Here is a 144,179-nt window from a genome sequence, read left to right as displayed (position 1 = left end):
AGAATCCAGGGATCCACTTGCGAGTGAGCCCACTGCGCGTTGAAATACTTGAGACGGGCCCCCACCGTGTCTGAGTCTGCTTGTAAAGCCCCAGCGTCATGCTGAAGACTTGGCAGAAGCAGGGGAGGGCTTCTGCTCCTGGGAAGCGGCTGCATGGTGCTGCCTTTTTCCTCTTCCTCTGCCCTTGGGCAGAAAAGAGTGACCTTTTGCTCGCTTGTACTTATGGGAACGAAAGGACTGAGTTTGAAAAGACTGTGTCTTTTTCTGTTGATGTGAAGTAACCTGGGGTAAAAAGGTGGATTTTCCAGCCGTTGCCGTGGCCACCAGGTCTGTTAGACCAGCCCCAAATAACTCCTCCCCCTTATACGGCAATACTTCCATGTGCCGTTTGGAATCTGCGTCCCCTGACCACTGTCTGGTCCATAATGCTCTTCTGGCAGAGATGGACATTGCGCTTACTCTTGATGCCAGGGTACAAATATCCCTCTGCGCATCACGCATATATAGCAATGCATCCTTTAAATGTTCTATAGTTAACAGAATATTGTCCCTATCCAGGGTATCAATATTCTCAGTCAGGGAATCCGCCCATGCGACTCCAGCACTGCACATCCAGGCTGATGCGATTGCTGGTCGCAGTATAACACCAGTATGTGTGTATATACTTTTCAGGATATTTTCCAGCCTCCTATCAGCTGGTTCTTTGAGGGTGGCCGTATCAGGGGACGGTAACGCTACTTGTTTAGATAAACGTGTGAGCGCCTTATCTACCCTAGGGGGTGTTTCCCACCGTGCCCTAACCTCTGGCGGGAAAGGGTATAGTGCTAATAACTTATTAGAAATTAGCTGTTTTTTATCGGGGGAAAACCACGCTTTATCACACACCTCATTTATTTCCTCAGACTCAGGAAAAACTATTGGCAGTTTTTTCACACCCCACATAATACCCGCCTTTGAGGTATTTGTAGTGTCAGAAAGGTTCAATGCCTCTTTCATTGCCGTGATCATGTAACGTGTGGCCCTACTGGACATTACGTTTGTCTCGTCACCGTCGACACTAGATTCAGTATCTGTATCTGGATCCGTGTCGACCCACTGAGGTAGCGGCCGTTTTAGGGCCCCTGAGGGTATCTGAGACGCCTGAACAGGCACTAATTGATTTGCCGGCTTTCTCATGTCGTCAACAGTTTTTTGTAAATTGCTGACATTATCACTTAATTGCTTAAACACAATCATCCAGTCAGGTGTCGACTCCCTAGGGGGTGACATCACTAACACAGGCAACTGCTCCGCCTCCACCTCATTTTCCTCCTCATACATGTCGACACACGCGTACCGACACACAGCACACACACCGGGAATGCTCTGATAGAGGACAGGACCCCACTTAGCCCTTTGGAGAGACAGAGGGAGAGTCTGCCAGCACACACCCAGCGCTATATATATACAGGGATAACCTTATATAAGTGTTAATCCCTTATAGCTGCTGTTAATCTAGTTATTTGCTGCCAAAATGCCCCCCCTTCTCTTTTTTACCCTGAATCAGATGCAGTACTGCAGGGGAGAATCAGGGAGCCGTCCTTCCAGCGGAGCTGTGAGGGAATAATGGTGCCAGTGTGCTGAGGAGATAGGCCCCGCCCCTTCACGACGTCCTTAACTCCCGCTTTTTTGTGTAAAATGGCAGGGGAAAAAATACATCCATATAGCCCTGGAGCTATATGTGATGTATTCCTTTTGCCAGCTAAGGTATATGTGTGTTATATTGCGTCTCAGGGCGCTCCCCCCCAGCGCCCTGCACCCTCAGTGACCGGAGTGTGAAGTGTGCTGAGAGCAATGGCGCACAGCTGCGGTGCTGTGCGCTACCTTAGTCTTGAAGACAGGATGTCTTCTGCCGCCGCTTTCACCGGACCTTCGTCTCTTCTGGCTCTGTAAGGGGGACGGCGGCGCGGCTCCGGTGACCCATCCAGGCTGAACCTGTGATCGTCCCTCTGGAGCTAACGTCCAGTAGCCTAAGAAGCCCAATCCACTCTGCACTCAGGTGAGTTCGCTTCTTCTCCCCTTAGTCCCACGATGCAGTGAGCCTGTTGCCAGCAGGACTCACTGAAAATAAAAAAACCTAACTAAACTTTTATTCTAAGCAGCTCTGGAGAGCTACTGTACCTAGTTTGCACCCTTCTCGGCCGGGCACAAAAATCTAACTGGCTTGGAGGAGGGTCATAGGGGGAGGAGCCAGTGCACACCACCTGATATCTCAAGCTTTTATTTTGTGCCCTGTCTCCTGCGGAGCCGCTATTCCCCATGGTCCTTACGGAGTCCCAGCATCCACTTAGGACGTTAGAGAAATAAAAATTAATACTTACAATCCCCACTCCTGATTCCCGACTGCTGCTGCCCTCCACCTCTGGGCGCCGGTGCCGCTCCTCTGATCTATGGGAGAGACGTCATGAAGTCTCTCCCATAGCACCGCATAGACACTAGAGGTCAGTCATAACCTCTAGTGTCTATGTGCCGCTCCCACAATGCAGTGCGGTGCACGATGACTTCATCGCGCACTGCACAGTCAGCACCGGGGCTCACTACCAGTAGTAGATCTTGCCATGGCGGGCGATGCCCTCTGGATGGCGGCGCCCCGGTTAAAAATCCTGCTTGCCCGTAGCAAGATCCGCTACTGCACTAAACAGTATGATGTGAGACACCTGATGCTTCTGAGTCAGGCTGAGAGGAGTTTATTTGTGCATCTTTGTCAAATCGAATAGGCAGTAAAAGCTGAACACAGTGTACCAGAGACAACAGGCTGTGACTTTAATGGCAAAGGAATTGGTTTTACACACGTACAAAGTCACAGACAAAGCACACTTAGCGTGAGGAAAAGCCAGAGCTACCTGCATTGGAGCCTTTTTTACACAGACTCACACTCAGTTGCAGACATGTACAAATGCTGCACACCCCACTGATCAATGTATGCTAGCAATGCAGTTTTGTTGCTTCCAGTTGTATTTATGTATGCGAATAAGATGCACATTTTGAGCGATAAAGATGCTCGGCGAAGCGCAACTGAAGCAACATTAAGAAAGAACACATCTGTTTTGCATTCTTACTCACACACAGCACAGTATGGGAGTCAATGAAGCATAATTTCTGCAATAAACCAGAAATGGTACGCTCTAATACTTACACCCACAATGCAAGCTCAGTATTTAAGACGCTACTGGAGGCAATGGAGGTGTTTGACCCTGGTGCCAGGTATGTGTGGGTGCCGAAATGTGGGTATTCTTCATTTTGTCATTCCACCCTGTATAAATAGCGACAAAGGCATCTACAGATTCAGCATTGCCATTTGTCCATTCAGTTCAGATAAGAAGAGAACATGTTGCTGTAAAAAATTATATTGCAAAACTTTGTGCAGAAACTGGGTTGAAAAGACCAGTCATATTCCTTTCTCTGTTGGGAAAACCTCTAACCTGTAAGACCTTTGATAGCTTCATATCTCACCAACTTGAAGTGAACTGATTCTGAATTCTTGCAAGCCTGTGTAAAAGTCTATAATTCACAATTCAGAGATGCATTACCCAAGGTACTAGATGGGCAGTGTCACTCCAGTCAGCCTGGAGACTGGGTCCACATAAAGATACCACAAGCAAATCATCCTAAGAACCTGATTGACAGGATCATATGAGGTTCTAAACACTTCTCATACTGATGTAAAGTATAAATACATGTCTTATATTCAGGGCCAGATTATTCATAAATTAGTACATGTTGAAGATTAGGGCTCAGTAGGTCCTATAGGGTCCATCACAGTTTTTTATTATTATTTAATTTGTATTTTCTATCAAAATCAAGGGCTATATGGCTCTCCTGATTTCAGGAGAACAATATTCAAGAAGTAGTAACGAGGAGGCATACTCACTTATAGGGCAGCAGCAGGCCCTGCCAGAGGGCGGAAATTTCCCCAGGACTCTGACGGGCAGGAGGCCTCAAAATTTTCTGACTTATTGTTTTTGTGTTCCAACTATAAAAAAATTTCTATTTATCCATTTGCTAAATTGGCAATTCCCAAGAAATAATAGTTCAAACCTAGTGCCTAAAATAGAGAAGCATGTCTACTCTCCAATAATCCTATATATATATATATATATATATATATATATATATACAGAATTTATTTTGTAAATTTGAAATGCATTTTTATTTTTTAAAGAAAAAGGGGATGGGGTCTCTTAATTTGGGTTTGCCTGGGCCCAACCCTGAGAGAGCGATTTGATAAGTACAGTAGAATGAAAACCAGGATAAGACTGTGTCCTAATGACCTCGGCATTGTAGTATGTGCCCAACAAGTTGAGTGAGTGAAGACAGTGTGTGAGAGGCAATTCTCTCATGTAGCTTTGAGAGAGAGTAAAGCTTGGTACACACCTATACAATCGTCAGTACATTCTTTGAGATATTTTAAGAGTTTCTATGCACCTTTGATCATGTTTTAAACTGGTTGCATCTCATATCAGGTTTTATGTGCAGTTTAATTTTCATCTGGTTTGATGGTACATTGTCGGACAAATAGTGACATACGTATGCTGCGTATGCATGTCACTTCTGTCCAATGCTCCTCCAGGAGCAGCTTCAACTTTGTGCCATTTCAGATTTTAATTATGGCTGGACAGAGCACAGTAGACAGAGCTCTACTGATTCGTGAAATAGGATCAAGAAGATAGGTGGTGCAGCGGGAAGAAAAAAGAATGAGAAGAGAGTAGCTGCTTAACATATATATCTAAACTTGAAATATGGGTGTCTAAATGGAGAATGAGGTTCAATATAGAAAAATGCAAGGTTATGCATTTTGGGACTAAAAACAAACTTGCATCCTACATATTAACCAGGGAAAGTCTAGGGGTAACAGTTTTGGAAAAGGATTTGGGGGTACTCATTGATAATAAACTTAATAACCGTATACAATGTTAAAGCGCAGTAAAGAAGGCAAGTAAGGTGCTAGCGTGCTTAGAAAGGTGAATTGAGACAAGGGACGAGGATGTAATCCTGCCGCTGTATAATGCATTGGTACGTCCGCACCGGGAATATTGTGTTCAGTTTTGTGCACCACTGTATAAAAAAAGATATCAGTGAACTCGAGAGGGTTCAAAGGCGAGCTACTAAATTGATTAAAGGGCTTGAGGAACTGGATTACGAGGAAAGGCTTACTAAGATGAATATGTATACATTGGAAAAGAGGCGTCTAAGAGGAGACATTATTAATATCTTCAAATATGTGAAGGGGCACTACAAAGAGTTATCAGAGGAATTATTTATTAAAAGAACTCTGTTTAGTACACACGGGCACAGGCTGAGGCTGGAGGAGAGAAAATTCCGCACGCAATGAAGCAAAAGGGTTCTTCACTGTTAGGGCAATAAGGATTTGGAATTTTTTGCCAGGGAAGGTGGTAATGGGGGACTCTGTAAATGCATTTAAAAAAGGATTGAAAACATTTCTGATTGAAAATGATATCCAAGGTTACAACACTTAAAATACTGAAGTTGTTAATCCAGGTGTAACGTGATTTGTAATTGTTAACTAGTCATCATAACACATTCTTCAGCAGGTACATTAAAATCAACTCAACTTAATACAATAAACAGGTTGAACGCGATGGGCATGTTGCCTCTTTTCAACCTCAAATACTATGTTACTATGTTACTATGATTGTGCAAATAAATCTGCAATGTAGGGGGTTCCCAAATCATGGATTCAGACCGAAAATTGGTTAGGATTGTTAATTCTGGTTGTTTGACATGTTGTATGTCACAAATCAACTGGGGCTGTAGATTGCTAGTGTATGGTGACAATCAGCAGATTTGCAGACTGTTTCTATTAAACTGATGAGACTTTCAAGATCTGTATTTGCTAGAAATTATCTGCAAAACACTGACAAATATCTGTAATGTATGGGCACAGATTGGTGGATTCAAGAATCTTTAAATTTGGGAAGAAATAACAGATTTATTTTTTTTGCGATTACGGATGTATGGGGGGCCTTTAGATGAGAAAAGAATGGAAAGAAAATCCAATAACTTCAGTATGAAGATACCAATAGAGAAGAACAAATATGTACCTAACAAAACATTGGGGGTCATTCCGAGTTGTTCGCTCGTTGCCGATTTTCGCTATGCTGCGATTTGCTGGTAAATGCGCATGCGCATGGTACGCAGCGCGCATGCGCTAAGTTATTTAACTAACTTAGCAGTTTTGCTGGTTTTCGTACAACGCTTTTCAGTCGCACTGCTGATCGGTAAATGATTGACAGGAAAGGGGCGTTTCTGGGAGGTAACTGAGCGTTTTCTGGGAGTGTGCTAAAAAAACGCAGGCATGTCAGGGAAAAACGCAGGAGTCTCTGGAGAAACGGGGGAGTGGCTGGCCGAACGCAGGGCGTGTTTGTGATGTCAAACCAGGAACTAAACGGACTGAGCTGATCGCAATCTGTGAGTAGGTCTGGAGCTACTCAGAAACGGCAAAGATTTTTTTATTAGCAGTTTGCTAATCTTTCGTTCGCTATTCTGCTAAACTAAGATACACTCCCAGAGGGCTGCGGCCTAGCGTGTGCACTGCTGCTAAAAGCAGCTAGCGAGCGAACAACTTGGAATGAGGGCCATTGTCTCTTACTAGTAAGGAAAGAGAAAGCATTTCACCATCTGTGCCCCACGTGTCTAATGCAGAAACCCAATAGAGAAATGGCAAGTGAAAATAACCAAAGAGAGTATCAACCCATTTATTTTAAATATTTGCCCAACTTTTTAAGCCATACAAGAAACGGGAGGCAGTCAATTTACTGGCTGTCAGGATTCCGGCTGTCAGGATGCCGGGATACCGACACCCGGTGAAATACCGGAGGTCGGAATCCTGACCGCCGGCAGGAATCCCCATTCGGGTGGTTGTCCACGCCACCACCTGAGGGGGAATATAACCCTGTGGCGACCAAAGGTTGTCACAGTGCCCAAAGCATTGTGAGCCAGGATCCCGACAACTGAGTTATCATACTGATCCCCAACTAAAAGACAAAACAGGCGAAGAGTGTGGCTCCTGAGTAGGAAATGATTGTATGTAATTTTAATGCTGATAGTGATGGGATGATTCAGTTACAGTCGGTCTGGAAAAAAAACTTATCCTATTCCAAAGACTGAGAAATATCGCAGGTGAAAGCATGCATGATTTACCAATTTTTGCTCACCTCTCCAAAAGTGGTGAAAAGTTTTGCTAATGATTCATTTTAATGTAGAAAGGTCAGAATATAGGCCCTCATTACGAGTTGATCGCTCGCTAGCTGCTTTTAGCAGCATTTCAAACGCTAGCCCGCCGCCCTCTGGGAGTGTATCTTAGTTTTGCAGAATAGCGAACGAAAGATTAGCAGAACTGTTACTAAATAATTCCCTGCAGTTTCTGAGTAGCTCCAGACCTACTCCTATCTTGCGATCACCTCAGTCCGTTTAGTTCCTGCTTTGACGTCACAAACACGCCCTGCGTTCGGCCAGCCACTCCTGCGTTTTTACCTGGCACGCCTGCGTTTTTTAGCATACTCCCTGAAAACGGCCAGTTTCCGCCCAGAAACACCCACTTCCTGTCAATCACACTACGATCACTGGAGCGATGAAAAAACGTCGCTCGAGCTTGTGCAAATCTCCAAAGTTTTGTGTTAAATTACTGAACGCATGCGCGCTGCGTACCATGCACATGCGCATTTTCCACCTAATTGCTCCGTTGCGAAAAATGGCAACGAGCGAACAACTCGGAATGACCACCATAGTACCGAACATCAAGTAAATGCCTTCTTAAAATAAAAATGCTGACAAAAAAACAAAGTGATGTGTGTTTGTGTGTGGAATTCATGTTGGTACAGTGTGTACAGTATATGAGATTGGGAGATAATTAAAAAGAAAAGGGCAGACGTGTGTAAGTACTGTACTCTAACTGATTCTGAATAATGTACACTATATACAAATGCAGTGTTTTCCTATTCACGCTAAATAGCTGCATAACTTATTTGATGGTCGCATTCAGGCAAATGGTTGGATGTAGGGAAATTGCCAACAACTGATTATGGATTTTTGTGTTAAAATTAGTGATGAGCGCCGGAAATTTTTCGAGTTTTGTGTTTTGGTTTTGGGTTCGGTTCCGCGGCCGTGTTTTGGGTTCGAACGCGTTTTGGCAAAACCTCACCGAATTTTTTTTGTCGGATTCGGGTGTGTTTTGGATTCGGGTGTTTTTTTCAAAAAACCCTAAAAAACAGCTTAAATCATAGAATTTGGGGGTCATTTTGATCCCAAAGTATTATTAACCTCAAAAACCATAATTTCCACTCATTTTCAGTCTATTCTGAACACCTCACACCTCACAATATTATTTTTAGTCCTAAAATTTGCACAGAGGTCGCTGGATGGCTAAGCTAAGCGACCCAAGTGGCCGACACAAACACCTGGCCCATCTAGGAGTGGCACTGCAGTGTCACGCAGGATGGCCCTTCCAAAAAACACCCCCCAAACAGCACATGACGCAAAGAAAAAAAGAGGCGCAATGAGGTAGCTGTGTGAGTAAGCTAAGCGACCCTAGTGGCCGACACAAACACCTGGCCCATCTAGGAGTGGCACTGCAGTGTCACGCAGGCTGGCCCTTCAAAAAACTACTCCCCAAACAGCACATGACGCAAAGAAAAAAAGAGGCGCAATGAGGTAGCTGTGTGAGTAAGCTAAGCGACCCTAGTGGCCGACACAAACACCTGGCCCATCTAGGAGTAGCACTGCAGTGTCACGCAGGATGGCCCTTCAAAAAACTACTCCCCAAACAGCACATGATGCAAAGAAAAATTAAAGAAAAAAGAGGTGCAAGATGGAATTGTCCTTGGGCCCTCCCACCCACCCTTATGTTGTATAAACAGGACATGCACACTTTAACCAACCCATCATTTCAGTGACAGGGTCTGCCACACGACTGTGACTGAAATGACGGGTTGGTTTGGACCCCCACCAAAAAAGAAGCAATTAATCTCTCCTTGCACAAACTGGCTCTACAGAGGCAAGATGTCCACCTCATCATCATCCTCCGATATATCACCGTGTACATCCCCCTCCTCACAGATTATCAATTCGTCCCCACTGGAATCCACCATCTCAGCTCCCTGTGTACTTTGTGGAGGCAATTGCTGCTGGTCAATGTCTCCACGGAGGAATTGATTATAATTCATTTTAATGAACATCATCTTCTCCACATTTTCTGGATGTAACCTCGTACGCCGATTGCTGACAAGGTGAGCGGCGGCACTAAACACTCTTTCGGAGTACACACTTGTGGGAGGGCAACTTAGGTAGAATAAAGCCAGTTTGTGCAAGGGCCTCCAAATTGCCTCTTTTTCCTGCCAGTATAAGTACGGACTTTCTGACGTGCCTACATGGATGCGGTCACTCATATAATCCTCCACCATTCTTTCAATGGGGAGAGAATCATATGCAGTGACAGTAGACGACATGTCCGTAATCGTTGTCAGGTCCTTCAGTCCGGACCAGATGTCAGCATCAGCAGTCGCTCCAGACTGCCCTGCCTCAGCAGTCGCTCCAGACTGCCCTGCATCACCGCCAGCGGGTGGGCTCGGAATTCTGAGCCTTTTCCTCGCACCCCCAGTTGCGGGAGCATGTGAAGGAGGAGATGTTGACAGGTCGCGTTCCGCTTGACTTGACAATTTTGTCACCAGCAGTTCTTTGAACCCCAGCAGACTTGTGTCTGCCGGAAAGAGAGATCCAAGGTAGGTTTTAAATCTAGGATCGAGCACGGACAAAATGTAGTGCTCTGATTTCAACAGATTGACCACCCGTGAATCCTTGTTAAGCGAATTAAGGGCTCCATCCACAAGTCCCACATGCCTAGCGGAATCGCTCTGTGTTAGCTCCTCCTTCAATGTCTCCAGCTTCTTCTGCAAAAGCCTGATGAGGGGAATGACCTGACTCAGGCTGGCAGTGTCTGAACTGACTTCACGTGTGGCAAGTTCAAAGGGCAGCAGAACCTTGCACAACGTTGAAATCATTCTCCACTGCGCTTGAGACAGGTGCATTCCACCTACTATATCGTGCTCAATTGTATAGGCTTGAATGGCCTTTTGCTGCTCCTCCAACCTCTGAAGCATATAGAGGGTTGAATTCCACCTCGTTACCACTTCTTGCTTCAGATGATGGCAGGGCAGGTTCAGGCGTTTTTGGTGGTGCTCCAGTCTTCTGTACATGGTGCCTGTACGCCGAAAGTGTCCCGCAATTCTTCTGGCCACCGACAGCATCTCTTGCACGCCCCTGTCGTTTTTTAAATAATTCTGCACAACCAAATTCAAGGTATGTGCAAAACATGGGACGTGCTGGAATTTGCCCAGATTTAATGCACACACAATATTGCTGGCGTTGTCCGATGCCACAAATCCACAGGAGAGTCCAATTGGGGTAAGCCATTCCGCGATGATCTTCCTCAGTTGCCGTAAGAGGTTTTTAGCTGTGTGCGTATTCTGGAAAGCGGTGATACAAAGCGTAGCCTGCCTAGGAAAGAGTTGGCGTTTGCGAGATGCTGCTACTGGTGCCGCCGCTGCTGTTCTTGCGGCGGGAGTCCATACATCTACCCAGTGGGCTGTCACAGTCATATAGTCCTGAGCCTGCCCTGCTCCACTTGTCCACATGTCCGTGGTTAAGTGGACATTGGGTACAACTGCATTTTTTAGGACACTGGTGAGTCTTTTTCTGAGGTCTGTGTACATTTTCGGTATCGCCTGCCTAGAGAAATGGAACCTAGATGGTATTTGGTACCGGGGACACAGTACCTCCAACAAGTCTCTAGTTGGCTCTGCAGTAATGATGGATACCGGAACCACGTTTCTCACCGCCCAGGATGCCAAGGCCTCAGTTATCCGCTTTGCAGCAGGATGACTGCTGTGATATTTCATCTTCCTCGCAAAGGACTGTTGGACAGTCAATTGCTTGGTGGAAGTAGTAAAAGTGGTCTTACGATTTCCCCTCTGGGATGACCATCGACTCCCAGCAGCAACAACAGCAGCGCCAGCAGCAGTAGGCGTTACACGCAAGGATGCATCGGAGGAATCCCAGGCAGGAGAGGACTCGTCAGAATTGCCAGTGACATGGCCTGCAGGACTATTGGCATTCCTGGGGAAGGAGGAAATTGACACTGAGGGAGTTGGTGGGGTGGTTTGCGTGAGCTTGGTTACAAGAGGAAGGGATTTACTGGTCAGTGGACTGTTTCCGCTGTCGCCCAAAGTTTTTGAACTTGTCACTGACTTATGATGAATGCGCTGCAGGTGACGTATAAGGGAGGATGTTCCGAGGTGGTTAATGTCCTTACCCCTACTTATTACAGCTTGACAAAGGCAACACATGGCTTGACAAATGTTGTCCGCATTTCTGTTGAAATACTTCCACACCGAAGAGCTGATTTTTTTGGTATTTTCACCAGGCATGTCAATGGCCATATTCCTCCCACGGACAACAGGTGTCTCCCCGGGTGCCTGACTTAAACAAACCACCTCACCATCAGAATCCTCCTGGTCAATTTCCTCCCCAGCGCCAGCAACACCATATCCTCCTCATCCTGGTGTACTTCAACACTGACATCTTCAATCTGACTATCAGGAACTGGACTGCGGGTGCTCCTTCCAGCACTTGCAGGGGGCGTGCAAATGGTGGAAGGCGCATGCTCTTCACGTCCAGTGTTGGGAAGGTCAGGCATCGCAACCGACACAATTGGACTCTCCTTGTGGATTTGTGATTTCGAAGAACGCACAGTTCTTTGCTGTGCTTTTGCCAGCTTGAGTCTTTTCATTTTTCTAGCGAGAGGCTGAGTGCTTCCATCCTCATGTGAAGCTGAACCACTAGCCATGAACATAGGCCAGGGCCTCAGCCGTTCCTTGCCACTCCGTGTGGTAAATGGCATATTGGCAAGTTTACGCTTCTCCTCCGACAATTTTATTTTAGATTTTTGAGTCCTTTTTTTACTGATATTTGGTGTTTTGGATTTTACATGCTCTGTACTATGACATTAGGCATCGGCCTTGGCAGACGACTTTGATGGCATTTCATCGTCTCGGCCATGACTAGTGGCAGCAGCTTCAGCACGAGGTGGAAGTGGATCTTGATCTTTCCCTATTTTTGGAACCTCAACATTTTTGTTCTCCATATTTTAATAGGCACAACTAAAAGGCACCTCAGGTAAACAATGGAGATGGATGGATATTAGTATACTTATGGATGACGAGCGACTGCCGACACAGAGGTAGCTACAGCCGTGGACTACCGTACTGCGTCTGCTGCTAATATAGACTGGATGATAATGATCTAAAAAATATATATATATCACTACTGCAGCCGGACAGGTATATATTATATAATGACGGACCTGCTGGATACTGTCAGCTCAGCACTGCAGACTCCTAAAGTAAGCTACTAGTATCAAGAAGATAGAAAAAAAAAAACACCACGGGTAGGTGGTATACAATTATGGATGGACGAGCGACTGCCGACACAGAGGTAGCTACAGCCGTGGACTACTGTACTGCGTCTGCTGCTAATATAGACTGGATGATAATGATATAAAAAATATATATATATCACTACTGCAGCCGGACAGGTATATATTATATAATGACGGACCTGCTGGACACTGTCAGCTCAGCACTGCAGACTCCTAAAGATAGCTACTAGTATCAAGAAGATAGAAAAAAAAAACACCACGGGTAGGTGGTATACAATTACGGATGGACGAGCGACTGCCGACACAGAGGTAGCTACAGCCGTGGACTACCGTACTGCGTCTGCTGCTAATATAGACTGGATGATAATGATATAAAAAATATATATATATCACTACTGCAGCCGGACAGGTATATATTATATAATGACGGACCTGCTGGACACTGTCAGCTCAGCACTGCAGACTCCTAAAGATAGCTACTAGTATCAAGAAGATAGAAAAAAAAAACACCACGGGTAGGTGGTATACAATTACGGATGGACGAGCGACTGCCGACACAGAGGTAGCTACAGCCGTGGACTACCGTACTGCGTCTGCTGCTAATATAGACTGGATGATAATGATATAAAAAATATATATATATCACTACTGCAGCCGGACAGGTATATATTATATAATGACGGACCTGCTGGACACTGTCAGCTCAGCACTGCAGACTCCTAAAGATAGCTACTAGTATCAAGAAGATAGAAAAAAAAAACACCACGGGTAGGTGGTATACAATTACGGATGGACGAGCGACTGCCGACACAGAGGTAGCTACAGCCGTGGACTACCGTACTGCGTCTGCTGCTAATATAGACTGGATGATAATGATATAAAAAATATATATATATCACTACTGCAGCCGGACAGGTATATATTATATAATGACGGACCTGCTGGACACTGTCAGCAGAATGCGTTTATACAGTGGCGTAACTAGAAATTTTTCTCCCCCAAGCCAAAAAATTCTTCGGCGCCCCCCCCCCCCTTCATGCTCCATAATTGGGAGCAAGAAAGGGATAAATATGTGCGCGCCAAAGGCGCGCGCGCCAAAAAGGGGGCGTGGTTTTGTTGGAGTGGGCGTGGTTTCACATAAAGGGGCGTGGCATTGCAGGAAAAGACTACCTTATACCCCAGTTTTGCAACCTGCACGCCCATACGTTGGCCACCACAGGAAAGAAAAATAATCCTGAATCATGCCCCTTACATTATTTGTCATTTTTCCTCCTTATAGTAATGCCCAGTATACATTATGCCACATACTGCAATGGCCCTTAGACATTATGCCGCACACAATAATGCACGACACAATATGCACACACTGTAATGCCCCCGACACATTATGCCACACACCGTAATGTCTGTGACACATTATGCCACACACCGTAATGCCTGTGACACATTATGACAGGAATCGCAATGCCCATTATACATTATGCTACACACTGCAATGCCCCTGATACATTATAGCACATACAATGTCTGTGACACATTATGACACACACCGCAATGTCCGTGATACATTATGCCACACACTGCAATGCCCGATACATTATAGCACATACAATGCCTGTGACACATTATGCCACACACTGCAATGACCTTGAGACATTATACCACAATGCACCTGATATAGTATACCATACACCGTAATGCCTGTGACACATACCGCAATGCCCTGCCCGTTATACCCTATGCCACACATCGCAATGCCCGTTATGTATTATGCCACACTGCAATGACCCTGAGACATTATACCACATACCACAATGCCCGTGATATAGTATACCACACCGTAATGCCTGACACATTATGACACACACCGCAATGTCCGTGATACATTATGCCACACACTGCAATGACCCTGAGACATTATACCACATATCACAATGCCCGCGATATAGTATACCATACACCGTAATGCCTGTGACACATTATGACACACACCGCAATGTCCGTGATACATTATGCCACACACCGTAACGCCCATTACACATTAAGTCCTACAGTAAGGCTTCTAATTACTTTTCAATTACCTGCTCGTTGTCAGGGGTTTCATGCACTGGGTGTCATGCTCGTTGCCAGGGGTTTCATGCTCTTGGTTCCATGCACGGTGCCAGGGGTTTTCATGCTCAGGGTGTCATGCTCGTTGCCAGGGGTTTCATGCACTGGGTGTCATGCTCGTTGCCAGGTGTTTCATGCACTGGGTGTCATGCTCGTTGCCAGGTGTTTCATGCACTGGGTGTCATGCTCGTTGCTAGGAGGTAGTCCTTGTTGCTAGGGCTGTGCTCCCAGTGCCACATATGTCCCCAGTGTACTTACATGCCCCAGTGCCAAATATAGTCGTCCCCCCCATGTGCCAGGTACACATATACCCCCCCAGTGCCACATATGCCCCCAGTGCCAGATATTCCCCCAGTGCCATATATTCCCCCCCAGTGCCAAATATGCCCCCAGTGCCAGATATTCCCCCCCAGTGCCAGATATTCCCCCCGTGCCATATATGAGCCCAGTGCCAGATATTCCCCCCCAGTGCCAGATATTCCCCCCGTGCCATATATGCCCCCAGTGCCAGATATCCCCCCAGTGCCATATATGCCCCCAGTGCCAGATATTCCCCCCCAGTGCCAGATATTCCCCCCCAGTGCCAGATATCCCCCCCCAGTGCCATATATGCCCCAGTGCCAGATATCCCCCCCCAGTGCCAGATATTCCCCCCAGTGCCAGATATTCCCCCCAGTGCCATATATGCCCCCCGTGCCATATATGCCCCCAGTGCCAGATATCCCCCCCCCCCAGTGCCATCTATGCCCCCAGTGCCAGATATCCCCCCCCCCAGTGCCATCTATGCCCCCAGTGCCAGATATTCCCCCCAGTGCCATATATGCCCCAGTGCCAGATACCCCCCCCCCCAGTGCCAGATATGCCCCCAGTGCCAGATATTCCCCCCAGTGCCAGAAATGCCCCAGTGTCAGATATTCCTCCCCCCAGTGCCATATATGCCCCCAGTGCCAGATATCCCCCCCCCCCGTCGCTTTTTGGAGGGACACGGAGGGCACAGCTCACCTCTCCTGTGTCCCTCCTGCTGCATCATCTCCGGCGGACGCGGGTCTAATAGGGGGAAGTGCCGGTTCGTGAGCCAATTAGAGCTCACGGACGGCACTTCCCCCTATTAGACCCGCGGCCGCCGGAGATGATGCAGCAGGAGGGACACAGGGAGGCGCGCTGTCCCTCCGTGTCCCTCCAACAAGCGGCGGAGGGAAGGAGACTGCAGACTGACATGCGGACGCTCGTCCGCATGTCAGTCTGCTGTAAATCAGTGGCGCCCCCGCAGCCCCTCGCCCCCAAGCCACCGCGAGGACTGCGGGGGCAGTAGTTACGCCACTGCGTTTATAGAATAAAAAACACCACACGACGAGTGTTTAACTTTTTCAGGCAGACAATCACAATATACTGGTGGTCAGCAGACAATCACAATATACTGGTGGTCAGTGGTCAAAGTGTGCACTGTACTTAAAATATGTACTCCTGCTATAACTGCTCCCCAGTCTCCCCCACAATTAAGCTGTGTGAGCAGTGAGCACTCAGCACAGTCAGATATACAGTATTACATATGATGCAGCACACTGAGGCTGAGCACAGATATGGTATGTGACTGTGTCACACTGTGTATCGTTTTTTTTCAGGCAGAGAACGGATTAATTAAACTGGTGGTCACTGGTCACACTATCAGCAACAGCAAGTAGTACTCCTAATATGCTCCCCAAAATTAGTAAATCAACAATCAAGTGTCTCTACTCTAGTCTAAACGGAGAGGACGCCAGCCACGTCCTCTCCCTATCAATCTCAATGCACGTGTGAAAATGGCGGCGACGCGCGGCTCCTTATATAGAATCCGAGTCTCGCGATAGAATCCGAGCCTCGCGAGAATCCGACAGCGGGATGATGACGTTCGGGCGCGCTCGGGTTAACCGAGCAAGGCGGGAGGATCCGAGCCTGCTCGGACCCGTGTAAAATAAGCTGAAGTTCGGGGGGGTTCGGTTTCCGAGAAACCGAACCCGCTCATCACTAGTTAAGATATGTGCTTATAGCAAATATGCTCTTAAACCCAATAAATAGAGTTCTACATGGACTTTAACTGCCTATGGTCTCAGATCATAATTATCAGGGCCAAAACATAGGTCCTGATTCAGAGTGCAGGCTGCTATTTTGCGCACTGTTGATATTTTCAAAGGGAGAGAAGAAAGTATTCTGAAAGTGGGGGCACACACTTGTAACAATGGGACATATAAAACACATTTTATTGTCAAGGTTAAAACTGTGAATATAAAACCAAAGAGATGTGAAAATGAAAAAATAAAACAAACTGTTAAAAAACGAGTTTATGGGCAAAATGACATTGTATTCCTCATCTAGCATTCCTACAGTACATTATACCTCCTAGCAGGTGTTCAGCCTTACTGATCTGGAGCGCGATAAATAATGTTTTCATTGTGTCCAATAAAACTTAAGCAACAAATGTCTTATGTTGTATTATATGTTTTCTTTATTATATCCCCTGTGATAATGATTTGCTAACATCTGTAAACAATAATAATAAATGAGACATACAAATTCTTGGATTGTAGTCTTATTGTGTGATTAGTCTAATTACCCAAGATCTGTCATGTGTAACAAATGGAATGGAATAGTGATGGTATAGCAGTATTAATTCACCTGCATGTTTGTATTCACCGCTCTATACACTGTAGTTTTATAACATAAACTATAATGAGATTAGCAATATAATAAAACTTGTAAATAAAATCCCCAAAATAGTACGATTAATTGATAATAGACAGCTGTTTTTCATACACAAGGGTCAACCTGTATGAATTTGTTAGCCAGTAATAAGGTTTAAGATTTAATACACTTGTGACAGGAAAAGCAGTAGGTATTTAGCAGATTAAATTCACCTGCATACTGTAATTCTTATATTGCCACGTGTAAATTATAGTTTAGGATACCTTAAAGATTGGAAATGTTTAGACATTGATTCACATAAATAATATTTTCAAATAGTATAAACAATTGAAGTTTGAAACACACCAGGGACAATATATAGACATTTCATTGGTACAGCCAATAGGGTTGGGTTTGATATTACCCAACAAATATTAGTCAATAAGTACAGAGAGTCAGATACATTGTACTGTAGATTAACTTTTCTGTCAATCTGTATGCACTGTTACAGATAAAATAAAGTAATTAATTATCACATAATAATTGCTACTGATTCACTGAACTGATACGCCATTGCAAACAGATGTGCAGCAGGGGATAAGTTTTCAGTTTATGACATAAAACTATATAGGGTGGTGAATAGAAACATGCAAGTGAATTTAGACTACCTGATGAAGGCGACCTATCCATGAAATGCGTAGTCCAAGTGCCATTGCAAGTTTTGGTTTATTTTATACTTTATCTTTACTTTTCATCTACATGAGCTATTCCATGTTGTAAACATTATCCTAAAAATTGTCTTTATAAATATTTTGTTGGTTTTTTAAATTCTGTATGCTACATTAGTGTTACTGGTCTCCATTTAATGTGTATGGTTTTTCCATCATAGGCTTAGTATACTCCAAGATATCATTAGGTACAGTATATTACTTTTTATTGTGAATAAATACAATTAGTGACCACCACAGTAGTTCAACTCACTCTAAGATATTGTTAATAATAAATATAGTGAATAATAATTATTAATTAATAATAAATATAGATATTTTCAAAATGTCACTCTGGCTTGGACATTACTTTAATTCAGTGGTTCCCAAACACAGTACTTAAGGCACCCCAACGGTCCAGGGTTCAAGGATATCCATAACTGAGCACATATGCCTAAATCCTCCTCTTTTTTTTGTGTTTAAATCTCCCTAATGGCCCATACACACGGTGAGATTCGGGTTATGCCCGATTCTCACTATGCGACAGGAGCTAGGTTGGCACATAGTCAGTATCGCAAGCACACTCATTATGTGCTTGCGATACTGACTATGGCCCTCATTCCGAGTTGTTCGCTCGGTAATTTTCTTCGCATCGCAGCGATTTTCCGCTAATTGCGCATGTGCAATGTTCGCACTGCGACTGCGCCAAGTAAATTTGCTAAGAAGTTTGGTATTTTACTCATGGCATTACGAGGTTTTTTCTTCGTTCTGGTGATCGTAATGTGATTGACAGGAAGTGGGTGTTTCTGGGCGGAAACTGGCCGTTTTATGGGAGTGTGTGAAAAAACGCTGCCGTTTCTGGGAAAAACGCGGGAGTGGCTGGAGAAACGGGGGAGTGTCTGGGCGAACGCTGGGTGTGTTTGTGACGTCAAACCAGGAACGAAACTGACTGAACTGATCGCAGTGGCAGAGTAAGTCCCGAGCTACTCAGAAACTGCTAATAAATTTCTATTCGCAATTTTGAGAATCTTTCGTTCGCAATTTTGCTAAGCTAAGATTCACTCCCAGTAGGCGGCGGCTTAGCGTGTGCAATGCTGCTAAAAGCAGCTTGCGAGCGAACAACTCGGAATGAGGGCCAATGTGCGATTTTGGCTAAGTGTCAATTTTGACTCTCTCTTCTATAGAGATAGTCAAAATTTACTTGCCTGCACAGTCTATCTATTCTTGCGATGCCGACCGCGCGGGGCCGCGCATCGGCATCGAATCGGGATCATAAGGTGACTTTCACCTTGTGATCTGTACTAACTTTTCTTATAATTTTGACTATATAGTCAAAATCGTAAGAAGAAAATCTCACCATGTGTACACACCATAAGTCTCACTTAACCAAATAATTCCTGTGCCGATGGTTATTAATGTTTAGAAGTTGCGGTTTTTTAATTGATCTGTTTCTAGGTTACAGACCAGACTCTTTATGTAACTTGGAATATGTATAATTATCCCTTTTGTGTTATTCATGTGCTTGAGACTTTTTTAAAATATCCTAATGTACTCCTTCACTTAGTCTCAGCTGGGTTTAGTAAATTTACACTACTTTTGTGGTTGATTCGTTATCAATGTTTGTTCAAGTTATGTTTTACCCTTTTTGGCCTCCACTCTGAAGGAGGTTTAGTTTATTTAGATGGGCAAAAAGTGGTTGACGTACGAACAATTTGATGCCTATATGGTTTATATCTCATTTTGTCACTGCCTATATTTAGGTTATTATGCTACCATCTTCTGTATCCTTGTCTAATTATTTACCTGAGTGGTGTTCCTTTTGACACTGTACCATTGTGTTGAACAGTACTTCAATATAAAGATATTTAAAAAAAAAAAAAAACTAAGGTACCAATTAATTCACCTCAATCATGTATATCCCTAAAACCTTGACCGTTGGGGTTCCTTAAGGACTGGATTTGGTAACCACTGCTTTCATTCTTACACTAGGCTCATTACTAAGTAAAAGGTAAAAACCATCCAATAGAGCATGAGTCTTCAAACTGCGGCCCTCCAGCTGCTGTGGTACTACACATCCCAGCATGCCCTGCCTTAGTTTTAGCATGCCTTAGTAGCAAAACTATGGCATGGCATGCTGGGATGTTAGTTCCACAGCACTTGGAGGGCCGCAGGTTGAAGACCCAAGCAATAGAGTAACTCTTAAGATACGTCTAAGTCAGCGCTTGAGACACCCCCCTTCTCTGACATTTAATAGAAAGCAATGTTCAGCTACTTTTCAGTTTGTACAGCATTGAAATCTGTTTGTTGATATATGTTCTCTAATATTGTGAATCCTTGGTCTTTGATAACAGTACAGTTTGTATGATTAGTGTTGGTTTCAGGTATCAGTCACCATTACTGGTCATGGTGAAGCTGCTAGCACATGGTGGGAATGAAGTCTGTTTGTCATGCTACCATAAACCAAAACGTGTTGCTTTGTCACAGATCTGTCATTCTATATTTTAGCTCCAGATAGAAATGCCTTTATTGCTAACACATTAGGAGACAGGATACATGCGCACAGGATGAATGTACAGTGGTATTCTTCAGATAACCTGACAATCTGTTAGTGAAGCAGTGATCCTTTGTCGGCTGGGAGCTCCTGCTGACAGTTTTTCAGATTAACACATCTCCCTCATGATTGATATCCACTTAAACAGAGTGTAAGAGAATCTCTAGACCTCATTACAAAACATATCCACACAGCAAGGACGAAGACACTGCCAAATCACCACTGTAACCTCCAGCAAAAAGAGCAGCTCTGAGCCGTGCAATATAGATAGAAAATCCCACAGCCACGACTGCCCTTCTCTGCTCATATACATATGCCGTTCCAGCAATCAGGCTCTGCTCTAGATTGGGAAAGACACACGCAGTCTGTGCAAATCATTACATAAATTGAAACAGATATGAATTTACTGCAGTGCCATTTAAATGTGCTCCATTTCACGGTTTCCAATTTAATCTGAATTTCTAGGTCCGCTGTTGCTTTTCAGATCTGCAGATAGTAAGACATTTAAGACCTATTTAATAATTTAGAGAAAATACCACAAATATGCTTTACCAATAGTAAAGAGATAATCATTTAGCTATTACAGGTAAGGCATATGAATGGCTGCTTATTATGCAGCCTAATATTACAGCAACCCACAGGCAATTCCAGCATTCATAGAAAGATTTCAATGGCCACAGTCACAGGAACTTTGTTATATCGGTCATTAATATTATTTATATTAAAATATTTGTTTCATACCCAAGCCCACAAGCACTGCCGATGACCTGTGGGGTTAGGGGGTAATTCAGAGTTGATCGCAGCAGTAAATTTGTTAGCAGTTGGGCAAAACCATGTGCACTGCAGGGGGGGCAGATATAACATGTGCAGAGAGAGTTAGATTTGGGTGGGGTGTGTTCAAACTAGAGATGAGCGGGTTCGGTTCCTCGGGATCCGAACCCCCCCGAACTTCACCTATTTTACACGGGTCCGAGGCAGCCTCAGATCTTCCCACCTTGCTCGGTTAACCCGAACGCGCCTGAACGTCGTCATCCCGCTGTCGGATTCTCGCGAGATTCGTAATCTATATAAAGAGCCGCGCATCGCCACCATTTTTCACTCGTGCATTGGAGATTGACTGGAGAGGATGTGGCTGTGTTCTCTCCCTGAAAAGCTCCGTATCTGTGCTCAGTGTGCTGCAAATATCTGTGCTCAGTGTGCTGAAAATATCTACGTTCTCTGCCTGAAAACGCTCCATATCTGTGCTCAGTGTGCTGCATTTTGGTGACCAGCAGTATACATATAGTACAGTACAGTAGGCCATTGCTGTATCTTGCAGCTCTGTGTCAAGTATACTATATCTGTGCTGCATTATTGTGAGCAGTATATAGTAGGACAGTGCAGCATTTTGGTGACCAGCAGTATACATATAGTACAGTACAGTAGGCCATTGCTGTATCTTGCAGCTCTGTGTCAAGTATACTATCTCTGTGATGCATTATTTTGAGCAGAATATAGTAGGACAGTGCAGCATTTTGGTGACCAGCATTATACATATAGTACAGTACAGTAGGCCATTGCTGTATCTTGCAGCTCTGTGTCAAGTATACTATCTCTGTGCTGCATTATTGTGAGCAGTATATAGTAGGACAGTGCAGCATTTTGGTGACCAGCAGTATACATATATAGTATAGTACAGTAGGCCATTGTTGTATCTTGCAGCTCTGTGTCAAGTATACTATCTCTGTGTTGCATTATTGTGAGCAGTATATAGTAGGACAGTGCAGTATTTTGGTGACCAGCAGTATACATATATAGTACAGTACAGTAAGCCATTGCTGTATCTTGCAGCTCTGTGTCAAGTATACTATCTCTGTGCTGCATTATTGTGAGCAGTATATAGTAGGACAGTGCAGCATTTTGGTGACCAGCAGTATACATATATAGTACAGTACAGTAGGCCATTGCTGTACCTTGCAGCTCTGTGTCAAGTATACTATCTCTGTGCTGCATTATTGTGAGCAGTATATAGTAGGACAGTGCAGCATTTTGGTGACCAGCAGTATACATATATAGTACAGTACAGTAGGCCATTGCTGTATCTTGCAGCTCTGTGTCAAGTATACTATCTCTGTGCTGCATTATTGTGAGCAGTATATAGTAGGACAGTGCAGCATTTTGGTGACCAGCAGTATACATATATAGTACAGTACAGTAGGCCATTGCTATTGATATATTACTGTCATATTTTTCCACACATTAAAAAATGGAGAACAAAAATGTGGAGGGTAAAATAGGGAAAGATCAAGATCCACTTCCACCTCGTGCTGAAGCTGCTGCCACTAGTCATGGCCGAGACAATGAAATGCCATCAACGTCGTCTGCCAAGGCCGATGCCCAATGTCATAGTAGAGAGCATGTAAAATCAAAAAAACTAACGTTCAGTAAAATGATCCAAAAACCTAAAGTAAAAGCGTCTGAGGAGAAGCGTAAACTTGCCAATATGCCATTTACGACACAGAGTGGCAAGGAATGGCTGAGGCCCTGGCCTATGTTCATGACTAGTGGTTCAGCTTCACATGATGATGGAAGCCCTCATAACTGAGGCCTTGACACTTATGTTGGTGTTAGATGTGCATCTGGTATCCGCCATTAGTGCAGTGGAATTTAGACAATTGATGAAGGTATTGTGTCCCCGGTAACAAATCCCATCTAGATTCCACTTCACTAGGCAGGCGACACCGAGATTTTGCCATTTAATTCCAGTGATTTGGATGTATAATTATCAATTACAGTGATTTTGCCAATTAATTCCAGTAATTTGGATGTATAATTACATTGATTTTGCCTATTAATTGCAGTGATTTGGACGTATAATTATTAATTACAGTGATCTTGCCAATTAATTCCAGTGATTTGGACGTATAATTATTAATTACAGTGATCTTGCCAATTAATTCCAGTGATTTGGACGTATAATTATTAATGACAGTGACCTTGCCAATTAATTCCAGTGATTTGGACGTATAATTACAGTGATTTTGCAGTATAATTACAGTGATTGGGACATATAATTATTAATTACAGTGATCTTGCCAATGAATTCCAGTGATTTGGACGTATAATTATTAATTACAGTGATCTTGCCAATTAATTCCAGTGATTTGGATGGGATCGGTATGAAATACCTCCAATCAAAATCCCGACGGTCGAAATCCCGAAAGCAATCGACTGACGGTCAAAATCCCGACAAGGTCAAAATCCCGACATGGACAAAATACAGACATTTAAAATACTGACAAGGTCAAATTACCGACATGTAAAATGCCGCAGGTCAAAATACCGACATGCGGTTTTCATTGTTTTTTGTGTGTATGTCGACATAGGTTATTAATTACAGTGTAATTATTAATTACAGTGATCTTGCCATTTAATTCCAATGATTTGGACATATAATTACAGTGTTTTTTTGCAGTATAATTCCAGTGATTTGGACATATAATTATTAATTACAATGACCTTGCCATTAATTCCAGTGATTTGTACATATAATTACAGTGATCTTGCCAATTAATTCCAGTGATTTGGACATATAATTATTAACTACAGTGATCTTGCCAATTAATTCCAGTGATTTGGACGTATAATTATTAATTACAGTGATCTTGCCAATTAATTCCAGTGATTTGGACATATAATTACAGTGATTTTTCAGTATAATTCCAGTGATTTGGACATATAATTATTAATTACAGTTATCTTGCCATTTAATTCCAGTGATTTGGAAGTATAATTATTAATTACAGTGATCTTGCCAATTAATTCCAGTGATTTGGATGGGATCGGTATGAAATACCTCTAATCAAAATCCCGACGGTCGAAATCCCGAAAGCAATCGACTGACGGTCAAAATCCCGACAAGGTCAAAATCCCGACATGGACAAAATACAGACATTTAAAATACTGACAAGGTCAAATTACCGACATGTAAAATGCTGACAGGTCAAAACACCGACATGCATTTTTCATTGTTTTGTGTGTATGTCGACGTAGGTTGACATGGACACCATATAAGTGTTCCGCGTCCCCTCGCATGGCTCGCTGCGCTCACCATGCTTCGTGCACTGTGCCTCGCTGCACTCGGCACACTATTATTTTCCCCCTCTAGGTCCACTGGGATGGTAAAGTATGAACAATTCAGTGTTAATGAAATAAACATGAAAAACTCATGTCGGCATTTTGACCTGTCGGCATTTTACATGTCGGTATTTTGACCTTGTCGGTATCTTAAATGTCGGTATTTTGTCCATGTCGGAATTTTGACCTTGTCGGGATTTTGACCTTCGGTCAATTGCTGTCAGGATTTAGACCGTCGGGATTTTGATTGGAGGTAAATTGACTGCATCCCATTTGGACGTATAATTATAAATTACAGGGATCTTTCCAATTAATTCCAGTGATTTGGACGTATAATTATTAATTACAGTCATCTTGCCAATTAATTCCAGTAATTTGGACGTATAATTACATTGATTTTGCCTATTAATTGCAGTGATTTTGACATATAATTATTAATTACAGTGATCTTGCCAATTAATTCCAGTGATTTGGACATATAATTATTAATTACAGTGATCTTTACAATTAATTCCAGTGATTTGGACGTATAATTATTAACTACAGTGAGCTTGCCAATTAATTCCAGTGATTTGGACGTATAATTACAGTGTTTTTGCAGTATAATTACAGTGATTTGGACATATAATTATTAATTACAGTGATCTTGCCAATTAATTCCAGTGATTTGGACGTATAATTATTAATTACAGTGATCTTGCCAATTAATTACAGTGATTTGGATGGGATCGGTATGAAATACCTCCAATCAAAATCTCGATGGTCAAATCCAATTGACCGATGGTCAAAATCCTGACAAGGTCAAAATCCCAACATGGACAAAATACCAACATTTAAAATACTGACAAGGTCAAATTATCGACATGTAAAATGCTGACAGGTCAAAATACCGATACGCGGTTTTCATTGTTTTTTTGTGTGTATGTCGACATAGGTTATTAATTACAGTGTAATTATTAATTACAGTGATCTTGCTATTTAATTCCAATGATTTGGACATATAATTACAGTGTTTTTTTGCAGTATAATTCCAGTGATTTGGACATATAATTATTAATTACAATGATCTTGCCAATTAATTCCAGTGATTTGGACATATAATTACAGTGATCTTGCCAATTAATTCCAGTGATTTGGACATATAATTATTAATTACAGCGATCTTGCCAATTAATTCCAGTGATTTGGACGTATAATTATTAATTACAGTGATCTTGCCAATTAATTCCAGTGATTTGGACATATAATTACAGTGATTTTTCAGTATAATTCCAGTGATTTGGACATATAATTATTCATTACAGTTATCTTGCCAATTAATTCCAGTGATTTGGAAGTATAATTATTAATTACAGTGATCTTGCCAATTAATTCCAGTGATTTGGACGGGATCGGTAATAAGACAGTGGATGGGATGCATCAAGCATGATATTTTGCATGCATAAGGGTGTTTATTAACGCAATAAGCATTAAGATTTTAGTAAAGAACATAGCTGTCCTTTGCAATGTGGGGACTTTGGGTTTAGGGAGACCGTCTACGCATGCATCGTATGATGCACACACTGCTGGGGGTGCTGGAAGGGATATGATCGGATCACTCACGGAGGACAATTTGAATAGAAGCCCTTAGGCATCTATTGTGTTACCCCCCTACTAAAGTTGGTATTACCCACATGGCCCAAGCTCCGGAATGTATCACATTCCAGAGCTTGGTTCATATGCGGTAAGTGGGCAAACCTCCAAAACTGGCATTTTTGAGAGGGTTGACCGTGCAGTACTGTTTGATGCATCCTACCAACAATATTTTGCACCCTCATGCCTAACAGGATGCAGGAGAAATTCATGCGTGTAAAGCTGGCATACCTTCATAATGTCAACATTCAAAATGTGGAATTCTATGGACTGAATTGGCTGCAGCCCATGGAAATCAGCCAGGGCTGAAAGGCAGGGAGTGGCTTCCTACAGGAAGCATGCTCTCTGCTAATCGCAGCCTGGTCTGGCAGTCCCAGAGGGAGGAAACACCTCTCAATGGGACTGCCTATCTTGCGGGTTACTGACAGGTAGCACTTCACATAGAGGAAGTCACTGCCACGGACTGCATCTGGCTCACTGAGCTTAAGTGGCGGATTTTACTGGGGCAGTGGGGGGGTGCAGTCCTGCAGCCCATAGGTAAAATCCACCACTAGTTAGGATCAATAATACTCACCACTCCTACGGACGACATGTGACATGCAGGGCTGGTGCATGGTTTCTCAGCACCCTAGGCAAATCTTCAGCCTTCTGCCCAACACACACATACCCACTTTTCAGACCCTCAGGTAAAAGTGTGAAGGTGACGTCTTAGGAGCTCTAACACCGCCGCCTGCATTAAGTCCAACAAGGATGCCTCTCTCAGAGACCTCCTTAGTTTTGTAACAATATTAGCGGGAGAAAATACTCGTATAAGCGCTTAATAATACATAAATGGATAATACATTCCTTATATGTCCTCAATGATGTTCCTTATTCCTCTGTCTTCAGTGTTGAGGTGGAAGATAATTCCGCTTCACTCCCAATGTATGAAACACAGAAAGAACAAAAAATGTGTGGAAATACTTCAAGTCTGTTCTAATACATATAACCCACTTGTCCCACAAAGAAGGGAAATTTCTTTAAGAACTTGTAGTCCGTACCCCAACTCACAATCGAGTATTGTATATTGTACACGTAGCAGTTTCTTTGTCCTAGGCCTTGTATACCCTTTACCAGAAGGTCCCAAACTTATAATCGTATTTCCCAGAGTTTATATCGAGTGATAATACCACATGGGACATATACCCAACGTATTATGAAAGAATGCGTACCCAACTCACTTGAGAGGTGGGGGGAGGCAAGCTTCAAAAGGTTTCTTTTACTCGGGCCCAAATGATGGTTCCACCCGTGTTTCCTATTCTTCAATCCCTTCTTTTGTTCCTCCCAAAATTTTCAGTTTCACGTGAATATATATGAAAAAAGAACAACATGCAATGTGTAGAGCTGTTTTGTGACCTCTAGAGTCACACACAAGAATATAGGAGATATATAGGGCGTACCCTGGTTCACAATATAAAACCCCTCCAATAATGTGAGATGGTTTCTTTGCAGCCGAACTTAGTATGACCTCCACCAAAATAAATGAGAGAAAGGAGTGCGTACCCAACTCACTTCTAAATGATGGATTTTCAATCTCAATAAAGGTATCTTTTATCTTATTATAGGTGATGCGTACCCTTACTCACACATAGAGACGGAGATATCCCTCTTATCTGGGTTTCTTTCGTCTGTAGGTTCCACTGCTATGGTCCCCAGGGGTATAATATCCGATCTAGACCAGTGTGAACTATTCTTTTCCAAGGAAACCAATCCACAATAGTTTAAAAAACCAAGTCTCTTTATAATTTCTTTAAAAAGGAGTCATATACATCTTATGGTAAAAAAAAAAAAATACACCTTTTGTATATAACCAAACTACAAAAAATGACGTTCCACAATAAAAAAAGAAGAATTCATCGGTTCCCCAAATGGAAAAGTTTGACCACTAAACAATACAAGAGGGGAAGTCCGGACCCCCAAATGTGTGGATAGTGGAACAGTACCTTTAGGTCCCCGAGTTGGATAAAAGCGCTTCAAAGTCACAGTGCCAGGATCTGTCAACGCGTTTCGGCCCTTTATGGAGCCTTTGTCAAGACATGCTGGCACTGTGCACACCTATGATATTTAAATGGAGGGTGACCAATCGGGTCGCACCAGGAAGTGACCTCCCAATTGTCATTACCATCTTCCAAATTAATCATAACAGCAACAATCGCTCATAGTTTCAAAATATAATATACAATAATGATTTCCTACATTAACAAATCTAAAAATACATATTGAATAAACTTAATATATCCCGAGGGATATATTAACCCGGAAGTTGACGCATGAACTTCCTTCCAGCACCAATGCCTTAGAATTGGAAACACTAATCCTCCATATTACTCAAACTAGGGCCTCCATTGATGCAAAGTTAGCCTAAGTAGTGTGGACTTCTTCTATTGGAGCTTTTGGGCGATATGGAACGGCTTATGCGTTCCACCGCCGTCCGAATGCGTGTCACGCCGTACTTCCGGTATCGTACGCGTCACTTCCGGTTTTACCGGAAGTGTGTATACGTGATGATCAGGAAACCAATACCCGCAATGGAGAAGCTAAAAGGAACCAGGACATCCTGTCCTTGCGTTCCATAGTAGAAGAGGTATAGGAAATAACATTATTTTCCAACCCACCAAGCTCCGCAATTGAAATTTTTGCGAAAAAGTCCAGACAACTTAAACCACATAGTATATAATTGATGATACTCATGCACTAACAACATTCTAAATATCCTTTGCACAAAAGTTTAATCTTATGAGACATTACACATTCACAAAGTATATAATACAATGGCAAATTCTTCAGGGTATCTTGGACATGGATGATTAAACCGGTATTCACAATTAATTGTATGAAGTCTCTCCCACAGTATCGATCTTTTTTATGTTCATGAAATTCAAATTGTCCATAATTGATGTTTGTGAGTGTTCATACCTACAAATTGTCACGATCCGGGTATCTGGACGCCATTTCTTACCCATCAGATGCCTCCTAAGGCTGGCTCAGCGCTCCAGGACCGGATCCCATCTGTTATCCTGATGTGTACATTCCTGTATCCTCTCCTGTCACTCTGGGACGCTGTCACAGTAAACGCCATATTACACCTGGCATGGCGTCTCCCACGGCCTCCGCCGCCGTCCCTGAACTTCTGCATGCAGAGTGTCTGAGTGGCGATTACGTCAGCCGCGGCCTCCGCTGTGTCCGCGTGGTTGGATGTGCATCTGTCAGCCTGGCGCCTCCTGTCTCCGGTGGCCGGCGCCGCCATTACTGTTTTCATTACCACATGGATTACAAACCAAACTTCCCTCCAAGTGTCTGCATGGGCGCAGCCATCTTGGATTCTGTCAGCTGATCATTTCCACCAATCTGTTCTCAGTATTGATAATCTGCATAATTGCCTAGCCAATCCCTTCCTTGCTGCAGGTATAAATACACTGTGCCTGAGCAAGGAAGGCGTCAGTGCTTTGGTTGTCAAACCTAGTTCCTGTTTGTCTCTCTCCTGTGATTGTCTTCCAGGTTCCAGCTCCTGTCTCAAGACTTCCACCATAGAGACCCGCACCAGCATTCCACCTGCGGTGTAGCCTGACTCTCCAATCCATTGTGGATTCATCTGTTTCCAGCTACAACATTACCTGCTTCCAGCTCAGCTTCCAGCAGAGTACAGCTTCCCTTAAAGGGCCGGTGTCCTTTCTACACTTTACCACTCTCCACCGGTATTATTATTTCTCCGCTCTCAAGTTCTACATTTCAGTTCATATTTCATCGCTCCCAAGTTCATTTATTATTTAACTGGTTCCAGCCAGTATCCACTCCGTGCTAACAACAGTCTGGTTCCAGCCAGTATCCACAGCAGCTGTTTTATCTTCAGCAACCCAGCTTTTCCTGGAACACCAGCTGGCACAATCCTGGGTTATCTCCATTGCTACAGTCGGGCCTGGTAAGGACTTTCCATCTAGAAGATCATAAGAACTATCTCACACTACCAGTGCCCTGTGGCTCCTGCCATCCTGTAGTACCCAGGAACTGTATTTATTCTTTGCTGACTTTTACGTTTTCTTTTACTGCTGCTGTGTTGCGGAGTTGTCATAATAAACATCATTGACTTTTATCCAAGTTGTCGTGGTCACGCCTTCGGGCAGTTATTATTCATGTTACTTACATGTCCAGGGGTCTGATACAACCTCCCAGGTTCCGGTACATCTCAGCCCCTACAACTGAGGCTGCCTCCCGTCAGCTCAGGCCCTCAGTTGTGACAGTAAGCACTGACCTAATGAATCCAGCCGGAGACCAGGATCAAGCGGCCAGGCCGATGCAAGAACTGGCAGCCCGACTAGAACATCAGGAGGCTGCACAGGGCCACATCATCCGCTGTCTCCAGGATCTCTCTACTCGGCTGGATGGGATTCAGACAACTCTCCGTGGATCAGGCGCGTCTGGTGCGTCAACCACAGTGACTCCAGCTATAACCCCACCCACCTTACCCATTTCTTCTCCACGTCTTCATCTTCCAACGCCAGCAAAATTTGACGGATCTCCAAGATTCTGCAGGGGATTTCTCAACCAGTGTGAGATTCAGTTTGAGCTACAACCTGGCAATTTTTCCAGTGACCGTACAAAAATTGCCTACATTATTTCTCTTCTCAGTGGCTCAGCCCTTGATTGGGCATCACCGTTATGGGAGAGGTCCGACACCCTGCTATCTTCCTACACTGCCTTCGTGTCAACATTCAGGCGCATCTTCGACGAGCCAGGCCGGGTAACCTCAGCTTCATCCGAGATTCTCCGTTTACGCCAGGGGTCACGTACTGTAGGACAATATCTGATACAGTTCCAGATCCTGGCATCCGAACTGGCATGGAACGACGAGGCCCTGTATGCTGCATTCTGGCATGGCTTATCTGAGCGTATTAAAGATGAGTTAGCTACCAGAGACTTACCTTCTAAGTTAGATGAGCTAATCTCACTCTGCACGAAAGTTGATTTACGTTTCAGAGAGAGAGCAACTGAGCGTGGAAGATCATCTGCTCCAAAATCTTCTGCTCCTCCTCCTCGTCAACTGTCACCATCTAAAGATGAGCCCATGCAACTTGGCCGTTCCCGTTTAACTCCTGCTGAGCGCCGAAGACGTCTCTCCGAGTTTCTCTGTCTCTATTGTGCAGCTCCGTCTCACACCATCAATGCCTGTCCCGAACGTCCGGAAAAACTCCAAACCCTAGCTCGCCCAGGAGAGGGCCGGCTAGGAGTAATGATCTCCTCTCCATCTCCTCATGATTGTAATCTCCCAGTCTCGCTTCAAGTTGCTCAACGTTATCGGAACGTCATTGCCCTCCTTGATTCCGGAGCAGCTGGGAACTTTATTACTGAAGCCTATGTTAAACGGTGGTCCCTACCCACCGAGAGACTTCCTTCCTCCTTTTCCTTAACTGCCGTGGATGGCAGTAAAATTTTTGATACTGTTATTGCTCTAAGGACTCTACCAGTTCGTCTGAGAGTGGGAGTTCTTCATTCCGAACTTATTTCACTTTTAGTGATTCCAAGAGCCACACATCCTGTGGTCCTGGGCCTTCCATAGCTCCGTCTTCACAATCCTACAATTGATTGGACGACTACGCAAATTCTGGCATGGGGTCCCTCCTGTGCTGAGACATGTTTGTTTAAAGTGTTGCCTGTCTGTTCTTCCTCCCCCAGGTCGTCTGATGTTCCACCTCCTCCATATCAAGATTTCACGGATGTGTTCAGTAAAGCTTCTGCTGATATCCTTCCTCCTCATAGAGAATGGGACTGTCCGATTGATCTCGTTCCAGGGAAGGTTCCACCTCGAGGCCGAACTTATCCGTTGTCTCTGCCTGAGACGCATTCTATGGAGGAATATATTAAAGAGAACCTAGCAAAGGGGTTCATTCGACCTTCTTCTTCTCCAGCCGGCGCAGGCTTCTTTTTTGTAAAAAAGAAAGATGGTGGTCTGCGGCCGTGCATCGACTACAGAGGTTTGAACGACATTACCATCAAGAACCGTTATCCTTTACCCCTGATTACTGAGCTCTTTGACAGAGTTAGCGGAGCTACCATCTTTACAAAGCTGGACTTGCGAGGTGCATACAATCTCATCCGGATCCGTGAGGGTGACGAGTGGAAGACCGCCTTTAACACCCGTGACGGACATTATGAGTACCTCGTCATGCCCTTCGGATTGAGCAATGCTCCAGCTGTCTTCCAGCATTTTGTCAATGAGATCTTCAGAGACATTCTATACCGTCATGTCGTGGTCTATCTAGACGATATCCTCATTTTTGCCAACGATTTAGAGGAACATCGTTTTTGGGTTAAAGAGGTTCTGTCCCGTCTCCGTGTCAATCATCTCTATTGCAAATTAGAAAAATGCGTCTTTGAAGTCAAGTCCATTCCGTTTCTAGGGTACATTGTGTCCGGTTCCGGACTAGAGATGGATCCTGAGAAACTACAAGCAATCCAAAATTGGCCGGTACCCTTAACCCTCAAAGGGGTCCAGAGGTTCTTAGGGTTCGCCAACTATTACCGAAAGTTTATACGAGACTTTTCCACCATTGTGGCGCCTATTACTGCTTTCACTAAGAAGGGTGCTAACCCGTCCAAGTGGTCTGAAGAAGCCATGCAAGCATTTCATCTTTTAAAACAAAGGTTCATCTCTGCGCCTGTTCTGAAACAGCCTGACATCGACTCTCCTTTCATCTTAGAGGTGGATGCCTCCTCCGTTGGAGTAGGAGCGGTGTTATCTCAGAGGGCTAAAGATGGCCATTTACACCCTTGCAGTTTCTTCTCCCGGAAGTTCTCCCCAGCTGAGCGCAACTATGCCATTGGCGACCAGGAGTTGCTAGCCATCAAGCTCGCTCTAGAAGAGTGGAGGTATCTGTTGGAGGGAGCTTCTCATTCAATCACCATACTTACAGACCACAAGAACCTTTTATACCTGAAGGGCGCACAATGCCTCAACCCTCGTCAGGCCAGATGGGCACTTTTCTTTTCCAGGTTCGACTTTAAACTCCAGTTCTGTCCGGGCTCTCAGAATCGCAAGGCCGATGCCCTTTCCCGCTCATGGGAGCAAGAAAATGAGTCAGAGTCTTCAGACAAGCATCCTATTATAAATCCGTTGGCATTCTCCACGGTAGGGATGGACTCTACGCCCCCATCAGGGAAAAGTTTTGTGAAGCCGATGCTAAGGAAGAAGCTCATGCATTGGGCCCATGCTTCCCGTTTTGCCGGACATACAGGTATCCAAAAAACCCTGGAGTTTATCTCTAGGTCCTATTGGTGGCCAACTCTGAAAAAGGACGTCTTGGAGTTTATTGCATCTTGCCCAAAGTGTGCCCAACATAAAGTATCCCGCCAGTCGCCTGCGGGGCAACTGGTTCCACTATCCGTTCCCCGTCGACCATGGACCCACTTGTCGATGGATTTCATTACAGACTTACCCATGTGCAACAAGTTCAATACCATCTGGGTGGTAGTTGACCGGTTCACCAAGATGGCACACTTCATTCCTCTCACCGGTCTTCCGTCAGCTTCCAAGTTGGCTCAAGTATTCATACAAGAGATCTTCCGACTCCACGGTCTTCCTGAAGAAATTATCTCAGATCGAGGAGTTCAATTCACAGCCAAATTCTGGCGAAGTTTATGTCAAGTCCTCCAAGTCAAGCTAAAGTTTTCCACGGCTTACCATCCTCAGACCAATGGTCAAACCGAGAGGGTGAATCAGGACTTGGAGGCCTTCCTCCGCATCTATGTGTCCTCCTCTCAAGATGACTGGGTTCAATTACTTCCCTGGGCCGAGTTCTGTCATAACAACCAGTATCATTCTTCATCTGCTTCAACACCATTCTTCACTAACTTTGGATTCCACCCTAAAGTCCCTGAGTTCCAACCGCTTCCAGCAACTTCTGTTCCCGCAGTGGATATCACCTTGCATCAGTTTGCCAATATCTGGAAGAGCGTACGATCAGCTCTGCTCAAGGCATCGTTCAGGTACAAGAAGTTTGCGGATAAGAAGCGTCGAGCAGTTCCTGCTCTCAAGGTGGGTGATCGGGTATGGTTATCCACGAAGAATTTGAGGTTAAGAGTTCCCAGTATGAAGTTTGCACCTCGCTATATCGGTCCTTTCAAGATTGAACAAGTCATCAATCCTGTTGCTTACAGACTCCAGTTGCCTCCCTTCTTAAAAATACCCAGGACATTCCATGTTTCCCTGTTGAAACCGCTGATCTTGAATCGGTTTCATTCCTCACTTCCTCCAACTCCGAAAGTCCAAACTCAACGAGGCGTTGAGTATGAAGTGGCCAAGATCCTGGACTCACGTCACCGTTACGGTCAACTACAATATCTTATTGACTGGAAGGGTTATGGTCCTGAGGAACGTTCATGGACCAATGCTTCTGATGTCCATGCTCCTGCCTTGGTCCGGAGATTCCATTCCAAGTTTCCTCAAAAGCCAAAGAAGTGTCCTGGGGCCACTCCTAAAGGGGGGGGTGCTGTCACGATCCGGGTATCTGGACGCCATTTCTTACCCATCAGATGCCTCCTAAGGCTGGCTCAGCGCTCCAGGACCGGATCCCATCTGTTATCCTGATGTGTACATTCCTGTATCCTCTCCTGTCACTCTGGGACGCTGTCACAGTAAACGCCATATTACACCTGGCATGGCGTCTCCCGCGGCCTCCGCCGCCGTCCCTGAACTTCTGCATGCAGAGTGTCTGAGTGGCGATTACGTCAGCCGCGGCCTCCGCTGTGTCCGCGTGGTTGGATGTGCATCTGTCAGCCTGGCGCCTCCTGTCTCCGGTGGCCGGCGCCGCCATTACTGTTTTCATTACCACAAGGATTACAAACCAAACTTCCCTCCAAGTGTCTGCATGGGCGCAGCCATCTTGGATTCTGTCAGCTGATCATTTCCACCAATCTGTTCTCAGTATTGATAATCTGCATAATTGCCTAGCCAATCCCTTCCTTGCTGCAGGTATAAATACACTGTGCCTGAGCAAGGAAGGCGTCAGTGCTTTGGTTGTCAAACCTAGTTCCTGTTTGTCTCTCTCCTGTGATTGTCTTCCAGGTTCCAGCTCCTGTCTCAAGACTTCCACCATAGAGACCCGCACCAGCATTCCACCTGCGGTGTAGCCTGACTCTCCAATCCATTGTGGATTCATCTGTTTCCAGCTACAACATTACCTGCTTCCAGCTCAGCTTCCAGCAGAGTACAGCTTCCCTTAAAGGGCCGGTGTCCTTTCTACACTTTACCACTCTCCACCGGTATTATTATTTCTCCGCTCTCAAGTTCTACATTTCAGTTCATATTTCATCGCTCCCAAGTTCATTTATTATTTAACTGGTTCCAGCCAGTATCCACTCCGTGCTAACAACAGTCTGGTTCCAGCCAGTATCCACAGCAGCTGTTTTATCTTCAGCAACCCAGCTTTTCCTGGAACACCAGCTGGCACAATCCTGGGTTATCTCCATTGCTACAGTCGGGCCTGGTAAGGACTTTCCATCTAGAAGATCATAAGAACTATCTCACACTACCAGTGCCCTGTGGCTCCTGCCATCCTGTAGTACCCAGGAACTGTATTTATTCTTTGCTGACTTTTACGTTTTCTTTTACTGCTGCTGTGTTGCGGAGTTGTCATAATAAACATCATTGACTTTTATCCAAGTTGTCGTGGTCACACCTTCGGGCAGTTATTATTCATGTTACTTACATGTCCAGGGGTCTGATACAACCTCCCAGGTTCCGGTACATCTCAGCCCCTACAACTGAGGCTGCCTCCCGTCAGCTCAGGCCCTCAGTTGTGACACAAATAAACTGAAAAATTTTGCATCAGAACATGAACAAAAAATGACCACCGACATCCCAATATGATCTAGAGAAACCACTTGAGCTTGAAATCTTTGTTAAGCCCATGGGGATGGAGGGTTTGATATTGATGGATGTATTTCATTTCAGTTTTGGCTAGTGTTATAGCCACACTCCCCCCTCTTATATTGTTCTTAACCTGCCGAAGACCCACAAAGCTCTCTAAATGGTTAAGAGAACTTCCATGGACTTCCTTAAAATGTAGAGACAGAGAATGTGTCTCGAGGCCTTTTTTAATATTCCTCAAGTGCTCTCCCAGACGAATTTTTAGCGGCCTCGAAGTCCTTCCAATATAAAACTTATTGCATGAACACTGGATGGTATAGATAACATTTTTCGAGTTACAGGTCATAAACTCCTTAATTGACACCTCTTTTTCGTTAATAACCACATTTTCAAATTTGCTTATACCCTTATATGTGATGTTTTTACACGCCTGGCAATTCCCACACCTATGGAAACCTTGGCCCTCATTCCGAGTCATTCGCTCGGTATTTTTCATCGCATCGCAGTGAAATTCCGCTTAGTGCGCATGCGCAATATTCGCACTGCGACTGCGCCAAGTATCTTTGCTATGAAGATAGTATTTTTACTCACGGCTTTTTCATCGCTCCGGCGATCGTAATGTGATTGACAGGAAATGGGTGTTACTGGGCGGAAACAGGCCGTTTTATGGGAGTGTGGCTGAAAACGCTACCGTTTCCGGAAAAAACGCAGGAGTGGCCGGAGAAACGGGGGAGTGGTTGGGCGAATGCTGGGTGTGTTTGTGACGTCAAACCAGGAACGACAAGCACTGAACTGATCGCACAGGCAGAGTAAGTCTGGAGCTACTCTAAAACTGCTAAGTAGTTTGTGAGCGCAATATTGCGAATACATCGGTCGCAATTTTAAGATGCTAAGACACACTCCCAGTAGGCGGCGGCTTAGCGTGTGTAACTCTGCTAAATTCGCCTTGCGACCGATCAACTCGGAATGAGGGCCCTTGTGTTTTAATGACCCTCTCTCTAGTTTTTAGATAGGAAGTACTGGACACCAATTTAGTTTTGAGGTTCGGTGCCTTTCTATAGATATGAATGGGTCTTTCAGGTAGTAATTCTCCAATCAGTGGGTCTTTTTTTAAAATGTGCCAGTGTTTCCTAACAACTCCTTCTATTTTTTTGTAATTATGTATATACTCGGTGACAAAAGCCCATTGGAACTTATTGTCCTCATTTTTTTCTTTCAATTTAGTGGTCAATAATTCCTTTCTATCAGAATCCCTCACAGTGGAGATGACACTCTCTACACGGTTCTCATTGTACCCACACATTTTAAAGTTGTTACCCATTGTCCGTGCCTGTTCAACAAACACTTTTTGTTCCGTTCAATTACGTTTGAGGCGTTTTATTTGGCTGTCTGGAATTGAATTAATCCACGCATTCGGACGGCGGTGGAACGCATAAGCCGTTCCATATCGCCCAAAAGCTCCAACAGAAGAAGTCCACACTACTTAGGCTAACTTTGCATCAATGGAGGCCCTAGTTTGAGTAATATGGAGGATTAGTGTTTCCAATTCTAAGGCATTGGTGCTGGAAGGAAGTTCATGCGTCAACTTCCGGGTTAATATATCCCTCGGGATATATTAAGTTTATTCAATATGTATTTTTAGATTTGTTAATGTAGGAAATCATTATTGTATATTATATTTTGAAACTATGAGCGATTGTTGCTGTTATGATTAATTTGGAAGATGGTAATGACAATTGGGAGGTCACTTCCTGGTGCGACCCGATTGGTCACCCTCCATTTAAATATCATAGGTGTGCACAGTGCCAGCATGTCTTGACAAAGGCTCCATAAAGGGCCGAAACGCGTTGACAGATCCTGGCACTGTGACTTTGAAGCGCTTTTATCCAACTCGGGGACCTAAAGGTACTGTTCCACTATCCACACATTTGGGGGTCCGGACTTCCCCTCTTGTATTGTTTAGTGGTCAAACTTTTCCATTTGGGGAACCGATGAATTCTTCTTTTTTTATTGTGGAACGTCATTTTTTGTAGTTTGGTTATATACAAAAGGTGTATTTTTTTTTTTTTTTTTTTTTTTTTTTACCATAAGATGTATATGACTCCTTTTTAAAGAAATTATAAAGAGACTTGGTTTTTTAAACTATTGTGGATTGGTTTCCTTGGAAAAGAATAGTTCACACTGGTCTAGATCGGATATTATACCCCTGGGGACCATAGCAGTGGAACCTACAGACGAAAGAAACCCAGATAAGAGGGATATCTCCGTCTCTATGTGTGAGTAAGGGTACGCATCACCTATAATAAGATAAAAGATACCTTTATTGAGATTGAAAATCCATCATTTAGAAGTGAGTTGGGTACGCACTCCTTTCTCTCATTTATTTTGGTGGAGGTCATACTAAGTTCGGCTGCAAAGAAACCATCTCACATTATTGGAGGGGTTTTATATTGTGAACCAGGGTACGCCCTATATATCTCCTATATTCTTGTGTGTGACTCTAGAGGTCACAAAACAGCTCTACACATTGCATGTTGTTCTTTTTTCATATATATTCACGTGAAACTGAAAATTTTGGGAGGAACAAAAGAAGGGATTGAAGAATAGGAAACACGGGTGGAACCATCATTTGGGCCCGAGTAAAAGAAACCTTTTGAAGCTTGCCTCCCCCCACCTCTCAAGTGAGTTGGGTACGCATTCTTTCATAATACGTTGGGTATATGTCCCATGTGGTATTATCACTCGATATAAACTCTGGGAAATACGATTATAAGTTTGGGACCTTCTGGTAAAGGGTATACAAGGCCTAGGACAAAGAAACTGCTACGTGTACAATATACAATACTCGATTGTGAGTTGGGGTACGGACTACAAGTTCTTAAAGAAATTTCCCTTCTTTGTGGGACAAGTGGGTTATATGTATTAGAACAGACTTGAAGTATTTCCACACATTTTTTGTTCTTTCTGTGTTTCATACATTGGGAGTGAAGCGGAATTATCTTCCACCTCAACACTGAAGACAGAGGAATAAGGAACATCATTGAGGACATATAAGGAATGTATTATCCATTTATGTATTATTAAGCGCTTATACGAGTATTTTCTCCCGCTAATATTGTTGCATTTGTTCTGTTTGGGTGTGGTGACACCCTTGAGGGGGATTATACACGTTAAAGCAGCGTTTTCTCTTGCGCACATCTCTAAGACAACTTCCCTTTGTTTTTCTGCTCCTTAGTTTTGTGATAGGCAAACTCAGTAGCGTCCCTCAGATCCCAGCGCCCCAGGCAGCTACCTAAAGCAGCATAATGGTAGAGCTGACCTAGTGACGTCTCCCTCCCATCCATGTCAAAATTCTGGTATTGACATTTCTTTATTTGAAGCATTGGTTAAAAAATACAGAAATAATGTATGTTTAGTACTTTGTTGATATATGGACAATAGATGGTATTGACATTTTTAATGTTGATATTCTGAACGTTGACAAATTATACCACTCCCATAAAGCTTGTGCAAATTATTGTTATAACAGGGTAAAAGTTACTAATTTGCTGGCATTGCATACATCCAATGTCCTTCTTACAATGTTCTTGGCTTCATCTATGTGTTACAGCCTTAAAAAGTAAAGGACTATTACTTTACATTTGGTTTGCAGTACTGTGAGTTGGTAATTGATATGAGATCAGGATAATTATAGAGAGGCTATTTGGAGTTGAGTTATGTTACCTCCTTTATCACAAGTTCCACATTTGGAGGTATAAAGTTCTTTGCTATTGGGGAAGGTAATCCCCTGTGCATGGAAATACAGTAGTTGTTTCCTTCGTTAATTGGACACTGGGTCTGATGAGATAATAATATAATGTGTATAAACTCTATGCTGAAATAAAGTTTAGAAAGTTTGGGCCTTTTGGTTTTTACTGATTTGCATTTAGTGTAAAAAGGGAATGCAAGGATATGCAGAGAGAAAGAGAGAGAGAGAGAGAGAGAGAGAGAGAGAGAGAGCTCTTTCCAGCTTGCATTTCATTTAAGGAAGGTTGGACCCTAAGGTACATTTATCAAAATACAAAATGTGGTCAATTTTCCAAAAATGTCTGTTTGGCAATTACTTTTTTTGTTACCCTTACCAAAGGGAGATATCTGCTGCGGTCCGCTTGAAAAACAAGCCAAATAAGTTTCTCTGGACACTGTGAAAAAGCCTAATTTACCAAGTTCCAAAAAGCGTAGCTTGACAGAGCTTGGCCCCATTAATGTATGCCATCTTTAGATGGCGATATTTATTGTAACCTATGGAATACATTTTAGAAACTTTAGATCCTTCCCTGCTAACAAAACACTTTCACATGTGCTTCCTAATTGCCATGCAAGCGCAGTAAACCCGTAAGTAAAGATTTTGCAAGTGTGGCAGAATGGGGAGGTATTGCTTACCTTTAAGAAATAGGTTGCCGGTACCCTTTACCGCCGAATCATCTCTCTGCCTCCATTTTCTGCACATGTGCTGCCAAGCAGGTCACTGTGCTCGACAAAGTGACACCTCCCAGCTCCTCCTATTTATTCCAAGCCAGGACCGCCAGGAGCGCAACGCTGACATAATGACATCACAACACGCCCCCTGCCGTGGCGTGAAGAGGAGTGTATTGCATAGTTTTTTTATCTGCTGCAGTGCTACCTTGGCCTTGCCATTAGTGTTGGGGAAACTCACAAGCCACCAGACAGGACCTGCTGTGTGGTGCTCGGTATCACTGCCTACAGTACATGGTGCATAACAGACAGTGTGACTGTACAGCTGGACAGAGTCTCAGTCAGCGGCTCACAGGGAGCTCATCATTTTTTTGTATCATTGAGTGGCTATTCGTACCCCTGCTTTATTTAGAGTGTATGTGACTGACTGGCTAGTAAAAGACTAAGTTGCTCTCTTAATTCTGCCATTTCTATTATATATTATTTTTTGATCATTATTATTTATTACATGAATCTGATGAGACAAAATGTAGTGACTCAGAAGATTTAAATAAGATAAATTCTCAAAAAGGCTGTGCTATGTGACCACGCCCCCTAGTGTCATAAGGCCATGCCTCCTAGTGATGCGTGACCATGCCTATTTTTGACGAGTGCTTACGGCATGCACGCTCAGTACCACTAAGATAAAAATTCTACTTGAACCCTTGATTTGTGTATCCTATTAAGGACATGTGTCCTGGCATCTGACTACTGAAAAATAGCCCTGAAAGCACATGGAGTTGGACTTCTTGTTTTGACACCTGGGTTTGGGTGTCTTCCACTGCCCGGCACTACCTGTTGCTCCCCCACGCTACCCATTTTTTTCTCCTCTCACTGCGGTCCGCCTCATCACTGCGGGCAGGGTCCAGGATCCACAGGGGGAGCACAGCGCAGACCAAACGCTACGAAAAGAGCAGGACTCAGTGGCCGCGTCGGTGATGAGGCGGACCGCGGTGAGAGGAGAGAAAAAAGGGCAGTGTGGGGGAGCAACGGGTATGGCCGGGCAGCAGAGAGGATACCAGTAACCGTGGAGATAACCAGAGGCGTAACTAGGGTTTTTGGAGCCCAGGGCAAGATGCAAAATGGCGCCCCCCCAAAAAAAAAGAAAAAAAAACCATAGCAAAAGCGGCAAAAAAATGGGCGTGGCCACGCTCCAGAAGGGGTGTGGCCACGCTCCAGAAGGGGTGTGGTCACTGAAAATGGCCCACAGTGCCAGTTACATTGCCCCACAGTGCCAGATACAATGCCCCACAGTGCCAGATACAATGCCCCACAGTGCCGGATACATGCCCCACAGTGCCAGTTACATTGCCCCACAGTGCCAGATACAATGCCCCACAGTGCCAGATACATGCCCCACAGTGCCAGTTACATTGCCCCACAGTGCCAGTTACATTGCCCCACAGTGCCGGATATATGCCCCACAATGCCAATTGCATCGCCCCCCCAGTGCCAGATACAATGCCCCACAGTGCCAGTTACATTGTCCCACAGTGCCAGATACAATGCCCCACAGTGCTGGATACATGCCCCACAGTGCCAGTTACATTGCCCCACAGTGCCAGATACAAAGCCCCACAGTGCCAGATACATGCCCCACTGTGCCAGTTACATTGTCCCACAGTGCCAGATACAATGCCCCACAGTGCCAGTTACATTGCTGCACAGTGCCAGATACAATGCCCCACAGTGCCAGATACATGCCTGGCTCTAACACCCTCGTGGATAATTCTATTAGAGTAAAAAGGGGAAAAACAGTACAGCTTATACACTACAAAACTAACATAAAAATCTAAACAGAATGACGAGGAATAATATGAACAATAGCGAACGATCGCAAACACAAGAAAACAGAATGAGTACACAATGAGAACAAATGGCAAACACAGAGGATAACAAAATGGCTACAGAGAACTTACACACGTGGGAATGATTCGCAGGCGCGTCCTGAATCCAGCCCTCAGCCTTCAATGTGAAAACCTTGCAGAGAGAGTGAGTGACTGGACAGGCAATGATGGTCTTTATATACACAACATACAGTAACAATACAATGGTCCCTATAATCTCATGGTTCATTGGACACAGGAATGTGTCTCTGCATTATAACAATAGGTCATAGGTGGGTTCGAACAGGTGGGCTGTGCCTTTCTCCAACTGCTCAGGTGGGAGGTATCCTTAGGATTCCCGCCGCGTGGGTAATGAACAGCAAATACAGTAAATATCTATAAACTACTTTTGTACATAACTATGCGCAGGAGCGAGCAATCTCTTCCTAACCAACACTGAAATGTCACCAATAAAATACTCTACAGCTGGATACTACACACCACCGTTCTACCTTTATCTGACCCTTCCTATCATGCAAAGAGGAATTTCTCTGTCCAAGAACCGTTTAAACTAAACATACTTTCTGACATTAAGGGGAATATTCACTATAAAACACACTATGTGGGTAAAATATGTTATGATCGAGTCGCCCGCTAGACGCTCACAAACTACCGTAAATGCGCATACACCGCGCGTGATCGCCGGAGCGATCTTACGCAAATTGCGGATATGTGCACGCACGGCAGAGCGTGTGCACGTGCAGCGGGCATGTGCATGAGGGGTTAGTACAAGGCATATGTATCAGGATATTTTTCGACTTTGACAGTCCACCCTTTGGCAGTCAACAATAACTGCCACTATCTAAACAATTAAGCAGAAAAATATATTACCATGAAATACCTTATTATGATTGGGAGTAGGGAGAAGAGGAGGAGGCAGGAAATGTATGACCTAGTGAGATAGTAAAAAGCATGTATGTATGAAATCCATGTCTGAGGGGTCATGTATCATCGTGCCGTACATGTTCTAAAAATAAGCTTCAAGGTATTGCGAAGTATACATTGAATCCTTCTTATCCCGTATTAAGGGTCTGTAAGTGGGCTAACAAACTCTACCGAGCTCTTTTCGGCTTTTAGTTCCAACAAATGGGGTGCACATTAGTTGATGATACATGAAGGGGGAAAATATGTGAGTGCTAATATATGTGTCTATATCACCTGTCGACTATGTGTGCCACTACCTGAAGATAGAAGAGATGAAGATAAGAAACATGCGTTATAAATGCATTCGTATGAATATATATATGTGGTCGTCCTTGGGCGTCTGTTAGAGTCTTGTTGATGTCTTGTTGAAGTCTTGTCCGGATTGCTGTATCTTTGCTGTGTGGCAAGCAAAGCTCTTCAAGTGTCCATAAAAATTAAAGTCTCTAAGGGTTCATCAATTGTCGGTGAAACAGTTCATCAATGGTCTGTATAATGGGTCATCAAATTCTTCTTCCGAGCTGTATTTGTGGCAGCGGGGAATGCTTCAACCCAATTTGAAAACACATCAATACAAACCAATACATACTTTAAATTTCTACAGGGTGGCAATTGTATGAAATCAATTTGTATTACCTGAAAAGGGCCGTCCGTTGGCGGAATATGGGATGGTTCTGTTGGTATCGCCTTTCCAATGTTCTTCCTCAAGCAGGTGAGGCATGTCATCGCCCTCTTACCCGCATGGGAAGAAAATCCTGGGGCACACCAGTAGGCTCTTACCAACTTGCACATACCTTCTTTACCTAGATGAATCAGCCCATGTGCCACCTCCGCTAAACTCGGAAGGTATGCTCTGGGTGCCACTGGCTTACCCTGCCCATCTGTCCAGAGTCCTGAGGACTCCTGGCCACATCCTTTTGACCTCCAGACTGCCTTTTCCTGTGAAGAACACAAATCTTGCATTTCACTCAATTTCTGTGTGCTGACGGTATTGAATACCATCAATTGTGTGATGTCTGTCTGTATGGGGGTACTGGCTGCTAATTTAGCAGCTTCGTCTGCCCGGCTGTTACCAAGTGACACTGGGTCTTGGCTGTATGTGTGGGCTTTACACTTGATAACAGCCACTCTGTCAGGTTCCTGTATTGCTGCTAAAAGTCTTTTGATGTGGGTCGCATGTGCCACGGATGTGCCAGCTGCCGTCATGAAATTTCTGAGGCGCCGTAGGGCCCCGAAATCATGCACTACTCCAAAGGCATACCTAGAATCCATGTAGATATTGGCTGACTTACCTTTAGCCAATTCACACGCTCTGGTTAGGGCGACCAGCTCAGCAACTTGTGCTGAGTGAGGTGGGCCCAGGGGTTCCGCTTCTATGGTACCTTTGTCATCTACGACTGCGTATCCAGTACACAAGTCTCCCGAGTCCGTCTGTCTGTGGCAACTACCGTCAGTGTAGAAAGTAAAATCTACACCTTCCAGTGGGTTGTCACTGATGTCAGGCCTTGCAGTGAAATTTTGGGTCAAATATTCCATACAATCATGTGTGTCAGTGTCTGTACTAAATCCTCCTTCACCATTACTCTCATCCCCCACCCTTGGTGCCTGTCCAGGCACACCTGGGAGATACGTTGCAGGATTTAGTGCGCTGCATCTTCTTATGGTGATGTTTACAGGGGCCATTAGTGCTAATTCCCATCTTGTAAACCATGCGGATGAGACGTGTCTGGTTTGGGCAGAATTCAGTAAGGCTGACACTGCATGAGGTGTATGGATGGTCAGGTTGTGTCCTAGCACTACATCTTCGCTTTTACTCACTAGCAATGCTATCGCTGCAACACTTCGCAAGCATGTGGGGAGGGATCGTGCTACTGTGTCTAGCTGAGCGCTGTAGTAGGCTACCGGCCTGCTGGCATCACCATGCTTCTTGGTTAAGACACCTGCCGCACACCCAGCACTTTCTGTACCGTACAGTTCAAAGGGTTTCCCATAATCCGGCATACCTAATGCTGGTGCCTGCGTTAGGCACTGTTTGAGTCTCTCAAATGCCAGTTCGGACTCATCTGTGTGCGAAATCCGATCTGGTTTGTTTGATGAGACCATCTCTTGTAAAGGTAAGGCTAGTATGGAAAACCCTGGGATCCAGTTACGGCAGTACCCACACATTCCTAGAAAAGTGCGAATCTGTTGCTGGGTTTGTGGCAGAGTCATGTCGCGAATCGCCTGTACTCTATCAGCAGTGAGGTGTCTCAGTCCTTGCGTCAAGCAATGTCCCAAATATTTTACCTTGGTCTGGCATAATTGCAACTTATCCTTTGAAACCTTGTGTCTCGTATCAGAAAGATGAAGCAGAAGCTGTTTCGTGTCTCTCAAGGATGATTCGAGTGAATCAGAACACAGCAGTAAGTCGTCTACATACTGTATTAATACTGATCCGCTCTCAGGTTGAAAGGATTGTAGACAATCATGCAAAGCCTGTGAGAAAATACTTGGGCTGTCAATGAAACCTTGTGGTAAGCGAGTCCAGGTGTACTGTACTCCTCTGTATGTGAATGCAAACAAATATTGGCTGTCAGGGTGCAGAGGTACCGAAAAGAAAGCGGAGCAGAGGTCAATAACAGTGAAAAATTTCGCAGTGGGAGGGATTTGCATAAGGATGACGGCTGGATTTGGCACTACGGGGAATTGGCTCTCAACTATTTTGTTGATCCCCCTTAGATCCTGCACTAGCCTGTGACCCCTCCCCCCGCTCTTTTTCACAGGGAAGATGGGACTATTGGCAGTGCTGGACGTCCTAACCAGAATGCCCTGTTGTAGCAAGCGCTCTATTACTGGGTAAACTCCTAACTCCACCTCTGGCTTCAGATGATACTGTGGGATTTTTGGAGCTATCCTACCATCTTTTACTTGGACTACTACAGGAGCTACATTTGCCATTAATCCAGTGTCTTGTCCATCCTTGGTCCAAAGTGATTCCGGTATCTGGGAAATCATTTTCTCTACCTTGGACGGACACCTATCTGTAACAGCAGTGTGTGACATTAGCCTTTGTGGGGAGTCTAGCATATCCTGCACTTCCTGAGCGTGATTCTCGGGTATATCTAAGAACACACCTCCGGGAGTACAATATATGACACACCCCATCTTGCACAGTAAATCTCTCCCAAGTAGATTAGTCAGAGCCGATGCTGCTAGCAGAAAGGAGTGCTTGGTCTGCAAAGGCCCTATCGTAATCTCTGCTGGTTTGCTTAAAGGGTAGTGTTGTACTACTCCTGTTACTCCCATGGCTGGAATTGTTTTACCAGTGGTCTTCATACCCACTGTTGAATTTAACACTGACTTGGCTGCCCCCGTGTCTACAAGGAAAGGTAGAGATCTACCAGTTACATCAATTGTGACCTCGGGTTCACTTCCAAGGCTCGCAATTAATTTCACTGGCTGCAGACTACAGGTGTGGCCCCACCCCTATTGTTTGTGGTGACCTCCCCGCAGCGCGCTGGTAGCTACAACATGTGAAGGGGGTAACTGGGGATTTTCAGAGACTTGCCAGTCTCTTTTTGGTGGGTACCTTTTTGTTTCCCCTGCATGTGGCTCATAACTCCGTCTCTGCGGTCCCTGATCCCAATTACGTGTGTCATGTCGTTGTCTAGGGGGTTGGTATACCTTATATGGGTCGTTAAACATACAATTTCGTGCAATATGTCCTTCTCTCTGACAGTTGTAACATTTTATCACATTCGACTTACCCACAGGGGTCTGGGGCTTAGGCTGAGGTGGCTTCATTGTAAGGGCTAGTATACTTACTGCCATCAGCTTATCGCCCTGTGACTCCCTGTGTCTCATGATGTTCCGATCATGTTCAATAGCGGTCTCTCTCAAAGCAGCCACCGACATACCTCTCCAGTTGGGTTGAGTGGTCTGTACCCTTGTCCTCAACACTTCCTTTAAACCATCCATTAATACAGAAACTGCTACTTCCCTATGGTGCACATTTGTCTTAATGTCTTCTATTCCAGTGTACCTAGCCATTTCCTGCAGTGCCCGATGGAAATAATCAGAAGCAGTTTCACCTTCTTTTTGTCTTATGGAGAAGATTTTGTTCCACTTGACAACAGTTGGGAAATATACTCCTAACTGCAGGTTGATACGTTTTACATTGTCCTGATTGTACTCATCAGTGAGAGGTACCTCTTCATCTAACCTACAATCAGTGATAAATTTCGCAGAGTCGATATTGGGGGGCAAACATGCCCTCAGCAATGTCCGCCAATCTTTGTTATTGGGTTCTGCGGAATTACCTAATTCTCTAATGAACCTTTGGCTTGCAACTAGATCTTTCCTAGGATCAGGGAATTCAGACATCATTGTTCTTAATTCTGTCCGGGAAAAGGGACAATGCATTGCAATGTTCCTGATGGGAGTGACTCCTGTAGCGGCAGTTTTTCCATTTGGGACTGCAATTACCCTGACAGGATTAAGTTCAATCACACCACTCTGGGTTGATTCTACAATGTGTGGTGTAATTGTTTCTGCATAATGTACAGTACCGTACTTACCTGCGGACACGACCTCACCTGTCCCTCCACTAGGGGCCTTTGCTACTCCTCTTACTGGTTGGGCCGTGCCCACTGTAGTCTCTGTTATGGTGGCTGCTAGAGAGAGTGCCGATATTGTGGTAGGCTCATCTTCCTGGTCGCAGTCCTGAGGGAAAATTAAGACAGGATACAACTTGCACGGGTTAACATTAGCATCGATACACTTATCATTTATACATTTATTAAGTGCACTTTTATCATATACCAGTATGCCATTCTCTGTAGCCACTTTCTCTCCTGTTATGTATGGTGGTGGTGGTGCGGTAGCTATCAGTTTCCTGATAGGATTGGAACCAGCTGCTTGAGCTAATCCTCTTTGTATCTCGCCTTCCTGTTGCCATAACTGTAAATAATCATAATGTCTAATCCGTTGCTTGCCGGATTTTATTAGACATATCCTTCTCCTTAAATTTTGCAAAACCTCAGGATTAAAATTGCCTACCCTGGGAAACTTCTCCCCATCGTTCACAGTCATAAGTTCCCACTCATTGCATAAAACCTCTGCGTGTGATCCATATTTTTCACACATTATGTACCTCGCCGACCCGGCAGGCCGCGGAATAATATCAACCTGAACCTTGGTTGATCGTCCCTTACTTGAGCAACTGGCCCCCATTCTTTGCAGGTATTGCCTTCTCAGCGAATTCCTACAAAAACCACGTTCCCAGAGGTAAGGCGACGGTGAAAGTCCAACGAGTGCCTTCACCCACTCTTGCCCACGTCGACCAATATGCCCACACACTGCTTCAGCGCTGGCGTACTCAACCCAGGGCCCCTATGTGACCTCTATTTACTGGGGCGTGTGGGAGTATGCTACCCTCCCCAGTAAGTATCAGTTGCTGGAGAATTCCTGAGTGAACAGCGAACCTCCCTTAAAATAAAAAAATAAAAATAGTGTTTATGATCCCGCAAAGCGTACGCAAATTGCGTAATGGGTATCAAGGTAACCAACTAATGCACACAATTACATGCGGTACAGTCGCAATGCGTATAAGTAACTATTACTTATCAGCAGAACGACCAGCGGAATCGGTTGTTTAGGCTGCGAAACCTTCAGCCGGAGCGTATTCTCAAAACGGGCCTATATGGGTACTGCGGCAACCTCCAAGGTTGCGCTCACTACCTCTGACCTTTCTTAAGTCAGGGTCTTCAGAACTTCGTATAGGTACTTTTAACGGATTTCTGACTTTCGAGGACCTTCTGGTCTGCTGTAACACTAATTGCTCCTCTTACCTTATTCACTTTTAACGTGAGATGGCCTTCTCCCACGCCACCACGTGTTCACTTCACGGGTATCCTTCTACGAGATCTCGAATTGTCCAAGGTTCACACCAAAAAAAACTTTACTTGCATACACACGCTCTTTCACTTCATATATACTTTGATTTTTCTGTACAGAAAATTTCTTTCATTCAGGTAACACAGGCTAATCCCAGAGGTAATGCAACGAGAGGAGGATCTTTTTAAACTAAATTTTGGAAACTGAACAAATTTGTGCTATTATCTCGTGGCTTCCGTATCTCCTACTAAAACAATGCTATCGTGTGATCTGTATTTAGTGGGCGTATCCGTACGCACGTTGCGTGATGTACGCCACGTGTGTAGGCCTTTGCATTGTGTACGCTGTCTCGCACTCGGTCAGAGACACGTGTACACAGGCCAGATACGTCCGCAGTAACACAAATAACACGCTTCTATAAATGCAAACGATATTTAACTATAATCATTTACCAAACACCACACAGTATCTCCTGTATAACCTTTATAACTGGGTCAGGCTGCGTGCGTGTTTTACAATTACTCCCTTAAGTATTACTTTTACTTTTAATTAGATAGCAACAAATTTTCTCAGCACGTGATCAATGCTAATGGCAAACAGAAAGGTAGATATGTGAAAATACGCAAATGGAAATACAGGTGTGTGCGTGTGTTGCGTGCGCAATTTTCACCAATACAGAAATTTAGACAGATTTAAAAGACAATAGCTTAACGTTCTTACCTTTCGGTTCCGGATCCCACCAGCATCCCTACAAACCAAACGGAGCAGACGCTTATCTAATCAGCACTTACCGTATCCCCAACCACCAAACGGCTAACAGGCTACCTTCCCGCCCTTTGCTGATGGATAAAGTCTGCCTGGTTCCGCTTGGCTGCGGATATGAGGAGGCCCGGACGATGCCCCCAATTGATGAAGTCAGTTATTACCTATAAACATTAAGCTATATTCTATTATGGACTAAGTACGCTATTGGTGCACTGAGTACCATAAGGGTACGCACTTAGCGTAGCAAACGCTAGGCCGTGGGCGCAACGCACGAGCGTCACGCACGCTCACGGAATGTTACACAGTAACCCTTAGTAACAACACACCTTAAGGGTACGCTTTACACTTTAAACCTTGGCAATGAAATACTATAACGATGTAATGCTTATTAACCTTGATTATATGAGAAGCTGTTTGAGCGATTGAGACGCTCAGAAAACCCTTTACAGTAACTAGTGAAAACACAAGACCTGGTTAGGATTTAAAAACCACTTAGGCTCTAACACCCTCGTGGATAATTCTATTAGAGTAAAAAGGGGAAAAACAGTACAGCTTATACACTACAAAACTAACATAAAAATCTAAACAGAATGACGAGGAATAATATGAACAATAGCGAACGATCGCAAACACAAGAAAACAGAATGAGTACACAATGAGAACAAATGGCAAACACAGAGGATAACAAAATGGCTACAGAGAACTTACACACGTGGGAATGATTCGCAGGCGCGTCCTGAATCCAGCCCTCAGCCTTCAATGTGAAAACCTTGCAGAGAGAGTGAGTGACTGGACAGGCAGTGGTGGTCTTTATATACACAACATACAGTAACAATACAATGGTCCCTATAATCTCATGGTTCATTGGACACAGGAATGTGTCTCTGCATTATAACAAAAGGTCATAGGTGGGTTCGAACAGGTGGGCTGTGCCTTTCTCCAACTGCTCAGGTGGGAGGTATCCTTAGGATTCCCGCCGCGTGGGTAATGAACAGCAAATACAGTAAATATCTATAAACTACTTTTGTACATAACTATGCGCAGGAGCGAGCAATCTCTTCCTAACCAACACTGAAATGTCACCAATAAAATACTCTACAGCTGGATACTACACACCACCGTTCTACCTTTATCTGACCCTTCCTATCATGCAAAGAGGAATTTCTCTGTCCAAGAACCGTTTAAACTAAACATACTTTCTGACATTAAGGGGAATATTCACTATAAAACACACTATGTGGGTAAAATATGTTATGATCGAGTCGCCCGCTAGACGCTCACAAACTCTACCGTAAATGCGCATACACCGCGCGTGATCGCCGGAGCGATCTTACGCAAATTGCGGATATGTGCACGCACGGCAGAGCGTGTGCACGTGCAGCGGGCATGTGCATGAGGGGTTAGTACAAGGCATATGTATCAGGATATTTTTCGACTTTGACATGCCCCACAGTGCCAGTTACATTGCCCCACAGTGCCAGTTACATTGCCCCACAGTGCCGGATACATGCCCCACAGTGCCAATTGCATTGCCCCCCAGTGCCAGATACAATGCCCCACAGTGTCAGATACATGCCCTACTGTGCCAATTCCATTGTCCCACAGTGCCAGATACAATACCCCACAGTGCCAGTTACAGTGCCCCACAGTGCCAGATACAATGCCCCACAGTACCAGATACATGCCCCACAGTGCCAGTTACATTGCCCCACAGTGCCGGATACATTGCCCCACAGTGCCAATTGCATAGCCCCACAGTGCCAATTGCATAGCCCCACAGTGCCAGATACAATGCCCCACAGTGCCGGATACATGCCCCACAGTGCCAGTTACATTGCCCCACAGTGCCAGATACAATGCCCCACAGTGCCAGATACAATGCCCCACAGTGCCAGTTACATTGCCCCACAGTGCCAGATACAATGCCCCACAGTGCCAGATACATGCCCCACAGTGCCAGTTACATTGTCCCACAGTGCCAGATACAATGCCCCACAGTGCCAGTTACATTGCCCCACAGTGCCAGATACAATGCCCCACAGTGCCAGATACAATGCCCCACAGTGCCAGATACAATGCCCCACAGTGCCAGATACATGCCCCACAGTGCCAGATACATTGCCCCACAGTGCCAGATACAATGCCCCACAGTGCCAGATACAATGCCCCACAGTGCCAGATACATGCCCCACAGTGCCAGATACATTGTCCCACAGTGCCAGATACAATGCCCCACTGTGCCAGTTACATACCCCACTGTGCCAGTTACATGCCTCACTGTGCCAGATACATGCCCCACACTGTGCCTGATACATGCCCCACTGTGCCAGTTACATGCCCCACTGTGCCAGTAACATGCCCCACTGTGCTCTCCCCCCCCCCTCCTCCCCCCGGTCACTTACCGAGTCACCGGCGCGGCGGCGCCGCTTGTTCTATGTGAGGGGAGGAGAGCGCCTCTCCTTCCCCTCACCGCTCCAGGACAGGTCTCCGGCGGCTGTGTGGCACCGGTTCGCTAGCCAATCAGAGCACGCGGACCGGCAGCCAATCAGGAGCCGGTCCGCAAGCTCTGATTGGCTAACGCCGCCGGAGGCCGGACACAGCAGCGCTGCTAGGGCTTTCAGTGGCGGTGAGGGGAGGGAGAGACGGTGCGCTCTCCTCCCCTCACATTTCGGCTTTCGGCGTGACGGGGGCGAGTGGAGCATGATGCCCTGGCCGCCGGCGGCGCCCCCCTCTCCTGGGCCTGCCAAGGCGCCCAGGGCACGTGCCCCACTCGCCCTACCCTAGATACGCAGAGAAAAGCAAGATACCGCAGCGGGGGAGGTTAGTACATCCTGCCAGAATACTATTATAAACACTGAAGGCACTGATTTTTTTATAATCGATCAACTCCAAAGATATCAATCAGTATGGCGCACACTGAGCAGGTTGTTCTGTGCTTCACTCTTTGCAAGTTACCTTTTGTGTATCCTGAACTACTGTGTGCATTTTCTGTTTTTCCTCAGTAAACTGTGCATATGTTTTCCTGAGATCCACTGTTGTTCTGACAAATAAATATCTTCATTGCATAAATGCGGGACAGTATCTGGAGATGGCAATTATTGAATAAAAAGCTAATCTTCTCCAGCAGCAGCATTCCATTGCTTTGTGACTGGCCACCAATAAAATCCTAAAGGAAAGCACAATATAACAAGAGCGTAAGAAGCCATGTTTTGAACACAAGCGACTTTCTTCACTGCTGTTCTAAGTGCTGCAGGATCCAGATATCTGTTTTACCAAGGAGGAATGTAACAGGATGTTCCTGCAGTCCTTATTAACCCCTGATGAACATGTAAATGTGGGACACATACAACATTTAAAAAGCCATATCTCTGGAGACTGAATTGCAAAATGTTTACAGAAAAAGCCAGGGGTGAAGCTATGCTTTCTGTCAACCAGGCCAAATACTCATCTCGGTGCACCCTCACACACACGCACCTTCCCCATCCCACTAAGTAGCAGTCACTCACCCTCTACCTATATAACCGCTATATAATACAGATCTCAGTGACCGCCATAAAATACAGACAACATCAGTGACTGCCAAATAATACAGATAGCTAGCATCAGTGACCATCATGTAATACCAACATCAGTAACTGCCATATAATACAGACAACATCAGTAACTGCCATATAATACAGCCAACATCAGTAACTGCCATATAATACAGACAACATCAGTAACTGCCATATAATACAGACAACATCAGTGACTGCCATATAATACAGATAGCTACTAGCATCAGTGACCATCATGTAATACCGACAACATCAGTAACATACAGAAAACAGCAGTGACTGCCATACCAGGGCCGAAACTAGGGGGGGGGGCTAGGGGGGCATACGCCCTGGGCGCCGGATTTGTATGGGCGCGAGATTCCCATTCAGCACCCTCAGACAGCTGCAGTAAGTCCCCGCTGTCTGAAATCTCTGCTTTCTCCTTTGCCGGCATCAGAGATTTACGGATCCATTATGCTGTCTGCTGCAGTCTAGATCAATCGACTGCAGAGCAGCGTATAGTGAGCGTGCCAGATCCCTGCCAGCAGCAGCAGCAGCATATATCACACTGACAGCGTGCAGGATGTCCTATGAAGCTCTCTGTAGCAGCACAGCCCACATCCCAGGCAGCAGTCTCCTATCCTACAGACGTAAACCATGTATGTACAGTGCTATTATATGGGTCCTCTATCAGTATCTGCATACTGTCTATACCTGTAGCTGCAAACATCTCTAGTGCTTATTAGGGTCATTAGATGGCTCTATGCAGTGGGATTTTTTTTTTAAATTAACTAACTTTCTTTTTTAAAGCTAATTTAATATATTCTGTATGATGCAGTCTCTCTCTCTCTCTCTGTTATACCGGCACTCACATGCTCACACATAGAATACTTCGCCAAGTGTTCTCCAGTTGTGCTGCCCTCAGGCAGTGCGTCTAATAGCGCCACCTTTTAACAGATATATAGATATATACACACACATACATATATTTCTTAAACCACCACTGCTCCATTAGTTGCTGCGCTGATCGCACTGTCAGGATTAACTGTTCAACCCCCCTAAAACAATAATCTAGATCCGCCCCTGCCTGCACGCATTACTGCTGTGTAGCACAATATGTATATGGGATACTAATGTGCAGTATATTGTGAATAAGGGGCTCTATTGTGTAATATAATGTGTGGCGTAATTTGGAATTATTGTTTTTTGTATGGGGGGGGGGGGGGGGGGGCGGCAAACTACTGCCTCGCCCCGGGTGCCGAAAATCCTAGTTTCGGCCCTGGCCATACAATACAGATTGCTAGCATCAGTGACCATCATGTAATACCAACAACATCAGTAACTGCCATATAATACAGACAACATCAGTAACTGCCATATAATACAGACAACATCAGTTACTGCCATATAATACAGACAACATCAGTGACTGCCATATAATACAGATAGCTAGCATCAGTGACCATCATGTAATACCGACAACATCAGTAACATACAGAAAACAGCAGTGACTGCCACACAATACAGATAGCTAGCATCAGTGACCATCATGTAATACCAACAACATCAGTAACTGCCATATAATACCGACAACATCAGTAACTGCCATATAATACAGACAACATCAGTGACTGCCATATAATACAGATAGCTAGCATCAGTGACCATCATGTAATACCGACAACATCAGTAACATACAGACAACAGCAGTGACCACCATATAATGCAGATAGCTAGCATCAGTGACCATCATGTAATACCAACAACATCAGTAACTGCCATATAACACCAACAACATCAGTAACTGCCATATAATACAGACAACATCAGTAACTGCCATATAATACAGACAACATCAGTAACTGCCATATAATACAGACAACATCAGTGACTGCCATATAATACAGATAGCTAGCATCAGTGACCATCATGTAATACCGACAACATCAGTAACACACAGACAACAGCAGTGACCACCATATAATGCAGACAGCATTAATAACTGCCATATAATACAAAGAACATCACCATGATTGCCATATAATATAGATGAGTGTGACCCCTATAAAATAAGGAAAGGAAATTTGATCACTTACAATGTAATTCCCTCATAAATAATTAACCCCTCTGCAAAATCTTAATATACTTCAGCTTTATGGTGACAAACCCATTTAATTAAAATTAATTAGTCCTAGGGTTACCACTTTTTTGTTTCCAGATTCCTATAGGTAAATGTATTATAGCGGCATGTATTGTGCCGCTATAACACTTACTGCTTCGCCTCCCTACCGGGGCGAAGGAGGAAGGGACATCGACAAGATGTATTAACATCTTGTCTGCCGAACCGGGCTCCCCCTTCCGGCGATGTCCCCCGAGCACACAGTGCTTTAGCTGTGTCTCACTGTCCCGGCCGGCTCCTCTGCGGATGCGCGGGATCTCGCTACTCATGGGAGATCCCCTGCGAACTCCGGAGCTGGCACTTGCCACAGCCAGGGACTGCTATGTCCCTGCTGAGGTCCGTGGGTATCACCACCTGCAGCTGTCAAAATCAACAGCTGCAGGTGTCAGAACGACCGTTCATACATTGCCTGCGCATATCGGCCTGCTATCTTATAGAAAGCAGCACCGATATGGACATGGGCGCCTCTGTCACTGGGCACAAATGGCGGTTATCAAACATGGGGGCAGCAGTATAGCACACATAACGTGCGCTGATACCGCTTTCCCCTCATAATGACTATTCTTACATTTACCCCCATTTACTTGGAGTGACCAGGGGCATGGCTAAAACCTTAGTAAGCTCCTAACTATTTTGTCATATTTCATGCCATTTTCTTACCAGTTTAATAAAGACATCAGTTACATGTACCATTATATGCCTTTATATGCCATGTGCTCCTCAGACTGTACATAACACGCATGCAAAAAATCAAAACAAAACAAAAACAAAAGAGACCAAAAGTACTGATTGATATATAAAAATCATAAGTTGCAGCTAGTCAAAAATAAAACTTTAGGGAAGATGTGCTAAGCCTTGGCTAGAGATAAAGTGGAGAGAGATAACAGCCAATCAGCTCCTAACGGCCATGTCACAGGCTGTGTTTGAAAAATGACAGTTAGGAGCTAATTGGCTGGTACTTTATCTCTCTTCGCTTTATCACTTTTTAAGGCTTAGTCCAGTGGTTCCCAAACTTTTTTGAATCACGGTGCCCTAGAGCATCAGAATTGTTATCACGGCAATACTAGGCCAAAAGTTTCTTGCTGAGAAATTTAGAAAGAAATATTAGTGTAACCGGCCTCAGTAATGCTTATAAAAAGTGTATTCAGCCATAGTACTGTTCAAAATGAGTTAAAACTGAGTACCCTTTACTAAGTCAATGTATTTGGGTATATAACTGCAGACTGAATATGAATCTGCTGTTATGTAGAGTCCTGTATATATTATATATATATGTGTGTGTGTGTGTGTGTGTGTGTGTGTGTGTGTGTGTGTGTGTGTGTGTGTGTGTGTGTGTGTGTGTGTGTGTGTGTGTGTGTAATTAGTGGATTAGACTGTGGCAGGGGAAGGGAAGCTTCTGGAGCCTTCATGCACAGGCAACTGCAGGGAGGACGGGGTGACAGCTAGCGGTAGTTAGTGAGCAGAGGCTGGATGCTGGGGAAGAGAGAGAGGTATATCTCCGGTAACCCTCCAATGGTGGATGAATCCAACGAATACTGAGAGGAGACTCGGTGTGTTGTGGCTTGCGATACCTGCTGGCAGTAATAACCACCACGGGAGCTGAGCCGACAGAGTCACTGGGACTGAGGTGCGGGACCCGCGATTTACAGACAAGAGGGCTGGCAGCGTAGGTTTTACCTGTATAAGAGAGCTGGCCTGAAGCAGGCTGTGTGGAGGCCTCTGGTAATCAATGGAGACAGCAGCAAGCATAGACCACTCTGGTCACTGCGGTGACGGCATCCTAGTAACCAGACCCGGGACGGAAGTTTATACAATGGACAGGTGGAGCCGAGGTACTGCTTGAACCTAGAACACAGAAGACGCCTTTGCCTATAAAAGGGGAGGAGTAGGGGAAGCCCTTCCTTCAAAAAGCCCAGTGGTTGTTAACCCATAGGTCCCCAGTCAGAGCTAGCTGCACAGTGATTACCCTCCCTGCCGAACCTATATATATATATATATATATATAGGTAGTGGAGAAAATAAGCGCTAATGAGTGAAGTAACAATTATAACGGAAATACTCAGGTGGGTAAAATTATGGCCTTGGACACTTATCTGGTAAGTGAGAACTTCCAGCCGATGTTCATCATTTTAAGATTAACATGTAAAAAGAAAAGAACAGCAAACATAGTGTGTATCGTTCATGGATTAAAATGATGTCATTTGCAATATAGGGCAAGAAATTAGGGAACTTGCTTATTCCCAATAAAATGTAATCTGTAACTTCACAACATAAAATACAGATTTAATGAACAATAACATAAAAACGGCTAGACAACACACGTACAAGATTTAAAATTATAAAAGCTTATCTGTCCATCATAGGAATAGGGAGGTCAGCAACAAACTATCCCAAGGACACAAGATAGCCAAAGATTATGCGTACAGGATAAAAAAGTTCAAACGCTTATCTGTCCATCAAGGGGAGTTCAGCAGCAAACAGTCCCAACGCGTTTCGTCCGTCAAGGTGTGGACTTCTTCAAGGGGATCATCCCCTTTCTTGCTCTATATTGCAAATTACATCATTTTAATCCATGAACGATACACACTATGTTTGCTGTTCTTTTCTTTTTACATGTTAATCTTAAAATGATGAACATCGGCTGGAAGTTCTCACTTACCAGGTAAGTGTCCAAGGCCATAATTTTACCCACCTGAGTATTTCCGTTATAATTGTTACTACACTCATTAGCGCTTATTATACCACTACCTATTTTTATCTATGTGTACACCATACACTGATCTTGTATTATGAGCTGCTACTCTTAAAAGGGTTAAAGAGTGTTCTTTATAATTTCCACTGCACGTCTGTACTACAGCGCCTAGGTCTCTGCTACTTTATATATATATATATATATATATATATATATAGCAGAAGTGGAGAGTCACCACCCCGTTTGAGTCAGAGGTGGGACTGCAGTGTACATACATAAGCGTATTGAGTGGGAAATCCTTCACGCTACTTTACACCACTAATCATAACAATGTTGAGGATGCTATTGTCAGTCTCTATAGAAGGAGATATGAACTATTTGGCAGCTGCTGGAAAGTGAACTATGCATTATGGGGGTAATTCCAAGTTGATTGCAGCAGGATTTGTTTTCGCAATTGGGCAAAACCATGTGCACTGCAGGCGAGGCAGATATAACATGTGCAGAAAGAGTTAGATTTGGGTGGGTTATTTTGTTTCTGTGCAGGGTAAAAACTGGCTGCTCTATTTTTACACTGCAAATTAGATTGCAGATTGAACACACCCCACCCAAATCTAACTCTCTCTGCACATGTTATATCTGCCTCCCCTGCAGTGCACATGGGTGGTCATTCCGAGTTGTTCGCTCGGTAATTTTCTTCGCATCGCAGCGATTTTCCGCTAATTGCGCATGCGCAACGGTGGTCATTCCGAGTTGTTCGCTCTGTAATTTTCTTCGCATCGCAGCGATTTTCTGCTAATTGCGCATGCGCAATGTTCGCACTGCGACTGCGCCAAGTAAATTTGCTATGCAGTTAGGAATTTTACTCACGGCATTACAAGGTTATTTCTTTGTTCTGGTGATTGTAATGTGATTGACAGGAAGTGGGTGTTTCTGGGCGGAAACTGGCCGTTTTATGGGAGTGTATGAAAAAACGCTAACGTTTCTGTGAAAAACATGGGAGTGGCTGGAGAAACGGAGGAGTGTCTGCCCGAATGCTGGGTGTGTTTATGACGTCAAACCAGGAACGACAAGCACTGAACTGATCGCAGATGCCGAGTAAGGTTGAAGTTACTCAGAAACTGCTAAGAGGTGTGTAATCGCAATTTTGAGAATCTTTCGTTCGCAATTTTACTATGCTTAGATTCACTCCCAGTAGGCGGCGGCTTAGCGTGTGTAAAGCTGCTAAAAGCAGCTTGCGAGCGAACAACTCGGAATGATAAAAGTAGCATGTGCAACTAGTGAATCGAATATGAGAGATATATATCTCTTCCACTCCTCAGTGTTAATATATTCAGATTTATGGCAAATTGCTGTGTTGGTCAGCTATTCACGATTATACAGTATATCCCTGGAGGGAAGGCATGTTCGACAATAGGGATTGAATATCTATCATCATTGCCACCACTGAGAATATATACATATCTGATTTATTCAATGATACCAGTTTTTATTATTATGATTTGTATAATCTCTGTGGCATCAGTGTGTTCACTGTGTGGTCACATAAGTTGATACTAAGGTATTTCTTATAGTTGTATTTGTCAGATTGTATCATAAATGTTTCAATGTAGCTGCTGAGCAGCTGTGGGAAATAGCTTTGAAACAATGTTGCATTTCTATCTATAGATTGAATCACAAAAACCTCACACTACTCCCAGGTTGCTGACATAAATATGCACCACACACACGTCTGCTGAATTCACTCAGCCTGTATCCTCCTGATATGGGATGTGAAAGTATATAGCATTTAATATACCAGTTTATCTAAGGTGTTTGTCTGAGGAGTGGGAGTGCAGATCCCTAGTGTTAAATGTACTCATCTGCCGCTGATTATATCATGGGTGCTTCTGCATAACTGCTAACTAGCTTCAAGAATAAGCTTGGAGGCGTAACTGCATCTATCTCTTGCTTTGCACTACAGAGCCTAATATCACTCCTAGTTCACTGACCTAGGTATACAAATAAGTCTGCTACATTAACACAGCTATCATCCCTCTCTTAATTTCAGAGTGTCTGACAGTTAGCCTAGCACGAGTAGCACTTGCACTGAGCTATTAACTAAAGAGCAGGACTGAGTATCTACATTTGGATATAATAATCCGTTAGCATTGGTTTAAACAATCATTTCATAATAGAGAACGGGCATAGATGACACGCGGACACACGCTGCCCACACGCGTGTTCTGCCGTTACACTGACCGCTTCGTCAGGGCTGAACCAGAATGCCTCCCCTGGCAGAGGATTTGAACTATCTCCGTTATCCAATCCATGTGGTTCGGCTAGTCACGTGTGATTACTAGCCAATTACTACGCAGATTCCATGATCTGCATAGTAATTGGCTAGTAATCACACGTGACTAGCCGAACCACATGGATTGGATAACGGAGATAGTTCAAATCCTCTGCCAGGGGAGGCATTCTGGTTCAGCCCTGACGAAGCTGTCAGTGTAACGGCAGAACACGCGTGTGGGCAGCGTGTGTCCGCGTGTCATCTATGCCCGTTCTCTATTATGAAATGATTGTTTAAACCAATGCTAACGGATTATTATATCCAAATGTAGATACTCAGTCCTGCTCTTTAGTTAATAGCTCAGTGCAAGTGCTACTCGTGCTAGGCTAACTGTCAGACACTCTGAAATTAAGAGAGGGATGATAGCTGTGTTAATGTAGCAGACTTATTTGTATACCTAGGTCAGTGAACTAGGAGTGATATTAGGCTCTGTAGTGCAAAGCAAGAGATAGATGCAGTTACGCCTCCAAGCTTATTCTTGAAGCTAGTTAGCAGTTATGCAGAAGCACCCATGATATAATCAGCGGCAGATGAGTACATTTAACACTAGGGATCTGCACTCCCACTCCTCAGACAAACACCTTAGATAAACTGGTATATTAAATGCTATATACTTTCACATCCCATATCAGGAGGATACAGGCTGAGTGAATTCAGCAGACGTGTGTGTGGTGCATATTTATGTCAGCAACCTGGGAGTAGTGTGAGGTTTTTGTGATTCAATCTATAGATAGAAATGCAACATTGTTTCAAAGCTATTTCCCACAGCTGCTCAGCAGCTACATTGAAACATTTATGATACAATCTGACAAATACAACTATAAGAAATACCTTAGTATCAACTTATGTGACCACACAGTGAACACACTGATGCCACAGAGATTATACAAATCATAATAATAAAAACTGGTATCATTGAATAAATCAGATATGTATATATTCTCAGTGGTGGCAATGATGATAGATATTCAATCCCTATTGTCGAACATGCCTTCCCTCCAGGGATATACTGTATAATCGTGAATAGCTGACCAACACAGCAATTTGCCATAAATCTGAATATATTAACACTGAGGAGTGGAAGAGATATATATCTCTCATATTCGATTCACTAGTTGCACATGCTACTTTTATCATCAGCCTACTTGAGCTGATAAGCATTATAATCCAAAACGGTTTGATATCTGACCCGGGCATCTTATATGTCTACAAAGAATCCTAGTATCATTGATAACCGTATACTATCAGTACTATTAATTCCCTCTTGAGAATGCTGGAAATATGATAATCAATATACGATCATAGGTTGAGAAAAGCCCAATTATATTGCCAAGCCGCCGATATTATCACTTCAGCGGGGTAATCACAGCATATGATATATGAATTAGTGAACCATGAGATAAATTACTGGTGACTAAATAAATTGATATCATACCTGGGCATTTTATATATTTGCAACAAATCTTATATGAGTGGTTGTATAACAGAGTAATATTTAACAAAGGATACCATCCTCCAGAGGAATTATACAGTGTGGATAATTGCATACTGTATTACCAGCACTATTAGCACTTTTAAGAGATTGCTGAGAATACGACAAGTAGCATATGATTACTGGCTGAGGGAAACTGATTTATATTGTTAGCCAGAATATCAGTACATGAGTGGGACAATCATGGCATGTGCCATATGAATAAGTGATCCAAGAGATGAATTACTGAGTAATCAACTTACTGGTTTAAACTAAGAATAATAGTATACCCAATAGGGCATTAGAATAAACACGTGGACACATTTTTAAAAATCTTTAATCACATTTATTTATTTCATGCACTTATTCAATGTTTTGTATGTGTCTAAATTTTAACCTCTATGTTTCGTCTATACCTGTAGTTTGTGTGTTAGTCATTGTCACACTGTTTTAATTCAAAAATATTAAAAGTTACATTTTATGAGTATTGAGGTAGATGTGAGTATCAGGTCACTCTCCCTTTTGTGCACCGACAATACAGCCCTTTTTTCTTGTTCTACTGCACTAACTAGGTGATCAGGAAAAAATTCATTGTTAGAGATCCCTGAGCATTGGAGTTAGGAATCACTGCTAGAGTATTGATTGTCACCTATGGCGCAATTTTTATCAATGAGTAAAGGACCCACAAGCTTCCTAGTGGAAGATCAGTTGGGTAGAATGGTGCTCTAAAAAAATGGTTAAAAACACACAGTAGGTTTGTTTAAGAAAAGGGGTTGGTATAAAGGCAATAAGCTGTTGAAGTCTTTGGTGTCCATTCCATTTATTAGTATTTTTCCAGGTCTAGGTTGTGGCAATAATTACCTGCAAAACCTAGGACAAGCCTTGAAGCTGGTGGGATGGAGTCAATCAATAATCACCTGTACTTTTTCTAGATCCATCTAAAGACGTGGGCCAAAGACCCTGTAACAAAAAAAGGATATCTGAAGTTGTTCACAAACACATATGTCGATTTTAGAAAATAATGGGTGAGAGCCTTTGCAATGTGTCTCCAATGGGACTGAATGTCACATATTCAAGGATGCATAGAAACATAGAAACATAGAATTTGACGGCAGATAAGAACCACTTGGCCCATCTAGTCTGCCCCTTTTTTATTTTATTTTATTTATGCAGGCCCCTATCTTTCTTTCCAACAATGAAGAATACTGCCCAAGCTGGAATGGGAGACTTTTTAATCTTCAAAACTGGAGAGTGCCATCAGAACCATGGAAGATGATGGTGTTACTAGTTTAAGAAGACATTAGTTATTTGTGAGAAAAAAATACAATTGTAAAGTCAGCAGAACTGTCTGAAATTGAATATTTGCATTATTTATTCTGCTTCAAGCAATGTCAGGTAAGGGTATTGGGCCCAGATTTATCAAGCCTTGGAGAGTGAAAAATAGCATGGTGATAAAGTACCAGCCAACCAGCTCCTAACTGTCATTTTTCAAACACAGCATGTGACATGGCAGTAAGGAGCTGGTTGGCTGGTACTTTATCACTGTGCAATTTATCACTCTCCAAGGCTTGATAAATGGGGGCCTTGATGTACACATCCATAGCATACCTCCAAACTTTAGAAGGACACAGACGTGCACCAAAGGTGCGCGCCTGAAAATAGGGGGCGTGACCTCGCTGGTAGTGGGCGTGGACTCGTGGAAGTGCAGCGATCGCGGGTCACGCCCCCATTTTTGCGGCTGTGGGGAGCATGACAAGTGCTCTGTGAGCTCTGTGAGAGAGTTGCTCTCTCCCAATAAACAGACGCTGTGTCCATGCATACAGCATCTATTCACAGATGCTCTGCTTAGCGAGTGAGAGAGGGTTTCCCAACTGCCCCCTTCACCGCAGGACACTGTGACCCGCAGGTGGGAAATCGGGATAGTCCCAGAAAAATGGACTGTCTTGACAAAATTTGGACAGTTGGGAGGTATGCATGTAGGGAGGCATGTCACAGTGCTCTAGAGCCTGGATTATTAGTTTTATCAAATCTACAGAAAAATCTAATACACCATGCTGAAGAATGAGAACAGAATATATACTGGTAATGTCTGCAAATGGTAGTGCAACTTCAGCAAAAAAGTGTTTTTGTTTTTTTTATATTACAGTACATAAAGCAAATGAACAAGGGCTGAAACAATCTGCATGAAACCTGTTTCAGCCAAAACCTGGTTCAGCCCTTGTTCATTTGAATAATGGTAGTGAGGTACTAAAATCTAGAGAGCGGATCATCAGTTAAATAACTGATAAGACAAACTAAAGGGGACTTTATAACCCAACAACAAAACTGAGGGGAAAAAACTGTGGAGGACAGACAATGTAACATTAACAGTTGTTATCAATGAACCAGTAGTATTACTGTAAAACCTTTTGACATTAACACAGTCTAACAATAATAAACAGTCTATAATATGCTTGCTCTGAAAAATGTCCATATGCAAGTCTAGTAGGGTAGCCATCACCTTAGGAGGGGTGCCAGAGACAATGTTACACAGTCCCTTTTGCTTATACCATTGGGGAAGAATCTCAAGCGCAGAGAGCAGTACAACTTCACACAGTACATAACAATGTATTTGCTGTCTATTTTCCAGCTAACTGAAGCGAAGTGTTCACTTCAGTATGAAGTCCATCACAGTATGTAGTAATTATCAACATCTTTGCGGTAAGATTAGTCTCAGAAGGCCACCCTGGAGAACATATAATGAGAGGATGTTTTAAGGATAACAGGCATAATGTAAATTTTATATGGAGAATGGCTTGATGTTCTTGCCTGTTGAAATAAAGAGGCATTAGAGAAGTGTCTTTCTTGTTCTAAGCACTGACAAACCCCATCTTAAGCAACAGTGTCTCCATATTAGGTACAGTAGGGGCTAAAAAATAGTTTTCAAGATAGGAACAATGTTATCCCTTCTGATTTTCACATTAATTCATATAAAACAGGCTGATCATAGTTTGATCATAACTAAGCAACAGTATTGGCCTGTGATGACGCTGAAGCCTCAGATATGCATTTTGTGTTTGGTGCACCGCTGATGTGCTGATGCAAGGTAGGAAGCAACCAATCAGAAACATGTACTGGAATTATATATGAGTTTTAAGGACAAGCAGTCTCATTTTACTTGTCAACATCTATAAATTGGCAGACTTTGTTGTTCAGTGTTAAACTAGCTCAGTTATTAGTAGGGATGAGCGGGTTCGGTTCCCTGAGAACCGAATCCCCCCAAACATCACGTCCCGAGCCAGGATCCGAGTCCGGCTCGGGACTTCCCGCCAAACTCAGAAACCAGAATGAGGCAAAACGTCATCATCCCGCTGTTGGATTCTCGCGGGTTTTGGATTCCATATAAGGAGCTGCGTGTCACCACCATTTTCACTCCAGTCCTGGAGAGTGTAGCAAGAGGAAGTGTCTCCTCAGTGTCTGTGCGGGAAAGTGGTGTGGCGCGTGGGGTAGCGACCTGCTCTTATGTGTCATTCCAGTGCTGTATTGTGCTGCATCAGTCCAGTGGTGGTGTCTTGTGCTGCATCAGTCCAGTCACAGTGGTTGTATCATTTGCTGCCATAAGTCCAGTGCTGCTGTATAAGTCCAGTCCAGTGCAGTGTTGCTGTGTTGTGCTGCATCAGTCCAGTGGTGGTGTCCTGTGCTGCTATAAGTCCAGTGGTGCTGCTGTATAAGTCCAGTCCAGTGGTGTTGTGTTGTGCTGCATCAGTCCAGTGGTGGTGTCTTGTGCTGCCATAAGTCCAGTGGTGGTGTCCTGTGCTGCCATAAGTCCAGTGGTGCTGCTGCATAAGTCCAGTCCAGTGGTGCTGTCTTGTGCTGCATGAGTCCAGTGGTGGTGTCCTGTGCTGCCATAAGTCCAGTGGTGGTGTTCTGTGCTGCCATAAATCCAGTGGTGCTGCTGTATAAGTCCAGGGGTACTTCCGTATAAGTCCAGTCCAGTGGTACTGCCGCTTATCTTAGTCATCCAGCTACCTCATTGCACCACTTTTTCTTCTTTGCATGATGTGCTGTTTGGGGCCTAGTTTTTAAAAGTGCCATCCTGTCTGACACTGCAGTGCCACTCCTAGATAGGCCAGGTGTTTGTGCCGCACACTTGTGTCGCTTAGCTTAGTCATCCAGCTACCTCATTGCACCTCTTTTTCTTCTTTGCATGATGTGCTGTTTGGGGCCTAGTTTTTAAAAGTGACATCCTGTCTGACACTGCAGTGCACTCCTAGATGGGCCAGGTGTTTGAGCCGCACACTTGTGTTGCTTATCTTAGTCATCAAGCTACCTCATTGCACCTCTTTTTCTTCTTTCCATGATGTGCTGTTTGGGGCCCAGTTTTTAAAAGTGCCATCCTGTCTGACACTGCGTGACACTCCTAGATGGGCCAGGTGTTTGTGCCGCACACTTGTGTTACTTATCTTAGTCATCCAGCTACCTCATTGCACCTCTTTTTCTTCTTTGCATGATGTGCTGTTTGGGGCCTAGGTTTTAAAAGTGACATCCTGTCTGACACTGCAGTGCTACTCCTAGATGGGCCAGGTGTTTGTGCCGCACACTTGTGTCACTTATCTTAGTCATACAGCTACCTCATTCCACCTCTTTTTCTTCTTTGCATGATGTGCTTTTTGGGGCCTAGTTTTTAAAAGTGCCATCCTGTCGGCCACTGCAGTGCCACTCCTAGATGGGCCAGGTGTTTGTGCCGCACACTTTGTCACTTAGCTTAGTCATCCAGCTACCTCATTGCACCTTTTTTTCTTCTTTTCATTATGTGTTCTTTGGGGCCTAGTTTTTAAAAGTGCCATCATGTCTGACACTGCAGTGCCACTCCTAGATGGGCCAGGTGTTTGTGCCGCACACTTGTGTCACTTAGCAAAGTCATCCAGCTACCTTGGTGCAACCTTTTGGCATAAAAACAATATTGTGAGGTGTGAGGTGTTCAGAAAAGACTGGAAATTAGTGGAAATTAATGTTATTGAAGTTAATATTTACCATAGGATCAAAATTACCCCCAAATTCTGTGATTTTAGCTGTTTTTGTGTTTGTTTTTTTCAAAAATCATCCAGATCCAAAACCAAAACCCGAAAGGGTGGTTTTGGCAAAACCAATCCAGATCCAAATCATGAGCAAGGATCTAGATCCAAAACCAAAGCACAAAACACGAAAAGTGCCCGCCGCACATTTCTAGTTACAGTATAGTCTTAATGAAATACACAAAGGGCAAGCAGATTCCCCTCTACCATTATTCCAGCAGTTACCTTCCTGTTCGATATAGAACGTGCACACTGCATCTTAGCTGGAGGATAAGCAGAATAAATGCCATTAAAAAACTGTAAATAAAAATGGATCTACTTGCAGTTTGGAGTTTTAAAATGTTGTTTATCCTTGGGCTATCTTTTAATTAGATTTTGGCTAGGTTTGAACCAGTTGTGTGGTATATACAGACATTATCTCTGACATCCCTCATTTCCAGAGCTGAGCTCTAATTAGTTTTATATATACCCATGTTCCACATAATCAACAGCCTTTGGTAAGTTTGGGAAGCAGACTGACACATCACATTACTAAGTGCTGTTGTGCCACAGATATACAACACACAGTTTTTGAATATTTTATGTATTAACAAACACAAAATTGATATTTTCAATATATTTCCCCAGATTAAATAACAATGCTTATTATTTTATTAACTATTTTGAAAATATGTTCTTTCTCTTTAGTGTATTGATAGCATGTTTTCTTTCAGTTTTGAGTAATGAGGTTGCAACAAGTTGTTACCGTTAATTAATACAGTATACCTGCAAAAAAAAAAAAAGTCATGTTGTTTTATAATGTATGTGTGGTAAGCAATTTATGTACAGGCGCTAACACTATTCAAAAATGGGAAACTTCCCTTTGGTGTTATATATCAAGGCGACGTATCGTCATCCAAGGGCTCCATCCTAGGATAATCTTCTGTCCGATGAGTCTCCGATGTTCCACAATTTTATATGAAAAAAAGAAAACTATATGGTATAGTACGTTTGAAAAGGTTTTCCTATATGTTAAAAATAAAGAGTGAATGGACCACACCCTTTAGGAATCCTTAATGTGAGCTTTCACGTAATTACCAAAGAATAAGTGACAAGTGGACCAGTCAGTGCCTCGTGTCTCCTCCTGGGAGTAACACTGAAACGTTAGTGCAGAGGATAGAAGAAGTGGCTCAATTACCAGAATGAAGAGAAAAAGACAGTGTGTAGCTAGTCCTTTTTACTTCTTTCTATCTTCCCAAGTAGTCACTCAGAAAAAGTCCACACCTAGTTGTTTTCACCGCCGGTATACAGAAGACCACCCGTTTTCAGTGCCTCATACCTCTTCCAAAGAACTAACATCCATAAATGGATCACAATTAAAATTAGCTTAATTACCAGACTGAAGTGTCAATCCGCATCTTCCATAATCCCCTTATGGTAATCACAATTAGGATTTCTTCAGTCAGACCATGTCCCGATGTATCATAGGGTTATATGTAAAAATCAGAAAAAAAACCGCATAGCATAATACGTTTTTATTTTTCCCCATAAAAGATTAATAGCACTGATCCCTTGCAGGAATCCTGAATGTAAAATATAAACAATTACCAGATAACAATGTATAAGATCATTTAAAAAGAAACAAATTCTTATTGTCCCAAACAACACTCAATGGATGGCATACGTGATAGCAGAATTGAACTAATTACCAGAAAGCCAGAGTATCTGTGCGTTAACACTCTGGAGGGTGTGGAGAAAGTTGTAGTCCCAGTGAGTGCTCCGGATCACTCCCTGGACTCCTCACCTTTCCTGGTAGTTGCTGTCTGCTGTATCGCCGTGGCCGTCCCTCCACCAACGCGTTTCAACCCGTACCTGGGTCTTTTTCAAGGTGATGAGTGTGTCTTCCCATGATTCCATATTTAAACATCTTCTGCCCAATCACAGACATTATCCATTTCAGATGATTTTGTTCAGCTGTGTTCACTTCCCTTATCGATACAGGCCCTTCTTCCGTTGTCATGGAGACAGACCCCAAACTTCCTGTCAACTCGCTATGACAACTTTCTTTACTTCTTCCGGTGATCGGTTTCCATGGTCACAGGCCCGTCTCACTTGGTTCAGTAACTTCTGTTTAGCTGATTTTGTTGCCCGCATCACTTCCTGTCGATGGTTTCCATAGCTACGGGTCCGCGTGTTGTAGTTCCTGGCATCCAGCTGCTATTCTCCGTCTACCTCGTCTCACCGCTGCTCGCGGTTTCGTCATTTCCGGTTGCCGATTTCCATGGCAACCGTTCCGTGTGTTGTAATCTCTTTTTTCTTGTTGTTATTGAGAGCCTCTCGTTTCCGGAATCTTCTCCTTTCATAATGATTTCCCATGCAGATATTTGCAAAGGGACAATATTTTAATAGCTTCTTCAGTAATTTACAATTAATGTTCCATTGTTTTTATATTCTTTTTCTTTTTTTCCTTTTGTATATGTCTAAAAATTAATTAATAAGTATATCCGGAAACTGTGTATAAAGAAATTTTTCTTATCAAAGGATGGGGAAGCATCCAATATGGATTATCAGGAGACGACCATCTTCAAACCGAAGTCCATTTTTTATCCCTCTCATATCAAGGGAAGTCACATTGATACTTTCTACACTATGGTACACGATGACATCAGGAAAATTGAGAATAAAAAGGTCAAACAGAATTTAACCAATAAAGAACGAAAAGCCCTGAAAGAACTCAAATCCAACGTTGAGTTAGTAGTGAAGCCCGCGGATAAAGGGGGTGGAATAGTCCTTATGGATAAAAGCTGGTATGAGAATGAGGTCTACAGACAATTGAATGATGGAATCACCTATCAAAAATTGAGAAGTGATCCCACCAAAAAAATCATGATGGAACTTCAGAGCCTGATCAACAGCTACCATCAAAAAGGAATCCTCAAAGACGGAGAGGCCAAATTCTTATGGAATTCGGAACCCACGATACCAGTGATCTACGTTCTCCCTAAAATTCATAAGGATCCAATACAACCGCCGGGGAGACCTATAGTGGCTGGTATAGAATCCATTACCGCCAACCTCTCTGAGTTCATAGACCATCATCTCCAACCATTAGTACTCTTCAATAAATCTCATATAAAAGATACAAGGGACCTACTTCAATTATTACCCAGGGTCCAATGGGAAGAAGAATACCTCTTAGTTACGGGAGACGTAAAATCTCTCTACACTATAATAGACCACACAGCAGGTGTGGCGGCAGTAAAAAAATTTTTGGATCTAAGTAGCATTGAGAAGGGATTACAAGACTTCATCATTGAAGGTATTTCCTTTATTCTCAACAATAATTACTTCATGTTCTTGGGAGATTTCTTTCTGCAGAAGGTTGGCACAGCGATGGGCACCAGGTTCGCCCCGAGCTACGCCAACATCTTCATGGGCCAGTGGGAACTGGACCATATTTGGAATAACAATCCATATGGGGCGAACCTGGTGACCTGGGTTCGCTATATAGATGATGTGCTTTTCATTTGGAAGGGCAGTAGAAATCACTTGGAGGAATTCTTCGACTATCTGAATACCAATGTACTCAATATACAGTTTACGTTTGAAAGTAGTTCACTATCAGTAAATTTTCTGGACCTCACAATCTATATAGAGAGTGACAGGATAAAAACTAAAACTTTTACAAAACCGACAGATTCACAAACATATATCCATTCCACCAGTTGCCATCATAGCAACTGGTTGAACTCCATACCAGGAGGTCAACTGAAACGCATTAAGCGTAACTGCACTGATGAAAATGTCTATCACCAACAAGCCGAACAACTATCCCAAAAATTCAAAACGAGTGGGTATGCTCCAACTGTTATAGATAAAGCACTGGATCAAGTAAAATCAATTGGTAGAAATACACTTTTGGAGAAGCAAACACACAATATGCAACAGGAACAGAACAAATTTCAATGGGCATTCCTTACAGGATATACAGCTCAACACAAAATAGTGGAAAGATCCTTTCGCAAACATTGGGATATTTTGAAGAAGGACCCAGTTATAGGGGGAGCTATACCGGAAAAACCAGTATTTATATATAAAAAAGCAGCCAATATAGGTTCCAAGCTGGTGAGAAGTCTACATTCGGGACCTCAAATAAAGAGAAGCATCCGGACAAAAGGATTCCATCGTTGCGGGATGTGCTTAGGGTGTAGAAATGTAAAAAGTGAACAGAGGAAAATAGAAAAAGTGGAAATCAATGGCATACAATATAAAGTGGACGAGTTCATTACATGCAACAGTCGCAACTTAATCTACATAATAGAATGCTCATGTAATCTATTTTATGTGGGGAGGACCTCCAGACCATTAAAAACCCGTCTAGGGGAGCACCTCCGCAATATCAGGAAGGGACTGGATACACACTCCCTATCAAGTCATTTCAAGATTACACACAATTGTTCTACTGATCATGTTAAACAATTTGTTGGGGTTAAACTTGTTGAGGCACACGCTCGCCGAAAAGATACAGGCACACAATTGGCAAAGGCCGAGATGAAACTCATTTATGAATTCAATACACTCAAGCCACATGGTCTCAACTTAGACTTTGAACTTAAGTGGTTCTTGTAACTACACATAATCATTCATACACCCACTAAGCCCACATTAAAATTTTCCAATATAGGTCAACGATATATATAGGGTAGGGCACTTTTTTCACTCATCCATGTGTTTTTTCCTTTTTTTAAGGACCATTTTTAGACATATACAAAAGGAAAAAAAGAAAAAGAATATAAAAACAATGGAACATTAATTGTAAATTACTGAAGAAGCTATTAAGATATTGTCCCTTTGCAAATATCTGCATGGGAAATCATTATGAAAGGAGAAGATTCCGGAAACGAGAGGCTCTCAATAACAACAAGAAAAAAGAGATTACAACACACGGAACGGTTGCCATGGAAATCGGCAACCGGAAATGACGAAACCGCGAGCAGCGGTGAGACGAGGTAGACGGAGAATAGCAGCTGGATGCCAGGAACTACAACACGCGGACCCGTAGCTATGGAAACCATCGACAGGAAGTGATGCGGGCAACAAAATCAGCTAAACAGAAGTTACTGAACCAAGTGAGACGGGCCCGTGACCATGGAAACCGATCACCGGAAGAAGTAAAGAAAGTTGTCATAGCGAGTTGACAGGAAGTTTGGGGTCTGTCTCCATGACAACGGAAGAAGGGCCTGTATCGATAAGGGAAGTGAACACAGCTGAACAAAATCATCTGAAATGGATAATGTCTGTGATTGGGCAGAAGATGTTTAAATATGGAATCATGGGAAGACACACTCATCACCTTGAAAAAGACCCAGGTACGGGTTGAAACGCGTTGGTGGAGGGACGGCCACGGCGATACAGCAGACAGCAACTACCAGGAAAGGTGAGGAGTCCAGGGAGTGATCCGGAGCACTCACTGGGACTACAACTTTCTCCACACCCTCCAGAGTGTTAACGCACAGATACTCTGGCTTTCTGGTAATTAGTTCAATTCTGCTATCACGTATGCCATCCATTGAGTGTTGTTTGGGACAATAAGAATTTGTTTCTTTTTAAATGATCTTATACATTGTTATCTGGTAATTGTTTATATTTTACATTCAGGATTCCTGCAAGGGATCAGTGCTATTAATCTTTTATGGGGAAAAATAAAAACGTATTATGCTATGCGTTTTTTTTTCTGATTTTTACATATAACCCTATGATACATCGGGACATGGTCTGACTGAAGAAATCCTAATTGTGATTACCATAAGGGGATTATGGAAGATGCGGATTGACACTTCAGTCTGGTAATTAAGCTAATTTTAATTGTGATCCATTTATGGATGTTAGTTCTTTGGAAGAGGTATGAGGCACTGAAAACGGGTGGTCTTCTGTATACCGGCGGTGAAAACAACTAGGTGTGGACTTTTTCTGAGTGACTACTTGGGAAGATAGAAAGAAGTAAAAAGGACTAGCTACACACTGTCTTTTTCTCTTCATTCTGGTAATTGAGCCACTTCTTCTATCCTCTGCACTAACGTTTCAGTGTTACTCCCAGGAGGAGACACGAGGCACTGACTGGTCCACTTGTCACTTATTCTTTGGTAATTACGTGAAAGCTCACATTAAGGATTCCTAAACGGTGTGGTCCATTCACTCTTTATTTTTAACATATAGGAAAACCTTTTCAAACGTACTATACCATATAGTTTTCTTTTTTTCATATAAAATTGTGGAACATCGGAGACTCATCGGACAGAAGATTATCCTAGGACGGAGCCCTTGGATGACGATACGTCGCCTTGATATATAACACCAAAGGGAAGTTTCCCATTTTTGAATAGTGTTAGCGCCTGTACATAAATTGCTTACCACACATACACTCTCAGAATTAGGGTTTTTGGAGAAATTTCCCTACTAGCACTTTTTCTACGGGCAGCCAACAAAAGCGCACATTAGGACACACCAACACCACTCCATACATGTTGTTTTATAATGTTTTATGCACAGTTTCCTACGCTACCAGAATGTCTTTGGAAAATAAAAAGGAAAAATGTCATAAAGGTAAGGGGGCATGAGGGTAGGGTACATACAGATTATATATTCAATAAACATTGCATGTCAGTTCCTAGAATTGTAAGTGATCAGACAATGTTTGTGTGATACATTGGGGTCCAGATCCCTGTTACAGGGTACGGTGGTGCCACCTTACTGCCATCTGTGTCCCCACTAACCACCTGCAGCATCCCTGAGACCTGTGGTAATTCTTTTGTGTATATACATGGCTAACATCTCACTCCTGGCAATTCCCATCATTTTGTACCATGGGTGCTGCCATAGAGATGGGTAGCTCACTATTGAGCCGGCTCTTTGAGCCGACTCTACTAAATGAGCCGAGTGAGCCGTGAGCCGTGAGCCGTTTAAAGTGAGCAGCGGTTCTTCACTGACAGACTGTGATGAAGAACTGACTCGCTCCAGGAACAGAGCCGGTGCTAGTGGTGTACTGTATATTACAGCCAACAGCAGTGCATGGCCGATGCCCACCCCCTTCTCTCTCTGCATGGTGGCCGTTCCCTCCCGCGGGAGCAGCCACCAATGTGCTGATTTCTTAACATCCATTCTCCCGTCCCTCACGAGGCCCCGCCTCTCCTCTGAGCCCAAGTATATGTGGAGGGGTGTACTATGTGATGCCAGCAGTCGGGCTCCCAGCGGCCAGCATACCGGCGCCGGAATCCCGACTGCCAACATACTGACAGCTGGGCGAGCGCAAATGAGCCCATTGCGGGCTCGCTGCACTCGTCACGCTGCGGGCACGGTGGCACGCCAGGCGCGCTACACCATCTGTTCTCCCTCCAGGGGGGTCGGGATTCCAGCACCGGTATGCTGGTCATCGGGAGCCTGTCCGCCGACAACCTGAAGACCACCCCTGTGGAGAAGTGGGTGTTATATTACCAGGGGATGAATTAATGTTATCTGTAATTGGGTCCAGAATAATTGATTGTATAATGTTATGGTTGTTGGTTCTCAAGTTATATACTATTAGTAATAGTGTAGAACTTGAGAACCAACAACCATAACATTAACATAGTCTATTACATTACCTCGTTTAAACAAAATCTGTAAAAATGTAAACCAAATTTACAATACTTTCCTTACCTACGGTTGGTGGGTCAATTTACTCTGTTCTTTAATAAATAATACATTATTACTATGTAACAACAATAAAAACAAAGGGTATTAAAAGGCGCTTAAAATGAATACAACAAATCTCCATTTAATTGTACTGAATGATGTATTTATTTTTAAAAATTAGTGTACTGTAACTTTTAGTTTGTTTAATTTCACTTTTTGGTCATTTTAATTCTTAAGAGGACTAATGAAATGGAAAATTGGGTAAGAAAACCAAACAGAATTTTTTTTAATACCGAATACCAATATTAACGTAATTAATGAGCCAGTGAGCCGTGAGCCGTTCAAAAGAACCGTCTCTTTTCTGTGAGCTGAACCGTTCAGAGCCACTCACGGAAAAGCGCCGAGTTGCCCATCTCTATGCTGCCATATTGCATGTGATTACATGAGCAATTGCAATTGCAGTCACATGTACAGTCTAACCTATCAGCACTTAAAGTGCCTGCATTATTTGCTTAATAGCATTCTGCATCTGCTACAGTTACCAGCTCTAGCCTTTGCTTAACAGCATTGTGCACCTGTTCCAGTCACCAGTTCACAGGGGCGGATTGGGCCACCGGGGTGCCATGCTAGTTTCCGGTGAGCCGGTCCCATAGACAGCTCAGTCGGGCCGGCTCACACTGCTGGGCTGGTGGCAGCCGCACACTTCCGGGTGCCGCTAGCCGGAAACTGTAGAGGCTGCAGTGTAGCTCCTGTGGTTGCTAGGAGGCAGTCGGGGACTCAGCAGGGGGCGGGGCTACACAGGCTCAGCAGGGGGTGGGGCTACATGGGAGGGGGGCTGTGTGTAATGCACTGTGCCATATGTACTGGGGGTAATATTGGGGGGGTGCTGTTTGTACTGAGGTAATATGGGGTGCTGTGTTTAATGCAGTGTGCTATATGTACTGGAGGTAATATGGGGGGTGTGATGTATGTGCTGGGGGTAATATGGGAAGAGGAGGGCCTGTGTGTAATGGAGGGTGCTATGTGTGCTGTATGTACTGGTAGTAATATGGGGAGGCGCACTGTGTGTAATGGAGTGTGTTGTATGTACTGGGTGTAATGGGGGGCTGTGTGTAATACAGAGTGCTCTGGGGTCATTCAGACCTGATCGCACGCTAGTTTTTTTTTGCAGCGGTGCAATCGGGTCTGAACTGCGCATGCAGCGCAATGCACAGGCTCGTCGGCCGCCGGCGATGGGCATCGTCGGACAGCGACGGATTTTACGGAGAAAGCGATCGCACCGGCAATCACAAGAAGATTGACAGGTAGAGGCCATTTGTGGGTGGCAACTGACCATTTTTAAAGAGTTTCCGGGAGTACGCAGGCGTGTCCAGCCGTTCGGTAGGAGGGTCTCTGACGTCAGCATCGGTTCGGGTCATCGCACTGGGTGAGTAAGTCCTGGGGTGTGCAGAAACTGCAAAAACTTTTGTTTGTGCAGCTCTCTGCACATCTGTTCGCACCCCACACAGCGATTACCCCCTCCCCCTGTAGGCGGCGATTACCTGGTCGCAGCAGTACAAAAAACGCCTGCTTGCGACCAGGGCCTATATTTACTAATAATCCGAGTTTGACCGATTTGTGTTTTTTTTTCTAAGTCCCAACACGGGAATTCACTAAGCACAAATCTTGGCAGTGTTTGGGCTATTCGTAATGGTTTTAACGGCAAAGTTCAAAAATACGAATGAATAGACCATCGGTCAAACACGGCTGTTATTTCATACAACACGGGTATTCACTATTCATTCGTATTTGGGTGTTAGTCTATGAGTGCTTAATTGCGGTCGTATTTTTTTGCGATTCGTTAAAAAAAGCGGCAAAAAAATAGACCTGCTTTTTTCAGGCGTGTTTACATGTGTTGCAACTAACAAATCATACACACCTGAATTAGGATGCCTATAAAAGGATCTTAGGCCCATTTCAATCCAACTATACTCAGAAATGGCAGCAGGACTGTGGGCCAGTGATCTGTTGTGTGCTGTGGAATTCCTCAGACTCAGACATCAGCCTGTAAGTAACCAGGGCCAATAAACTGAACATGGTCAGCAGGTTGTACAGGTTCCGCGGAGGCTGCGCAGGCCTCGTTTTTTAGGGGGCGTTTAAACTTGAACACATTGTCCGATGATACGGTCATACAGATGTTCTGTCTAAATCGTAACAACATTTTCCGTCGGTATGACCTTGTAAAACTGGGCCTAGACCCTGAGACAGCACGCTCTCGCTCTGTCTCAGGCCTGCACAAACTCCTGGCTGTTTTGCACTTTATGGCTACTGGCAGCTTTCAGGCTGTGTCTGGGGATGTCATAGGAATCTCACAGCCCTCATTTTCTAGAATATTAACACAGGTGATGTATACCTAACTACCTCCTCTGTTTTTGGTTGGTTTTAATTACTCGGTGGCCAGTTCTGTCCTAAACTCTCATGTTTAATTTTCTATCAAATATACACACAGGTGTTGGCTGTTTTGCAGCCCCACAGCGATGCCTCAATCTGCTTCCCTAACCAGGAGTTTCAGTGGCATGCCGTCAGGGCAGATTTCTATGAGCTGGCTGGCATGCCCAATGTGCTGGGAGCCATAGATTGCACACACATTCAGCTGAGACCACCTAGGGGCAGGCAGCACATCTATACTAATCATCATCTAGAGCACTCCACAAATGTGCAGGTGGTTTGTGATGCAAATCTCAAAATAATGAGTGTTGTTGCTGGTTACCCTGGGGGCTGCCATGACTCCTTCATCCTCAGTCAGTCATCCCTTTTTGATAAGTTTGAGGATGGACAAATGCCAGATGGATGGCTGCTAAGTATGTAATTAAATATGTTTAGGCCTGTGTCTACTTTGTCCAAATACAGGGGCAGATGTATTAACCTGTAGAAGGCATAAGGAAGTGATAAACCAGTGATATGTGCAAGGTGATAAAGGCACCAGCCAATCAGCTCCAATATGTAAATTATCATTTAGGATCTGATTGTCCGCTGCCTTTATTACCTTGCACATATGACTGGTTTATCACTTCCTTATGCCTTCTACAGGTTAATACATCTGCCCCACAGTGTGTTACTTATGTGTTGCTGTATCTTAACATGAATCACGTTATTATATCTGTCTTTTAGGTGATGGAGGATATGGCTGTTTCTCTTGGCTTCTAACTCCATTGTCCCGATCTGATACCCCTGCTGAACACAATTACAATCATGCACATAAGTCCATGGGGAATGTGATAGAAAGATGTTTTGGTGTGCTGAAATCTAGGTTTCGGTGTCTAGATAAGTCTGGTGGCCTTTTGTTGTATAGTCCCCTGAAGGTGACTCAAATTGTGTTCTGCTGCTTCTTTCTTCATAACATGTGTTTGCAACAACATCTGCCACATGTTGAGGAGGAGGAGGAGGATGAAGAAAACAGCCAGCAAGCAGAGGAATTAGAGACATCTGGTGATACTTGGAGTACAGATGTAGGGAGGCAGGTTAGGCAAGACCTCATAAATCATTATTTTTAAGGTAAGTTTTGTTTGCTTCTTTCATTTGTTGTGTAAGCCTAAATATATGTTGCCCCATTTTTCTTTTAAAAACCATTACTCAGAATGTGTCTGTCTCCTTGAGACATACAATCATACCCTCGCTTTATGCAAAACAAATGTAGCATGTGTATTGTGTTGATTTTAAAACTCAAAACAATAGATTATGAGTGGCATGCATGAAGTCTGGATAAGTGTTATTAAACTTGCACTGATAATTTATTACAAGCACACATAATCCACATAGTCATTTATTTAGAATTTTACTTTATGATTGTGTGTAACGTCCTAATGCACATGTTCTCAAACTCGGCCCTCAGGACCCCACACAGTGCATGTTTTGCAGGTAACCCAGTAGGAGCACAGGTGTATGAATTACTCACAGACACATTTTAAAAGGTTCACAGGTGGAGCTAATTATGTCACTTGTGATTCTGTGAGGAGACCTGCAAAACATGCACTGTGTGGGGTTCTGAGAACCGAGTTTGAGAACCTGTGTCCTAATGAAACACTCCTCCACATATAATATGTTAGCCTTGAGGAATACATGTGTCCCTATGTGTGATGCTCCATCGTATTTAAGGGACACAAACTTAGTATCATCCAAAATAATTTATTTCGGAAAGTTTGCTGCAGTAAACTTGCTGATTTGTAAGTCAATACATAGTTTCCCACATATATCCATTATTATACACATTATTTGTGCTTATTAAAAAAAAACAATTTCTTTGTTTCTGCATAATGTGTAAGAAACTGATTACTCATTTTTAACACACACAAACATGGCCCAACAATAATGACATTCATTTTGGCACTGAATTATCTAAATTCGATCACAACATATTAGGACCTTTTTAGCCAACTCAATTGTGTTACTCTTGTAATGTCGTATACAGAAGAAAGGTAAAAGAGTTAACAATCACATTGTAAGTTGTATTGGTCATGGATGAATCTGCATGGCTGCCAATTAGTCTGCCTGCAGGATATGAGAATAATTGGAATCTAGAAAGAGTAATGATTAGAAAAATATCAAGTGGTCTTGTTACTGCATGCTAACATCAATGTGCAGATCAAATAACTTTGTGCTCCTCCAAAAAAATTCAAAGATGTGAAAGAATAAATGTGTTGGCAAAAATCCTGTTGTTGTTTATAACACTTATAATTAATGATGTTCAACAAATTGACAAGGTGGTAAGTGTTATATATATTGTGACAAACCTACACTTACTAACTGTGTTTATTTACTTCTCTATACAGAGATCGGTGTATCTATTTTTTATTTTTTGGGGGTTGGCTGCTTGGACTGGCCTTTGCCTCTACCACTGTCGTGTTGGCGTGCTGTGGTGGAGTGCCTTGGTGGTGAGGACACTGGCGATAGAATAGGAGTAGTCGTACCAGAACTGCTGCTTGGTTGCTGATGGTGCTGGGATCTGAGTGTTTCATTGAGGTTAGTGAGGGTGGCATTAAGTTCACGTGTTGCAGCATTTTGATTCTCTAAAATTTTGGTGATAGATTCATTGATCATTTGATTGTCTTCTAAGATGTTGATGTAGCTTTGCTGTTGCCTGTGCTGTTCTTCCATTATGCATTGTAAGTTGCCCATGACGTGTAATGTCTGCACGCATGATTTCCATGGTATTGACAATTCTGGTGGTTGGTTCATTTTGGCGACTGATATTTCTGCTGATTCTTCTGAGGTGAGCTGGTAGGTTAGCAAAAATTTGGGTCTGCCTACGCAGGCAATCTTGATTAGTGGCCTGCTGTGTAGCCCAACTATCCCAAAACACTTGATCAGGGCCTTGTGCTACTGGTGTTGCTGGGCTGTGTTGTGGTGGTGGAGTGCTTTGCTGTGGTGGTGTACTCACAGGTGCTGGGTGGCTGATTCCTTGGATTAATGGCTGCATTTGTAACATGATTGTCTCATCCATGTCACTGTGTTGCTGCTGTTGCGTCTGGATGCTAATACCAGTACTAGAATCTGGAATTAGAACCATTTTGGCATTAGTTAGACATATGTTTGAAAAATGTAAGCAAAGCAATAAACATGGAACACATGTATTTAAATGGTGCATTCAGATATCCAGCATAGCAACATCATCACTCAGAACTACAAAACAGACATATTCCTGTTTGTGGAAAATGTGTCTGGTTACTTCAATATTAAAACAAGCACATGAGTTGTATGGTAGATCAGACATACTCCACCATAAAAACACACTTAAAATCTTAATGTTTTGCCTTATAGTGTTTAAATCTGAAACTTAGTAATGTTTTGGCATGTTGGTGCCAATGTTACAACAAACACATAAGTTAAATTGAGGAAAATAATATTACTATTTGGCAAGCTTACACATGTGTTTATTTTGCAGCATCTTCAACACAATCTGCTGCTGTATGGCTGAAGTGGACATACATATCTTTACTGGATGTGGACAAGGCCATTTTGCTCAGAATCCATTTGATGTTTTTTTGTTTTCGGTAAGTATAGCAGATTTTGTGGAATTTAGAGTTAATTAGTCTCATTAAATGGATTATTATGAGATGATTAATTTATTGCATCATTACAGTTTCTTACTCACAATCAAGATGAGGGGAGTGTGGTTGTCGTCTTGGAGGTGTGACCAAAATTTGGAGTGGTGGGACCGAAGAAACTGTAGACAATCTTTGTGGCGGAGTAGACTGCTGTGGTTGTGATTGGACATCAGACCTTGCTTTTTTTGTTGCCACATGTATTTTTGTTTGGTGTGCTACAGGAGTCCTCCTTCTGCTGGTCAAAACTTCTAGGGATAGACCTGGGATTTAAAGTGTACTTTTGTTATGGCCATTCCTTTACAAACATAACCTATACTACAATGGACACTTTACCTGCTTCCGCAGCATCATCATCATCAGATGTAATGGGAGTGACTGTAGGCCGACCAGTACTGCTTTTTTTCAACACTGTAAATAATGAAACAAATAAAAGAACTCATTTATTCATGCTATTGTTTGATACATCCACCCATTATGTTTACAAACATTAAATCTTTCTCAAATGGATGCTTATTTATGTGTGCATAATTTCTGTACAAAACCATAAATGTTTTAAAAAAAATACACACATTGGCCAATAGCCATATGCACTATGGAAAGTGCAACACAGGAAATAATGTACAGGACACAGACATAGGACACAGGGGCAGATTTATTAATCCTGGTGAAATGATAATGTGGAAGGTAATAAAGCACCAGCCAATCAGCTCCTAAGTGACATTTTGCAAACCCAGCCTGTAACATGGAAGTTATGAGCTGATTGTTTGGTAATTTAACAACTTCCACTTTATCACTTCACCAGGCTTAATAAATCTGCCCCATAATTACTAATACATACACTAAGTACCCAAAACACAGACATCTTCATTGAAAAATGTTATGTCATTAATGAAAGATGCAATATAGAAAATGCTCTGTGATGTGGCACTACAAACACACATTATCACAATATGAGCCAAAAACCAAACCACATTTAAAAAAACCATCATAATAGTACGGTAACTAAGTCTGCAGTGTTGTGTCAGGGTACAAATAGTAAATACAGACTCTAAATGTACCAAAAAATAGTGGTTTTGTCTTAAACAAGATTACATACAGTACTAATGAAATGACACATGTAACTGGCTTCAAAGCCACATTACACTACTCCAGCCTCTAACATGTCAACCACTGATTTTCAAACATTGCACATGGATAACTGAAATCAAAAACATAGGCCAACTTGCAAATTGGCAAATGTGCAAAAGGAAAACATTATTGCTGTACAATTCAATGACACACCAAGTCCAAACTACACATGGAAAATGTACTGTAAAAAAAACACATGACATACTATAATGTACTATGTTTTATATTGGCTTTGGTAAAAAAACAAACCAAAAACAATGTATTTGCTGACGCACACATGAAGATGGGAGTAATATGCAACGTCACATGACACATTAACAAAAAACATAAAGACAGAAGTAATGTAATGTAATGGAATGGTAAGACAAATACACATGCTCACCATCCTTCCTGGGCAGATCGGAATCACGGACATGGGTTGCAGACACTACTTCAGGAGGTATTAAAATCCGCATGGGCTCCTCATAGTCCAGATATCTGGCAATATAGGGCTGTCCACCACCGGTTTTGCGAGCCGACTTCACCTCCTTGGCCATTTTGGACATGACACGTCGCTTTATGTCATAGTACCATTTGCGGCACGTGTCCTCCGTCCGCTTGACCACCCCCTCACTATTTACAGCAGCAACAACTTCCGCCCACAACACAGTCTTCTTCCGTGTTGGCACCTTGGCGGACTCAGTCCCAAATAGCTGCCGCTGATACTTCATCAGCTCCCGCACCAATGCCACATTTTCTGCATAACTAAACTTTACATTCCGCCCAGTCTTAGAAGTGGTGTGTGGCTGCGGAGCTGTCTGACTGTCACTATCACTGTCACTTGAGGCTGCTGCAGCAACCTCACCCACTTCCTCCACCTCACTAACCTCACTCTCACTCACCTCCTCCACCTGATCAACCTCTTCCCCCTCACTCACACCCACCACCTCACTCACCTCTAAGTCAGACATAATTGTGTGGTTAAACAATTAACACAGAAAAAAGAAAAACAAACAACACACTCCTCCACTACCACTGCACAACTCTCTCTCACACACACACACACACACACACACACACACACACACACACACACAATGACAAGGGACTCTAAATCAAAAAAACTTGGACAATAAATGAGACAAAACCAAAAAAAGAAGACTACAAGAATGACAAGACTACTTTCAAACACAATACTACACTCAGAAATCGCCCCAAAAACTCCTCACCAAACCAATTACTCACCAACCTCCACAGCACAACCTCCCTCCTCACCACTAACTAAACCCACGAGGTGCAGACGGTTTGGGGCGTATTTATATGGTTGCGCACAGACACTCCTACATCTGAAACACAACCAATCATGAATGGGGATGAAAAACGAAACTAAAAGTGAAAATGCGGCCGTGGTTGATAAATAACCCTGCCGCGTTTAACATAGAAAATAAACCTGTAAAAACAACAAAAACACATACGCAAACGACAATGACGGCCGTAAATGTGCCAAAAAAACCCGACTGGCATCGACATCGGAAAACACGAAAACCATTAACTCGACTGCTTAGTAACTTGGCGTATATAGTTTCAAAAAGTTGCATGAAAATGCACCCGATACAAAACGAGTTTAAACACTACACAAACCGACTCAAACACAAATATTAGTAAATATAGGCCCAGGTCTGAATTAGGCCCTATATGTACTGGGGGTAATAGGGGGGGAGAGGGCCTGTGTGTAATGCTGTGTGCTGTAGGTAATGGGGTAATATGGGAGGGTAGGGCGCTGTGTATATTCTAGAGATGTACACCGGACATTTTTCGGGTTTTGTGTTTTGGTTTTGGATTCGGTTCCGCGGTCGTGTTTTGAATTCGGAAGCGTTTTGGCAAAACCTCCCTTAAGAATTTATGTCGGATCCGGAAGCATTTTGGATTCGGGTGTTTTTAAAAAAAAAACCCTCAAAAACAGCTTAAATCATAGAATTTGGGGGTAATTTTGATCCTATATAGTATTATTAACCTCAATAACCATCATTTCCACTCATTTCCAGTCTATTCTGAACACCTCACACGTCACAATATTATTTTTAGTCCTAAAATTTACACTGAGGTCACTGGATGACTAAGCTAAGCGACCCAAGTGGGCGGCACAAACACCTGGCCCATCTAGGAGTGGCACTGCAGTGTCAGACAGGATGGCACTTAAAAAAATAGTCCCCAAACAGCACATGATACAAAGATAAATAAAAAAAAGAGGTGCAATATGGAATTGTCCTTGGGCCCTCCCACCCACCCTTATGTTGTATACGCAGGATATGCACACTTTAACAAACCCATCATTTCAGCGACAGGGTCTGCCACATGACTGTGGCTGAAATGATTGGTTGGTTTGGGCCCCCACCAAAAAAGAAGCAATCAATCTCTCCTTGCACAAACTGGCTCTGCAGAGGCAAGATGTCCACCTCCTCCTCATCCTCCGATTCCTCACCCCTTTCACTGTGTACATCCCCCTCCTCACAGAGTATTAATTCGTCCCCACTGGAATCTACCATCACAGGTCCCTGTGTACTTTCTGGAGGCAATTGCTGGAAAATGTCTCCACGTATTCATTTTGATGAACATCATCTTCTCCACATTTTCTGGAAGTAACCTCCTACGCCGATCGCTGACAAGGTGACCGGCTGCACTAAACACTCTTTCGGAGTACACACTGGAGGGGGGGGCAACTTAGGTAAAATAAAGCCAGTTTGTGCAAGGGCCTCCAAATTGCCTCTTTTTCCTGCCAGTATATGTACGGACTGTCTGACATGTGATGCTGTCACTCAAATAATCCTCCCCCATTCTTTCAATGGTGACAGAATCATATGCAGTGACAGTAGACGACATGTCAGTAATCGTTGGCAGGTCCTTCAGTCCTGACCAGATGTCAGCACTTGCTCCTGACTGCCCTGCATCACCGCCAGCGGGTGGTTTTGGAAATTTGATCCTTTTCCTGGCAGCTCCAGTGGCGGGAGAAAATGAAGGAGTAGCTGTTGGCGGGTCACGTTCCGTTTGACTTGACAAGTGTCTCACCAGCAGGTCTTTGAACATCTGCAGACTTGTGTCTGCCGGAAAGAGAGATACAACGTAGGCTTTAAACCTAGGATTGACTACGGTGGTCAAAATGTAGTGCTCTGATTTCAACAAATTGACCACCCGTGAATCCTGGTTAAGCGAATGAAGGGCTCCATCCACAAGTCCCACATGCCTAGCGGAATCGCTCCATTTTAGCTCCTCCTTCAATCTCTCCAGCTGCTTCTGCAAAAGCCTGATGAGGGGAATGACCTGACTTAGGCTGGCAGTGTCTGAACTGACTTCATGTGTGGCAAGTTCAAAAGGTTGGAGAACCTTGCACAACATTGAAATCATTCTCCACTGTGCTTGAGTCAGGTGCATTCCCCCTCCTTTGCCTATATCGCAGGCAGATGTATAGGCTTGAATGGCCTTTTGCTGCTCCTCCATCCTCTGAAGCATATAGAGGGTTGAATTCAACCTCGTTACCACCTCTTGCTTCAGCTGATGGTGGGGCATGTTCAGGAGTGTTTGTTGGTGCTCCAGTCTTCGGCACGCGGTGGCTGAATGCCGAAAGTGGGCCGCAATTCTTCGGGCCACTGACAGCATCTCCTGCACGCCCCTGTCGGTTTTTAAAAAATTCTGCTCCACCAAATTCATTGTATGTGCAAAACATGGGACATGCTGGAATTTGCCCACATGTAATGCACGCACAATATTGGCGGCATTGTCCGATGTCACAAATCCCCAGGAGAGTCCAATTGGGGTAAGCCAATCTGCGATGATGTTCCTCAGTTTCCGTAAGAGGTTGTCAGCTGTGTGCCTCATCTGGAAAGCGGTGATACAAAGCGTAGCCTGCCTAGGAACGAGTTGGCGTGGCGAGATGCTGCTACTGTTGCCGCTGCTGATGTTGTTGCTGCGGGAGGCAATTCTTCTACCCAGTGGGCTGTCACAGTCATATAGTCCTGAGTCTGCCCTGCTCCACTTGTCCACATGTCCGTGGTCAAGTGGACATTGGGTACAACTGCATTTTTTAGGACAGTGGTGACTCTTTTTCTGATGTCTGTGTACATTCTCGGTATCGCCTGCCTAAAGAAGTGAAACCTATATGCTATTTGGGAACGGGGACACGCTACCTCAAGAAATTCTGTAAGTACCTGTGAACTAACGGCGGATACTGAACGCACATCTAACACCAACATAGTTGTCAAGGCCTGAGTTATCCGCTTTGCAACAGGATGACTGCTGTGATATTTCATCTTCCTCGCAAAGGACTGTTGGACTGGACAGTTACTTACTGGAAGTAGTACAAGTGGTCTTCCGACTTCCCCTCTGGGATGACGATTGACTCCCAGCAGCAGCAACAGCAGCGCCAGCAGCAGTAGGCGTTCCACTCAAGGATCCATCGGAGGAATCCCAGTTAGGAGAGGACTCGTCAGTCTTGCCTGTGACATGTCCTGCAGGACTATTGGCGTTCCTGTCTAAGGAGGAAATTGACATTGAGGGAGTTGATGGGGTGGTTTGCAGGAGCTTGGGTACAAGAGGAAGAAGGGATTTAGTTGTCAGTGGACTGCTTCCGCTGTCACCCAAAGTTTTTGAACTTGTCAATGACTTCTGATGAATGCGCTCCAGGTGACGTATAAGGGAGGATGTTCCTAGGTGGTTAACGTCCTTAGCCCTACTTATTACAGCTTGACAAAGGCAACACACGGCTTGACACCTGTTGTCCGCATTTGTATTGAAATAATTCCACACCGAAGAGCTGATTTTTTTTGTATTTTGACCAGGCATGTCAATGGCCATATTCGTCCCACGGACAACAGGTGTCTCCCCGGGTGCCTGACTTAAACAAACCACCTCACCATCAGAATCCTCCTTGTCAATTTCCTCCCCAGCGCCAGCAACACCCATATCCTCATCCTGGTGTACTTCAACAGTGACATCTTCAATTTGACTATCAGGAACTGGACTGCGGGTGCTCCTTCCAGCACTTGCAGGGGGCGTGCAAATGGTGGAAGGCGCAAGCTCTTCCCGTCCAGTGTTGGGAAGGTCAGGCATCGCAACCGACACAATTGGACTCTCCTTGGGGATTTGTGATTTAGAAGAACGCACAGTTCTTTGCTGTGCTTTTGCCAGCTTAAGTCTTTTCATTTTTCTAGCGAGAGGATGAGTGCTTCCATCCTCATGTGAATCTGAACCACTAGCCATGAACATAGGCCAGGGCCTCAGCCGTTCCTTGCCACTCCGTGTCGTAAATGGCATATTGGCAAGTTTACGCTTCTCATCAGATGCTTTCAATTTAGATTTTTGGGTCATTTTACTGAACTTTTGTTTTTTGGATTTTACATGCTCTCTACTATGACATTGGGCATCGGCCTTGGCAGACGACGTTGATGGCATTTCATCGTCTCGGCCATGACTAGTGGCAGCAGCTTCAGCACGAGGGGGAAGTGGATCTTGATCTTTCCCTATTTTAACCTCCACATTTTTGTTCTCCATTTTTTAATGTGGGGAATTATATGCCAGTATCAATAGCAATGGCCAACTACTATATATACTGCGCACAACTGAAATGCACCACAGGTATGGATGGATAGTATACTTGACGACACAGAGGTAGGTAGAGCAGTGGCCTTCCGTACCGTACTGCTATATATACTGGTAGTCACTGTCAGCAAAACTCTGCACTGTACTCCTCCTATATAATATACTGGTGGTCCCCAGTCCCCACAATATAGCAGTGTGAGCACAGATATATGCAGCACACTGAGCACAGATATGGAGTGTTTTTCAGGCAGACAACGTATACTGGTGGTCACTTGTCAGCAAAACTCTGCACTGTACTCCTCCTATATAATATACTGGTGGTCCCCAGTCCCCACAATAAAGCAGTGTGAGCACAGATATATGCAGCACACTGAGCACAGATATGGAGTGTTTTTCAGGCAGACAACTTATACTGGTGGTCACTGTCAGCAAAACTCTGCACTGTACTCCTATATAATACAGCTGCTCCCCAGTCCCTACAATTAAGCAGTGTGAGCACAGATATATGCAGCACACTGAGCACAGATATGGAGTGTTTTTCAGGCAGACAACGTATACTGGTGGTCACTGTCAGCAAAACTCTGCACTGTACTCCTCCTATATAATACAGCTGCTCCCCAGTCCCCACAATTAAGCAGTGTGAGCACAGATATATGCAGCACACTGAGCACAGTTATGGAGTGTTTTTCAGGCAGACAACGTATACAGGTGGTCACTGGTCAGCAAAACTCTGCACTGTACTCCTCCTATATAATATACTGGTGGTCCCCAGTGCCCACAATAAAGCAGTGTGAGCGCAGATATATGCAGCACACTGAGCACAGATATGTAGTGTTTTTCAGGCAGACAACGTATACTGGGGGTCACTGTCAGCAAAGCTCTGCACTGTACTCCTCCTATATAATACAGCTGCTCCCCAGTCCCCACAATTAAGCAGTGTGAGCACAGATATATGCAGCACACTGAGCACAGATATGGAGTGTTTTTCAGGCAGACAACGTATACTGGTGGTCACTGGTCAGCAAAACTCTGCACTGTACTCCTCCTATATAATACAGCTGCTCCCCAGTCCCCACAATAAAGCAGTGTGAGCACAGATATATGCAGCACACTGAGCACAGATATGGAGTGTTTTTCAGGCAGACAACGTATACTGGTGGTCACTGTCAGCAAAACTCTGCACTGTACTCCTCCTATATAATACAGCTGCTCCCCAGTCCCCACAATTAAGCAGTGTGAGCACAGATATATGCAGCACACTGAGCACAGATATGGAGTGTTTTTCAGGCAGACAACGTATACTGGTGGTCACTGTCAGCAAAACTCTGCACTGTACTCCTCCTATATAATACAGCTGCTCCCCAGTCCCCACAATTAAGCAGTGTGAGCACAGATATATGCAGCACACTGAGCACAGATATGGAGTGTTTTTCAGGCAGACAACGTATACTGGTGGTCACTGGTCAGCAAAACTCTGCACTGTACTCCTCCTATATAATATACTGGTGGTCCCCAGTGCCCACAATAAAGCAGTGTGAGCACAGATATATGCAGCACACTGAGCACAGATATGGAGTGTTTTTCAGGCAGACAACGTATACTGGTGGTCACTGTCAGCAAAACTCTGCACTGTACTCCTCCTATATAATACAGCTGCTCCCCAGTCCCCACAATTAAGCAGTGTGAGCACAGATATATGCAGCACACTGAGCACAGATATGGAGTGTTTTTCAGGCACACAACGTATACTGGTGGTCACTGTCAGCAAAACTCTGCACTGTACTCCTCCTATATAATACAGATGCTCCCCAGTCCCCACAATTAAGCAGTGTGAGCACAGATATATGCAGCACACTGAGCACAGATATGGAGTGTTTTTCAGGCAGACAACGTATAATGGTGGTCACTGTCAGCAAAACTCTGCAATATACTCCTCCTATATAATACAGCTGCTCCCCAGTCCCCACAATTAAGCAGTGTGAGCACAGATATATGCAGCACACTGAGCACAGATATGGAGTGTTTTTCAGGCAGACAACGTATAATGGTGGTCACTGTCAGCAAAACTCTGCAATATACTCCTCCTATATAATACAGCTGCTCCCCAGTCCCCACAATTAAGCAGTGTGAGCACAGATATATGCAGAACACTGAGCACAGATATGGAGTGTTTTTCAGGCAGACAACATATACTGGTGGTCACTGGTCGGCAAAACTCTGAACTGTACTCCTCCTATATAATATACTGGTGGTCCCCAGTGCCCACAATAAAGCAGTGTGAGCACAGATATATGCAGCACACTGAGCACAGATATGGAGTGTTTTTCAGGCAGACAACGTATACTGGTGGTCACTGTCAGCAAAACTCTGCACTGTACTCCTATATAATACAGCTGCTCCCCAGTCCCCACAATTAAGCAGTGTGAGCACAGATATATGCAGCACACTGAGCACAGATTTGGAGTGTTTTTCAGGCAGACAACGTATACTGGTGGTCACTGTCAGCAAAACTCTGCACTGTACTCCTCCTATATAATACAGCTGTTCCCCAGTCCCCACAATTAAGCAGTATGAGCACAGATATATGCAGCACACTGAGCACAGATATGGAGTGTTTTTCAGGCAGACAACATATACTGGTGGTCACTGGTCAGCAAAACTCTGCACTGTACTCCTCCTATATAATATACTGGTGGTCCCCAGTGCCCACAATAAAGCAGTGTGAGCACAGTTATATGCAGCACACTGAGCACAGATATGGAGTGTTTTTCAGGCAGACAACATATACTGGTGGTCACTGTCAGCAAAGCTCTGCACTGTACTCCTCCTATATAATACAGCTGCTCCCCAGTCCCCACAATTAAGCAGTGTGAGCACAGATATATGCAGCACACTGAGCACAGATATGGAGTTTTTTTCAGGCAGACAACGTATACTGGTGGTCACTGTCAGCAAAACTCTGCACTGTACTCCTCCTATATAATACAGATGCTCCCCAGTCCCCACATTTAAGCAGTGTGAGCACAGATATATGCAGCACACTTAGCACAGATATGGAGTGTTTTTCAGGCAGACAACGTATACTGGTGGTCACTGGTCAGCAAAACTCTGCACTGTACTCCTCCTATATAATATACTGGTGGTCCCCAGTGCCCACAATAAAGCAGTGTGAGCACAGATATATGCAGCACACTGAGCACAGATATGGAGTGTTTTTCAGGCAGACAACGTATACTGGTGGTCATTGTCAGCAAATCTCTGCACTGTACTCCTCCTCAGTGGCGGAACTAGCAAGCGGTGGGCCCAGGTGCGACAAAATGCTTTGCCCCCCCCCCACATTCCCCCCGACACACATCCCATCCAAGTCCACCCCCTCACCCCTGGAGAGGATCTGGTGAGGGGGACCTGCTCAGGTCCAGAGAAATGGATACCTAGCAACAGTGCCGTAACTAGACATTTTAGCACTGTGTGCAAGAAACGGCATCGGAGCCCCACCCCTGCATGCAAAACAGGGGCAGTGCGTGCCGTAGGCGCGTACAAAAATACATAGTGGCGTGGCTTCGTGGGGAAGGGGTGTGGCCACAAAATAATACCAATTCATAAAACGGTACACAGTAGTCTCAATTATTCAAATTACGCCGCACAATAGCACCACTACACCAGGTAGAGACCCTTTAACACCTTACAGCGGACAGATTCCTCTTTTTACACATTACAGCAGACAGCGTGCACTTTTTACACATAACGGCAGACAGCGTGCCCTTTTTACACATAACGGCAGACAGCGTGCCCTTTTTACACATAACGGCAGACCGCGTGCCCTTGTTACACATAGCGGCAGACAGCGTACACTTTTTACACATAACGGCAGACAGCGTGCCCTTGTTACACATTACGGCAGACAGCATCCCCTTTTTACACATAACGGCAGACAGCGTCCCCTTTTTACACATTACGGCAGACAGCGTGCCCTTGTTACACATTACGGCAGACAGCGTCCCCATTTTTACACATTACGGCAGGCAGATTCCCCATTTTTACACATTGCGGCAGGCAGATTACATCTTTTTACACATAGCGGCAGGCAGATTACCCCTTTTTACACATAGCGGCAGGCAGTCCCCCATTTTTACACATTGCGGCAGGCTGATTCCCCCTTTTTACACATTACGTCAGGCAGTCCCCCCTTTTTACACATTGCGGCAGGCTGATTCCCCCTTTTTACACATTACGTCAGGCAGTCCCCCCTTTTTACACATTGCGGCAGGCTGATTCCCCCTTTTTACACATTACGTCAGGCAGTCCCCCTTTTTTACACATTACGTCAGGCAGTCCCCCTTTTTTACACATTGCGGCAGGCTGATTCCCCCTTTTTACACATTACGTCAGGCAGTCCCCCCTTTTTACACATTGCGGCAGGCTGATTCCTCTTTTTACACATAGCGGCAGGCAGTCCCCCATTTTTACACATAGCGGCAGGCAGGCCCAAGAAAGAAAGAAAGAGAAAGAAAGAAAGAAAGAAAAAGAGAAAAAGAAAGAAAGAAGAATTATACTTACCCTCTCTGCCGGCTCAGGTTCCTTGGTGCAGCCGCGTCAGACGATTCCCGGGCAGTAGAGGAGGTGGAGGACGGAGGTGAAGAAGGGAGCCGCAGCAGCGCTTTGTTACTGGTGGAGGCGCTGCTGCTGCTGCCCCTCTGCTTCCCTATAGGCTGTTCTCGGAAGACAGCCTATAGTGAAGCAGAGGGGCAGCAGCGCCTCCACCAGTAACAAAGCGCTGCTGCGGCTCCCTTCTTCACCTCCCTCCTCCTCCTTCCCCCGTCCGTGCCGCTGCTCCTCTCCGGGCGGCTGTGCGCTGCGGGCAGCGGTTGCCTGCAGCGCACAGCGGCATGTAATGAGTCAGTTTGACTCATCACATGCTTGGGCCCCAGGACAGAGGCGGGCCCCAGTGCAACGCACTGCTTGCACTGCCGGTAGTTCCGCCTCTGCTCCTCCTATATAACACAGCTGCTCCCCAGTCCCCACAATTAAGCAGTGTGAGCACAGATATATGCAGCACACTGAGCACAGATATGGAGTGTTTTTCAGGCAGACAACGTATACTGGTGGTCACTGTCAGCAAAACTCTGCACTGTACTCCTCCTATATAATACAGCTGCTCCCCAGTCCCCACAATTAAGCAGTGTGAGCACAGATATATGCAGCACACTGAGCACAGATATGGAGTGTTTTTCAGGCAGACAACGTATACTGGTGGTCACTGGTCAGCAAAACTCTGCACTGTACTCCTCCTATATAATACAGATGCTCCCCAGTCCCCACAATTAAGCAGTGTGAGCACAGATATATGCAGCACACTGAGCACAGATATGGAGTGTTTTTCAGGCAGACAACGTATATTGGTGGTCACTGTCAGCAAAACTCTGCACTGTACTCCTCCTATATAATACAGCTGCTCCCCAGTCCCCACAATTAAGCAATAAGCACAAATATTATTAATAAACGGAGAGGACGCCAGCCACGTCCTCTCCCTAACATTTCCAATGCACGAGTGAAAATGGCGGCGACGCGCGGCTGCTTATATAGAATCCGAATCTCGCAAGAATCCGACAGCAGGATGATGACGTTCGGGCGCGCTCGGGTTAACCGAGCCATACGGGAGAATCCGAGTATGCCTCGGACCCGTGTAAAATGGGTGAAGTTCGGGGGGGTTTGGTATCCGAGGATCCGAACCCGCTCATCACTAGTTATCTTCATCATCATCCTTCTCAGGTAGTAGTTGTGAGGAAATAATAATCCCTCGGACTCCGAGGTAAAAATGGTCTCTGATCATAATAAACCATTTTCTGAGGTAGGCACATGTTCAAGACTGATGTTGCCACTAAAATAAATAAATAAATAAATCCTCACAGGGATGTCAGCTAAGTAAACATTAGAAACCTATCTCTGAATAAGAGATAATGGGGGTCATTCCGAGTTGAACTCTCGCTAGCAGTTTTTAGGAGCCGTGCAAATGCATTGTCGCCGCCCACTGGGGAGTGTATTTTCACTTTGCAGAAGTGCGAACGCTTGTGCAGCAATGCGCCTGCAAAATCTTTTTGTGCAAAACAAGACCAGCCCTGTAGTTACTCTTCATGTGCGCTGATTCTAACGATGGAGGGACGACTTTTGACGTCACACACCCGCCCAGCATTCGCCCAGCCACGCCTGCATTTTCCCTGACACGCCTGCGTTTTTCTAAGCACTCCCTGAAAACGGTCAGTTGCCACCCAGAAACGCCCACTTCATGTCAATCTTCCTGCGTTCGGCCGTGCGACTGGAATCTTCGTAAGACTGTGTGCAAACCCACGATGCTCATTGTACCCGTACGACATGCGCAGAAATGCCGATTTTTAGCCTGATCGCTGCTCTGTGAACAACAGCAGCTAGCGATCAACTCGGAATGACCCCCAATAATGGGTGACATGTAATAGTATGAGATTTTTAGACTTTTAGTCAAAAATCGGCCGAAATTGCCTGTTTTGAGTAAATCACAAATGTAATAGGATGCGAATTGCACTCTAATTCGCATTTTTCCCAGAGAAAATCGCATATTTTCACCTGTCGATTTCATTTTGCACTTTAACTCGCATCCAGATGTTTGCCCATTCAAAAGTATACAACTCGCAAATGTAATAGGATGCAATTTTGGAAATCACACTAACAATTGACTAAAAACCGCACACAAAACAGACCAGGTACAGCTAGGCGATTTGGAGTACTTCCACCATCCCAAAAAAACAAAGGGTTACCTTTTGCACAGGTGAGCCATACTTTCATCAGAAACACCCTTACAAATACCCATACATCATCCAGGGCACCTGTGAGGGATTAAGCAATGGAGTTTTTGCAGTAACGAGTTCAGCTGTGTGTATGTGATATTGCACGTTTGGAGGAGCTGCGCAGGAGGAGGGCGCAGGCTGCGCACCAGGTACAGGTCCCCAGACCACTTTGTGCTTCACCTAGGTACCGTGCGAGGGTGTACCTGGACTCCCTCTCAGATCAAGAGGTGGTGATGTTTCGGCAGAACCGCACAAACCTCTTGAGCTTATATGAGCAGGTGAGACATGATTTGGAGCCATATGGCTCTGCCAACTATGCAATGTCTGGGCTGCAAAAATTAATGTGTACCCTGCACTTTTTTGCCACAGGCACCACTCAGTCTGTGGGCTCTTGGTCGCTGGGGGTAGCGTTACACAAGCCACTTTCTCAAGGCATTTAACTCAAGTGTTCTATGCCTTGAAGAAGCTGTGGTGCACATACAGTATATCACATTCCCAAGTTCTGAGTCCGAGTGGCAGGACCTGAAGATGGCATTTTATCGGCTCTCAGCATTCCCTAATGTGCTGGGGGCCATAGACTGCACCCACATTGGGATTCTGGCACCACAGGTGAGGGGGTAAGTCTTTGTCAATCGACATGGGCATCACTCCCTCAATGTACAGGTGGTGTGTGACGCTAACCTTAGAATTCTCAGTGTGGTTGCAGGTTACCCAGGGTCTTGCATGATGCCTATATCCTGCGTCACTCATCCCTTTGGGAACGCTTCCAGCAGCACACCATGTCTGAGGGATGGCTACTTGGTAGGTACATTCAAGTTATCTTTTAATATGTTTCCTAATATGTCCTTTTAACAGTACTGTTTTAATGCGTAACAATGCAGCATGACTCTGAAACCATAATGGTGTGCTTATTTGGTCAGTAACACACTTATTTGTGCCATGAAGTCAACTGGCGGTATTATTCGCTTAAGTTGTTCCTCGTAGGCTGTAAACTGGGTGCACTGGTACCTCCCCCTGTGCGTCTGGCCTCCTTTCTCTCTGCAGCCATCTTCATTTTGAGCAGTCTCTTTATGTTGTTAAATATTTTTTTAACGTTCACGACTTTTCGCTTGAAAATGCTGACCGCATTAACTGCGTCTGTAATGTCCTCCCACATTTTGCGCTTACGCACCATATTAGTGTGATGGTTATTCTTCCTCAGAAGCCGATTAAAAACTGGCACCATTGCCCTGACTAGGGCACAGTTTCCCTCATAGGAGAAACACACATGGCGACCACTGGGAGTCTGCCCTGGTATAGGGCCTTCCTCACCCTCCTCTGCGGCCTCCTCCTCCTCCTCAAACTGGCCCCCATAACCCTCCTCCTGCTGCCAGTTGACGTCACTAAGGAGAGGCTCCTCCAGCTCTTCCTCCTGCTCCCTCTCAAAAGGAGAGGACTCTGTGTCAGTTTGCCTGCTTCCAGCACCAGCCTCCTCCTGCTCCTCATGCTGAGCTTGCTCCTCCTGACTCCTCCCAGCCACTGCCCTCCTTGCCACCATGCTGCCTCTCTCCACGATGCTCTCTCTGCCTCTCTTGCTCACTCTCCTCTCCATCTTACACTCCTCCCAGCCTAACAAAGGGCAAAATGGCACCGGAGCCCTTTATATAGGGTGTGTGATGCAGATTCCAGGGGACTTAGCTCGGCCAATAGGTGGGGTTCTTTGCTTGTGTGTAATGGTGGTGTTGTAAATCGCATTCTGGTAGGTCAGAAAAGCGCACATTACCGGGTCATAATAGCGCGACAAATTGCATGACATCGCATGTTTCACTCCCGAATTCGCATCCTAGTACATTTGTAATTTCGACAAAAAATTAACGCTTTCAAAACATGCGATACGGGGCAATTCCAGAATCTTACTAAAAATCGCATCTTATTACATGTCACCCAATGTGACTGCTGGCCAATGTCACTAACACTTTCCCTTCCTAATAATTCCCACACTTCTTGAATGGGAATCCTAATACCAGATCACAGGGGTGGCTTCAGGGGTGTAGGGAGGGCGGTTCTGGTGGATCTCGAGCTCCAGGCGCCCAAGACAGTACAGGGCGCCGCAGCTCGACTTCGCCGGAACCTCTGCCTGGCCGCAAGCAGCTCACAGCCACAGCTGTCAGTCACTGACAGCTGGAAGCCTGAGCTGCTTCAAATCTCTCCCTCCCCTTCCCTCGCCTCCCCTCCCATCCCTCCTCTCCCCTCCCGTCCCTTCTCTCCGCTCCCCTCCCTCCTCCTCTCTGGTCCGTGACTTGCATGTGACGTCACGCATCACACGCACAGATGGCGGAGACGCGGCCAGCAGCAGTCGGGAAGCAGAAGCGGGCAGATGAGTATTTTTTTTGTTTGTTTTTTATTTTATTTTGTGTTTTTGGCGCTACCAGGGGGCACAGCTACAGGGGGCACAGCTACTGGGGCCACAGCTACAGGGGTACACCTACTGGGGCCACAGCTACAGGGGGCACATCTACTGGGGGCACTGCTACAAGTGCACACCTACTGGGGCCACAGCTACAGGGGGCACACCTACTGGGGGCACTGCTACTGGGGGCACAGCTACTGGGGGCACAGCTACAGGGGCACACCTACTGGGGCCACAGCTACAGGGGGCACAGCTACAGGGACACACCTACTGGCGGCACAGCTAAAGGGGCACACCTACTGGGGCCACAGCTACAGGGGGCACACCTACTGGGGGCACAGCTACAGGGGCACACCTACTGGGGCCACAGCTACAGGGGGCACAACTACTGGGGGCACAGCTACAGGGAGCACACCTACTGGGGGAACAGCTGCAGGGGGCACACCTACTGTGGGCACAGCTACAGGGGGCACAACTACTCCGGGCACAGCTACTGGTGTCAAATCTACAGGGGGCACAACTACTGGGGGCAAATTTACAGGGGGCACAACTACTGCGTCCATAACTACAGGGAACATAACTGTGGCCATGCCCCTTCCCTATAAAGCCACACTCCTATCTTTTGCTGCGCGCCTTAGGCGCGCACTATGCTTATCCTGTGGGAGTGTGTGTGTGTGTGGGGGGGGGGGGGGTGCCAAAGGAAACTTTCTCCCTGGATGTCTCAAGGTCTAGAACCGGCCCTGATGGCCACGCCCCCAATTCAGTACAGGGGAGGGGGCCACCAAAACATACCTTGCTCCAGGCACCATGACACCTTGCTACACCTCTGGTTGGCTGTAGCTGCCAAGACACCTCTGCCTAACCTATACTCCATTCTCACACTGGGCTTTGCATTTGCAATCTGAGGCATTCAATCTACACTTATAAAATAAAATTATATAATGCTGAGGATTCTGATAGGCCTGCCTGATGTGCCAATTCTCTTTTCCCAGTTTTTGATGCATCTCCTACTGCATTATTGTGTGATAAACTGCTGATTTCTCAAATAAAACTGAGAAAAACTCAATTAAAATTACAGTTGCAACAGGTCCTTTGCTATATGTCCTGGGCTAGGGAGAAAGGAAGAATAATCTGTATGCTCCCTGGATACATTTTTTCTCACGCCCTTCTAAAAGTTGTCAGCAGGGCTACTTTATTGTGGGACATGCAGTTACCTATTTTGCAAACTCTAGAATAGCATGATGGCTCGCTAGAGCAGAATTATCAAATCTAGAACCAAAGTATCTGGACTATTCTAGTCTCTCACACGCAGACCTGTTTGGACCAGAATTTCTGTCAGGAGTAAGGTCTTGTTATATGGTTCACAGGTCCTTTGCGATACTAAAGCCTAGAGCTCAAGGTAAACATACTGTAAGAAACCTTTTGTGCATTGTGCTTCCAGAGCTAGACTTTAAGTAGAGAGAGCTTCCCATAGACAAATGGTGAAAGACAATACAAGTTGGTGTCAACTTGCCATTAATTTGATTTCTCATCGAAGCCATACACGATTTTTGCATAGCTGATCCATCAGAACTTCTCTATCAAAAAGAAAATGAACATTTGTCATTCAGACCACTATTCAATGTAAAAGTGCAAAACAGCTTTTCAAATCCCATATTTCATGTGGAGAGTTTGCATGGCATTCCCTTTTTACTAAACTAGAATGGTTTATATGTTAAAACAGTTCTCCAGAATGCTTGTCTTCCAATTTTAATACATCTAAACAACAGTCGGTTACAATTTTATTGTAAAATGCTTTTATTCCGGTGTCCTGTCATGTTATTTTGCTTCTCAAACACACCTTATATTTTGCCTATTGGAACAATAGTAGTCACCGCATCTCTCCACGATGGAGTCTCCTATGCAGGAACTCACAAGCTCTCCTCAGGTTTTCTTAAAAACTTGTCACTGCTAGTCAGTAATTGACAGGCATAGGCGATCGCATTTTATGCAGCCCCCCGCAGAAAATGCAGGGGCACATGCGCAGCATGTGTGCTGCGCATGCGCCCGCACATTTTCAGAAAAAATTCCGGTTGAATCACACATTATGACAGCTATGTCCTACATCAACAGAATGGAGAAATTTTTTTAATGTTCCTTTGCATGGCAGCTTTGGACATTTAGCAGGACATCATAGAAAGGCACATAATACTAAAAGCAATAAACCAATCTGAAAATCTTATCTAAATTGCCGACTGCCTTTTCACTCTTTGACTACCTTGACTTCCTTTTTATATATTATGTATATTTCTAAGACACTGGATTCCCAGCATTTGCAATAAACGGAGTAGAGCTTACCAAATTAATTTAGTCATACCCATTTGTCAACCCCGAAAAGTGTAGCAAATTATTTTAAAGGCTCATAACTAAATGTCTCTTACGTGGAATTCTTAGTAGAATTAGACAAAGTAAAGATGATAATGAACCAAACTGTTAAATTCTTTCCTGTTTATCTACTCTTACCCCACTCGTTAGAATATACAGCAATTATTAAATGTAGAAAACCTTTCTGTACAGCTAAACCCTCAACCCTTAAATGAAATATTGTTACATGATAGCATCTGGTATTGATATTTTTTTAATTTAAAGGTCTCTCTCTACTAGGCAGCACAGCATCTAAAGTTGCTTCAAAGTCTTGCCTCAAACCAGCGGTGCAAGTGGGCGGGTACGGGTGGGTATGGCGTACCCTTAAGAATTTAGCCGTGGGTACGCCGTAAACTGCCGCCGGGCCACCGCTCCCTCCCTCCCTCCGCTGCTGCTTACCGTGCCGCTGCTGCTTGAGGGGAGGAGAGTGCAGCATGTGCCTCTCCTGCCCCTCAGTGTCTATCTTCAATTCGGCACCAGCCCGTGAGCCAATCAGAGCTCGCGGACCAGCACCTAATTGAAGGTAAACAGCCGCCGGAGACTGGGGGGCAGGAGAGGCGCATGCTGCGCTCTCCTCCCCTTCACACACAGGACAGCAATGTGGTAAGCAGCAGGGGAAGGAAGGGCACTGTGAGGACATGTGTACCTGGCACTGGGGGCATATCTGGCACTGGGGGCATCTCTGTATCTGGTAGTGGGGGCATATCTGGCACTGGGGGGAGATCTCTGTATCTAGCACTGGGGGCATATCTGGCAATGTGGGGGCATTTCTGTATCTGGCACTGGGGGGACATGTGTATCTGGCACTGGGGGCATTTCTGTATCTGGCACTGGGGGGCATCTCTGTATCTGGCACTGGGGGCATGTCTTACACTTTGTGGGCATTTCTGTATCTGGCACTAGGGGGCAATGTATATCTGACACCGTGGGGGCATTTGTGTATCTGGCACTGTGAGGCAATGTATATCTGGTACTCTGGGGGCATTTGTGTATCTGGCACTGTGGGGCAATGTGTATCTGGCACTGTGAGGCAATGTATATCTGGCACTGTGGGGCAATGTGTATCTGGCACTGTGGGGCAATGTATATCTGGCACTGTGGGGCAACGTGTACCTGACACTGTGGGGCAACGTGTATCTGGCACTCTGGGGACATTTGTGTATCTGGCACTGTGGGGCAATGTGTATCTGGCACTGTGAGGCAATGTATATCTGGCACTCTGGGGGCATTTGTGTATCTGGCACTGTGGGGCAAATTATATCTAGCACCGTGGGGCAATGTATATCTGGTACTGTGGGGCAATGTATACTTGGCACTGTGGGACAACGTGAATCTGGCACTATTGGGGTCATATGTATATCTGCCCCCCATATGTGTATCACGCCCCTGTTTTCATTGGCCACACCCGTTTTTTGGGCGCACGTGCACACAGTACCTGTATGACATTTTTTCTACTTGCACCACTGCCTCAAACTATAATGCACGCTGTAAGCTGATCATCTGCTCGTGCATTGTCAAAATACTATGGAGACTGGTGATCAGGATGTTTACCTCCCATACCCTCCAATGAGCTTGAAGGCAAATTTACTTCACACACAGATATACCCTCAACTTTAATGGATATGACCCTGAGTTCAGGTTTGACACTATTTGAAGACCACTTTTGAGAGGAGATACAAAAATTTAGGCTCCTCAGAAGGTCTTCCTGTACAATTGATTATACACAAGGCTCATTTGTCATCAATGCTGTCATATGCATAACATTATTGGAGACTTATGATGAAGAAAAGATTACATCTCTCAGAACAACCAACAGGTGCGTGGTAGTCTGCCCACCAGCTGTTGCTTGGTGGCAATCCTCCCGATGAACAAACAGTAGTTTGCAGGAATCTATGACCTGCAAACTTTCTTTGATCTAGAGAAAAGGATTGCCACCTAGCAACAGCACCCATCCCACCCTCCCAAAAAAAGTAACTGTTGCTCTCTGTTGGTTACCCTTCCAAACATTAGTCTATTATACATTTTTAGGCCCTCTGAGGAACATGAAAATAATAGAGTCTGGCTACAGAGGACCCTAGAAATTGAGAAGTCTCGATTTTCTCTGTTCGTTTACTTGCAAAACAAAGGTTTCTTTATAATATTGTTTTATCATCTATTACTGGAAAACAAGACAAATGTAGCTGAAAAGTCAGTTCAGACATAGACTTTATTCTCTAGGTGTGTACACTTATTGTTATTCCAACTGCAATTATCTAAAATTATAAGAAAGTTGATGTAACTTCCATTTCTTGTTCTGCATATATACAGTATATTATACAGTGTAACATAGTATTAAATTAAACAGACAACTCCGTTTACATGAACATTTTCATGGCTCTAAGGCCCATGTTGGCAATAGTGAATGTGAGTCTCTTCCTGCACAATTGCGTAAATTGCAAAAAAAATCGTCTTTTGACCCATATACTACGAATATGTCTATTAAAACCTTCTCTCGCATGCTTACACATAATGTTGGTACAGCTATTAAATATAATCAAGTTTCTGAACATGGTCCTAACAATTTATCTGCAGCTGAATTTCAGGCACTTATGAATCTTGCCAGTTATGATGATATTATAATCCGCCCCGCCGATAAAGGCGGGGCAATTGTTGTTCAAAATCTTGTTGATTATAAATCAGAGATTATGCGTCAATTAGCTGACACTTCAGTTTACAGATTGTTGGACCATGACCCTACCACTGAATTTTCTTTGAAATTGTCTTAAAGATTGTCCCGTGCAGTTAGTGATGGACACATTTCTCAGTCACTATGTGACGCTCTCTTACCTAAATGGCCTGTTACACCTTTGTTGAATTCTTTGCCTAAAATACATAAAGATGCATCTAGTCCTCCGGGACGTCCAATCATTGCTGCACGTGACTCACTATTTCAAAACTGTTCTGTGTATTTAGACAGTTTGTTGCAACCCTGTATATTGGGCCATCCAGGTTATTTACTTGACACGACCAGTTTTTTGAATAAATTGGCAGCTATTGATAAGATTCCATGCAATAGCTTTCTGTGTAGTTTGGATGTATCTAGCTTATACAACATTATTCCCAATTCGGATGGCATTGCTGCTGTGCGCCATTTATTGATTGATAATCCCCTGTATGTGGGACCGGATATTGACCTGATTTGTGATCTCTTGGAAATGATATTAACATGTAATTTTTTCATTTTTGATGGGCAGTTTTATCTGCAGGTGTCCGGTTGTGCGATGGGGTCCAATGTGGCCCCATCGTACGCTAATTCATACATGTTGCGGGCAGAACAGGATATTTTTTTCAGTAACATCAACATTTCAGACAATATATTTTTTTACGTTCGTTATACAGATGACTTATTTATGATTTGGACTGGAACTAAGGAGCAGTTGATATCGTTTATAGGGGAACACAACAGGTCTGATAGTCCCGTTAAATTCTCCTGTGATGTCAGTGACAAGTCCATTAATTTTCTTGATGTTATGGTTAAACTTGAGAATCAACAGATTTCCACCAATCTATATACCAAGAACACTGATAGAAATACGTTGTTACATTCTACCAGTTTTCACCCAAAACCTTTGAAATATGGACTCCCTTATTCACAGTTTCTCAGAGCCTGCCGCATTTGCAGCAATAGGAAGGATGCATGTGCCCAAATAGATAATATGATTAGTAAATTATTGTCTAGGGGATATTCCTTACCACATTTAATTTCGGCTAAAGAGAAAGCTTTGGGTAAAGCCCGGAGTGACTTATTACACACCAATAGGGGTAATACCTTAGATAAGCGTTTACCATGGGTTAATCACTTCAATGTCTGTAGCAACTCTATTAAATCTGTGTCTAAACAGTTGTGGCCAATAGTTAGTACAGATCAGGATTTGAATCTTGGTGATAGAAGACTTATGCCATGTTATACCAGAGGACGGAATATTCGGGATTGGGTTGTAAAGACAGATGTTTCCAACATGTCAAATACCATCAGCTCACAGCATTTTTTGAGTCGACGCAATGGATGTTACAAGTGTGTCAATTGTGTCACTTGTCGATATCTGATAGCTGGTGACAGTTTTTGTCATCCATATAGTGGAAAAAAGTTCTTTATTAGACACAAAGTGACCTGCACTACCAAATTTATCGTGTACATTATCAGATGTCGATGTGGACTTGTTTATGTCGGTAAAACCGACAGAACATTGCGTGAGCGTATGGCGGGACACCGTTCCACCATTCGTGCTGCCATTGACTCTGGCAAAAGTGACCATCCTGTGGCGCGGCACTTTGCGGAGGCTGGTCACAGTATGGCCAATCTTAGATATATGATCATCGATCATATTCCACCATCATTGCGGGGGGGCAATCGTTCATTGAAATTACTTAAATGTGAGTCCAGCTGGATTTTTAGATGAGGAACCCTTACACCCCGTGGTCTCAATGACAATCTGGGTTTGCACGCATTTATTTAATGTATTGTTAATTTAATGTATTGTTCTCTCTATGGTGTCGCATGTATTCAGACTGGTTTGCAGTTAATTTAGTACACAGCATTGTTCATGTATTGATGCTTATTTAAACCGTATTTGTATGCACTGTGCCTGTGCGAAACTCCGTGCTGCTGCTGTTTTTATTTCACTACATTGTTTCTGTTTAGGTTACCACGGTAACGGACGGGGGGAGGTGACGTCATTTGTGGGCGTCAGACTTCCTGGTTCCGGACGCCGCGGCTAGCGTTACACATGGTGGGGATATAAGGTGAGCAGAGTCTAGTTATTGTATTGTTTGTGCCTGATGACGATGTAATACACATCGAAACGTTGCAGTTTATCCTGACTCCTTGTGTCGTTATTTCACCGTGTGCTGCCGATACCATTTGCTGCTATATTATACAGTGCAAATATATATAACCAAAGTTAAATTTATATATATATATATATATATATATATATTGTATATATGGTATTTCTACACAGGGTTTGCCTTTCAAAAGCTTTACCAGTATTGTTTTCCTAAATAAACTATTCAGTTGGTTTAGATATAAATTATTGGGTATTATTCTGCTTCTTTTCCAACACATACAATATTCACCCGGATGTGTTCTAGTTATTAGGATTGCTACCAGTAAGCTTACAAAAGTCTGTTTGGTAGGTGCAACTTCACTGTTAGTGTCGGCAGGTCAGTGATGTAAAAATATCACTTCCCTGCCTTGCAGTTGAGAATCAGAATGCTTGCTACATAACCCACCAGCTGTTGCTTGGTGGCAATTCTTTTTATTAGAACAAATAAAGTTTGCAGGTCATAGATTCCCGCAAACTATTGTTTTTCATCATCTCTTAGATAGCTCAGCTATAAAAACAAGGTTAAGAGATCTATCTGTGAAGAGTAACAACTATATAACAATGATGGACAGAAAAACTGTTAAGCCTGACCCGTGCCAGCCATTTGTAACTTTAAACTGGTTGGATACGAAAATCTATAAGTCAGTATTCCATCGGTCAGGATGCCAACAGCAGTATTACAAAGGTCAAAATCCTGATGGATCCCAGTAAGTAACTTAACCTTGCCCATACCCCTAACCCACCCCTCCCGTGTCCTAACCCAAACTGTCCCCTCCTGCAGCTTAACCCTAACCTCCCCACAGCCTAACCCTCACCTCCCCACCCCCGCAGCCTAACCCCTGTACTTACCTTTGGGATCTGTCGGGATTCTGGCCAATGGGATCCTGCTTTCGGTATTCTGACCAAATCCTCTTTGAACACATTACTATCGCTAGTGCACAAAAATTAGACAGAAGCTTGTTTGGGGAGGAAAACTTCATATAAAAAATAAGTACAGCACTGCATAAATGCTATGTGCATTATGAAATCAACATGAAAGTAATGGGGATCATTGATGCCTATGGTAAATGAATTCCCAATAAACATGCTTTTTTGTAATGCCCACACACCTTTGTGAATATTTTCTAGGGTCCACGTGCACAGCATGGAGTGTTCTTAAAATAAGACCAGATTTGTTCCTTAATATGGGGTGATAAAACAGCAGCAAAGCTCTACGAGGTATCAAAAAAATTGTACGTTTCTTTTTGAAGAGAGACCTCTATCCATTCCATACAAAATTAATGTTTTTCGAAAGAGAGACAGAGTAGGAGGGCTGCTCTGCTTCCAGGCAGTCCCGGCGACAGGGGGGTCAAAGGTACATTAGTAACAGGCCCCGAGGTTCTGGGGCAGAGCCAATAGTACATTTTAAGGAGACCGCTACAGACAACCGCAACTTAGGTGACACCTCCCCACCCCCTCATCACATGGTTCAGTCTGCTCCTGGTCACTGTGCTGCGCATAATGTTAATGATGTTGTGACGTCATTATGTTGTGCCGGGCCTTTACTGTGTGTCCTTGCCGCCGTGGCCCCACCCCCTAGGATTAAGAGCAGCCAGGAACAGAATGGCCAGGCACGGAGTCTAGGAGGAAGCCGCAGCAGCCCCACCACTATCCCACCTCCCTACAGACACCCTCCCTGGATGCACTTCAGAAGAGTGACTGGCGAGGTTGCAGTAAGTCGAGTGACAGCAGCACTCAGCTCTGCAGTCACAAACCTGCTAGACACATTTTCAGTATCTCTCTATATTCTAGATAAGTGCTGCATTAAGACCCCGCTCATCTGTCTTTGTGTGTGTCAGTCTCTGGGTGTGTGCCAGTCTCTGTGAGTGTGCCAGTCTCTGTATGTGTGTCAGTCTATGTATGTGCCAGTCTCTGTGTGTGTCTCGTGTGTGTGTGTGTGTGTGTGTGCGTGTGTGCGTGTGTGTGTCAGTCTCTGTGTGTGTGTCAGTCTCTGTGTGTGCCAATATCTGTGTGTGCTAGTTCATTTGTCAGTCTCTGTCTGCCAGTCTCTGTATGTGCCAGTCTTTGTGTGTGTCAGTCTCTGTGTGTGTGTGTGTGTGTGTCAGTCTCTGTGTGTGCCAATCTCTGTCTGTCAGTCTCTGTCTGCCAGTCTCTGTATGTGCCAGTCTTTGTGTGTGTCAGCCTGGCTTCTGTCTGGCTTCTCTCCACTTTCTCCTGCAGTAAAATGAGAGTGGCACACTCTTACCAAATATTTGTTTTGACCAGGGTGTTCCTAGTGTGTTCATACCTGAAGTTCAGTCGTGTTCGTGGTCAGCTGAATCCACTCTTCACCGATGTTGAGACCAGTAACTATTCTTCACGTCACCTGTATGGCTGGGACAGAAGGACGAGAAGGACCCCGGAAGGACAACCCAAACACAGTATACTCAAAGACTATTACTCAGGGAGGCAGTGACAACCATTTATTAAACGAAAGAAATTATCAGTCACCGCTGTAGTTACGTCTATATATCACCATTCGATCTCACCATATTTCAGTTACGGTAGAATTGGTAACCAAAATTACAGTTTACACATTTAGAAAGCACAGCAATGGTTTGGTCAAACAATCATGTAAATCATGTGCAACATTTAATCATTAGGATATGATTACCCGCTTTAAGCGTTTTAAGGCACTACCCAACTTGTCCACAGGGTGGCGCTGCACACCGTTCAATAAGGTTCAGTTCCTGTGCCTTAGTTGGCGTTTGAGGTGCTGATGTGGAGGTGGAAATGTTGGAAAACTCCTGTCTGCCTCTGGGTCCCTGGCGTAGACTGGACAGCTTGTGGAAGGGTGAGGGGTATTCACTGTGGGGCTACTGACAAGAGTACCTTAATGAGTTGCTGGCTCCCGCCAGTCATGTCTCTGCTCCCTTTTTGCACCGAGCTGGGGACTGCCTGCAGTGTGGTTAGCAGGTAGCTCCGTGCGGCGGCTGGTGTCTCTCCCGTGGCTCTCAGTCTCTGGCGGCGGCTGGTGGCTCTCCCGCGGCTCACAGTCCCCGGCGGCGGCTGGCGGCTCTGCTCGCGGGTTGAGTTGTGACGGCTGTCACACCCATGGCTCTCACTCTTTGGCGCTCTCCACAGCGGCTTCTCCTCGAGCACGTGATTAGCCGCCATGCTCTCTCCTCAGGCGTGTCTGTCTCTGCAGCAGCAGCGGCTCCCCGTCCGGCTCAGTCAGCGGCGGCCCCTTATCTCCTCCGACTGTTCTCTTTTATAGGCACCCTTCGCGCCCTTGCCTCCTCCAATCCCTGGGCTTCTGGAGTTCCCGCTCTCCAGAACCGTTGGATCCTCCTTGGTCCCGGTACCCTCATCCCTCTCCATAGGCTCTTGCTTAGCAACTGGGGAAGGGGACTTTAACACGGTCAGTGACTGTCTAGCTGACAAGCCTCCTCAGGCAGCGCCTGCTGCGGTTAGGGTCATGATGGGGGCAGTAGTGGGATCCCACACGTGGGTACCACATGTGCCCCTGGTAGAAGGATGCGTGCACTCACACATATATGCCAGTAAGCCAAGGTCCCTAGCGTGAGTCCCTCAATTCAGAAATAACATTAAACACGTGCAAATGAATTTGATATAAGCACACATTGGAAACAGTCAACAATTTACTCTCTATACCTTAAAGGTGGGACGCCTTTTGTGCTACGCCCCGACCTTCTGGTATCGACCACAGAGGTGTCGCTCTTGCTAGGAGCGGTAACTAGACTAGGTTGATCCTGGCATTCAACAGGCCTGTTGAACACCGGATCTGGAGCTACGAGTAGTGTTGAATACAGTGGTGGCAGACCGCCCATAAACACTTAGAGATCCATGGGATCATGTAAGGGTATCCCCCCAGGGTCTCCTGTCCCTCTGCCACATGTGAGTCTGCACTCTTCGTTGGTAGTTCTACGGTACAGAGCTTGACTTGGTCTCTCGGCACAATGCTGACTGGACCTTCTGGGTTCTTACGGATCTCGTAGGTATATCGTTTGCCTCAGGAACACTGACCACGATGTATGGGCAACTCTCCCACATAGCGTTGAGCTTGCTGGTGCAGTGGTTCCGTTTCTTCCAGACAAGGTCTCCAGCTCTCAGCGGGGCAGGTCAGAGGTTGGTATTGTAGTTTTGCTCTTGGCGATGTTGAGCGTTCTCCACTCTTTTTGTTACAATTTCTCGGGCAGCTTCTATTCTTTGTTGGTGCTCACGGACCCAGTTGGTTTTTGGGTTGATGGGAGGGATCACTGCGGGGGCCAGTTCCAGGTCCTGGGGTAATTTGTCACATCGGCCAAACATGAGGTAGTACGGTGTGAACCCGGTAGAGCAATGTTCAGTGTTGTTGTAGATATAGGTTAGTTCGGGGAGGATGGTCGGCCACTTGGTGCGGTCTTCTGCCGCCAGACTCCGGAGCATCCCGATGAGGGTCTGGTTAGCTCGTTCACACAATACATTCCCCTGCGGGTGATAAGCAGTCGTACGAGCTTTTCGACAGCCATAGTAGGAACAAAGGCCCTCATTACGAGTTGTTTACTTGCTAGCTGCTTTTAGCAGCAGTGCAAATGCTAAGCCGCTATCTTCTGGGAGTGTATCTTAGCTTAGCAGAAGTGCGAACAAAAGGATTGCAGCACTGCTACAAAAAAAGATTGTGCAGTTTCAGAGTAGCTCGAGACTTACTCCTAGCTTGCGATCACTTCAGACTGTTTAGTTCCTGTTTTGACGTCACAAACACGCCCTGCGTTCGGCCAGCCACGCCTACGTTTCCCAGCCACTCCTGCGTTTTTATCCGACACGCCTGCGTTTTTTCACACACTCCCCGAAAATGGTCAGTTTCCTCCCAGAAACACCCATTTCCTGTCAATCACTCTGCGGCCAGAAGTGTGACTTAAAAGCGTCACTAGACCTTGTGTAAAACTACATCGGCTTTTGTAAAAGTACGATGCGTGTGCGCAGTGCGCCCCATACACATGCGCAGAATTGCAGATTTTTTGACTGATCGCTGTGCTGCGAACAACGGCAGCTAGTGATCAACTCGGAATGAGGGCCAAAGTTTGTGAAATAACTGTGACTCAAAGGCAGGGCCCTGGTCGGTCAAGATGCAGTCTGTATACCCGTAGGGTCTGGCAAAGTGCTTTAAAAACAGTTCAGAAGTAGTTTTAGCAGTGAGGTCTTTGGCCAGGATGGCTATTAGGAATTTGCTGTAATGATCCGTTATCGTAAGGGCATACAGATACCCATTGGTGCTCGGCTCCAATTTCACATGGTCCAGGGCAACGATATGTAGTGGATATTGGCTCTGAGTGGGATGCAGAGGGTCTCTTTAGGTAGCGTCGGGCTGTCTTTTCTTTGTACATGGGACACAGTCACGGCACCATCTTTCTACATCTTCTCGCATGCCCACCCAGAAACACTGTGTGCGTAGGAACATGGCTTCAGTCTTTTGGGTGCCGAAGTGTCCGGATTTGTTATGGTAGGCTGTGAGCAGAAGGGTGTCTTGATCTTTAGGGACAATCACCTGAGTGACTGGTTGGTGGGTACTTGGATCTATGCTGGTATGCACTAGGATCCCTTCTTCCAGGTGAAAGTGTTCCCTATGCCGTAGCAATTTGATCAGTTCTGGTTCAGCTTTGGCCCGTTGAATCCGAGTTAGCTGGCATTGCTGGTGCACTAAGGCCACGACTCCCCTCAGCACTGGGCTTTTTCACTGTCTCTCGCGCCAATCGACTGTGGGAGCATCAAGTAGGGCATTTCCCGACAGTGGAGTGGGGTCTGACGTGACCATTCGTCCCTTTCGAAAGGCTTTAAACAAAGGGGTTTCGACATCCTCATCTACATCTCTGTCTTTCTCTGCATCATCCACGTGGGTCATTGGGAGAGGGCGTCGGCGTTCCCGTTTGACTTCCCACTTTGGTAGGACACGGTGTACCTGAAATTTGCCAGTCAGGATACCCATCTCTGTTCAAGAGCTCCGAGCTTAGCAGTAGACAGGTGTGCCAGCGGGTTATTATCCGTCATGATGACGAACGGCGTGGCGGCCAGATAATGTTTAAACTTCTCGGTGACGGCCCAGATGAGGGCGAGCAGCTCCAGTTTGAAGGCACTGTAGTTTTCACAGTTCCGCTCAGTCTTGCGGAGGCCCCGGCTGGTGTATACGATCACTCTTTCATGCCCATCCAGCATCTGGGAGAGTACAGCTCCTAGTCCTCGGTGACTGACGTCTGTGTACACTTGGAATGGTTGTTCGTAATAAGGATAATTCAATAACGGGGTTTCGATTAAAGACGTCTTCAACTAGTGAAAGGCCTTCTGTTGTTCATCCCTCCAATGCAACCTCTTCACTCATGACCTAATAGGCCTCTGAGCAATTCGTGCAATGGAGCCGCCACTTTGGCAAATTGTTCAATGAAGCGTCTATAGTAGCCCACGAATCCTAGATAACTTTGGACATCTTTGACGGTCTTGGGGACTGGCCAGTCCTGAACGACTCTGATCTTCTCCAGATCAGGTGTCACGCCCTCTGCGCTGACGACATGTCCTAGATACTGAACTTTGGGCTTAAACAGGTGACATTTGCTCAGTTTAAGCTTCAGGCCGCATTTGGTCAATTGTTGGAACACTTCTTCCAAATGTCGCAGATGGTCCTCGTAGTCTCTTGAGAAGATTATCACATCATCGAGGTACAACAGGACCATCTCGAAATTGTGGTGTCCGAGGCAGTGCTCCATGACGCACTGGAAGGTTGCCGGGGTGTTGCAGAGCCCGAATGGCATCCTCTCAAACTTGAATAAGCCCATTGGCATAGTGAAAGCCATCTTCTCAATGTCTTCAGGGGCCATTTGGACCTGCCAGTAACCACTGGTGAGGTCCAGTGTGGAGAAGTATGCTGTGGTCTTTAGAGCTGTCAGGGACTCTTCGATTCGAGGGAGCGGGTACGCATCCTTGTGAGTTGCAGCGTTGAGCTTGCGATACTCTACTCAGAAGCGTAGACTACCGTCTTTCTTCTTAACCATTACCAGTGGGGCGGCCCAGGGGCTATGGCTTTTGCGGATGACTCCAGCCTTTCATTTCTGCGATCATGTTCCTCACTGGCTGATACATCGCTGGAGGAAGGGGTCGGTCTCATTCATTGATTGAAGGGGTCGTCCCCGTGGGGATGTGATGATACACCACGTCCGCTTGTTTAAAATCAGAAGGGTATTGGCTGAATACAGCAGCGTTATGTCGCACAATCTGCAGTACTCCGTCTCGTTTATCGGTGGGGGTGTCAACATCCCCGATCTGGATCTCGGTCCACCATGGAGGTTCTTCATTATACACTGACTTCTCTTCGACTGCCGCCTCTTGTTGAGCTGCGGTTACACCCTGTCCTACGATGTCTTAGAAGTCAATCCAACTGACCTTCGCCACAGGACAGTACTTATAGAGTCTGATGGCATACGAGTGTGGGTTCAAGAGGCGGACTGATACCCTTCCGCGTACCACTTTGGCTAATGTCCTCATCACAGCGAACGGTTGTTGCCCATCCCAGTCACAGGATTCCACCAGAGCCTCATAGTCTCTTCCCCCAGGACCAATTCTCATTTTGCACCACACCACTTGTTCGGAGTTTGGTTTCAGTAGAACAGGTTGGCGGTCAGTGATTTGGGCCTTCCCAATCTCACCCTGACTATTAACAAACTTCCTTTGACCCTCTAGCAATTTGACAGTCTGTTGCAGGGCCTTTCGTTCCATAGGGACTGCTGTCTTCATCTCGTGTTGGAGGGCTTCGACTAGCTCCTCTGGACAGTTTCTCAAGATGTTCATGCCCAGGATAATAGGTGGCAAGTGTGCACTGGGCGCGGTGGTGACGAGGTATCCTTGGCAGGTCAAGGCGGCGTTTCCTACTTTTACATCAGCTTCCCAGTAGCCCTGAAAGGCGATGGGTTGTCCATTGCTGGCTAGCAGGTGGAGCCATGTGGCAGGTGGGGACACAATGGTGATATCCAGAAGACCCGGTATCTAGGTCCCATTGATACGTATATTCAGATGGGGGCACTCTCCAACATACTGGGGCCACCAAACCCATGACGGCGGACCTGTCAGTGGTTCTCCTCCCGAGGGTCGGTCCCTCGCCTCGGGGTGCCCTCGTTTAAAGGGTCAAGTGGGCAGTTTCTTTCGATGTGTCCACTCTGGCGACATCCTCTACAAATCGTCCAACCCTGTGAATCAAACTGGTAGGTAGGCCATCGGCCTGACTCCCTTGCGGCCTCCCATTGAGGGTGGTTTCTGCCACCGCGCTCCTGATGCCATTCTTTGCGCCGGCCTCCACTTGGTTCTTTGCCGAGCTCTTCCAACCTCTGGCTCATCCGGGACAGGCTAAGCGTCACCTCTGACATCTGGCGATTCAGGGCTTTTAGCGGATCTAATCCCGGTGGGGCTTGCGCTTGCTGAAGGACTGCTCCCGTTCGGGTAAAGGCATCTACATTTTTGTACGGGGAGACACTCTGGAGGTTTTCTTTGTCAATTTTCCCTGATGCCCCGTCGTCTTCAGTCTTGTCGCCCTGGTTCAATCCAAATATTTGTAAGACATCTTCTTTAAATGCAGAGAAATAACTGTCTGGCTTTTGGCGTCTCCACATTCATAACTGTGACCGAATTGCTTCGCCTTGTGCTCCTTCAATAAATAAGTTAACTAGGGTTTCGTCGATAAGTCCCAACATCCTGTGTGTCCAACGATCATATAGCCTTCAGGGCTTCCTGTAGGCCTAGTGCAAATTCCCACAAAAATTCACCTGGTCGTTGCTTTCTCGCGTACAGACGGCTCTTTAGTTCTGCTACCATTTTACAATCGGATATATGTTCCTTAGTTTCTGGAGTATACCATCTGCAGTCTTCTTCTCATTATCTTCCCATGCCCCTACTTCCCTCAGTGCTGGGCCTGTTAATTGTCCTTTCAGGATCTCTACTTTTTGTTCTTCAGTGAGTGTATATAAGCGAAACACAGAAAGCATTTTGTCTCTAAATTCCTTGAAAGTACTTTAACCAGGAACTTGTTTTCCTGCATATGTTGGTAACCATGGGGCCCCAAAGTAGTATGGCATGGTGACAGGTGATACTGAACTAATCCCCTCTTGCGCTGTAAATAGTATGATATGGCTCAAAGTTCAATAAGGACAAATGGATAAATTCATATATTCTATATATTTTTTAATAATACATATAAATATATATATATATATATACACTTTACAATGAACTATTAGACCGGTCAAATAAAATCACTAACAAATATATTACCTAGCTATAGGAGGTGGATCTCAGGTAAACTCTGTGCACAGAGTATTTTTAAAAATAAAAATCAGTCCATGTATTGGATTAAAAAATCAATTGACCAACTATAATTCGCACCCATGTAGTGGATAACATATTTAAACGTGGTTATGTATTGGAATTCCTCAATATGTTACCACTTAACCAGGAAGATAGTATTGTGCAGAATTTGAGGAAGCCCCCATAAGAGGAGCGAAACGCGTCAGAAGTAGACCTTTGGACCCTTGTACCAGCTTATTTGCACCCCTACAATATACCATCATCCAGCGGTACTAATCGTGGATCAAACGGAGATTGGCGGAATACAACCGTGACTGAGGTGTCTGCATACGGCACTTGGAGACGTGTACTCAGAGAGCCTGGAAGTCGGGTAAACAATCAGCACAGCAGGCGCCAGTGAAGCGCCGTTCCCGCAGCTTGGAAGTCGGGTAAACTATCAGCACAGCAGGCGCCAGTGAAGCGCCGTTCCCGCAGCCCGAGACCGTCTCTCCTGTCATTGGACTCTCCCGTGATACAACCACTGGTGCAAGCTACACGTAAGGCTCCAGTGTGGAGCGGTTATTTTGCACAATACTATCTTCCTGGTTAAGTGGTAACATATTGAGGAATTCCAATACATAACCACGTTTAAATATGTTATCCACTACATGGGTGTGAATTATAGTTGGTCAATTGATTTTTTAATCCAATACATGGACTGATTTTTATTTTTAAAAATACTCTGTGCACAGAGTTTACCTGAGATCCACCTCCTATAGCTAGGTAATATATTTGTTAGTGATTTTATTTGACCGGTCTAATAGTTCATTGTAAAGTGTGTATATATATATATATATTTATATGTATTATTAAAAAATATATAGAATATATGAATTTATCCATTTGTCCTTATTGAACTTTGAGCCATATCATACTATTTACAGCGCAAGAGGGGATTAGTTCAGTGTTCTAGTGTTACCGGAGACTATAAAGTGACGGTTCTTTTTGACTTGATTTACCCCAAGTCAAGCTCTCTCCTGCAGCTTGAGTATACAGTATTTGCAGTATTATTTATATATAATTTTTTAATATTTGTAATTTGACCATCAAATTATGGTGATGATATATTAGCGCCTGGTTACATTCCTTTGTATGGTGACAGGTGATGCCGTTGTCCCAGTTGGGTTTCTGGGTAACGCTGGTGGTTGTCTCTGTCCCGAGGATGACTCAGGAGTGTCTGGATTCGACATCTTGAAATGATCCTGTTCGCGGACGCCAAGTGTGCTATCCGTGTAAAGCGAATGGAGTGTGTTCATACCTGAAGTTCAGTCGTGTTCATGGTCAGCTGAATCCACTCTTCATCGATGTTGAGACCAGCAACTATTCTTCACGTCACCTGTATGGCTAGGACAGAAGGACGAGGAGGACCCCGGAAGGACAACCCAAAACAGTATACTCAAAGACTATCACTCAGGGAGGCGGTGACAACCATTTATTAAACAGAAGAAATTATCAGTCACCGCCGTAGTTACGTCTATATATCCCCATTCAATCTCACCATATTTCAGTTACAGTAGAATTGGTAACAGAAATTACAGTTTACACATTTAGAAAGCACAGCAATGGTTTGGTCAAACAATCATGTAAATTATGTGCAACATTTAATCATTAGGATATGATTACCCGCTTTAAGCATTTTAAGGAAAGAAATGTTCTGGCACTCAATTTAGTACACTACCCAACTTGTCCACAGGGTGGCGCTGCAAACCGTACAATAAGGTTCAGTTCCTGCGCCTTAGTTGGCGTTTGAGGTCAATGTCTCCTTTAATTAAAAGAACACTTGCATTTCAATAATGAACTCCTGGAAAGACGTCAGTGGATGTAAGGTAAGTATTGGTAATATAACACAGCAGCAATGAATAACGGTGCTAACCTTATTTGTATCCACGGGAAGGTAAGTCAATTGGTGGAGCTATGCGCCTTAGGGTTCCTAAGTGTATCTGTATCCACGGAAAGGTAAGTACATCTGTCAAGTTGTGCGACTTTGTATCCCTACTAAGGGCAGAGCAAATAAAGCAATCCGGATAAAGTAACACTTTAGGCATGCAATTACATAGCATCACAGCTGGTGGAATTATAAATGATCTGGCTGGTGAGGCTCAGTTCCGTATAGGGGAGATCCCATTTGATTATTATCATACAGTTTCTATCAGGATTCTCCTGGAGCAGCTCCTTATCTGCCTTAGACCCCACTATGCCCCTAGCCTGCAGGTGTGGAGGTGGGACAGGGTACCTGTGTGAATGTTGGAAAACTCCTGTCTGCCTCTGGTTCCCTGGCATAGACTGGACAGCTTGAGGGGTACGGTTTGGAGACTGTCTCTTGTGGAAGGGTGAGGGGTATTCACTGTGGGGCTACTGACAAGAGCACCTTAACGAGTTGCCGGCTCCCGCCAGTCACGTCTCTGCTCCCTTTTTGTGCCGGGCTGGGGGCTGCCTGCAGTGTGGTTAACGGGTAGCTCCGTGCGGTGGCTGGCAGCTCTCAGTCTCTGGTGGTGGCTGGCGGCTCTCCCGCGGCTCACAGTCCCCGGCGGCGGCTGGCGGCTCTGCTCGCGAGCTGAGTTGTGACGGCTGTCACACCCGCGGCTCTCACTCTCTGGCGCTCCCCGCAGCGGCTTCTCCTCATGCCCCCGATCAGCCGTGCTCTCTTCTCCAGTGCATCTCTCTCCACAGCAGCAGCGGGCTCCCCGTCCAGCTCAGTCAGCGGCGGCCCCTTGTCTCCTCCCACCATTCTCTTTTATAGGCACCCTTCGCGCCCTTGCCTCCTCCAATCCCTGGGCTTCTGGGGTTCCCACTCTCCAGAACCGTAGGATCCTCCTGGGTCCCGGTACCCTTCGCCTCAGCCCTCTCCGTAGGCTGTTGCTTGGCAACCGGAGAAGGGGACTTTAACACGGTCAGTGCCTGTCTAGCTGACAGGCAACCTCAGGCAGTGCCTGCTGCGGTTAGGGTCATGATGGGGGTAGTAGTGGGATCCCACACATGGGTAGCACACTTGTATGACTGAGCCCCATGTATAGGACAGTGCACCTTTTTTATGACGGTGCACTGCCTCCTTATATAATTGTGCTCCCCTAAGTGGGGTCGAGCCCAAGAGATATCTGTGGACAGGGCCCCAGGATTTCTGTTGCCGGCCCTACTTCCAGGTAACTTTTTCTGGTAGCAGCCAAATCAGCTAAAGTCAATTTTCTAGATTTCTTAAAAACTCTGGATTCCTGTATTAAAATAACAAATATACCCTACTCAGGAGTAGGGATAAAATATTCACCGTTATTCAATTTTATATGTCATACCTGAATCCAGAAATCTTTAATACGGAGGAATACAATAAACAATGATAAAGGTCTGCTTTGGGAGAACCACATTTAGGACATGCATGAGTTCCACAAATACCAATTCTAGGGAGTTTAAAGGGAGATAAGCAAGCATGGTGATAAATATTTTTTTTTATAGAAGTGTACAACACTTAAAAGGAGAGTCTTAATAGTTAATGGGACAAAATAGTCTAATCATTTCTTCAAACATGTCTTGATATTTTTTTAAATCTAAAGACTTTCCTTCAGAAAATCATAATGAAGAGAAATAGCCCTATGGGGAATAGGGGAACCAGAAAGCAAAATAAGAAAGATGTTGCAGCAGTCATGGCAGAAATATTATGAGCTACAGACTACAGACATAGTGATGGGTATGGAAAGTGGTGACAACATTATGTTTTGTACATTTGGCCTGGTATGTACAAAGTACAGTAAACTGGGATGAATTGTAAGGTTCTTCAAACCCTACTTTTGCCATGCAGTATATGCCACAACCTCTGCCTAGAGATAAGAAGATGAATCTCACATGTTGCCGAATTTCATAATAGTAGGTATTTAGCATTTCAGGCAGAAAAGCCTGCTTTCAAGAAGTTTTGGCATACATTTTGATATACTTTATCCACAGTTGGTCCGTATGATTGCAAACAGCTATATTTGGTACTGTAGGTGAATGCCTATACAGGAGACGTCTCTGAGCATCAAAAGCAAGAACATGGTTTGAAGAGGGTATTGCAACTTTGGAAATATAATTTTAAAAAGCTAGCCTTTCCCATATATGACCAACACCGATGGCCTCAACCCAAAATCTCCCTGTCAATTGCAGAAATCAGTTTATACCGCTTTCATGTCGCAATGCTGGGAATTGCAATTGGGTCCTTCCCGGGTACAACCCGGCATTGGACCCTTTCAGAGTCAGGTTGCCATCGTGGGTGGGGACAGAGGTGGCATTGGGGGCGGGTGCGTAGGAGGCGCTGGGAGATGAGATCATCTCCATGCCGCCACTGCCTATACTGTGAAAGAGTCCCAAGTCACATTGACCCGGTAACCCGTTCACCCTTCAATATACCAGATCAATACTGGGTTATTTGTGCGGTGTGGAAGGGGTATTAGTAACATTGATGTGATACAGTCAGTTCAGTTTTTTAGGGGGAGATGTACTAAGCCTCGGAGAGATAAAGTAGCAACCAATCAGCTACTAACTATCATGTTAGAGGCTGTATTTTAAAAATTACAGCTAAGAGCTGATTGGCTGTTAGTTTGTCTCTCTCCAAGGCTTAGCACATCTGCCCATTTGCAATTAGATACCAAGATATGAGAAAATTAAAGTGCAGGAAGGGTGGAAATGCCCCAGCTTAAGCCAGAATGAAAGAAACTTTACTAAACTTACATAAAACCTAAACAGCCTTCCAATAGAATCGAGTATACAAATTAGACGTGGTAGAACATTTTCAGTATTGGAGATAAACTACCATTTGCAAAAATTGTCAACATCAGCTCCTCCTACCTGACCCATTGAACTATGGGGGTTACTCCGACCTGATTGCACGCTGCAGTTTTTCGCAGTGCAGCGATCAGGTCACTACTGCGCATGCATATGGACCGCAATGTGCAAGCACCTCGTACGGGTACAAAGCGGATCGTTGCTGGGTGATGGATTTAACGAAGAATCCATTCGCACAGCCGATTGCAAGAAGATTGACAGGAAGAAGGGTGTCAACTGACCATTTTCAGGGAGTGGTTGATAAAACGCAAGTGTGTCCAAGCGTTTGCAGGGCGGGTGTCTGACGTCAATTCCGGGACCGGACAGGCTGAAGTGATCGCAGCGGCTGAGCAAGTTCAGACCTACTCAAAAACTGGACAAACTAAAATACACTCCTCAGTGGGCGGCGACTATGCATTTGCACGGCTGCAAAAAGTAGCTAGCGAGCGATCAACTCGGAATGACCCCCTATATTAGTATTGTAAATCTAAACTAGGGGACAGAAGCGTAACTAGGGTCTTCAGCGCCCAGGGCAAGATGAAGAATGGCACCCCTCCTCCCCAACACACAAATACAAAGTATACTATGTGCGCATGCCGAAAAAGTGGGTGTGGTCACATACCAGAAGAGCGTGACCACACACCGGAAAGGGCATGGCTAATAAAAATGGGCCATGCCAACATTACACGCCCCCTATCTCTCTTCACTCTGGGAATATTCCTTTCTACTCCATATGCGCCTTACCTATATGATGGTCTCTCACAATATGGAACCTCTGAAGAAATGCATCCTCCCTTGGAAGACAGCGTCTTCAGTTGATATTCATTATTCATGAAGGTCACATCACCTGGCAGATGCCTGTTTGTGTAGGAATATTAACACGGTCATTATCATTCAATACCGGTTCAACCAGACTTGTACCCCCCGTGTCACTCCGTTTCTCAAAACTGCTGATGGATCCACAGATGCAGCACTGGATCAAAAATGCTTGCAGGTGGCGTCAACTTATACCTTCTGCTGCATCACCATATCTATGCATCGCTGCTGCTTCAGTGATGCACACTCCATACACATCTGAATCAGGCCCCTGGTACTCTGCTCCTCTTGGGGCATCTTGGTTCCATTGGGTGTCTTATATCATATGGTGTGCAGATGCCCAGTAAGTGAGGACACATCTGTACAGTATGTCTACTTGTATACAATGATTGTGCAGATTGCTCACCTTTAATTAAAAAAACTTTAAACCAATCTATGAGAGGGACAGTTACATTAAAGGGTAAATGCTTAAATAACAATCCTGCGGCTTGTTTAGTAGTCAAAACAGTAGCAGGAGAAAATTATCATGAAGTCAATATTAATTAATCTGAGTCCAATGGCCAATTAATATCAGCTATCTCTAATTTCAGACATTCTCCAGACAAATTATCCTACCCTGCTTGTTTTTTTCCTGAAAGCCAAAACAGCTTTATACTTTACCGTTTAAAAGCTACAGTACCTGCCATTTGCTTATACCTATGATATACCTATAATTATAAATGTTTCTGTACAGTGCTAGTAATGTGGATAATGATACAATTATGTAACTATACTTAAATAAATGATTTATTCAATAGTGTCAAATCACAAATAGACTACTTGATATTTGTTTGGGGAGGCTTTTAACCCCATCACTGTAAATGTTTGGAATTAAGGCCAAACGCATGGGAATATTTAAGAGGAGTTTTTGAGGGAAAGACACAAGTGACATTCTATGCCCCCGTCCTGAAACACAAAATAAGAATATGAAGTCAGTGAGACCCAGAATGATATTATTTGTTCCTAGGCTACAGCCCAACAAATAAGTGGTGTAAATGAAAATACATTACATTTTAAATCAGGTTAATATAATTACCCAACATCCAATGATGCACTTTTGGAAGCAGTTTTTGGTGAGTACAAAGACATTTAAGTAGAAAACAATAAGTGGTCATACACTGCCTACTTAGGTAAGTAAGTTTAATCTACATTGTAATTAGGGCCTTATGCAGGTTTGATAGCAAACCAAAAAAGTAAGCAATTGGGCAAAACCATATTGCTCTGCAGGTGGGGCAGATGTAACAGATTAGATATTGGTGTGGTGTGTCAAACTGAAATTTAAATTCAAGTGTAGAAATTAAGAAGTCAGTATTTACCCTGCACAGAAACAATATAACCAACCCAAATCTAACTCTCTCTGCACATGTTACATCTGCCCCACCTGCAGTGCAACATGGTTTTGCCAAACTACAGATGTAGCCACCTTTATCTTGAGTGGCTGAGGCGTTTGTCCCGATCAAGCATATGCAGCGTAGGGAGGCGCGCCTAGTCACAGAGAGGCGTACCTAATCGCACGGAGGCAGACAGAGCGTTTGGTGTTACCTTTACGTGTAATACCTGCGATCAGCCACCAGATGTTGCTTTTTACAATCACCACTGAGCATGCGTGTGGTCTCCCGTAAAATACAATACTGAAATATATAATAAAGACTACTTTACTAAGGCGTCTCATTACGCTGCATACAGTAAATACTCATTACGCTGCATTATTTAATACAGTACTGTATATACGACACAGACGCAAATAGTACAGCATACAGTATATGATCCATCTACAATACTTTATGAATACTGTATGTGAGCGTCCAAGTCCCGCAGACAAAACATAAAACCAGTAGTGTACACTGTCGCAAATGGATGTGTGTTAGAAGTTCACTATTGCCTCTCAAGATTAGGAATTTTGTACAGTATGTTATCGTCCTAATCCCGTAGCCATTACAGCATAATCAAAACCAATGGATTTATACATTTGTCTGCGGCGAAGTGGTGAAGTGTTTCGCTTCCTATACTCAGAGTCCCGGGTTCGATTCCTTAAGTACGAATGCATGTTAGTTTTTTTCAGACACTTTATTATTATTTTTATTCACATAAACCAGGGCAAAGCTGCATGAGCGGTTCTACTGTTAAGGTTCTATGCTCCGTACAGTACACATACAATTCTGTAGCTGGGCAGACTCAATAGAAATGGCTACCACCTATGACTCCTTGCCCCACAGAGGCCCTAGGCTACGGAGCAAGTAATAGTCCAGATTGTACAGACTATGGGGCAATGCTGAAGGAGCGTCACAATCCCCTAGCCAAAATACACAGGGGCGATGGGGATAAGCTACTGTAGGATTGCATACAGTATTACGGTACACCAGACTCAATCGCATAGCACACTGTCAAAATGACCACTACCCCTGAACCCCCACCTCGTGGCAGGCAGCAGTCGGGTATGGAGTGAGAAATGGCATAAGTTGTGCAGGCTACGGGGCGATGCTGAAGGAGCGTCACAATCCCCTAGCCAAAATACACAGAGATAAGCGAGGTCTATGCACATTACAGTACGTTACACCGGGCTCGATCGCATAGCAAACTGACAAAACACAAGTTTTACATAAAGCAGGCCAAAGCTGCAGGAGAGTTTCTACTGTAAAGGTTCTATGCACCGTACGGTACACATACAATTCAATAGCAGGGCAGACTCAATTGAAATGGCTACCGCCTGTGACTCCTACAGTAGCTCCTAGGAGGCACTCAGCTATGGAGCAAGTAACAGCACAGATTTTGCAGGCTATGGGGCAATGCTGAAGGAGCGTCACAATCCCCTAGCTACAATACACAGGGGCGATAGGGATAATCGAGTGGCTGGAGGGGGTGTCCCCTTGATTTAAGGGGTCCCCACTCCTCCAGGGTACCCCGGCCAGGGGTGACTAGTTGGGTATTTAATTCCATGGCCGCAGGGACCGGTATAAAAGTGTCCCCCGGCTGTGCATTATCTGTCCAGCTAGTGGAGCTCGGTGCTGGTTAAAAAAATAGGTGGAACCCCTATGCTTTTTGTCCCCCAAGCTGCAGGAGAGTTTATACTGTAAAGGTTCTATGCACCGTACGGTACACATACAATTCTATAGCAGGGCAGACTCAATTGAAATGGCTACCGCCTGTGACTCCTAGCTCCTAGGAGGCACTCAGCTATGGAGCAAATAACAGCACAGATTTTGCAGGCTACGGGGCAATGCTGAAGGAGCGTCACAATCCCCTAGCTACAATACACAGGGGCGATAGAGATAATCGAGTTGGTTTATGCCTTAGAGGACTCGGACGCTCGCATTTGTAAAGCACGGTATTTTCCACCGCCTCCTGCTAGCCTATTGCCCTTCCCCCCTGGGAGCCTGCACAGATCATGCAGTAGACAGGGAGGGAATTCAGGTCATGTGCAATACACAAACGCCGAATATCTACTGTATAGTACTGTTTTGCTCACTTAGTAGCGTCAGAATACACTCATTTCTACTCATTGCCGTTGTGCAGTTGCATTTAGCGTAAAGAATCGCTCCTGCAGATGTACTTTGATTTATGTGAAACCTGTGTGCATCCTTCCATTGGATGTATTAGAGAGAAAATTTTTTTTTTTTAAATGAATGTCACGGGAACACATAAAAAAAATGGTTGGCATTTCCTTCCCATTGGTGTTGGTTTACAGTATGCCGTAGTGGACTCAGACGCTCATGTAATTGCATTTCAAAGGCACAGTACAGTATTTCCCATCGTCTCCCCCTACCCCCATCGCCCTTCCCCCCTGGGAGCCTGCACAGGGAGGGAATTCAGGTTATGTGCAATACACAAACGCTGAAGATCTACAGTACTGTTTTGCTCAGTTAGTAGCGTCAGAATACCCTCATTTCATTCCCGCTGTTTAGTTGCATTTAGCGTAAAGAATCGCTCCTGCAGATGTACTCTGATTTATATGTAACTTGTGTGCACCTTTCCATTGACTGTCTTACAATGTAGATAAAATAATACAGTGTATTATTACAATAAAAAAAAAAAAAAAGAAGGCACATCACGTCTCAAACCCTGGACCCCTAGCGTGGGAGGTGGGAGCCTTCACCCCTAGCCCATGACGCCTCATGAGAGACTCCCAATTTCATGTGTGAAAGTACTGCAAACAGCGCCCGGCCCCCACCCCATTGGTGTTGGTTTATGCCTTAGAGGACTCGGACGCTCGCATTTGTAAAGCACGGTATTTTCCACCGCCTCCTGCTAGCTACTGTAGCCCTCCATTCCCAGACGCTCATGTATTTTAAAAGCACGGTGTTTATACATTGTCCTGTACATTCTTCCTTTTACACAATTACTGTAGTTGCGTCTCCATACACATACAGTACTCCATACTTTTTCCACCGCCTCCCGTTACGCCTACAGTATTGCCAGAGCTATAGATCAATCCGCCGCTATACTGTACGATCGAAAGTACTGGATTAGTGGAGCATTAGCCACACAGTGGTGGAGATGTGAAATGCATGATAAGTATCTAGATCGCCTCAACGCGCCTACCTGTGATTAAACTCAGCTATCGCCTTAGCGTGACTAAACGCCCGTCTCGGCGGAGAAACAGTCAAGATAAAGGTGGCTACATCTGTACTAACTTTTTTGTTTGCTAATAAACCTGAATAACCCCCTTAGTCAGCAGGAAAAAGTAGTCTTATCAAGTAGCCTCCAGAATGAAGTGTGTTTCAATTACTAGTTATCCAGGGATGTGGTTATGTGACTGCCAGTCGAGAGATCGCCGGTCACTATACCAACGCCGGAATCCTGCCCAGTGGAAAGCCCGGCAGTCAGACAGGCATGTCGACTGACAGGGACTATTCCCACTCTTGTCCACGAAACCCACAGAGTGGGAATAGAACCTGTGGCAAGCGCAGTGAGCCACTGAGCCCGAGACGTTGCCCTTGACCCCTCCCCCTCCGGCAATCTAAATGCCTGGATCCCGGCGTCGGTATGGTGACCAGCAGTATCCCAACTGGCAGTCACCCATACCCAACTTATTATCAGTTTTGCATATCACTTACTGGTAAAGTCACATGTTTGTCTGCTAACGGGAAGCCATCAGTTAGATATATGGGGAGATGTACTAAGCCTTGGAGAGTGATAAAATGGAGAGAGATAAACTACCAGCCATTCAGTTCCTAACTGCTATGTTACAGGCTGTGTTTGAAAAATGACAGGAACTGATCGGTTAGTAGTTTATCTCTCTCCACCTTATCTCTCTCCAAGGATTGATACATATCACCGTATGGGACAGATGTACCAAGCCTTGGAGAGAGATAAAGTTGAGAGAGATAAAGTACCAGCGAATAAGCTCCTAATTGCCATTTTACAGAACAGTGTTTGAAAAATTACAGTTTTGACAAGAGTCGATTGGGTAATACCAGGTGTTAAAGTTGGTTGGAATGGGGCGTAACTGCGTTCCATCACTTCTAACCGAAGTTCCACCTCCACCTGGCCACCAACAACTAATGCATCAGGTCCCGGATGTAGTTTAAAGTTGGCAGCGGCCGCCAGCCAATCCCAGCTCACGGCTGCAGTGTTAATCAAAAGAAGGGGCAGCCTTTTCAAAATCTGGCGTGAGCCAATTATGGCTTGCGGACCGCTAGCCTATGACAAGCTGCCAAGCGGCAGTTTCTCATTGGCTTGCGGTCCACGAGCCGTGATTGGTGCGCAATCGGCACCATATTCAAATAGCGACCCATTTTTTTGAATAGCAGGCGGTCTGCGCCCACTGCTGCTGCCAACTTTACACCGCAGCTGGGACCTGATGCTCCAAGCTCTGTCTCCAGTACTGGGGTTGAGAAGAAGGGGGGATGAGAGAAGCAGGGGACCCGATGTTCCAGGCTGTCACAATGCAGGATGGTGAGATGGGGGAAGGTATGTGAGAAGCAGGCGATGAGAGGTTCAAGTAGTGAGAGAAGTTTGAGGTAGGTGGTGAGGTGGGGGAGTGAGAGAAGCAGAGGAATGAGATAGGTGAGTGAGAGGCACAGGGGGGGAGACGTGGGGGTGAGAGAAGCAGGGGGTGAGATAGATGAGTGAGAGGAACAGGGGGTGAGATGGGGGAGTGAGAGGAGCAGGGGATGAGATGGGAGAGAGAGAGGCGCAGAGGTTGAAAGTAGAGATGTGCACTTGAAATTTTTCGGGTTTTGTGTTTTGGTTTTGGGTTCGGTTCCGCGGCCGTGTTTTGGGTTCGACCGCGTTTTGGCAAAACCTCACCAAATTTTTTTTGTCGGATTCGGGTGTGTTTTGGATTCGGGTGTTTTTTTCAAAAAACACTAAAAAACAGCTTAAATCATAGAATTTGGGGGTCATTTTGATCCCAAAGTATTATTAACCTCAAAAACCATAATTTCCACTCATTTTCAGTCTATTCTGAATACCTCACACCTCACAATATTATTTTTAGTCCTAAAATTTGCACCGAGGTCGCTGGATGACTAAGCTAAGCGACCCTAGTGGCCGACACAAACACCTGGCCCATCTAGGAGTGGCACTGCAGTGTCACGCAGGATGGCCCTTCCAAAAAACCCTCCCCAAACAGCACATGACGCAAAGAAAAAAAGAGGCGCAATGAGGTAGCTGTGTGAGTAAGATAAGCGACCCTAGTGGCCGACACAAACACCTGGCCCATCTAGGAGTGGCACTGCAGTGTCACGCAGGATGGCCCTTCCAAAAAACCCTCCCCAAACAGCACATGACGCAAAGAAAAAAAGAGGCGCAATGAGGTAGCTGTGTGAGTAAGATAAGCGACCCTAGTGGCCGACACAAACACCTGGCCCATCTAGGAGTGGCACTGCAGTGTCACGCAGGATGTCCCTTCCAAAAAACCCTCCCCAAACAGCACATGACGCAAAGAAAAAAAGAGGCGCAATGAGGTAGCTGTGTGAGTAAGATAAGCGACCCTAGTGGCCGACACAAACACCGGGCCCATCTAGGAGTAGCACTGCAGTGTCACGCAGGATGGCCCTTCCAAAAAATACTCCCCAAACAGCACATGACGCAAAGAAAAATTAAAGAAAAAAGAGGTGCAAGATGGAATTGTCCTTGGGCCCTCCCACCCACCCTTATGTTGTATAAACAGGACATGCACACTTTAACCAACCCATCATTTCAGTGACAGGGTCTGCCACACGACTGTGACTGAAATGACGGGTTGGTTTGGACCCCCACCAAAAAAGAAGCAATTAATCTCTCCTTGCACAAACTGGCTCTACAGAGGCAAGATGTCCACCTCATCATCATCCTCCGATATATCACCGTGTACATCCCCCTCCTCACAGATTATCAATTCGTCCCCACTGGAATCCACCATCTCAGCTCCCTGTGTACTTTATGGAGGCAATTGCTGCTGGTCAATGTCTCCACGGAGGAATTGATTATAATTCATTTTAATGAACATCATCTTCTCCACATTTTCTGGATGTAACCTCGTACGCCGATTGCTGACAAGGTGAGCGGCGGCACTAAACACTCTTTCGGAGTACACACTTGTGGGAGGGCAACTTAGGTAGAATAAAGCCAGTTTGTGCAAGGGCCTCCAAATTGCCTCTTTTTCCTGCCAGTATAAGTACGGACTGTGTGACGTGCCTACTTGGATGCGGTCACTCATATAATCCTCCACCATTCTTTCAATGGTGAGATAATCATATGCAGTGACAGTAGACGACATGTCCGTAATCGTTGTCAGGTCCTTCAGTCCGGACCAGATGTCAGCATCAGCAGTCGCTCCAGACTGCCCTGCATCACCGCCAGCGGGTGGGCTCGGAATTCTGAGCCTTTTCCTCGCACCCCCAGTTGCGGGAGAATGTGAAGGAGGAGATGTTGACAGGTCGCGTTCCGCTTGACTTGACAATTTTCTCACCAGCAGGTCTTTGAACCCCAGCAGACTTGTGTCTGCCGGAAAGAGAGATCCAAGGTAGGCTTTAAATCTAGGATCGAGCATGGTGGCCAAAATGTAGTGCTCTGATTTCAACAGATTGACCACCCGTGAATCCTTGTTAAGCGAATTAAGGGCTCCATCCACAAGTCCCACATGCCTAGCGGAATCGCTCTGTGTTAGCTCCTCCTTCAATGTCTCCAGCTTCTTCTGCAAAAGCCTGATGAGGGGAATGACCTGACTCAGGCTGGCAGTGTCTGAACTGACTTCACGTGTGGCAAGTTCAAAGGGCATCAGAACCTTGCACAATGTTGAAATCATTCTCCACTGCGCTTGAGACAGGTGCATTCCACCTCCTATATCGTGCTGAATTGTATAGGCTTGAATGGCCTTTTGCTGCTCCTCCAACCTCTGAAGCATATAGAGGGTTGAATTCCACCTCGTTACCACTTCTTGCTTCAGATGATGGCAGGGCAGGTTCAGTTGTTTTTGGTGGTGCTCCAGTCTTCTGTACGTGGTGCCTGTACGCCGAAAGTGTCCCGCAATTCTTCTGGCCACCGACAGCATCTCTTGCACACCCCTGTCGTTTTTTTAAAAATTCTGCACCACCAAATTCAAGGTATGTGCGAAACATGGGACGTGCTGGAATTTGCCCAGATTTAATGCACACACAATATTGCTGGCGTTGTCCGATGCCACAAATCCACAGGAGAGTCCAATTGGGGTAAGCCATTCCGCGATGATCTTCCTCAGTTGCCGTAAGAGGTTTTCAGTTGTGTGCGTATTCTGGAAAGCGGTGATACAAAGCGTAGCCTGCCTAGGAAAGAGTTGGCGTTTGCGAGATGCTGCTACTGGTGCCGCCGCTGCTGTTCTTGCGGCGGGAGTCCATACATCTACCCAGTGGGCTGTCACAGTCATATAGTCCTGACCCTGCCCTGCTCCACTTGTCCACATGTCCGTGGTTAAGTGGACATTGGGTACAACTGCATTTTTTAGGACACTGGTGAGTCTTTTTCTGACGTCCGTGTACATTCTCGGTATCGCCTGCCTAGAGAAGTGGAACCTAGATGGTATTTGGTAACGGGGGCACACTACCTCAAGAAATTGTCTAGTTCCCTGTGAACTAACGGCGGATACCGGACGCACGTCTAACACCAACATAGTTGTCAAGGCCTCAGTTATCCGCTTTGCAGTAGGATGACTGCTGTGATATTTCATCTTCCTCGCAAAGGACTGTTGGACAGTCAATTGCTTACTGGAAGTAGTACAAGTGGGCTTACGACTTCCCCTCTGGGATGACGATCGACTCCCAGCAGCAACAACAGCAGCGCCAGCAGCAGTAGGCATTACACTCAAGGATGCATCGGAGGAATCCCAGGCAGGAGAGGACTCGTCAGAATTGCCAGTGACATGGCCTGCAGGACTATTGGCATTCCTGGGTAAGGAGGAAATTGACACTGAGGGAGTTGGTGGGGTGGTGGAAGGGATTTACTGGTCAGTGGACTGCTTCCGCTGTCACCCAAAGTTTTTGAACTTGTCACTGACTTATTATGAATGCGCTGCAGGTGACGTATAAGGGAGGATGTTCCGAGGTGGTTAACGTCCTTACCCCTACTTATTACAGCTTGACAAAGGCAACACACGGCTTGACACCTGTTGTCCGTATTTCTGTTGAAATACTTCCACACCGAAGAGCTGATTTTTTTGGTATTTTCACCAGGCATGTCAATGGCCATATTCCTCCCACGGACAACAGGTGTCTCCCCGGGTGCCTGACTTAAACAAACCACCTCACCATCAGAATCCTCCTGGTCAATTTCCTCCCCAGCGCCAGCAACACCCATATCCTTCTCATCCTGGTGTACTTCAACACTGACATCTTCAATCTGACTATCAGGAACTGGACTGCGGGTGCTCCTTCCAGCACTTGCAGGGGGCGTGCAAATGGTGGAAGGCGCATGCTCTTCACGTCCAGTGTTGGGAAGGTCAGGCATCGCAACCGACACAATTGGACTCTCCTTGTGGATTTGGGATTTCGAAGAACGCACAGTTCTTTGCGGTGCTTTTGCCAGCTTGAGTCTTTTCATTTTTCTAGCGAGAGGCTGAGTGCTTCCATCCTCATGTGAAGCTGAACCACTAGCCATGAACATAGGCCAGGGCCTCAGCCGTTCCTTGCCACTCCGTGTGGTAAATGGCATATTGGCAAGTTTACGCTTCTCCTCCGACAATTTTATTTTAGATTTTGGAGTCCTTTTTTTACTGATATTTGGTGTTTTGGATTTTGCAGGCTCTGTACTATGACATTGGGCATCGGCCTTGGCAGACGACGTTGCTGGCATTTCATCGTCTCGGCCATGACTAGTGGCAGCAGCTTCAGCACGAGGTGGAAGTGGATCTTGATCTTTCCCTAATTTTGGAACCTCAACATTTTTGTTCTCCATATTTTAATAGGCACAACTAAAAGGCACCTCAGGTAAACAATGGAGATGGATGGATACTAGTATACTTATGGATGGACTGCCGAGTGCCGACACAGAGGTAGCTACAGCCGTGGACTACCGTACTGTGTCTGCTGATAATATAGACTGGATGATAATGAGATGAAATCAATATATATGTATATATAGTATCACTAGTACTGCAGCCGGACAGGTATATATATTTATTATGTAATGACTGATGACGGACCTGCTGGACACTGTCAGCTCAGCAGCACCGCAGACTGCTACAGTAAGCTACTATAGTAGTATGTATAAAGAAGAAAGAAAAAAAAAACCACGGGTAGGTGGTATACAATTATGGATAGACTGCCGAGTGCCGACACAGAGGTAGCTACAGCCGTGGACTACCGTACTGTGTCTGCTGATAATATAGACTGGATGATAATGAGATGAAATCAATATATATGTATATATAATATCACTAGTACTGCAGCCGGACAGGTATATATATTTATTATGTAATGACTGATGACGGACCTGCTGGACACTGTCAGCTCAGCAGCACCGCAGACTGCTACAGTAAGCTACTATAGTAGTATGTATAAAGAAGAAAGAAAAAAAAAAACCACGGGTAGGTGGTATACAATTATGGATGGACTGCCGAGTGCCGACACAGAGGTAGCTAGAGCCGTGGACTACCGTACTGTGTCTGCTGATAATATAGACTGGATGATAATGAGATGAAATCAATATATATGTATATATAATATCACTAGTACTGCAGCCGGACAGGTATATATTATATATTTATTATGTAATGACTGATGACGGACCTGCTGGACACTGTCAGCTCAGCAGCACCGCAGACTGCTACAGTAAGCTACTATAGTAGTATGTATAAAGAAGAAAGAAAAAAAAAAAACCACGGGTAGGTGGTATACAATTATGGATGGACTGCCGAGTGCCGACACAGAGGTAGCTACAGCCGTGGACTAACGTACTGTGTCTGCTGATTATATAGACTGGATGATAATGAGATGAAATCAATATATATGTATATATAATATCACTAGTACTGCAGCCGGACAGGTATATATATTTATTATGTAATGACTGATGACGGACCTGCTGGACACTGTCAGCTCAGCAGCACCGCAGACTGCTACAGTAAGCTACTATAGTAGTATGTATAAAGAAGAAAGAAAAAAAAAAAACACGGGTAGGTGCTAGGTGGTATACAATATTATATATATATTATATACAATTATATATATATATATATATATATATATATATATTAAACTCATAAACTGGTGGTGATTATTAAACTGGTGGTCAGGTCACTGGTCACACTATCAGCAACTTGCAAGTAGTACTCCTGAGTCCTAAGCAGACAATCACAATATATATTATACTGGTGGTCAGTGTGGTCACAAACAATGGCAGTGTGGCTGGCACTCTGGCAGCAAAAGTTGCACTGTACGTTATATGTACTCCTGAGTCCTGAGTCCTGCTCTCAGACTCTAACTGCTCCCCACTGTCAGTGTCTCCCCCACAAGTCAGATAATACAGTCACACTATCTCTATCACTTCAGCAAGTACTAGTAGTAGTAGTACTCCTCCTAATGCTCCCCAAAATTACTACTGTGTCTCTCTCTGTCTCACTCTCTTCTCGAATCTCTATAAACGGAGAGGACGCCAGCCACGTCCTCTCCCTATGAATCTCAATGCACGTGTGAAAATGGCGGCGACGCGCGGCTCCTTATATAGAATCCGAGTCTCGCGAGAATCCGACAGCGTGATGATGACGTTCGGGCGCGCTCGGGTTAACCGAGCAAGGCGGGAAGATCCGAGTCGCTCGGACCCGTGTAAAAAAAACTGAAGTTCGGGCGGGTTCGGATTCCGAGGAACCGAACCCGCTCATCTCTAGTTGAAAGGGTAGCAGGAAGTGAGAGGTGTATGGGGTAAGTAAAGGAGAGAAAGATGCAGGTGATCAGACACAAAGGAAAGTATATAGGGAGTAAGCGTTTCCTAGAATGAAGATATGGACACATGAGGAGAGTGACAAAGGAAACAAGAAAGAAGAAGGGACACATGGAAGACATAGGAGAGGTGAGCAGAAAGGTTGTTCAACATATTCTGTTACACTGTGCATTGCATCTAAAATTAAACATCAAAATCCCTATAGCTTCGGGGGGCACTACGGTGGGCATTGTGTGTGTAAAGGGTACTAGTATGTGGGGCAACGTGAATAATATTGTGCTACTGTGAGGCGTAATTTGAATTGGAGGTAGTACTGTGTGGCCATGTCCCTTCCTTGTTAGGCCACACAATTTTTTACACTGATTCTTTACAATGTATGTGACATAGAGCACACATTTATAGTTTCCAGGGAAGGCGCCGAACACCCTAGCACCAGCCCTATCTCCACCAACGTGGTGACAGGGAAGATGAGTTCCACCACCTTTGCAGGACCACCTTAAGCCCTGGGTGGTATCTCTCTCCACAATACACATTGGGTAGGATGTACTAACCTCTTTTGGTGCATCCCGCCATATATCGCACAGATACTAATCGCATATGTACTAACATATGCAATTAGTAATGCAAAGGGCAACTATCCTGATAAGAGAATCTATATAAAGCACTGCAGCCGTAATTTGGTGCCACTTCACTCTCAGGTACGCTGCTGAATGCTGCTCAATACTCTGTTAAATTGGTTGTGCTGAAACTCAAGGCTCACAAGTGACTGTGCTCTCTAAAGTGACTATATGGGGGTATGCTTCACACTGCTGTATGCTGCGCTCTACTCTGCTTTATTGGCTGTGCTGCGTACAGACTCGAGTGGCTGTGCTTTCTAAAGTAACTGTGTATGCTGTGTATACTGCTGTATCCTGCACTGTACTCTACTGTATTGGCTATGCTGTATCCAGACTCACAACTGGCTGTACTCTGTATAGTAACTGTGTATAGGGATATGCTACATGCTGCTGTATACTGTGCTGTACTTTGCTGAATTGGATGTGCTGTGTCCAGACTCACAAGTGGCTGTGCTCTGCATAGTGACTGTCTATAGGGGCATGCTGCACACTGCTGTATACTCTGCTGTATTGGCTGTGCTGTGTCCATAGACTGCAGACTCACAAGCGGCTGTGCTCTGTATAGTGACTGTACAGAGGCATGCTGCTGTATGCCGCACTATACTCTGCTGTAAATTGTACTGTGTGGTGTACTTTACCTTAGTGTGCTTTGTTAACGTGCATCTATAAGCCCCGCAGTTTGAACTGAGCTGCAAGTTCAAAAGCAGAAACATAATAAATATATATATATATATATATATATATATATATATAGTTAATTTCTATTGTTTGTACTGTTTGGTGCACTTTATCCTAGTGTACTTTGTTCACGTGCATCTATGATCCCTGTGACTCCATGCAGTTTGAACCGAGCTGCAAGTTAAAAAAAAAATGAAAAATCAAATATATATATAATTCTGTTGTTTGTACTGTTTGGTGCACTTTACCCTAGTGTGCTTTGCCACATGCATCTATAATCTGTGTGACTCCATAAAGCTTGAATCGAGCTGCAAGTTCAAAAACAGAAAAATAACAAAAAGATCTATAGATATATTGTTTGTACTTGTTCAAAGCCTTGTGATTCCATACAGTATAAATCATATAGAGAACTATTATTTATACTGTTCTGTGCACTATACCCCAGTACACTGTGGCAATGTTTCATAGATGTGCTATAAATTGCCATGTGTTTGTACCGCTGCTCTGTCGCTTAGCACCTAGCCAGATCGCTGCAGTCTTTGGCCAGTATTGATGAAAACAATATTGTGAGCTATGAGGTGATCAAAATTGACTGTAAATAACTGGAAATAAATGTTATAGAGGTTAATAATACTCGGGAACAAATAAAGACCCAAATTATGTGATTTTAGCCCTTTTTTTACAATTTTGAAAACAAAATGCAAATACATATTCAAAACCAGTCTCAGCGGTTTGGCAAATCCAAATACAAGACTGGATGACAAATCGGAGCCAAATCCAGCAAAAATGGTCCGGCGCACAAGTGACAGCAAAATGAATATCCCAACAAGTATATTTGTATACAAGGCACCATTTACTAATAGGAAACATTCACTTTATCATTTTACAGGAAAAAATATCTGGCATCCAGTGATATATTTTAAGAGTAATTGTAATGCCGCCTCTGTCATTCTTTTTTTCCAATATGCTATGTGCATGCCAGTTTTTTTCCACTTTTAATATGTTGCATTATTAAAAAGTTGCAATGTATGGAAATTATTAGCACAACTTGCTATCCTTAACGATGATGGAAAAGCACTGGATGACATCTGCCTAAGAGATAGATGGAAAGATTATTCTTGCTGATAAGAAACCCATCTAGATTCCTGACAGCTATCAAATATCATGTACACAACACTGCAAAATCCAGTAATCCTTCTAATCTACTGCACCTAACCTGTACCTTATTTAAGTATCTGGCATTGACCAGTCTCTATATTATAACATCTGTCAGTAATCCAGCCTCTATCTTACCTAACATATGCCCATTATTCCAAATTCGCTAAGCTACACTGTCCTCTTTTTACAGACCTACTACTGTAGGTGCCCTTTTATTTTAGAGCACACAGCATTTACCCTCTACCTCATAGCAACCAGCATACACCAGTCTACATAGGCACTGGAACAGGAAGGGCAAGGGGGCAGCTCGCCACCCCAAAAAATTTTTGCGAGGCTCCAGTCAAAGTACTGGGTCACTGGGTGCAGTGCAGCTAGCCATCTACAGTTACTATGGGCAGTGTCCATATGGAGATAATCCTCTTTCCGGCTGCTCCACCTCCTCCTTCCCCTCAGCCCTTCTCCACTTGCCTCAAGGGCCTTACTCCCCCCTGCACCCAGTTTCAACCCCTACAGTGTGTGGCTAGTTAATGTGGGCTGGCCCATCCTCTGAGACAAAACCTGTGCCCTTCTCACCTACCACTTCATATGTTCCTCACCTCTTTCCCCTCAGCTCCCCCTTGTCCTCCTACCCCATTCCCTCATGGCACCCCCTGACCTTCCCCCATTTCTTACTGGGTTAAGCTTAAATGTACCCTGTATAGTCTCATTATCTTCCATGTACAGCCTTAGCCAGAGAATGAGCAATGAATGGAACCTGCTACATAAAGTCACTCACATGTTACAGATATATTTTTGGGGCATATGTATTGTACAAATTTTATAGGAAATCACCCCAAAAATCAGGATATCCTTAAAATGTAAGTAACCCCGAAAGAATTACAAGGGTTCTGCTGCGCATTCCCTGTTTCCCATTACAAGAGTGATGGCATTAGCCATTGTAGTCTATGGGCTACATATTGTACAATTTACTGAGAGGGATAGTCCGGATCCCTCCTTTGTAACAACCACTGGTGCATATGCTGTCTAATAACTGCACATGCGCAGTAGATCTGCAACATAACGTAAAGGGATCCCTGATGCAATCACTTTAGTAAACACGTTGTAGGGATGGGCTATCGGAGTGCCTGTCCCTCAGGATATTTAATACATCTGGGGGAAAATGTATTTCTTATTGCCCAAATAGCAGAAATAAGAAATTCTATGTGTCAAGTCTAAACTCAATAAACAAAAAATCACTGGCATAATTACAGCTTCCTCAACCACTGCAGAAGCGCCAGGCTTGGGGGGGCGCTGCCGCTGTATATGCAGCAGATTCCCATGTGGACTAGCCGTCCACATGTAAATCTGCTAAACACCCCTTCTAAAATGGCCGCCGCATTGGAGGAGACAGATACTTGAAGTCATACTTGACCTCTAGCATCTGACAGGGAGCCAGGAAGTGCCCGGAAGGCTTAGCACAGGCACCAACAAGCATTACACCCCTGGCAACGAGCATTACACGAGCATTACATGAATCAGGATATTTTTTTCCTCCTGTGGTGGCCAATGTCTGAGTGTGCAGGTTGTAAAACTGGGGTATAAGGTAGTCTTTTCCTGCAATGCCACGCCCCTTGTAGTAAGACCCCCACTCCTTACAGTGAGGCTACACTGCCTTATTTTGAGCGTGTGCACCTACTGCACATGCAAATTCTATACTTTTTAAATGCCAATTGGGGGGAGCAGGGAGGTGTGGGGGGGGGGGGGGGGGGGGGGCGGAAACTAGCTGGATTGGTGGAGCAAAATTTTTAGCTACGCCACTGCCCTTAATGCTATATTTTTCTTCTAATACACTATTATCTTTAAGATACTGTAGGAGGATAGATATGTCGATATATAGAATTTTAGGCTGACCATATTATCCCTTTAACCTGGGACACTCATGAATTACACAGGTTCTGTGGCTGCTTAAAACCAGGTGAAATGCAGGCCAGCTACACAACCTGTGTAATTCATGAGTGTCCCAGGTTAAAGGGATAATATGGTTAGCCTAGATAAAATCCAACTGCACCTGAGGGCGGGACATTCAGCAATTTAGGGGTACAAAAAAAAAATTATAACTTGCCCTCACAACCAAAAAAGGTTATGTCGCACCTGCCAGTCTAGCTTACTGTGGCTAGACTGTACCTAATCACCTACATGTTGTCATCCATAGTAGCATCCAGACGTTAAAGTGAGCCAGAATGGGGCGGAACTGCGTTTCGTCAGTTCCAGTTGGAGACGCAACGCAGTTCCACCTCCTCCGGCTCACCTAACCCAGAAGGTGAGCCCAGAGCCGCATGGGAATGTCGGGTGCCTGTTGAGGTTATGTTACCAGCACCTTCAACTCAGTGGCAACCGGAACTCACTGCTGAACTCCGGCTTCCGCTGTGTGCGGTTGTGCGGCGCTATGGGAGAGATGTGATGACGTCTCTCCCATAGATCCGAGGAGCGGGCGGCCAGGTGGAGATAAGCGGTCTGGAAGCAGGAGCGGGGCTGTTGAGTATTGTGGGTCTTTTTGTGTTTTTTTTTTGTGATTGTGTGAAGCGGTGCTACTAGGGGAAAGCTTCTACTGGGGGAATCTATACTGGGGGCATAACTACTGGAGGCAGCTTCTACTGAGGGCATAACTACAGGGGGCAGCTGTACTGGGGGCAGCTTCTACTAGGGACATAAGTACAGGGGGCATCTGTACTGGGGCAGCTTCTACTGGGGGCATAACTACAGGGGAGCATCTGTTCTGGGGGCATAACTACAGGGGGCAGCTTCTACTAGGGGGGCAGCGTCTACTGGGGGCATCTGTACTGGGGGCATAACTACAGGGGGCATCTGTACTACTTGCAGCTTCTACTGGAGGAATAACTACAGAGGGCATCTGTACTGGGGCCATAACTACAGCGGGGCATCTGTACTGGGGCATTACTACAGGGGGCATCTGTACTGGGGCATAACTACAGGGGGCATCTGTATTGGGGACATAACTACAGGGGGCATCTGTACTGGGGGCATAAATAGAAGGGACATCTGTACTGGGGACATAACTACAGGGTGCATCTGTAGTTGGGGCATCTGCACTTGGGGCATCTCTACAGGGGGCATCTCTACAGGGGCAGCTCTACTGGGGGAAGCTCTACAGGGGGTATCTGTACTGGGGGCATCTCCACTGCGGCATCTGTACTGGGTGCATAACTACAGGAGACATCTCTACTCTGGGCATCTCTACTGTGGGCATAACTACAGGGGGCATCTCTACAGGGGGCATAACTATGGGGGCATTACTACTGGGGGCAATACTACACGGGGCATTACCACTGGGGCCACTACTAATAAGGGCATTGCATAGGGGTGCACTTAATAAGGTACATCACTCCTGGGGACATAAGGGGCACTACTACTGGGGGCACTGTATAAGGGGCACCAATACCATGGGCTCTACATAAGTGGCACTACAACTGTGGGCACTACCACTACAATGGGCATTGCATTAGGGGCACTACTACTGAGGGCATTATATAAGGGATGCTACTGCTGTAGCCATGTGTATTAGGGGTGCTACTACTGTGGGCATTATGTGTATTAGGGGTGCTACTACTGTGGGCTTTGTGTATAAGGGGCACTAATGTGTGTCATAACATAAATAAGGGACATTACTATGTGGTGTAATGTGAATAAGATTGTGCTACTGTGCGGCGTAATTGAAATGGGGGATACATTTGAGTGACCATGCCCTTTTTGAGACCACACCCCTTTTTGTGACGCAAAATCCCTTTAGGGTTTGGGCGGTGGTGAGGGGGGGGGGAGGGGGGTACCAAAGCCCAGCAGTACACAGGATGTATTAATCCACCTTAATTCATCCAACTAAACAGATGGCAACATGTTCTTCTCCTACATTATAACATGCATTCCACCTTACTTTGCCTAATATTTACCAATCTAGCACTTACCTATGTACTTTTCTATTTTATAGGGTGTAGCAAGTACTGCAGCTTCCAGCACCCAGCATGTACTCTTACATTTTACAGCTCCAAGCAAGTACCCCTAAAGTTATCAGCATGCAACATGTTTATACTCCATCAGTTATGTGACCTTTGTTTTACAGAAACAAATCGCTTTGGAACCACAAACCCTATGTTATCCATTCTATAATCTGAAATATGTATTACATTAAACCCAAGCAATATTAATTTCTTGTATTAAAGTGAAAGATAATTATTCCTTCATTATTTTTAGTCTTCCATCTTAACTACTTATTGTATTGTGTACCTGGTAAGTAAAGGTCAGTCGTTGTTCTGTGGCAATATAAACAGAATAGACAAGGTGAATCTGCTTGTCAAGGGTAAAAAATAAACAGAAAAACAAGTCTTCTCTACTGGGGTAAAATACATGATGAGTTCAGAAAACATGAGATACAAACATACTGGTCCAGACATGCAGTGTATGCACTGCATGTCTGGTCCTGTAGAATATGTACATCAGGCATTTGTCCCATCCATTTACCCCCATGTTATTAAGGGGTCTATTTACTAAAGCCTTAGATGGAGATAAAGTGGACGGAGATAAGTACCAGTCAACCAGCTCCTGTCATTTTTCAAACAAAGCCTGTGACATGGTAGTTAGGAGCTGATTGGCTGGTACTTTTTCTCCATGCACTTTATCTCCATCTAAGGCAGGGGTGGGGAACCTTTTTTCTACCAAGGGCCATTTGGATACTTATAAAAACCTTCAGGGGCCATACAAAAATTATCAATGTAAAAATGATCCTGCCCCCCAGTAGTTCTGCCCCTTAGAATTAAAATGGTACGTGATACACATATGCCCCCAATAGTGCAGTGCCAGATACACATGCCAGTGCAGTGCCAGATACACAAATTCCGCCACAGTGCCAGATACACAAATGCCCCACAGTGCCAAATATCCAATACCCCCATAGTGCCAGATATACAAATGCCCCCACAGTGCCAGATCCACTTATTCCTCACAGTGCCAGATCCACAAATGCCCCCACGGTGCCAGATCCACAAATGCCCCCACAGTGCTAGATACACAAATGCCCCCACAGTGCCAGATCCACAAATGCCCCTACAGTGCCAGATCCACAAATGCCCCCACAGTGACAGATCTACAAATGCCCCCACAGTGCCAGCTGCGGCTCCTGATTAGGCTGCCAGTCCACGAGCTCTGATTGACTCACAGACCGGCGGCTGGTTTGAGATCCTACCCGCCGCTGCCGCCGGACTGAGCGGCTGCGTGTCTCACTGAGGGTGGGCCGGAACAAATGGCTTTGCAGGCCTTATACGGCCCGCGGGCCGGAGGTTCCCCACCCCTGATCTAAGGCTTAGTAAATAGACCCCTATGTGTCGTATTGCTTGTGAAGTACATACAATATTTCCTATAAGATTTAGATAAAAATTTGAATAGGCTTAACTAATATAACGCTACCAACTCCCCATGTTGCATATGAAACAAATACTAAAACACACACACAAAAAAAAAATAATAAGAAGAAGAATATGTGCGCACAATAAAAAAAAACATCAGTTATGAATTTTCCATCAGCAAACCAGAAGCAATTAGGTAGCTCTGCAACCAGCATCATTAGAGTGCAGTTACACTAGAGATGTGCGGCTGGCACTTTTCGTGTTTTGTGTTTTGGTTTTGGTTCTAATTACACTTTCATGTTTTGGTTTTGGATCTGGATGATTATTGAAAAAAATAAAAGAATTTGGGGGTAATTTTGATCCTACGGTATTATTAACCTCATTAACAATCATTTCCACTAGTTTCCAGTCTATTCTAAACACCTCACACCTCACAATATTGTTTTTAGGCCAAAAGGTTGCACCAAGGTTGCTGGATGACTAAGCTAAGCGACAAAAGTGGACAACATAAACACCTGGCCCATCTAGGCATGGCATTGCAGTGGCAGACAGGAGGGCAGATATAAAAAAAGGCCCCAAACAGCACATCATGCAAAGAAGAAAAAGAATTGCAATGAGGTAGTTGTATGACTAAGCCAAGCGACACAAACAATTGGCCCATCTAGGCGTGGCACTGCAGTGGCAGACAGCAGGGCAGATATAAAAAAAAAGGCCCCTTACTGCACATGATGCTAAGATGAAAAAAGGTGCACCGAGGTTGCTGGACGACTAAGCCAAGCTACACAAACAATTGGCCCATCTAGGCGTGGCACTGCAGTGGCTGAATATCGAGAGTGGGCCGCAATTGTTCGGTCCACAGACAGCTTCTCCAGCACGCTCCAGTCACTTTTAAATAAATCTGCAATTGGTGGACTTATACGGCAGTACCCCAGGACTAATTCAGCAGTACCCCTGGACTCATACGGCAATGTCACACAGGATAGCACTATTCAAAAACTAGGCCCCAAACAGCACCTCATGCAAAGATGTCGAAAAGGGGCAATGAGGTAGCAGTATGACTAAGCCAAGCGACACAAACAATTCCAACTGAAATTATACGTCCAAATCACTGGAATTAATTGGCAAGATCACTGTAGTAATTAAATGTACAAATCACTGGAATTAATTGGCAAACTCACTGTAAATATACGTCCAAATCACTGGAATTAAATGACAAAATCTCGGTATCGCCTGCCTAGTGAAGTTGATTATAGATGGGATTTGTTACCGGGGACACAATACCTCCATAAATTTTCTAAATCCCACTGCACTAATGGCGGATACCGGACGCACGTCTAACACCAACATAAATGTCAAGGCCTCAGTTATGAGGGCTTCCATCATCATGTGAAGCTGAACCACTAGTCATGAACATAGGCCAGGGCCTCAGCTGTTCCTTGCCACTCTGTGTCGTAAATGGCATATTGGCAAGTTTACGTTTCTCCTCATACCATTTAAATTTCTTTTTTGGGTCTTTTTACTGAACTTTGGCTTTTTGGATTTTACATGCCCTCTACTATAACAATGGGCATCGGCCTTGGCAGACTACATTGATGGCATTTCATCATCTATGTCAGAGCTAGTGGCAGCAGCTTCAGCACTAGGAGGAAGTGGTTCTTGATCTTTCCCTATTTTAGCCTCCAAATTTTTGTTCTCCATTATTTTTTGGGAGTTATATGAGACAATATGCGGCACAGGAATGACTGGAGGCCAGGACACTACCACTGGTCTGGTGCAGCACAACACAGCAACACTGTAAGGGACTTGTTGTTGTTGTTATTATTATATGGCAACAGTGGACATATAGCAGCGGCGTATACCACTGTGATTGCCTGGTCACTGAAATGACTGATGGCAAGGACACTACCAATGGTCTGATACAGCACAACACAGCAACACTGTAAAGGACTTGTTACTATTATTATTAGAATACTGTAGCAGTAGACATATAGCAGCAGCAGCGTATAACACTGTGACTGCCTCGTCACTGGAATGACTGATGGCCAGGATACTACCACTGGTCTGATGCAGCACAACACAGCAACACTGTAAGGGACTTATACAGCTACACTGGATATATGACAGCAGAGGACACCACCACTGTGACTGGTCACTGGACTGATGCTGCACAAGACACTTCCCCTGGTCTAATGCAGGACAACACAGCACCACCTAAAGGGACTTATACAGCTACACTGGATGCATGGCAGCAGTGGACACCACCACTGTGACTGGTCACTGGACTGATGCTGCACAAGAGAGACACTACCCCTGGTCTGATGCAAGATAACACAGCAAAAATGCAAGGGACTTATACAGCAGCCAGCAGCACTGGGTACATATAGCAGCAGAGGACACCAACACTGACTGGCTGGACTGATGCAGCACAATACACTGACTACACTGAACTGGACTGAGCTGCACAACACAGCACACAACTCGCCACCCCACTTTCCCGCCCACACAGACACTGAGGACACGTCCTCTCAATACACTCTCCGAGACTGGAGTGAAAATGGCCGCGACGCGCGGCTCCTTATATGCAATCTAAATCCTGCGAGAATCCGACAGCGGGATGATGACGTTTTGCCTCGTTCGGGTTTCCGAGTCAGGCGGGAAAACACGAGCCTGACCCTCAGGTAGGGAGGTTCGGTAGGGTTCGGATCTCAGGGATCCGAACCGGCTCATCTCTAATTTGCACCATCTCTAAGGTGCTCTCAGTTGATACTACTTTTAAGACTTATTTAGGTTTCTACCTGCCGTCTGTGTCAATATGTAATGACACAAACACATCTTTACTGTTTCCAGCAAACATTAGGCCTTTACTTCTCTTCCCCATCATGCTTCTTCAGTTCTAAGGAGTTGTGTCAGGTTTGCAGAAATATGCATACCCACTGAGCATGTGTAGAGCCAATGTGCATATTAGAGATGTGCGGCGGACACTTTCGGGTTTTGTGTTTTAGTTTTGGATCTGGATCCCCACTCGCGTTTTGGATCTGGATTGGTTGTGTCAAAACCACACTTTTGGGTTTTGGTTTTGGATCTGGATGATTTTTGAACAAAAACATAAAACAGCTAAAATCACAGAATGTTGGGGGTAATTTTGATCCTACGGTATTATTAACCTCAATAACATTAATTTCCACACATTTCCAGTCTATTCTGAACACCTCACACCTCACAATATTGTTTTTAGGCCAAAAGGTTGCACCGAGGTCGCTGGATGACTAGGCTAAGCAACACAAGTGGGTGGCACAAACACCTGGCCCATCTAGGAGTGGCACTGAAGTGGCAGACAGGATGGCAGTTTTAAAAACTAGGCCCCAAAGAGCACATCATGCAAAGAAAAAATAAGAGGTGCAAGATGGAATTGTCCTTATGTTGTATAAACAGGACATGCATACTTTAACAAACCAATAATTTGAGCGACAGGGTCTGCCACACGACTGTGGCTGAAATGATTTGTTTGGACCCCCACAAAAAAAGAAGCAATTAATCCCCCAACCAAAATAGAAGCAATTCATCTCTCCTTGCACAACTGGCTCTACAGAGGCAATATGTCATCCTTATCCTCATCCTCCGATTCCTCACCCCTTTCAGTGTGTACATCCTCCTCTTCACAGAGTATTAATTTGTCCCCACTGGATAATCCACCATCACAGGTCCCTGTATACTTTCTGGAGGCAGTTGTGGTGAATGTCTTCCTGGAGGAATTTATCATTCATTTTGATGAACATCATCTTCTCCACATTTTGTGGAAGTAACCTCCTACGCCGGTCGCTGACAAGGTTACCGGCTGCACTAAACACTCTTTCGGAGTACACACTGAAGGGGGGGCAACTTAGGAAAAAAAAGCCAGTTTGTGCAAGGGCCTCTAAATGGCCTCTTTTTTCCTGCCAGTATACGTACGGGCTGTCTGACATGCCTACTTGGATGCTGTCACTCATATAATCCTTCACCATTCTTTCAATGGTGACAGCATCATATGCAGTGACAGGTAGACATGTCAGTAATCGTTGGTAGATCCTTCAGTCCGGACCAGATGTCAACACTTATTCCTGACTGCCTGCATCACTGCCAGTGGGTGGGCTAGGAAATGTTATCCTTTTCCTCGCAGCCCCAGTTGCGGGAGAAAATTAAGGAGGAGCTGTTGATGGGTCATGTTCCACGTGAATTGACAATTTTCTCATCAGCAGGTCTTTTAAACTCTGCAGACTTGTGTCTGCTGGAAAGAGAGAAGCAACGTAGGCTTTAAACCTAGGATCGAGCATGGTGGCCAGAATGTAGTGTTCTGATTTCAACAGATTGACCACCCTTGAATCCTGGCAAAGCGAATGAAGGGCTCCATCCACAAGTCCCACATACTTAGCGGAATCGCTCCATCTTAGCTCCTCAATTTGTCCAGCTGCTTCTGCAAAAGCCTGATGAGGGGAATGATCTGACTCAAGCTGGCAGTGTCTGAATTGACTTCACGTGTGGCAAGTTCGAAGGGTTGGAGAACCTTGCACAAGACGGAAATCATTCTCCACTGCGCTTGAGTCAGATGCATTCCTCCTCCTTTGCCTATATCGTAGGTGGATGTATAGGTTTGAATGGCCTTTTGCTGCTCCTCCATCCTCTGAAGCATATAGAGTGTTGAATTCCACCTCGTTACCACCTCTTGCTTCAGGTGATGGCAGGGCAGGT

The 144,179-nt window shown here is 44.7% G+C and overlaps 1 long non-coding RNA gene across 1 annotated transcript; it reads left to right on the top strand.

Annotated features, from left to right (window-relative positions):
- The first annotated feature begins 54,144 nt into the window (after positions 1–54,144).
- Positions 54,145–138,294, top strand: LOC135055427 (uncharacterized). The gene is made up of 3 exons (XR_010243752.1): positions 54,145–54,299; positions 104,089–104,189; positions 138,044–138,294. It is a non-coding gene; the product is annotated as an uncharacterized LOC135055427 (long non-coding RNA).
- The last annotated feature ends 5,885 nt before the right edge of the window (positions 138,295–144,179 follow it).

This window comes from Pseudophryne corroboree, chromosome 3 (genome assembly GCF_028390025.1).
Source record: "Pseudophryne corroboree isolate aPseCor3 chromosome 3, aPseCor3.hap2, whole genome shotgun sequence".
Taxonomy (NCBI): domain Eukaryota; kingdom Metazoa; phylum Chordata; class Amphibia; order Anura; family Myobatrachidae; genus Pseudophryne; species Pseudophryne corroboree.
Note: the sequence above shows the minus strand (reverse complement) of the source record. Positions and strands in the feature narration are given on the sequence as shown.